The sequence below is a fragment of the Lycium barbarum genome, chromosome 11 (assembly GCF_019175385.1).
Source record: "Lycium barbarum isolate Lr01 chromosome 11, ASM1917538v2, whole genome shotgun sequence".
Taxonomy (NCBI): domain Eukaryota; kingdom Viridiplantae; phylum Streptophyta; class Magnoliopsida; order Solanales; family Solanaceae; genus Lycium; species Lycium barbarum.
In genome coordinates, this window is record NC_083347.1 from 2,178,591 (window position 1) to 2,295,055 (window position 116,465).

Here is a 116,465-nt window from a genome sequence, read left to right on the forward strand (position 1 = left end):
TTCGTTTAGCTATTCTATCGCTTGATCATTCTCCTCCAATGCTCATGTTTCTACCTTCAAGAGAGTTCGTATTAACATTAGCTAATCGATTATATAAACATGCTTACTAAAGCTAGAGAAAATTGGGCAGCATTTCCTTTGTTTATACTACTTTCCTCATATCATATATCAACTCCCAAACATCTATAATAACATTCACAATATTATAACCAACAATCTTCATTCACTCTACATTATCCACATTTCACAAATTTCACTTCAATTCCTCCATAATCATGGTCATAGTTCACTATTACATTTACTCACATATAATGCTTATCCCACGTCCTTAATATCATTTATAACATAATCATAATTATGACATATCAAGAATTATGACTCATCCCAAGCTACTACTCAAAATCTCATTATTCTCATCTTTGTGACCCATTTTCTATCTCCTTTCATAATCTAAGTCTTTCAACCTCTCAATACCTTAAACAATATGGAATGATCATAAAACGTACCTTAGATAGTGTGGGAATGAGCCTTGAGTGAAAATACTTCACTTGAGCCAAAACCCTAGTTCACTTCCAATGGAATTTCTTGACTTGGATGAACTCTAATGAGTTTCTTACACTTGATTTTCTTGGTAGATGAAGTTGATCATAAATTTCTTTTGAGTTCTTGCGGAAGAAGGATGGAGAGCTTTCTATAGAGTTCTCGAAGTGTGGAGAAAAAGAATGAAATGAATTAAATGAGGTTGGTCCTTATATTAATTTTTGAAGCTGTCCCGACACCATTCTACGGACGAACATACGGTCCGTATCTTTTATACTGGTCGTATGTCTGGCCGTAGATTTGGTCCAGTGGAAGTCCCATTCTGGGCAGAACATACGGCCAGTATGTTGGGCCGTATAATGTCCAGCTTTTCCGAACTCTTTTTTGTCGACTCGTTTGATCTCTAATCCTTATGGAACCTTCTTAACACTTGTTTAACACCTCATTAACAATCTAAGGGATGTTATAACTCTTCTCCAAGACATTATTAAGTCATCGTTAACTTGTCACTCGCAAATCTCTTCCGATACATAACGTATATCTTGCCTTTCTTGGCGAACTTCTTTTCTCTCGAATGTCTTTGAAATCTCAATTAGGATCCTCAAATGCTATTTATTACCTATTGAAACATCGTATACTTCGTGACCTTCGTTAATCTATCCACTGTACATTAACGGGAAACTTTCCGAGGTGTAACATGAAACATATGCTATGTGGCTTGAGTTAAGCTCAAATCTTTGTCAGTTATGTAGTTTGCCCTTAATTAAATTCATACTTTGAGCATAGATTCAATTATATTAGCCTATAATATTTATTCGGACCAATATATACTGAAATTAAAATGTAGTTCAAATTAGTTATGGATTTAGAAATATAATTGAGATATCTATACATTACATTGCATGTGTCTTTATATGAGTTTCTACTTCATATTACTTAAATGTAATTAATTAGTTCTTCATTTTTCTATGACATTTTTTTTGGTTATCAGATTATCCAATATTGATTAATTGAGGGAATGAAGACTGTCTCCTCATATGTATCGCGCAATCCTCACCCATGCGATAACTTTTGAGACTGAAGCGGGCTCATTTATAGAATTGTGTTTTTCAATGTTGGGTCCCAATATTAAATTATCATGTTCTAGTTATCAAGCCTAGGCCTCTCGACATTGATTGAGAGAATGAAATATCTCCTTGTATGACCTCAACAAGCCTTGTTTACAAATTCAACTCCAGATAATTTTTTTTTCTAATCGCCTTTTTCTTAATCATGTCAAACTTCAATACAAATATTTATTCAAAAAATTCCGGTTCAGTCAAACCCTAAGAACAGACTAAATAGACATTTTCGACTCAGTTGTATCACTAACCACGATTGTGCTGGTTAACTCGTGCTTAAAGTCGAGAAAATGAATAAAAATAACTCTTCACAATTTTTTTTTTTTTAAAAAGGAACATTAATCTTCCAAAAACAAAATACTTGTTATTTTCAGATCTCATATATATACCAACATGGATTGTAGTGGGATGGATGGAGTCCTCCACCCTTAACCAGAAATATCACGTTCGAGCCTTGAAATAAAAAAATTCTTGTCAGGAGAGCTTCCCAAAATAGGCCCAGCAACGCGCAATCCCGATTTAATCGCGCTCATATACGGACATTGTACACACTGTTTGGGAAACCAAAAAAAAATCTCATATTATATAAAAGTAAAAAATAAAAAATAAAAAAAATCTCATACTATATAAAAGTAAAAGAAATTTAAAATATAATACTAAAGACAAATTTATAAAGATTTACAAAATCAATTGAACCCACTCAAGTAGATAGTCAATACAAGATAAATGTTGGGGTACGCAACTAAAGAAAATAAGGCAAATATTACCCCCTCTTTCTCAAAGGTTTCCTCTCACAACTTTCCAGAAAGAATTAGGGTTTCTCCTCTCCCAAATAAAATAAAATTAAAACAGCAGTTCCTCGGGTAAGATAATCACCCCAATTTCAATTTATTGTCTCTTAATTTCAATTTAGCTTAGTTTTAAAATTAGAAAAATCAGCTTATTTAAGTTCATAACAACTGAAACCCTAACCCTAACCCTAATTCTTGATAGATTAAGCTATGGATGATAATGAAGGTGTTGGCGGAGAACCAATCGAGCAATTTCATAGAAACGAAGCGATTTCAGCTGTTGCAGATGATGGGTTTCTTGTTGAAGAAGATGACGATTATGAAGATCTTTATAATGATGTTAATGTTGGTGAGAATTTTCTTCAATCTATGCGTAAAAATAATGATGATTTAGTTGTATCTAGGAATAATGATAATGATGATGACGTGGCAGAGAGGAAACCTGATGTTTCGGTTTCCCCTCCGTTACCGCCACCGCCGCCACAAGGAGTTGTGGCGGCTGAGAGTGTCGACTTACCGGGTGCGGGACCCGTAAAAGAGGAGGATGTTGTGTCTGGGGTTTCGGGTAGGGTGTCGGTAGGTGCATCTAGTGGTGGGGGGTTTAGGGTTGAGTTAAGTAACCCGTCGAGTAATAAGATGAGTGATTTGGCTGATCGGGTTGGGAATAGTAACGTTAACGTTCCGACAACTCAGGTGATGGTACAACAACCTCATGGTGGTGGTGGGGTTGTTGGAAATGATAATTTGGTTAGGCAAGGAGGAGGGGTTAATGTGAACGTGAATGGGGCAAGTAATGTTGGGGGTGGAGGAGGGGGTGGAGCGACGATTCTTTTTGTTGGTGATTTGCATTGGTGGACGACGGATTCGGAGTTGGAGTCTGAGTTGAGCAAGTATGGACTAGTGAAGGAGGTGAAGTTTTTTGAAGAAAAAGCTAGTGGGAAGTCTAAAGGGTATTGTCAGGTTGAGTTTCATGATTCTTCAGCTGCTACAGCTTGTAAGGAAGGGATGAATGGTCATGTTTTCAATGGGCGGCCATGTGTGGTTGCCTTTGCGTCATCACCGTATAATGTGAAGAGGATGGGTGAGGCTCAGGCGAATCGAAGTCAACAGACGGCCCAAACTACTGTTCCCCAACCAAGGCGGGGGCCGCCTGGTGATGCTGCTGGTAAAATCGGAAATAACAATGCTCCTACTGGTGGCAATTATCAAGGTGGTGGTGGAGATGGGAACAGGGGTGGTTATGGTAGAGGAGGTTGGGGTAGAGGAGGTCCTCAAAATATGGGAAATCGGGGTCCTGTAGGTCCTATGAGAAACAGGCCTGGTGGAATTGCAGGAAGGGGGATGATGGGAAATGGTGGAGGTGGATTTGGACAAGGTATGGGCGGTGCACCTCCACTTATGCATCCTCAAACAATGATGGGTCAAGGCTTTGATCCTGCTTTTGGAGGGCCTATGGGAAGAATGGGTGGTTATGGAGGATTTCCTGGTGGTCCAGCCCCACCATTTCCTGGTATGTTATCAAATTTTCCACCTGTTGGAGGAGTTGGGATGCCTGGAGTAGCTCCTCATGTAAATCCTGCATTCTTTGGTAGAGGAATGCCAATGAATGGTATGGGAATGATGCCAGGTGCTGGTATGGAGGGACCTAACATGGGGATGTGGTCTGATCCTAATGTGGGTGGATGGGCTGGCGATGAGCATGGTGGTAGAGCAGGAGAGTCAAGTTATGCAGAAGAAGCTGGGTCTGATCATCAGTATGGAGAAGTAACTCACGATAGAGGGGCTTGGCCTAATAACATGAAAGAGAAAGACAGGGGATCAGAGCGTGACTGGTCTGGTTCTACAGAGAGAAAACACCGAGATGGCAGAGAACCTTCCTATGATAGAGACATGGCTCGTGAAAAGGATCGAGGGCATGATCATGATTGGCCAGAGAAGAGATACCGAGATGATAGAGATGTCACACGAGACAGGGAGAGGGACAGGGATCGTGAACGTTCTCGAGAACGAGGGCGTGATCGTGAGAGTCATCGAGATCGTCATAGGGATGACAGAGATAGATATGCTGATCATCATAGGTACAAGGACCGTGAGCAAGAATATGATGATGAAGACAGAGGAAGATCATCAAGGGGACACAGCAAATCACGATTATCACATGAGGAAGACCATCGGTCAAGGTCAAGGGATGCTGATTATGGAAAGAGGCGGCGTATAACTACTGAGTGATCTGCAGGCTTGCCTGCATATTTCAAGGATACTTCAGAATGAGATCTCGATTAGGATCTAATCCACTGAGAGTTTGCCATGTGTATTCAGGCTTTCTACGGAGAGGCTTCCTTGCTACCTGCCTTCTTCAAGCAGTTGCTCTCTGAAATGTTCTCCACACAAATGTTGATGCTCTTTCAGTCTTCTTGTTAAAGGATTGCTGGACTCTAAGCACTAAGAAGTAAGTTCACAACTCCTCTTACATTGAATTAGTGCTTTTGGTAATGAATGTTATCTGTGTTTGCTGTTTCCCTGTTTAGGAGGATGTTCTCTGTTCGAAGGCCTTCTCAAGCACGACCACTATCATGTGGTGTTTTGCCTGGGCTTGTCTGGGCTAGTTGGGAGGGAACTACTATTAATTAACCAAAGTCACTGTGTGACGCTGGTCATTTATGGAAAGCGCTTTCCTTAGTCTTGTAGTATAATTCTATGGGCTAAAGCTGAACTGTTTTTTGTCTTTTCAATTCTTGTGTAAAGAGAACTGTATAGTGGATGCTGAATCACTTCTAGATTTTTTTATTTTTTTTTGATTCCTTGTAATTTAGAAGATCTTGTATGTTCTGTAATTTTTTTACTGCAACTACCATCTTGGTACTGAAGAATACACTGTTACCTTATTGATTTTTTTTATTAACATTGTTATGAATTTAAAAAGAAGACTGATATTAACTTTATGTAGAATCTAACTTCATAAGAAAGTGACTGATAAAATAAAAACCATAGGGAAGTGGATGTTTCTTGGGGAAGTGTCATGTTGCTCATTCAATTCTGTAAGTAAACAGCATATATATATTTTGTAAACCATCAGTTTTCTTTGTTGTTAGGTGATATCCTTCAAGCTGGTGTATGTCTAGTTATTGGTATTTGGGAAATTTGAAAAACATATGGCCTTTTGTACACCCTGCGAGGCTTTCAAATTTCCCAACTTATTTGTTAGTTACCAAAGAACCCTAACAGAGTGCCAGTTACTCCTTTGTTAAAAAGGGGTATAATTAACATTTCTCTCAGGTTCTTCCACCAGGTAGGTAATCTAAATAGTAGGTGATGCGTTTCCAATATAAGCTTGAGTTTTGTATTAGTTTTAGCAGAAATAGTGTTCTAATGTAATACTCCCATCCTTGCCAATTTATGTGGTTGTGCTTGACTAGGCACAAAGTTTAAGAAAGAAAGGAAGACTTTTGGACTAAACTGTGTCATGCCTGAAAGTATCAAGGAGCCCTACATCAGTTGGATTTCTTGAAAAGAAAGATAATTCAATCAGGAAAACCTGGACAATGATCCAACCTACTCCCTTTTTGTGTGTTTGGGATGAGAGGAACTGAAGATGTTTTAATGGAATATCAACTCCAAACTCCCTTAAGGCTAGATGTCTTTTGAGTTTTTTTTGAAATTGTAGATGTCTTTTGAATTTATGTAGTTGGAATAGCTTGTCTCTGTGGATTCCAATGTCAAACTTTTGGATTTTGTAAGCTCCTTATACATGGCATAAGACTCATTGTAATAGAGCTAACAATCTGTCTCTTTTGTACTTATCTTTTGTAATTACGCATCTTGATGCTTTTTTATAATACTGCTTAATTCATAAAAATAGATAGAAAGACTTTTGAAAATTGTGATCTAAAACAAGTCAAACATTTATTTGGATATAAATCATCTCTTTGAGAACAATTAAAAAAAAATAATCATCTCATTAAGGGTAAGGTGCGAAGTTTAAAGTTAAATTGTTTCTAAACAAGTATGACATTTTTCTTGGGACACCACATAAATTGGGGGACCGGAGGGAGCACTTTTTACTTCTTAGTACTTTCTGTTTCTTTTTTATTGAATAATGTTGGGCTGAGATGATTTTAATTTGAGAAACATGGTTAGTAAGGATTCATATAGCCGACCCCAACTTGCTGGGCAATTTTTTTTTTTTTTTTTCGTTTGGTTGAGAAGGTAACATATTTGTATAGTGATAGTAGATTGGACTTCCACTTCAAAACTGTGGAAGTCACCCATAATTACACTGGCGTTCAGAGATGTCCTTGCCATCCTACGTCTTCTTACAAGGAATGTAAAACATAAATAACTGAAGCATGATCTTCTTAGTACATCCCTTTACACCAAAAGGAGTTGTGTTGCTAATTTAGACTGTTGAATTTTGATCTTTTCCACATGAGACTGCTTGTAGTTTCAATCTTGATTATTCTTTTTCTGCAAGGTGTTGATTACAAATGTTCTTTATTTCTTGTGATTATAGCTTGGAGGACATAGAGCAAGCTGTTGGAAGAAGTATGGAAGAAACCCCTTGAAGCTTCTGCCTGAGGGAGCATGTTATATTACATGGTGTTACCTCTTAGTGAAGATTGCTAGTGGAACCTTTTATCTCAGTTTTAAGCCTCTTTTCTTATTTATGTTTTAGTTGAATGTGACTTGAATAATCCAATGTTTTGTGACTTGTGATTTGAATTTGCTGTAAGCTGATAGATTATCATAGACATTTTCTATTTGATGTAATGTGTTAGGAGGATTTGACACACAGGTTGGCGCCGATCTGCTCCCTTCTTGCTCTGGCGTTTGTTGTACTAATCATTTCTCTTTGTATCATCTTTATTTTGTTTTTGACCCAGTTTTTTTGTTGGGCATCTCTTTGTATCATCTTTAGTTTGTTTTTGACCCAGTTTTTTTGTTGGGCGTATGATGTTGCTTAGCACTCATTCTTCTTCTGCAACTGTACATAGAATTTTCTTGTTATAAGTTTTTGAGAAGTGTACATGGAATACTATCAATGAAATAGTTCCAGTCCTTCTATATAACATCTATAATTGGACTATTTCGTTACTTATTGTGTCTACTTGCATGTTCTTTGTCTGTGTGTGGATTGTGTGCGAATTGAGAACATTGTTTCATGTGCGCATTAGATGGCGCTGCACATAGTTATACATGTACTTTTTTTATGGCAGTAGACATATTGAAGTGCAGATAATTTGTGCACCCGTCTTTGCTTCAAACTTCTATACTTGTTTTACCTTCTCAAAAAAGAAATATTCAATGGAAGAAAGTTTCAAAGGATTAGGATAGAAGGTTAGTAGGTAAGCGAGTGCTATCGTACTTCATGTGGGAGAGATGGGGGAAGCCTCCTCTCCACTTCTCCTTATTAGTTCTATTATTTAGTAATCGTGTAGGTTTTTTTTTTTTCAGTACTATCTTTGCTTTGTATCATGTTATTTTGCCATCTTATTTTCGGCTAAGTGTATCAGAAACAACCTTTCTATCCCACAAAAGTAGGAGTAAGGTTTACGTACATCCTACGCTTTTTAGATTCTACTTGTGGGATTACACTGGGTATGTTGTTAAATTCTCGAAGGAGAGCTAACTAGAGTAGTAATAGCTCTGTGAGGGGTCGTTTGCTAACCTGCATTATGACACTAATTGGTTACAAAATTTGGGATTACATTTATCCTGTGTTAGGTTACAACAACAACAAACTCAGTATAATCTCATCATGTGGGGTCTGGGGAGGGTAGAGTGTACGCAGACCTAACTCCCACCTTGAAAGGTAGGGCGGCTGTTTCCGAAAGACCCTCGGCTCAAGAGAGGAAAACAAGATAAAAGGTCAGATAAGGACAAGCATATCGAAAACAAGATGAAAACAAGGAATAACAAAAAAGAGAAAGTCATGGTAGAACAGTACGGAAAGAAAGAAGCATTAACTACTATAAATAAATAAGATAATCAAAGTACAACGGCCCCACAAATATAAGCAGCAATAAAATGCAGAAATCAAATGGCAATAAACAAATGAGCAGAACTACAACTACTATGGTGGAAGGATAAGTCACCTAGCCTTCTATCCTAATCTGAGTCCTCCACAACCTCCTATCTAAGGTCATGTCCTCGGTGAGCTGAAACTGTGTCATATCCTATCTAATCACCTCTCCCCAATACTTCTTCGGCCTCCCTTTGCCTCTCCTGAAACCGTCCATAGCCAGCCTCTCACACCTCCGCACTGGAGCATCTGTGTCTCTCCTCTTCACATGCCCAAACCACCTCAGCCTCGCTTCCCGCATCTTGTCCTCCACCGATGCCACTCCCACCTTGTTTCGGATATCTTCATTCCTAATTCTATCCCTCCTAGTATGCCCACGCATAATAAATCAGTGTGAATTTATACCAAAATTTTGGTATCACCAACCCATATAAGTATGGGATTATATCTTTGTTCTGAACCAAACGACCCCGGAGAGATGTTATGGGATTATATCTTTGTTCTGAACCAAAAGGTCCAAGATAGTTTCTTAAGTTTGGGCTTGAAGCAAAATCATTGTTGTTCTCTAGTTTGGAGCACTAGTCATTTGGAGTCTTTTCATGTTTATAGTGTAGGCTATGCATAAATATACTGTGCTAAATTAATCCAAGATTTCAAGTTCGGGTAAAAAACAAAAACATGTAATTAGATGTGCTTTCCCTTTAAATAATCAAAATATAAAGTTAAAAAGTTAATGATCCACGTAAGCAATGATAAAAATATGGCCCTATCCAAACCGACCATACCCCATATAAGATACAGACGTCCCTGATCTTTTGGCTAAATCAACAACCAATAACATGCTTCCACGTATTAACCACTATGCCATAATTTAATACAATTTTAATCCAACGGACCTCATTATATTCCATCTTATCCAATTCTCATAACTCTCTGCTTCACACTCCACTCTGCTTCTCCAAACACACTGTAAGTTGCATAAATTCAAACCTCAAATCCTTTCTCCATTTTTTTTTTGTTCTTAAAGCTTCAATTAAAGTTCTTTATTTTTATAATTTTTGGTGGTTAAAAAAAAAAAAACTAATTTGGTAGAGAATGACAAAAGCGGATTCATAAAGTGTGAATATTTCTTTTTTCTTCTGCTTCTTTTTCTTTTTAATTTCGTGGGATTTTAGAAAAAAAGAGAAAGAAAAAGCAAAAAGATTCTAATTTGATCAAGAATGACAAAGCTAAATTCATAAAGCTTGAATCTTTTTGTATTTTGGTAGGTTTTAAGAGGGAAAAAAACAGACTTTTTTTCTCCATTTTCTTGTTGAAGCTCAATATTCTCTATAGAGTATCATTGGAGTACTTGATTTTTTTATTTTATTTTTTTTGGTTCTCTTTTGTTCTTTTATGAAAAAAATATAAATCAAACTTGGTTGAGAATGTCAAAAAGATAATATAAAGTTTGAGTCTTTTACTAAAGTTCAAAAACTGTCACCACATATATTTTATTCTGTTACCTTATAATTTTACAGGTACTATCACTTTTTGTGCTGATCATCAAGAAAAGCTTATATCAATGGCAGATTCAGACAATGAATCAGGAGGACACAGAGATAACAGCAATACTGAAAGTTCACTAAGAGAACAAGACAGGTTCCTACCAATAGCAAATGTAAGCAGAATCATGAAGAAAGCTTTACCAGCGAACGCGAAAATATCGAAAGATGCTAAAGAGATAGTTCAAGAATGTGTTTCTGAATTCATAAGTTTTATCACTGGAGAAGCATCAGATAAGTGCCAGAGAGAAAAGAGGAAGACCATTAATGGTGATGATTTGATGTGGGCAATGACAACTCTTGGTTTTGAAGAATATATTGAGCCCCTTAAAGTTTATTTGCAGAGGTTTAGGGATCTAGAAGGGCAAAAAAGTGGTATGGTTGGAGAGAAAGAGAGTAGTGGATCAGTGAATATGGGTGGTAGTTATGTTGAGGATTATGATATGGTGATGATGGGGGGTCAGCATCATCATCAAGGACACGTGTATGGTACCGGAGTATATGATCGGACGAATGATAATGTTGCTGGTGTTGGTACTGCAGGGTCTCAGTTTCTTGATGTTGGGAGACCAAGGTAGTGTTGATGAAATATAATGACAATTATATGGAGTCAAGACAATGTGACACGCTGGATTGCTAACATGTATCGAGACTTGAAAGAGCATTTCTAGTCAATGACTGTATCGGTTTGCTTAAACTGTCAACAGCTCAAGTACGGGCGTTACAGCTACTGGAGGACGTAATCAGACTCAGTAGTACTATATTCTACAGACATGTAAATTGGTAAATACGTGTGTACATTACAATGAGGTGTAAGCATGCATGGTAGTTTAACGTGTTGTAATTGTCTACTCATATAGTTTGTTAGTTGACTTTTAACAAAATAGGACGTAATCAGACTCGGTAGTACTATATTCTACAGATATGTAAATTGGTAAATATGTGTGTACATTACAATGAGGTGTAAGCATGGTAGTTTAACGTGTTGTAATTGTCTACTCATATAGTTTGTCAGTTGACTTTTAACAAAATAGCTTTGCTAATGCAAAAACGATTTATATTGTTCACCATTGAAAAACTAAGTACTCTTAACCATGTAAAGATGTAATCATCTGCCCACTAAAATGTCGTGTATCATAGCATGTTAATAGGATGAATAGTGCGACTATGGCCGGCTGGTATCAGGTAGGCCGACTTGTACAATTTTGGGTGTAGAAAAGACGTTTTTCAGCCAGCTATGCAAAGTTCGAAACTGAGTAGGTAATGGGTCAGTCTCTATGAGCCCGTTTGGATTGATTTATAAGTTGCTTATAAGTTGTTTTCAATTTTTTTGAGTGTTTGGCTGGCCAGCTTAAAGTCATTTTGTGCTTAAAATAAGCTCAAAAAAATAATTGGGCCCATTTGACTTAACTTATCTAAAGCAACTTATAAGCAAAAAAAATAAGTTACACTACCCAGCTTATTTTTTTTAGCTTATAAGCTGTTTGCAGCTTATAGGCATAAGCCCATCCAAACAGGCTCTATACTTCTCCCCATAAATATTGTCTACAGGGTTCGAACCTCAAATGTATAATATCAAGTTTATCTATAGCAGGGTTCGAACCTCAAAACTTATAATACCAGGTTTGTCTATGGCAGGGTTCAAACCTCAAACTTATATTACCAAGTTCGTCTATGGCAGGGTTCGAATGAATCACATGTCTTAACTCACATAAAACGTTAACACTCTTACCAATAGATTTGTAGGAAAACAACACTTCTAAGACACAAAGCACAACAAAAGCAAAGAGCAAATTGAAAGCAAACCAACACTAGTTTGATCTCATAAATCAGTGACATTATAAAACTTATCCTCTACGTTGAATAATTCTATTCTACCACATTTTAACACTTTCAACTCCTAATTTCCAACGCACATAAGATATTTTAGGTTAGCATGAAAGGAAATGGCCTGGGCAAACATGACTATGCAGTGATCACGCCAAACACAGGTAGTTCCGAGTTCAAACACTAGTTTGCCACAAGCAAAATGTTGCAAGTTTATAGACGATCTCAGGCTGAAAAAATCCAGCCCATTAAAAAGAAAACAGCCCTACATACTCCCAAATGGAAGTTGATTTTGATTACAGTACTTTATCCATCACCAGGGCAGCTAAATAAGTCTACAGGGGAAAAAACCTACAAATGTGTTTATACAAGCAGTAATCTTGCACTGGGCTCAGGCATTTATAGTTCTACCATATCCTAGTCAGAGAGTTAATCATAAAACGATACATTGACAATAGATTACAGCTGGTGAACTCATAATCGGTGCCTGGAGGCACAAGTTCGTGAGGAGGTCAGATATTGAAACAAACAGTGAAGGCTACATTTCCCGTGATTACATTCTCCTCATGTTTTCAGGCTTTCACGCCTTTGCCAGAAGGCTTTTTGGTATCCTTCTCAGCCTCAACTTCCTCGTCCTCGTCATCTTCCTCATCAGCTAGTTTAGTAAGCTCATCCTGGATCATAATCTTTATAGACGATTTTCTGGGCGTGAGATCTGTATCAAACCTCTTGGCTGCAGAAGAAAAAAAATGTCATGTATTGGTTAGGAAACAAGGAGAGCGCTCATTAGAAATCTAAATATCTTGCTACAATGGCCTAATGGAGGAAGTACACCATATTTCTCAAGAGTATTAACTTAACTACGAGAAATAATCAACAAGACCTAGCATCTTTTTTATCTAGGTACACACCCAAAGAATTGCCCAAGAAGAGACGAAATACGGAACACTTACCAAGTTGCTTCAGAATGTCTGTAAACGTGGCCTGCAAGCACAAACAAACAGGATGTTAGCAATTCAGAAGTACAAAATTTGAGAATGTAAATTACCATTTCTGAAAATGTGATCACTCGAACATGCAATGCCCTAAAGCATCATGGCAAAAAGGAATACAGAGAAGATTACATGTCTAAATGACCACAGAACAATCACACAAGTAAATTGCATGATGATGCCTTGAAGAGAAAAAAGAATTGGTGAAAATTGCACCGTAACATCTACAGTCACAGAAAGAACAAGCAACTTAATTAGAGTTCAATGCTCACCGTGTTAAAGTCGACTTCTTTTAGAATTTCACAGATTGCATTTCTGAGTTCATCATCACTTGGTCTCAATTTATCTTCTTTGCTCTTGTCCTTTCCCTTTACGGTCTTTTTCCCTGCACAAACAGAAAAGCTCATTGAAAAATATAGTCAACGACAATATCATACCCAGTGAAATCCCACAAAGTGGGGTCTAGGGAGGGTAGAGCGTACGCAGACCTTACTCCTACCTTGTGAAGTAGAGAGGCTACCTTTGACAGTCATCACGACAAAATAAACCATACTTGAACACTTCATAATAATGCATAAACGGACATATATGGGTCATTCTCACCAGTATTTTCTTTGGGAGTAGACTTCTTTGGCGTTGAAGATTTTTCTTTAACTACTTCAGCTTTTTTCTTCTTTGAAGATGCTTTTGGAGTTGCATCATTGCTTGCATTGTGCTTTGAGCTCTTTGGTGATTTTGAAGGGGTCTTTTTGGGAGCAGGACTTGGTAGTTTAGAGACTGCAGGTTTCTTGGTCTTAGCTTTCACAGCAGGCTCCTTCTTTGTAGAAGACTTACTTGAACTTTGCTTATGCTTTTTCTTGTCCTCCTCAGGCTCATCTTCAGATTCACTCTCCTTCTCACTTTCAGCTTGATCTGACTTCTCATCATCAGATTCCTCGGGAACACCATTAGCTTTTTCCTCTTCAGATTCCTCCTCATGGACATCATCTTCTTGCTCAGACTCATCTTCCGACTCAGGCACATTCTTCTTCTTCTTCTCAGCCTTTTGAGATGCTGTTTCGGTTTTTTTTCCACTCTGTAAATGTGTCAAATGATGTGATTAACCCTCTGAGATCTTAGGAACTGAGTGCAGAAACTTAAGGTGAGAACAAGTAAAAAAATAACCAAAAAGTTTGTGCAATGAAATTAAATAGATTTTTTTATCAATTTTGTCATGAAATATAATAAGCCTACAGGATACAAGTTACTAGTTGCAAGCCCAAAACCATATATTAGTTGGTATTTCACTACTAAAGTTCGATAAATGTTAAGAGAGAGGAATACCTTAGCTGAACCTTTTGAACTGACAGATGCCGACGAGGGGCTCTTTTTGCTCTCTCTTCTACGCTTCTTTCCTTTACTTGACTGTTCATTTTACCAGAGATGTTTCAGCACACTATAGACAAACAGAACAAGTCACAGATGCTTTTATCTGTATCAGAAGTCACCAACCTGTTCCTTCTCGGCAAGCAACTCAGAAGTTGTAGCATGAGGAGCTTCCAAAAAGTCCATCAACTTTACCACTATGTCTTCCTAATCCATAAAAAAGTCCTAATTAGTTTAAGACACTTGAGAGGGAAATTGTGTACAAAATATAGTCCTCACATAGTATGAAGTGACAAGTTGAGGATGAAAGCAATTTTCTGAGTCGATTTTCAAAAGAAAAAATCTCAAGTACCTAGTTGGCTTTCACTCACGAGATAAATTTTTTTTCTTTTTGATATGTAATCCACTCATAAGATAAATTCACGTGACTGATTAAAGAAGAACTACTTACGTGAAATAAAAAGGTCTAACATGCAGCTAAAGTATATGAACCAACCTTTCTTGATGAAGTTTTGGTAATAGGTATATCCAGTACATCACAGAATTCCAACAGCTTCTCTTTTACATACTTGTCAAGCTTTTCTTTTATTTTCAACTTTTGCTTTTCCTGCAATATTACAATTATCTAACCTCAGGCATTTCTAAAATCTTAATCATAAGACAACGAATGAAATGCATTTTTTGAGAAACAACGAATGAGATACATTTACAACCAGTATGACCAAGCAAATAGAAGGTTAATGCTCAAATTCTCCAGATCAACATACCAGGCGAAAAAAGGAAAGAGATAGTTATTTCCTCATCTAGGAAAACTTTTGTTTTAAATAGGTAACCATTTGTATACATAAAAGAAGACTCAGCACCAAAAGGTGTTGGTCAGTGCTGTAATTACAATCTCAGATTCATGAGAGCAAAAGTAGGGGGAGACTATGAAGTATGAACAGACAAAACTAACTGTTGCCGATCAGATCTATCAAATCACCTATATCCCCCATAAAATTTTTGTTTCCATCAAAAATAAAAAAGCCCAAGGCAGTTCTGAAACATGAGATGTCATATACCTCATTTTCATGCCACACAAAGCCAGAAAACCGTGAAATATTGCTCTTGATCTGAGCTGCCTGCGAAGGACAAGAACTATAAGCAAAAAGAATAAAAAGTTGAAACTAGCAAAGCAATCAGAAGAGAACATAATTCTAGAAGGCATGAGCTGCTTACTAGTTCCATAAGTGGAGATCAACTAACATGCAGAATAGTCCTAATCAAGTTATCAATAGAAGAATCATGCCAAATTCATTGAACCATCATATAATGGCCCGACAAAAAGAAAGGGAAATCCACAAAAAGTTAGAGCAATCACTAAAACTTAGAATCCGATACAGAAAAGCATACTCTGGTAAATAATCTTACAGATCTTTTTTATAAGGAATATATCTTAGAGATCATAAAGCTTTAACTGCTTGCCGGCAAAGGAAAAGGAAGTACCTTAATAGTATCATCATTTATGTGGCAAGACATGCCTCTTTAGAAACAAGAAAAATTTGATAAACATATCTTTTCTTAAAGAAATACAAACTTCTTCCTGGACTAAGCTGCAAATGATCTCAAAATTATTTGCATCACTACACTTCTCACATTGCTTTTGAGTTGCGAAAGAATAAAGTAGACCAACGATGTGGCTAAAACAAAATCCAAAACGTTTAAAGTACCACAACATTGTTCTCACCCTAAAATGATGCAAATAATTTCCTCGAAGCAAAAGGTGAAATGTTCATAATTTCTCCTCAGTGATTTCATATAGTGATTCTATTTTCCTTTCAAGGGCGCGATAGGGGAAGAAGAAAGATGACTTTTTGCAAAACAACTAACATCAAGAAAACACACAACTTTTAGGCTATCACGCGATACGGGATGACTTAAAAAGAGTAAACTTTGAAAGTCCCCATCAGGTAATTCTACTTTCTGAAGGATACAGTCTCATCATAAGCAAGAGAAACTCAGGTTCTGCATTGTGCACAACGTCAACACAACATGCCAAAATTCCAATCACATCAAAGCTTCTTTTTAAAATTTTCTTTTTCTTTTTCCTTCTCCAGGTTCATAAGACTAATAAAGATCAACAGATGTCGGTTGATAAATACATTTTGCGACTATCTGATCCTATGGAATCGTCAGGATTCAAGCTTTTTTTCCTGACTACAACTATTTATCATTGGGACTGGTCTGAATTTATTGGAACTACAAATAAGATATTGTATGAACTATTCAAACTCTTGAAAATCGCAGTAAGAAAATTCCATCACTTCCCTAGGGAGGACTGGAGGACACAAAAAACATATAAAGGGCAGCCCGGTGCATTAAGCTCCCGCTATGCGCGGGGTCCGGCGAAGGGCCGGACCACAAGGGTCTATTGTACGCAGCCTTACCTTGCATTTCTGCAAAAGGCTGTTTCCACAGCTCGAACCCGTGACCTCCGGGTCACATGGCAGCAACTTTACCAGTTACGCCAAGGCTCCCCTTAATGAACACAAAAAACATATAATGAACTTAAAATTGTTTTAGAGCTTGCAAAAACAAAGCTACAATAACACATATCAGTGTATAACAACGTTCAGTGTTAGAAACAAGTACTTTATCTTTTACTGATCCCCCCCCCCCCCCCCCAAAAAAAAAAACAGTAATAGCATATGAAACTTGAAAAAAACTTGGGAATTTCGAAGATCTGATTGGTAAAAGAGCTCATTAGTTACATAATTTGACCATTAAAACTCCAAATATGCACAGTAAAACTTATAGCTATCCAAGGCAATCTTGATGTACTCACAAGAGAAGTTAAATAGCTCTAGTAAAGAAACTCTTCCATTGTCAAGAAGAAAGTTTCAGGGACGTAACTAGTTCTTCGACTAGATAAAAATACCATTCCGAGACAGACATTAGAAAAAGAATAGAACTGCAAGTCCACATGTCACCTTTCCACGCCGTCCATAGAGAATTGTGTGCAGCAGTTTGAATGTCTCTTCAGTCTTCTTTCTGGATAATTTGTATGCAACTGAATTTAAAAACAAAAAACAAAGAAAAGAATGAAAAAGGTTTTTACGGTAATCAAATAATCTCAGCTGAATCATTAGACATCAGACAATTAAATGTGCCCAAAAAAGAGGGGCCAGAAACTGGCAAAATAGCAAAATCTACATTCTCATAAATGGGGAAAAAATACATCAAGGAAAATAGGCTACTTAGCAAAGTATTGGATCACTAGAGACTTTCTTTTTGATCAGCTATTGGATCATCTGGTCACTACACTTCCAAATAACCTAATCCTGGATACACAAAGAAGTGACAAAAAGAAGAAAACAAGAGAAGAAAACTAACAACACACAAATTGGTATACCAGGAAGAAACGACTCATTATACTTTTAAAATTGTGTTCGGATGATCGGATCTAATATTTGTTGAAATATTTGTCGGTTTTCAAATAAAAACTTATTCTACGTGTCGAAAATACTGGGTTTGGATGAACCCAGTGCAAAACCACTGGATCCACCCTGGAAAATGAGCTCAGATGCAAGTAATTGGTCCTAAACTCTAAACCTATATTTTTGTAGGAACACAAGTAGTCCACGAACAGGTTGTAAGTAACAGAGGCAAATACTGTAACCAACCAATTCTGTATTCATTTGCAGAGTAACAGAAAAGCATACAGACCTAACACATGGAAGTTGTAGTGAGACCTACAATCTCTTGGATTACACGCAGAGCAGACCTAGCAAAGAATAGGGCACAATGGAAGAAAAAGATCTATATACTATACCAATGAATTGAGACCAAGTTTTAGCATGCTAGTTCGTTAACATTAGACCCAATAGTAGCTAGGACATTGGTCTAGTTAGATTTATATATAAATGTAAAGAATATCCAATGCTAGAGAAACTACTTTTTATAGACCTTAACTTGTCTGTGATTGAGGTATAGTTGTTTTTGTTTGTTGTTTGAAAATTTATAAAGTTTCACGACAAAGGCATAATCTTTCTTTGGGGGTGGGGGAAGCAAAGGCATGTCATTTTTGTTACAAATTTGTTGGATGTCCTCGATTATGAAAGAAGCAGATATCAGAAGACATGATTCTCTCTGCATGTTGAGTTGTTCACAATGTTAATTTGCAGCTATATGAAATCCCATGAGGTCAGGAATCCGACTGAATTTTATAATAGAGGTATCATTCTAGAATTAAGAGAATTAATAAGTAGAATACCATTTGGGATATCTTTTAGTGCAGTTCCACGGCCCTGCAGAGCACATAAAACACAAATTCATCAAGCAACATTAAACGTACAGTGTGGGCCTAAAATCTGGAAAAGCAAAGGGGGAAGAGGCAGCAAATATCAGTAGTTGTGTAGCAGACCTTTTCAATACGGAATTCCTTGTTGGCATCTCTGTCAATAGATGCAACAAGCCTTTCAACAGATTTGCGTTCACGTACTGGACGGTCAATTGTTGAGGGTGCAGCAGTTTTTGGCTCCTTATCCTTCTCCTTCTTCTTTGGACGGTCACTTGTTGAGGGTGCAGGAGTTTTTGGTTCCTTCTCCTTCTTCTGTGCAACTTCCCGTTTTCTTTTCTTGTTTTTCACCCCCTTAGATTTAACACTCTTCTTAGACCCTTCTTCATCTTTATGCTTTTTGTTGCTTTCTTTATCCTCTTTCTCTCCATCTGCCTCCTCTTTAACCTCCTCATCATCCTTATTATCTGGCTCTTCAGCCATTTCTTCATCCTCATCCTTATTATCTGGCTCTTCAGCCATTTCTTCTTCCTCGTCCTTAGTATTTGGCGCTTCAGTCATCTCTTCTTCCATTGCCTCACTCTTGGCTTCCAGCTTCTCTTCCTCCGCTTTAATTTCCTGGTCAGGTTTCACCACTTCTTTAGCTTCATTGCTTTCTTTCACCTCTTCCTCTTTTTCTTTGTTTCCTTTTACCTCTTCTTCTTCGCTTTCTTTGACCTCTTCTTCTTCTTTGCTTTCTTTCACCTCTTCTTCTCCATTGGCTTCTTTTACCTCTTCTTTGTCTATATCCATCTTTTCAGACTTTTCCACATTATCAGTCTGTTTGCTCTCTTCTTCTTGCGCTTCCTTTATTCCATCCTTTTCCTCGTCCGTATCCTTGGTAATAGCTTCACTCTTACCTTCCACTACCACATTTCCATTAGCAGGTACCTCCGCCAACTCAGAAACCGTCTCCCCTTCTCCCATAACTAAAATTCAACTCTAATCGGCGAAAAGAAAAAGGCTTTAGCAAGTAGCAGAAACGTAACTGCATACAAATATGGCAAGCAACATAAAACGTTAAACATATAAGCAAAGCTTTTGTAGTAATTTGCAATATAACTACAAAAGCTGAACTATTTATACATTTTAACTTTTATCTGCATACGAATATGCCACGCAACATAACACATAACCCATATAAGCAAAGCTTTTGTAGTAATTTGCAATATTACAATAAAAGCTGAACTATTTATACATTTTAACTTTAACAGCAGACAAACATGCCAAGCAGCATGCCACGTCACACATATAAGCAAGCTGTTGTAGTAACTTGCAATACTACTAAAAGCTGAATTATCTATACATTTTAACTTTTAACTCCATACGAATATACCAAGCAACATAACACATATACGCAAAGCTTTTGTAGTAATTTACAATATTACTACAAAAGCTGAATTATTTATACAGTTTAACTTTTAACTGCATACGAATATGCCAAGCAACATAACACGTCACACATATAATCAAAGCTTTTGTAGTAATTTGCAATAAAATTGCAAAAGCTGTCTTATTTATACATTTTAACTTTACAAATATGCCAAACAACATAACAAGTCACGGATATAAGCAAATCTTTTGTAGTAAATAATAATACTTTTGTCATATACTTGTAGCAACAATTTGGCACTAATTAGTGCAGCTCAATATTAACCTAGACAGCACAAAACTAGATTTAGTAGAATTCTGCAAAGTATATCTTCAAAATATTTCTAGATTCAATGAAACTTAACACATACAACGAGAAGGGGAGAAAAAAAAAAGAGAAAAAAGATCCAATTTTTCGCTAAATCTACGAAACCCAAGCTACAAAAAGCCAAAACTTTTTAACACAATAACGTACAAACAAAGAACAGAAAGCTCAAAATTCATGAAATTTGCATATAATTGATGTAAAATTAAGAAACATTTACGGAGATTCCAAGCAAAATTTAGCGACTTTAGCTCACCAAGTTAAAATCAAATATATTTAACTACATACAAATATGCCAAGCAACATATGAACATGCCAAGCAACATAACAAGCCACACATATAAGCAAATCTTTTGTATTAATTTGCAATATTTTTGTCATATACTTGAGGCAACAATTTGGCAGTAATTAGTGCAGCTCAATATTAACCGAAACAGCACAAAACTAGATTTTCTAGAATTGTACAAATTATATCTTCAAAGTATTTCTAGATTCAATGAAACTCAACACACCGACCGTTAAAAAACAAAACAAAAGAGTATAAAGATCCAATATTTCGTTAAATCTACCCCTAAGCCGCAAAATAACAAAACTCTTTAACACAAACGCCACAAAATAACGACAAATACAGAACAAAAGCACAAAATTCGTCAAATTTGCACAAAATCGATGTAAAATTAAGAAACACTTGCATAGATTTACGAGCAAAATTTAGCCCTAAGCTGCCAAAAAAAACAGAACTTTTTAACACAAATTCCCCACAATAACATACAAATACAGAACAAAAAGCACAAAATTGATGTAAAATTAAGAAACACTTATAAGCTGGGAAAAAACAGAACTTTTTAACACAAACGCCAAAAATAATGACAAATACAGAACAAAAAGCACGAAATTTAGTGAAATTTGCATAAAATTAAGAAACACTTGAGAGAGATTTACCAGCAAAATTTAGCCCTAAGCTGCCAAAAAAAAAACTTTTTAACTCAAATACCACACAATAACATACAAATACAGAACAAAAAGCACTAAATGCACAAAATTGATGTAAAACTAAGAAACACTTATAGAGATTTACGAGCAAAATTTAGCCCCAAGCTAGGAAAAAACAAAACTTTTCAACACCAACGCCACAAATAACGACAAATGTAGAACAAAAAGCACGAAATTCAGTGAAATTTGCATAAAATTGATCTAAAATTAAGAAATACTTACAGAGATTTACGAGCAAAATTTAGCCCTAAGCTGCTAAAAAAAACACTTTTTAACACAAACACCACATAATAACATACAAATACAAAACAAAACGCACTAAATGCACAAAATTGATGCAAAATTAAGAAAAACTTAAGAGAACTTTACAAGCAAAATTTAGCCCTACGCTGCCAAAAACCAAAAAAAAAAAATAACACAAATACCACACAATAACATACAAATACAGAACAAAACGCACTAAATGCACAAAATTGATGTAAAATTACGAAACACTTACAGAGATTTACGAGCAAAATTTACCGATTTCAGCTCACTACGAAACCCTAAGCTGCAAAAAAAAAAAAAACGTTTTAACAAAAAATAACATACAAAATACATAACAATAGACCTCAAATTTGCATAAAACTGATGACAAACTTACAGAGATTTACGAGCCAAAAATAGCGATTTTCGAAGCTTAAGCTCACACTCTCATAACTCAGTGTTTCTCTCTCTTATTTTTCTCTCTCTTCGTTTCAACGTTTTCACACTTTTTGGTTATGTGTCCAAAAATACACACTGCGGACTCCAAATTCAGCATTTAAATGCGGTTTAATGCCATGTCGGATCAGAGCTGCTGTACTACTCGTCTATCCCAATTTATACGTTCATGTTTACCTCAGCACGAAATTTGAACTGTATAAAATAAATTATAAATATTTATGTAGCTATAAATATTTTAATGACGAAAAGGAGAAGCTTCAAGTAAAATTATTACCTTATCATATTTCAATTTATTGCACCATTTAATTTGACATAAAGTTTAAGAAAGAAAGTAAAAACTTTTGAAATCTGCAATGCAAATAGATATTTATGTAGCTGTAAATTATTAATAAGGTTAAATTGTTTCTAAACATAGGAAGGTGATTTTTTTAATAAATTAAAAAAAATGTGTCACATAAATTAGGACAGAAAAAAATACTAAGTAGGCGTTTGGCCATGAAAATCAAATAGGTTTCGCTTTATTTGGAATTTTGAAGTTAGAGTTCAAGATTGAGTTGTATTTGGTTATAGTTTTTGTAAAGAATATTTGGTTGTTTGAATGTATTAAAAGTTAAAAAAAAAGTGAAAAAACAAGTTTTTAGGTCTTTTTATTTAAAATTTACATAGTCAAATGTTAATTTTTAAATAAAGTAAAATAATTTTCTGAAAAAAAATAAAAAATTCTCATGGCCAAACGGGTCCTAAATCTATAAAAAAAAATATCATTCTTTTTTTGGACTGCTTAAAAATAAAACGGATGTGGTATAAACTGGACTTTTAGATGAACGGTGTATGATCGGTTTGCTGATGGCATCTTGAAATCGACGGTGGAGATTAGAATATTCGTTTTGGACCTGCAAAGCTTTTCTACGCAACAGTGCTTTAATGATCGTTGACTCACCAAACCTCCTTCTATCTTTTTCTTGTTTTCTTTCACTTTTTGGTTCTTTTTCCCGCTACATTTTCCCTCCAAAAACCACCTTGATATTTGAATAAATGACGACAATCACTAGATCCAAAAGATGAGAGTTACTATAACTTTTTGGAATCTACTATATGTAAATGAATCCGTTTGGATTGGCTTATAAGTTGCTTATAAGTTATTTTCAGCTTTTTTGAGTGTTTAGTTGCAGCTTAAAGTCATTTTGTACTTAAAATAAACTCAAAAAATAATTGGGCTCATTTGACTTAGCTTATCTAAAGCAGCACTTATAAGCCAAAAAAAATAAGTTAGACTACCCCAACTTATTTTTTTTAGCTTATAAGCTGTTTGATAAGCTCATCCAAACAGGCTCTTAGACTACTCCAATTTATTTATTTTAGCTTATAAGCTGTTTGCAGCTTATAGGCATAAGCCCATCCAAACAGGCTCAATGTAAGAATTCAACAATTATAAAATTGATAGGGGCGGAACTAAATCATTACTTAGAAGTTCAAACGACTTTAATAACTTTCGATAAAAACACGTTTTTATATTAAACAACTAGAAAGTGATGTCTAAGCAAGTCACCCTAGCTCTATTGCTAAAGCTTGACTTTACTTAAAAAACGCGATAAAGGCTCTTTTTATCTTATTGCTCAAGCGCTAACAAGCAAGAAAACTGATATCCCCTAAGAAGCAACGGCTTTCGTGCAACTGTTGTGCCCTTTGCTTCTTGCTTTAGAAAGATTGCTCGTGGGCTTCGCCCTACTCTTTCTTTATCGGTTTATAACGATTTTGTGACTTTGTTCAATTCTTTCTCTTGTCTTATTACTGTCTATCTATCTTAAAATATTTTAAAATGAAGTTAGGTTTATCCATCCTTTGTGGTCGAGCGACAAGAGGGGTAGCAAGAATCGGAACATGTTATTCGACCTAATCAATTTGTTTGCCTCAAAACGTGTGCTTCCACAGAGTATGGAACGGGCTTTGGACAAATTGGCAGGCACTAAATACAAAAGATGATGGAGTTATAACTTTTCGGAATCTACTATTTGTAAATGTAAGAATTCAACAATTGAATTACTAATTAGGCGGAATTAGATCATTACCTTCGGGCGAATTTTAATAGCTTTCGATTAGAACATGCTTTTATATTAGACAATTCATTAAATAAGTATAAAACATTTAATTGCAAATCCAATAACTCAGACGATCTGATCTATAAGTTCAATAGTAAATTCATAACCCATCAATTTCAAATTATGATTCAGCATTTAAATACTAATCACTTTTCAAGTATTAAAGCTCAGCATGTATGTAAACATATAATATTGAGTAATAATATTTATAAATGTAAAAGTTCAATAATTGAAATACTAAAAAAATTATTGATTTTATTTTGGTTCAAATACTGATGGAGGAGAACATGGAAGAAGGTGTAACAGCCTAGCCCGCTAGTAATATTGTTCGCTTTAGGCCTAGGCTCATACGGCTTTAAAACGCATCACTAAGGTGTAAGGTCTGTTTACTTACATGTCCAACATCTCTCTTGTGTTTTGCTGATGTGAGACTTTCTTCCTAAGCTGGTGCGTCACATACACCCACTCTTATGGACTCAGCACTGAGGTTTACCCCGCCTACCCGGGATTTGCCTAAACTCAGTTGAACTGTGACCCACCATCGACAAGGCTGACACAAGAGTGGCTCTGATACCATTTGTAACAGGCCAGCCCACTAGTGATATTGTTCGCTTTAAGTCTTAGCCTGCATGGCTTTAAAACGTGTCACCAGGGTGTAAGACATGTTTACTTATATACCCAACATCTCTCTTGTGTTTTGCCGATGTGGACTTTTCTCTTAAGTTGGAGCGTCACAGAAGGCTCTTATTTACAAACAGTTGCTCATTTTTGCAGGTGATATGCATATAAGATATTCAAAGAGGATTGAGCAAGAGTGGACATGGCAAGAGATACAATATCAGGAAACACTACACAACCATAATAGAAACATCAAAAGGGAGCAACAAAGATACAACAATAACAATCAAAATGACAACAAGAACATACACATCATGCAGGTCGGAAAAACAATGTCTTTGGGACCATACTTACTCGATTGGTGATTGGAAATATGTGTTGTTATCGATGGATACTCATACTCTTGCTAAAAAATCAATCAAAATCAGTAGAGGCCCAAAACATGTGATGCATCAATTAACAGCCACAACATATTGGACAAAACTTTGGAATAATCAGGAAAAAAAAGGCAACATAAGTTGCGCAAAAACAATCGCCTTGGACTATAAATCATTGTAGTTTTAAGAAATGAAGAATATGAATCGAACCCCACAAGATCTTGAGCAGCAATCAACTATAGCATCAGATGAAGATCTCCCCATGCAAAGAGGAATTTGCAGATCGATCTGATTCTAGACTTTTACATTTTTGCTTTAGTTTATTTATTTGCTTGGATGCTTTTGTTTGCTTTATTTTATTTTTTCGATATTATCAATAAACTAGTCATCCTGGTGACTTTGATTTTTCAAAAAAAAAAAAGATTCACATTTAATGCAATCCTAATTCAAGATATAGTCTTGTATATCGAAGAAACATTCGTCTCGTCAGTTTGCATTTAATAAAAGTTAAATTCCTAATTACTCCGAGCTCGATTATTAAATGCGTTTGTTTCTCAAATCGGAATATTTAATCATTCGAATTTCAATGCATTTAGTCATTTACCTTTAATTTTACAACTAGTTTCTTTGCACGCGTATCTCATATTAATATATAATTTTTTTTACAATAATATTGAAATATGTGTATGTTGACTGTTGAATAACACCAAATTTAAAGGGAAAAAATGCAAGCTTGAAATACATAAGAACGACCATACTTACTCGATTGGTGATTGAGCTATGTGTGATATTGTCGATGGGTACTCAACTACTCATCATATTGCTCAATTATCACTCGAAATCAGTAGAAACCCAGAACACGTGATAAACAAAGTAACAGCTACAACATCTTGCGCACAACTTTGGAATAATCAGCAGAGAAAGGCAACATAAACTGCAAGCAACACTTACCTCAGATGAAAAATCAATAGCAGTGCAAACAAATTTAAGAAGTGAAGAACACAAATCGAACTCCGCAAGATTTTGAGCAGCAATTACACATAGCATAAGATGAAGATCGCCCTAGCCAAAGAGGAATTTACAGATCAATTTTATTCTAGACTTATACATTTTTGCTTTAGTTTGTTTATTTGTTTGGACTTTTTTGTTTGTTGCATTTTATTTTCGATATTATCAGTAAAGTAGTTATTGGGTTCATCGCCTCGTGGCCTTGATTTTTTTTCTTTAAAGATTCACATTTAATGCAATCCAGACTCGAGATATAGTCTTTTATAGCGAAGGAACATTCATCTCGACAGTTTGCATTTGATAAAAGTCAAAATTTTAATTACTCTGAGATTCTTAATTGCTTTGATCTCGGTATTAAATGCGTTTTTTTTGTTGAATCTAAATATTTAATCATTCGAATCTCGGTGCATTTACTTTTTATGTTATAACTAGTTATGTGCACGTGCATTGCACGTGTATCCTATATTGATATATAATTTTTTAAATAATATTAAAATATGTGTGCTCTAACTGCCGAATAACTTCAAATTTAAAGAAAGAAATACAAGCTTGAAATACAGACTTTTGTAGTAATTAGAATAAATTAATGAAAGCTACGTAAATCAGGAATATATGTTTAAACCATATCCTAATGAATAATGATATTCAAGTTGAAAATCTAATAAAAAACTCGTATCACAAAAATTACAATTTCCCATTAAAAGGGGAACAAAGCGACAAGTCGGACAACCATAAAGGAGGAGGAATATATTTAAATTGTTTAGGTAACGACAGAGGTAGTTTCATACGGATAGCATAACGAATGGTAAAATCTTCGCATAGTAAACGACATATTTAACGAATGGCAAAATGATTCTTTTCGCATAGTAAACGACATATTTAACGAATGGTAAAATGATCTTTTCGCATAGTAAGCGGCATATTTAACGAATGGTAAAATGATCTTTTCGCATAGTAAACGGCATATTTAACGAATGGTAAAATGATCTTTTCGCATAGTAAACGACATATTTGACTATTTTTCATAGAAAAAATCATGCATAGTTAGTCTTTATATCCAACTTGTAAATCTATATCTAATGATCTTTTCGCATAGTAAACGACATATTTGACTATTTTTCATAGAAAAAATCATGCATAGTTAGTCTTTATATCCAATTTGTAAATCTATATCTAATCCAAAACCTAAGGTCAAAACAAAATAATCCCCCATATAAATTTTAACAAAAGAATCATCTTTCTTTTTTCATTGAGACTTTTTGGAATCTACTATTTGTAAATGTAAGAACTCAATAATTAAAACATTAATAAAGGCGGAGTTAGATCATTATCTATAAGTTCAAACGAATTTAATAGCTTCTGATAAAAACACGTTTTTATATTAAACAACTAGAGGGTGATGCCTCAGCAAGCACCTTAACTCTACTCCTAAAACTTGACTTCACTAAACAAGCGATAAAGGCTCTTTGTATCTTATTAGTCAAGCGCTAACAAGCAAGAAACTAATATGCCCTAAGAAGCAACGACTTTCGTGCAACTGTTGTGCCCTTGCCTTTTGCTTTAGAAAGATTGCTCGTGGCTTGTCCCTACTCTTTCTTTATCGGTTTATAATGATTTTGTGACTTTGTTCAATTCTTTCTCTCGTCTTACTATTGTCTATCTTAAAATATTTTAAAATGAAGTTAGGTTTATCCTTCCTTTGTGGTTGAGTGACAAAAGGGGTAACGAGAATTGGAACATATTATTCAACCTAATCAATTTGTCTGCCTCAAAACGTGCGCTTCCACGAAGTATGAAACGGGTTTTGAACAATAATCACTCGAAATTAGTAGGAACCTAGAACATGTGATACACAAATTAAAAACTACAACATCTTGCGCACAACTTTGGAATAATCAGCAAAGAAAGGCAACATAAGCTGCAGAAAAGCACTTACCTCAGAAGAGAAATCAATAGCCGTGCAAATAAATTTAAGAAATGAAGAACACGAATCGAACCCCCACAAGATTTTGAGTAGCAATTACCCATAGCAGAAGATGAAGATTGCCTTAGCCAAAGAGGAATTTACAGATCAATTTTATTCTAAACTTATACATTTTTGCTTTAGTTTGTTTATTTTTTGGACGTTTTTGTTTGCTTTATTTTATTTTAGATATTATCAATAAAGTAGTCATTGGGTTCATCGCCCCATGGCCTTGATTTTTTTTATTTTTTTTTTAAAAGAAAGGAAAGATTCACATTTAGTGCAATCATAGACTCGAGATATAATCTTGAAACATTCATCTCGACAGTTTGCATTTGATAAAAGTCAAAATTTTAATTACTCTGAGATTCTTAATTGCTCTGATCTAGGTATTAAATGCATTTTTTTTTGTTGAATCTACATATTTAGTCATTCGAATCTCAGTGCATTTAACTTTTATTTATAACTAGTTCTATGCACGTGCATGACACATGTATCCTATATTAATATATAATTTTTTTAAAATAATATTAAAATATGCGTGCTCTGACTGCTGAATAACTCCAAATTTAAAAAGAAAAGAAATACAAGTTTTTGTAGTAATTTGCAATATTACTACAAAAGCTGAATTATTTATACATTTTAACTGTTAACTGCATAAAAATATGCCAAGCAACATAACACGCCACACATATAAGCAAAACTTTTGTAGTAATTTGCAATATTACAAGTTACGATAGACGTAGAATTATTTATATATTTTTACTTTACCAATATGTCAAGCAACATAGCAAGTCACGCATATAAGTACAGCTTTTGTAGTAGCTAGCTTGCTATATTACTACAAAAGCTGAATTATCTATACATTTTAACTTTTGACTGCATACGAATATGTAGCACTGCCAGAGAAATATAAAAACACATAAACAAGAGTGAGAATTGAAAGTAATGTAGATTGTAGAATAAGTAAAAAATAGTTTACGTTGAGGAGAAGGGTTTCTGAAGTTGAAATCGCCGCTTGAGAGACTGAGTTTCTAAAATGGAAATCAAGTGAACCCTAAATCTAGTCAAGTGACTTTATATATGGAAGGGTAGAATTGTAATTAAATAAATGGTCATCGGGTTATCGCTTCACCCGTTAACAAAATTGGCCAAACCGTGACACATCCTAAATTCCTAATAAGCCAATTACCACAGGGTACTACCCGATACCCGAACCAGTAATCCATTAACCCAATAATTGGTTTAACCGTTAATAACCCTACATATAAGCAAAGCTTTTGCAGTAATTTGCAATATTACTACAAAAGCTAAATTATTTATACATTTTAACTTTTAACTGCATATATACAAATATTCGAAGCAACATAACGCAACAATAACAACAACAACCACCCAGTGTAATCCCGCAAAGTGGGATTTAGGGAGTGTAGGATGTACGCAGACCTTACCTCAACCTTTTGGGGGTAGAGAGACTGTTTCCAATAGACCATCGGCTCAAAGAGAAACATAATCAATGCATGCAGCAAAATTTTAAGATAGAAAATAACTCGTCACGCATATAATCAAAGCTTTTGTAGTAATTTGCAATATTACTACAAAAGTTGAATTATCGATACATTTTAACTCTTAACTGTATATGAATATGTCAAGCAACATAACACGTCACACATTTAACCAAAGCTTTTGTAGTAATTTGCAATATTACTACAAAAGCTAAATTATTTATACATTTGAACTTTACGAAATGCCAAGCAACATAGCACGTCATGCACACAAGCACAGCTTTTGTATTAATTTGCAATATTTTTGGCATATATGTGTAACAACAATTTTAACAATTTTGGCAGTAATTAGTGCAGCTCAATATTAACCTAAACAGCACAAAACTAGATTTTCTAGAGTTGCGCAAATTATATCTTTAAATTATTTCTAGATTTAATGAATCGTAACACATACGACATGAAAAAAAATGAAATAGTAAAAAGATCTAATTTTTGGCTAAATCTACGAAACCCTAAGCTACAAAAAGCCATAACTTTTTAACACATATACTTGTACAGAGATTGTCATATACTTGCAGCAACAATTTGGCAGTAATTAGTACAGTTCAATATTAACCTAACAACACAACACTATAATTTCTAGAATTGTACAAATTATATCTTCAAAGTATTTCTAGATTCAATGAATTTTTGAATGTGTTTGTTTGTTAAATCTAAATATTTTATTATTCGAATCACAATGCATTTACCTTTATTTTACCACTAGTTTCCTTGCACATGCTTTGCACGTGTATCCCATATTAATATATAAGCTTCTTAAAGCAGTATTAAGATATGTGGGTGCCGACCGCTGAATAACAACAATTTTAAAGAAAAAATTACAAGTTCGAAACACATAAGAACGATTAATCTATTTAAGCATAACACATAAACAAACATGCAAATTTGACCTCAACTGCTAAGTAATCACTCAAATTTTGGGATTTAAAATATAATAAAAAATATATTTTTTGATTTATCTACACTTGTAGTAGTTTGTATAAGAGTATGGAGGCCTTCACTGATGGTATTTACTCTGAATGTTATATTTGTTGTTTCATCTTTTTGTTTTTCCTTTTCTTGAAACAAGTTCACGTTTCCACACTGACGTGGAAAACATGATAGCAATAGAATGTTCGCTTTGATGATGAGGTCATAAACTGGAACTGCTATATATATATATATATATTCGATGACCAAATTATTGATATATGATGGTAATTGTATTGAGTAACAACTGGCCAACTAAAGGAATGACCTGGATTTATTTTATCCACAATTCCTCATCCTACGTCTTCTGTTTTGTCCTTGTATACTTCATCACAAAAGGCAGATTTTTTACTAAGATGTGTGTGTTGATCTTTCAAACGTTCGTCGTTTATACTTTATTGCTTTCATTTACCAACTAGACGGCCTATGCTCGTGCTGCGCACGGGCCCAATAATTTAGATTATAGTGTATCTATGTGTATGTAGTTGTTTTTGAATTACATTGTAGTTTGTGCTCTTATCTAAAATTTTATTATATTAATGTTTGTTACGAATACAAAATCGACAAATTTATTAATATTTTTTAAAAGAGAAGACTTGTTTAAAAGGAAACTATTTTCCTCTCTTTGAGATAAAACAATAGCAATATTTAAGCATCAGTTGATACTTTCAATTTTAATTCGATTAATTTAGAGGTGTAAAATACTTATTATTTTTTATCAAATTTTGATTTGGATAATTTTAATTCAAATAATTAAATTAATTTTACATGTTTAAAACGAAACAAAGTAGAAATTGATTTTCTATTTAAACGAAGAAATACTATTTTTTAATTTTTGGTAAATATTCTCGGTTTAGCTCATTTTACTTGTCATGTTGTCTTTTGCATGTTTTTTTAAGAAAACATCGATTAGAATTATAATTTGACTAATTTACCTTATTCATTATTTGATCTCCATTTGATATTTTTTTTACGACATTAATCTCTTTTCACATTTATTAGAGTAAGAATAAAAATAAAAAAGTAATTAAATTCTATCTTATTTTAAAATATAAATATTTTAAGTATATTTATTTTAGTGAACATAACAAATAAATGACATGACGGAATAACAAATACAACAGTTTAATACCTAGATTAGATCTCAGACTAATATAAAAAAAAGAAAGAAAACTGTATCGTTTGACTACTTAACTTTTTCAAGAAAAGCAATTTCATTTGCTCCCACTAATGGATTGATACGCACGTGGCAATGTATCCATCATTATTGACTTAATGAGATACTTTGGAAATTACATGAATATTGTTTGATTTTTTAATATGGAGTGCACTTTTTTTTTTGACATTATTAATTTGCACTATTTTTATGCATATATATACTATGTTCAAAACACGATTAATATAACATTGTAGTTTGTACTCCGTATTTAAAACTTTAGTATATTAGCGTTTACTACGAATACAAAGTCTGCACTTTTTTTTAACATTATTTTTTTTTAATATGGGGTTCATTTATTTTTTTTTGATATTGCTTGATTTTGTTAATATGGGGTCCACTTACAGTGAGTTTGGAGATGGTGGGTTTCATTTTTTTATTTTATATTGCTTGATGTTGTTTAGTATGAGGTCCACCCTTTATGGGGTGCATTTTTTTTTTTTGGACATTATTAGTTTGTACTATTTTTATACATATAATATATATACATATATTATGTTCAAAACACGATTAATATAACATTGTAGTTTGTGTTCCGTATCTAAAACTTTATTATATTAGTGTTTGCTATGAATACAAAGCCAACACTTTTTTTTTAACATTATAAAAGGTCCAAAAATACCCTTAAACTATTAAAAAAGGCTCATAAATACCCTCCTTCCATCTTTTGGTCTAAAAATACCTTTCCATCCACCTTTTAGGTCTAAAAATACCCTTAAGGTTTGTTTTTGGCTCAAATATACCCTTTAAACTAACAGAATATGTTTTTTTTTTTTTTTTTTCGGAAAAGGTCCAAAAATACCCTTAATCTATTGAAAAAGGCTCATAAATACCCTCCTTCCACCTTTTGGTCTAAAAAAATATGAACGAAATATATTTTTTTTTTTGGGTTTTTTTTGCATTTCATGAATAAAAAAATGAAATAGGAAATTATAATTTTTTTTTTACATTTCGTGTATTAAAAAACAAAATAGGAAATTATAATTTTTTTTTTCATTTCGTGTATTAAAAAACGAATAGGATAAAAAAAATTAATTTCGTTCATATAAAAACGAACTTGGAAAAAAGTGGAACTCACCGTCTCCAAACTCATGGGAAAAAAAAGTGGACCCCATATTATCAAAATCAAACAATATCCAAAAAAAAAAAAAAGTGAACCCCATATTAAAAAAAATATAATGTTAAAAAAAAAGTGCTGACTTTGTATTCGTAGCAAACACTAATATAATAAAGTTTTAGATACGGAGCACAAACTATAATGTTATATTAATCGTGTTTTGAACATAGTATATGTATATATATTATATGCATAAAAATAGTACAAACTAATAATGTCCAAAAAAAAAAAGTGCACCCCATAAAGGGTGGACCTCATACTAAACAACATCAAGCAATAAAATAAAAAAAGTGAAACCCACCATCTCCAAACTCACGGTAAAAATAAGTGGACCCATATTAACAAAATCAAGCAATATAAGAAAAAAAAAAAGTGAACCCCATATTAAAAAAAAAATATCAAAAAAAAAAAGTGCAGACTTTGTATTCGTAGTAAACACTAATATAATAAAGTTTTAGATACGGAGTACAAACTACAATGTTATATTAATCGTGTTTTGAACATAGTATGTATATATATATATATATATATATGCATAAAAATAGTGCAAATTAATAATGTCAAAAAAAAAAAGTGCACTCCATATTAAAAAATCAAACAATATTCATGTAATTTCCAAAGTATCTCATTAAGTCAATAATAATGGATTCATTGCCACGTGTGTATCAATCCATTAGTGGGAGCAAATGAAATTGCTTTTCTTCAAAAGGTTAAGTAGTCAAACCATACAATTTTCTTTCTTTTTTATATTAGCTTGATATCTAATCTACATATTAAACTGTTGTATTTGCTATTCCGCCATGTCATTTATTTGTTATGTTTACTAAAATAAATATACTTAAAGTATTTATATTTTAAAATAAGATAGAATAAGTAAAATGAGCTAAATCGAGAATATTTACCAAAAATTAAAAAATAGTATTTCTTCGTTTAAATAGAAAATCAATTTCTACTTTGTTTCGTTTTAAACATGTAAAATTAATTTATTAATTTGAATTAGAATTATCCAAATCAAAATTTGATAAAAAATAATAAGTATTTTACACCTTTAAATTAATCGAATTAAAATTGAAAGTATCAGCTGATGCTTAAATATTGCTATTGTTTTATCTCAAAGAGAGGAAAATAGTTTCGTTTTAAACAAGTCTTCTCTTTTAAAAAATATTAATAAATTTGCCGATTTTGTATTCATACCAAACATTAATATAATAAAATTTTAGATACTGATCATAAACTAAAATGTTATATTAATCGTGTTTTGAACATAATATATATATAATCACTATTCAAAGACAACTACGTATACATAGATGCACTATAATCTAAAGTGTTGGGCCCGTGCGCAGCACGGGCATAGGCCGTCTAGTTTTACTAAGATGCGTGTGTTGATCTTTCAAACGTTCGTCGTTTATACTTTATTGCTTTCATTTACCAATTTTAGAAGGGATGTGGAATATGACAACAAGCACTTTAGCACATTAAGTGGTCGTTTTGTTGCTAGTCAAAATGTCCTGGGATTACAATCCCGAGACTAATTTATCTCATCAGTTGGTATTATTTTATACCATCTGAAAGATGGTATAAAATAATCTCAGTATAAGTGGGTTAAGAAGGTATAAGTTGAGTTATTCCAGCACTAATTTTTATATCACGTTTGGTACAAGGTATAAAATAATCCCGGAATAAATCTATACCTTATACCAAATGCGGTATAAAAATTAGTACTGGCATAACCCATTTTATACCTCAAACCAAACGACCACTAAGCGTATAACGACAACTACAAAATCACTTAGCTCATTTTTTTTTCTTGTTCCTCAATCTTCTTTAATTCGAATAATTATTTTTTAATGATCGAGAAATCAATTATTCTACGTCATCTATTTTGTCCCTGTATACTTCATTACAAAAGGTAGTTTTTTTTTTTTTAAACTAATATGTGTCTTTAAGATGCTTAGCGTGTGTTGCTCTTTCATGCGTTTGTCCTTTATATTTTATTACTTTCATTTACCAATTTTAGAAAGGATCTGGAATACGACAACAAATGCGTTAGCACACAGTGTATAATGACAACGGCAAATCACTTAGCTAATCTTTTTTCCTGTTCCTCAATGTTCTTTAGGTTTAATAATAATTTTTTAATGATCGAGAATTTCTTTATTTCAACTTCGAAACTCGGTGGATGATGTTCTCGTCCTTCTTCTACACTTCTTCTTCAACATAACACGTCACACATATCAGCAAAGCTTTTATAGTTATTTACAATATTACTACAAAAGTGTATTATTTATACATTTTAACTTTTAACTGCACGAATATTCCAAGCAACATAACACGTCATATAAGCAATGATTTTGTAATAATTTGCAATATTACTACAAAAGCTGAATTATTTATAACAAATTTAAGAAATGAAGAACACGAATTGAACCCAACAAGATCTTGAGTAGCAATTACCCATAGCAGAAGATGAAAATAGCCCCAGCCAAATTATATCTTCAAAGTATTTCTAGATTCAATGAAACTTTAAATGTGTTTGTTTGTTAAATCTAAATATTTTATTATTAGAATCTCAATGCATTTAGTTTTTATTTTACAACTAGTTTGCTTGCACGTGTTTTGCACGTGTATCCCACATTAATATATAAACTTCTTAAAGCAATATTAATATATGTGTGTGCTAACTGTTGAATAACACCAATTTTAAAGAAAAAATTACAAGTTCGAAACACACGAGAACAATTAATCTATTTAGGCATAACACATTTGAATCGAAAGACATTAGAATTGCTACCGGTTGAAATTTTCAATCCCTCTCATTTGAATTGCCCCTGCAACTCGTAGAGGTAATACATAAAATTCCAGTCCATCCAAACTACAACTACAACGACTACCCTATATGGTCCCTTACTACTGACGGGCTGTTTACCACCTCTTCCATCTATAAAATTCTTTGGACCCCTCTTTCAAACCACAAAGAATTCAAGTGGATATGGAAGCTCAAAACTCTTAACAAAATAAAGTTCTTCCTTTGGCAATGCCTTCATAATTGCTATATTGCTCAAGAATTTTGGCAGGATATGGGTATCTCATTTCCAAGGATGACTGATGAAGACTGATTGGAAACCATTCGGGACTATAATCTTTCCACCCCTAACAACAATCCTCTATTCCATTGGGAAATTTTCTTTCCTTTTGCAATTTGGCATATTTGGCTCAATAAAAACCACAATGTCTTTAAACGGGATCATAAAAAGGTTACTACCCAGCTAGTAATTGATAGAGTCCTAGAGTACACCTATACCTCAAACAATATCCATCACACTACTATGACTCATACCATTTATATAAAATGGTACCTCCGGCCCAAAATACATTCAAGCTCAACATAGATGGTTCGTACTTAGAAAAAGATAAATCTAGCGGAATTGGGGGAGGAGTGGGGGGGGGGGGGGGGGAGGGGATGGGGGTTGATAAGGGATCATATAGGGAATTGGATTTTGGGATATTACATGAATCTCTTGCTACTAATCCACTTTACACTGAAATCTTGGCATTGCTCAAAGCTATGGAAGTTGTAAACAACTTACGGATTGCCATATCTGAAATAGAAACTGACTCCACCAAGGTAATCCGTAGTATGGAAAAAGAAGTACCACTACATACTAACTTGATCTTTGAGTGCAGGAGTTGGTTGAAGAAACTGAAGAGTCCACTACTCCGACATAATTTTACAGATGGAAACAAGGTGGCACATGTTTTGGCGAAAAAAGGAAACACCTACTTACCCGATGATCAACTAGTTATTTTGGATTTCCCACCCTGTTGGGTGATGTCTACTATATTAGATTATAGGAATGGACAAGGTAGTACTAAGGAAGTCTCCCCTACTGATTGTAATAAACTGGTATCCTTGTCTAATCTCAATGTTATCCACGCGTATGTACAAAGTTAGTTATTAAATAAAAACTCCACTTTGTCAAAAAAAAAAAAAAAAGTTTAAAAAGTATGATTTGACTATTTTTCTCTTACTAATATACTCATTTGTATATTAAGTTTTTGTAACAACCCAATATTTTTTCAAGAATTACTTCCTTATTTATAGTTTATTAAATTTTAGCGGGTTTCTTATAGAGTGGAATAATTATAGAATATGTTTACATTACATATATTTACACACCTACATATATAGAGATACATATTTTTAGGAAATTGTGTGTATATGTATACATGTGTAAGTGTAAATTGGTGAATTTAATTAATGACAAAATATGTTTAAGTGGGAAAAGAAGTGGGGCAGGCCCACTCTCGTTTTTGCTGCCACGTTTTAGGTGAGTTAGGGAGTTAAAAAAAGAAAAATGACTTTCAAATCTCTTTCTTGGTTTTGGGTACAGAGAAAACAAAAACAATACATATAGGAGGACATGAGTTTGGCGGCGGCAGTGAACAATAAAAGACGTAGGAGATATTTAAATTCCTTTTCTGATAATTATTCTTTAGGAGTATTGCTGGAGTAAAGTATTGGTTTGCACTGGTTTGCTCGTGTAACTAAGAAACCAGTCCGCTATATATCTTCGGGTTCCTGACGACAATAAGTTATAGAGTATTGAGGTATTTCTTTTTTGTCTCTAAACCTTATGATTAATACTTTGGGATATGAATATCAGTATATTGATTACGTAGTGTAGATTATGGTATTAGGATATATTCTGCCTTTTTAAAGGAATTATGGAATCAAGGTATAGAATGTTGAGATTTAGTTCTAAACTTAAAATTATAGAATTAGTTTCCCTAGACTAATTTAGACCATTTATTTATGTTATTAAATAGATTGAGGCTATTGGAGATCGTTTGAAGAGAATTTGGCGTTTCAAGAGAGGTTTGCATTCCTGTTATAAAACAAGTGAGGCTTAAACTCTTAGTTTACTTACTTTTCATAAAAAGCATATAAATTGTATTGTATGTATGCATTTAAACCATTTAGTTCGCGTGAGTGGGCAAGCATGATCTAAATTGGATAATTTCCAAGAGTCTAAAGCAACGACCATATGAGTCTTTTAGCGTAAATTCGCTTAAATAGATACTTGCTATACGTATATAGTCTTGACTTGGTATTGATTGGATGTTTATTCCGATGTATCATATCTTCAGAGGAGCATACTCCGGCAAGCCATATTGGGTTCAGTCGGAGGTAGGTGCCAGATTTATAAGTGACCCGGGTAAGATGTGGGTAAATAATTCCCACTCCGGAAGACGGGATAAGACATGGAAAAATACGTACCGTGTCCCGTGAGAATAGATTCAGATTCAATGTATTTCATATAAGTGACCCGGGTAAGATGGGGATAAATAATGCCCTCTCCGAAAGACGGGGTAAGACATAGACAAATACGTACTATGTCCCGTAAGCATAGATTCAGATTCAGTTTATTTCATCTATTGCTTGTCCGGGTAAGATGGGGGTAAATAATGCCCTCTCCGGAAGACGGGGTAAGACATAGACAAATACGTACTATGTCCCGTGAGCATACATTCAGATTTAGTGCATTTCATATATTGCTCGTCCGGGTAAGATGGAGGTAAATAATGCCCTCTTCGGAAGACGGGGTAAGACATAGATAAATACGTATTATGTCCCGTGAGCATAGATTCAGATTTAGAGTATTTCATATTTTGCTTGTTTATGCTTCATGATTTTAGCTTTAGCTTCATTTTTTGTGTATGTTTGTTTAATATACTTGTACTGTGTAATTGCTTTTATGCATTATCAGGGATTTCAAAGACTTGCCCCAGGGGTAAGCTGAGAGTGTCGATGATCTTGCTGGGTCTTTTAGACTCACGCTTGTTGATGTTGTATGTGCGCAGGTGTAGTTAACGGTGACCAGGTAGTCGATACTTGATTCATTCCAGCTTCGTTCAGTCCAGTTCAGTCGAGGTGAGCCACTATTAGATCATGGCGTCCTCTTCTTCTTTAGTTGACTTAGTAGTATTCCGAGCTACATCTCGTACTTTATATTCAGACTAGTATTTCCATGACTTAGACATTTTATGGGGTTTATGGGCAAGACTCAGTATTTGTATTTCGCTTCCGCACTTTTCTTTATATTATGATACTTTGCGTGTTATTCATTTTATTCGTTAATTTTCGCATGATTAACTTAGAGGGTTCGCCTTATGGGTAGAAGCTCGAAAGGTGCTCGGTCACGGCCTGAGTGTCAGATTTGGGTCGTGACAGTTTTAAAAGCACCTTTAAAAAATAGAAAAATAAATTTTTTATGATAAACTTTAGAATTGGATGGCTTTTATGTGATAAACATTAAAGTTAAACGATTATTATTGTAAAAAAAAATTAAAAAAAATGTTGTCTGATAAATTTAAAGTTGGATGACCACGGGTAAAATTTACCCAAACATTCATTCAGTTTTCCTACCCAATTTTTCAAGTCCTTCAAATTTCAAATCTTTTACCAACCTTAATTTTTCTTCAAATAATAAAAATAGAGTAAAAATAAAAGAAAATGATGATGGATTGATTACTCATAAAAAACACAGCTGAATTCCATACAAAGAAGATAAATTACCAAGGAGGTAAAGTATAGCAAAGAAGAAAGGACATGTGTCACGTCCTTAGTCTTCAACTAAGCGCACGTGCGGCACTTGACAACTCGCTCACGTTCTTGCACAACTTGCTCACGATCTTGCTATGTCAAGTCAGCCTAGATTACTACACTCAAGATCGCTAAGGGAATAGTAATTGAGAAAGATAAGAGAAACTTGCTAGAAGGAAGCTTTTTATTATAGAGAACTTGAATTGTTTTGCTTGATGGTTTACAAATGAATGACCCTCCTATTTATACTACTCACATAGGGACTAATATATAAATAATAATTATTATACAAGTCCCTACATATTTACTAATAAGCCCCTATTCTAGAAATCTCTACACAACTAGAGTATTCCAAGGACTTTCCATGCAAATCCATGAAATTCTAGTGTCTTCCAAGGGAAACCTCCCAATATCTCTAGAATCTTCCCATAATATCTACTCTTCCTCTTATGTAATCATTCCACATGGCAAACATATGTGCCAAGTGGCACCTACGTGGCATGATGACATGGCGGGTCCTCACACTCTCCCCCACCTGATGGTGCGACGACCGCGGCACACTGCTGCTGTGTAAACTCTCGAATCTTGTCTTTAAAATGTCACAAGTCTTCATACCACCCCCATGAGGCCTCCTCCGGTGATTTCCCATTCCAATATATGAGGAACATGGCAGTGCCTTTTTGCCCTTGTTTTCGCTTGGCCTAGTAGTCAATGATAGCTTCAATCTCCCTATCGTGTGAGGCGGTGATAGTAATCGATGCATGACTTGACCCTTTCCCGGTTCATGCTCTAACTCAATCTTGTGATCCAGCTTACGCCTAAGAGGCAAGCTCTTAGGTAGCTATTTGGAAATACCATCTTTATTTTTTTCGAGCAAATTATCTATCCAAGGCGGTGATATCTCTTGGGTACCATTATCTTCCTTCAAACTTGCAATGGTTGCCATAAATGTTGGCTCTCCTTTCTTAAGACCTTTAATTAGCTGCATTGCTAAAAGTTGTGTTTGTCCCTTTGCATGCGGTATAGTCACTGTAGGCACCATGCAAGCTCCTTCTCGCTCCAAGACCAAGAGACGTTGGAGGTAGGGATCGATCATCGCGTGGCAATGTGTAAAGAATTCTTGCCCTAAAACAATGTCAAAAATATCCATAGTAGTGGCGGTAAAATTTGTCATACCTTTCCAATCGCCCAATTTGACACTAACGCCACTAGCTACACCACGAGCATTTTCTGGCTTAGCATTCACGGTCTTAACGAGGGCGTTAATTGGAGCGAGCTTCAACTCTAGTCTCTTCGTTGCAGCCTCGGTCACAAAATTGTGAGTCGCTCCAGTGTCCACCAATGCACGAGAGGGCTTGTTATTGATGGTGAGATCCACGTACTGGTTTTTATTATCATTGGTTTGACTATCTTACTTCGTGATAGCGCCACATATTCTAATCGTCCCCAACTGTGCAATTCACGTACTCTGTGCTTGCGTCTGCTCGTGACTTTCACGCACCATAGCACTAAGGCTCTTCAGGTCAGGGCAATTTTTGAAGTTGTGCGGCCCTCCGCATAAGTAGCATCCCTTCTTCTCGTTCTGTGCCTTCTTTTCGGCATAGCCCTGACGACCACTTGACTTTTTGCCATCAAACTTGTTCTCATTTTGAGTCTTAGAGTATTGTTGATGTGACTCCTTGCTCTCGCCACGGTCTCCCTCACCTTTGGTATCGCTACCCTTTGACTCATTGCCTTGGCCTTTGTCGTGCTTGTCATGCTTGAAGTCCATCAAAGACTCGACCTCCACTATGGCCTGGTCTATGTCTACGACTCGACGGCGTTGCAACTCCTGCTTAGCCCAATTTTGCAACCCGTCAATAAAGTGAAACAATAAGTCATCATTAGTGAGGTTAGGAATTTGAAGCGTAAGGGTGGTGAACTCCTTGACATAGTCTCGTATGCTCCCCGTTTGCTTCAACTCCCTAAGTTTGCGCCTTGCCTCGTACAAGACATTATTTGGATAGAACTGTCGCTTGAACTCATTCTTGAACTGATCCCACGTGTTGATTGTGCATAGACCTCTGTCAGTATCAGCGACCTTTCTTCTCCACCATAGCATGGCAGTCTCTGTTAGGTACAACACAGCAGTATTGATCTTGGCCTCATCGTCCCTTACTTTGCCATGCTTGAAATAGTTCTCCAAGTGCTAAAGAAAGTTCTCCACCTCTTGTGCATCACGAACCCCTTTGAACACTAGTGGCTTAGGAGCCTCGATCTTAGCCTCCCTCATCACGACAACATTGTTGGCTGCCTCGGTCACACCAACGTTGACCTGCTCTTCGAGTGCCACTATCTTTGCCTTCATGGCATCGATAGTACTCAACGCCTCCATAAGTCTGCACTCTAAGGCAGTGATGGTTTGCTTTACCTCAATCTCAGCCTGCATGTGCCCTTCCAAGTCATTTCGATTGCTTTCAATCTCTTCAAGAGTATGCCCCTCAAGAACGCTAAGAGTGCCCTCCACCTTGCCCAAACGTTGGCCAAATATGTCGATGGCGTCCATCCCCACGTTAACCTTCATAACCCACTCTTTACCGAGCGAGACGTCCTCGGACAGGACCTCCACGTCATTCTCGCTCGCCTCAGTGGTAGATGGTTCTTGGGATGTAAGCCTTTCATTTGGCACAACCTCTGGCAGCACCTCCTGGCTGTTGTTGGCGTCATTCCTCTTTTTGTTATGGCCCTTCTTGCCAGCAGCATCCTGGGTGACATTGGCTTGGGTTTTAGCAGCGTTGATTTCTCCGTCGTTTGCTATTCCCTCAGTCGTAACCTTCGCTCTGATACCACGTTGTCACGTCCTTAGTCTTCAACTAAGCGCACGTGTGGCATTTGACAACTCGCTCACGTTCTTGCACAACTTGCTCACGATCTTGCTATGCCAAGTCAGCCTAGATTACTACACTCAAGATCGCTAAGGGAATAGTAATTGAGAAAGACAAGAGAAACTTGCTAGAAGAAAGCTTTTTATTAGAGAGAACTTGAATTGTTTTGCTTGATGGTTTACAAATGAATGACCCTCCTATTTATACTACTCACCTAGGGACTAATATGTAAATAATAATTATTATACAAGTCCCTACATATTTACTAATAAGCCCCTATTCTAGAAATCTCTACACAACTAGAGTATTCCAAGGACTTTCCATGCAAATCCATGAAATTCTAGGGTCTTCCAAGGGAAACCTCCCAATATCTCTAGAATCTTCCCATAATATCTACTCTTCCTCTTATGTAATCATTCCACATGGCAAACATATGTGCCAAGTGGCACCTACGTGGCATGATGACATGGCGGGTCCTCACACATGGGTGTATAATTGCTTGGAAGGTGGGACCTATAATAGTAGTCCATTTGTCAATAAATGAATGCCTCACACAAGCATAGGTTGGCATGCCTCACACATATTGTGTATTGAGTTACGTGGCATAAATATTACTATTTAAAACTGTATATTTTTGAAAATACACAATTGTGTCTCGTTTGGTTCCTTTTGGGTCAAGATACTGGAGACAAGGCTAACTTGGTCATTTCACTCAATAATTTCTCAAGTAATAAGGGGTTGTTTGGTAGCTACTTAGGAGTAGGGGTGGGCACGGTATGGGAGATACCGATTACTATACCGAAATTAAATTTTTTTTTACCGTGGTTATGGTATTTGGTACGGTATTTGATATGCATTTTTTAAAAGTTTGGTATTCAGTATTCATAAAAAAAATACCGAATACCATACCGAAATATATAATTACATATACAATTCATATATCTTAGTATTATAATACTAAAAAAAAATATATAAACTAGTATTATTAGAAAACTAATTGTTTAAACGTTGGAACTTTAACTATTCTATCTTGATTTAAATGTCTTTTTTGTGTAATGGATTTACGAAGGGGATTGCTTGTACTTTCTTTTGAATATTTTACCTGTGTAAGGTGTTTAATACATAATAATTGAGATGTTTCTTAAGTAGCGGAAGTCATAATTCTCCACGATATCAATATATGTAAGTCGAAGTCTGGCAGACTATGTCACGCCCCAACCCCGTAGGCCGCGACCGGTGCCCTAGGTGGGCACCTATACGTACCCGATACCCAGATTAGCAAATTAACGGAATAATATAATAACATTAGTGAATACTACAGAAATTAACAGAAGGGTAGGCTTGGCACACATAGGCCGAGAAGGCCGTCATAGAACAAAACACCCCAAACATATGTACAGAACCCACACAGATATATCCACAGACCTCTACAGAACATAACACAGTCATAAGACGGGACAGGGCCCCGTCATACCCAGAATACTGTACACATCCAGATAGTAGTGTCAGACTGTACCAAAATATGGGCTCTGAAGAAGAGAGCGCCCCAAAATAGCAGTAATAGGATCCTAGACGTGTGGATCGGCAAACCTGTCGTCTGTACCTGCGCGGCATAAAAATGCAGCCCCCGAAGAAAGGGGGTCAGTACGAAATATGTACTGAATATGTAAAGCAGAAGTACAGAAGTATAAATCATAATAGATTCAGAAAACTGAGTAGAAAAATCCTGAGTGTCATTTGCATATTTTCAAAACAGACAGAGTATGTACAAAATCATATGTCATATCATATCCGGCCCCAGCCATAGGGCTCGGCAGACAGAACGTGGTCACCCTCCCGACATCGGTGCCACAACAGATAGGAATCAGAAGAAGGGGGCGTGGCCCCGTATCATAAAATGTCATATCAGAATGGCCATAACAAATCAGATCAGAACAGGCGGACATGGCACATCATACTCCACAGACCCATGTACGCGTATACCTGCCCCCTCACCTCGGGGCGCGGCGAACAATGCAGAAGATTACGCTTGACAACATATCCTGGCCCGGGCTCAGTGTGGGAAACGTTGGGACATCCACGAATAGAGTAGTGAGAAACTAATGCAATTTAAAACGTCATAATTATCTTCAAAGACTCGACGAAGCGTATCGAAGACGAACAAATCAAATGGAGTCAGACGGGATCAAAATAACACATTTCGTATGTCAAAATAAATTACGGAAGTATAGCTTCCCCGAAGTCATACCGGGTATCAGAATAATTCCTTGGACTTAATAGAATATTTAAACCACATTCTTTAGACAATTTAAAGGTATTTAACACATTTTCTTTCAAAAATTTGCTTAAAAAGGATTCCTTAACTCATAAGGGCAAAATCGTAATTAGCGGGCCCGCCTCGGGACAAACAAGGCGGCGGGCCCAAATAGTGTTCTTTAACCATATGGAGTCACCTAAAAAGGTTCTACGGACATTCGGCGACGTTTCAAGTAGTTTGAAGTAAAGGTGCCTTATTTCAAGCAAAGGGCACCAAAGATGTTCAATTCTATTGAAGGAAAAATGGAAAATTTCCTTTGCGGATTCCGAGGGCCACGAGGTCCTTCGAGGCCCGGATCCGACCCTAATTCACTAAAGGCATGCCAAGGGAAGTAATAGGGTTGCTTTACATACCTTTCACGCTCCTTAAGCTTCTTCAAACTCGCTTCCCGTTTCGTCGAAAAACTGCAAATGGTCAAGTTTACCATTTGTAAGCCATGGATGCCAAAGTCTTGATTTAATGCACAAATTGGCTACCGAAATTTCGGCAGCACTTCCCCTATACATATAGCACCCCGAGAATTCAACTCGGCTAAAATTTATCAATCAACAACCCAAACAACAACATCAAGGTCATCTATGAACATTACAAGTACAAATATCCTCCAACTAACAATTTTTCTCACAAGTCAACTTAATTATCAATTCAACCCGATTTTCGAATTAACATTATAATCTCACATCCATTATCATTCAAGATCATCACCACATAAATCTAAAGATATCTCCTATCATTCCTCTTAGGATATACACTTGATATACATGATATACACGTTTCCGCCAAAAAACATAACTTATGCAAAACATCAAATCTTTGGCATATAATTTCAAAACAAGTTTCCAACTTCCCAAATTCATCAAAGAACATCAAAATTCACAACCAAACACTTCATTTACTTAATGTCGGAAAAATCATACTAAATCGACATAAGTTCCTACCTTCCAATTCAATACAACTTATATCATTCTAACTCCATTCACATTACAAACATCACAATCCCAACACAACTAACACATTAAACAATCTTAATCCATTTTATTCTCAAGCCATATACACCACACGGCCAAGGGCTATTGTTAGCCATTCAATCAAATTTATTCCACTTTCATTCTCAACATGAATTCCATCACATTCACAACTAGAATACAACATAATTTCAACACATTTGTGGCTATACATCCCATATATATATACGGCTACACACTCACACACACACCCACTTTGCAAACTTCCACTTCTTCATACAATAAGCACATTTCTACATACTACAACACAAATAAGGCTCAACAACACAATAACAAGATAGAAATTCTTACCTTTTCTTCAAGTTTCCTTTACTTGGACAAGTGATCACCTTGAGGAATCCAAAGCTCCCCACTCCAAACCAACTACACCAAGATGCAAAGGGACCTTGAATTAGTAGGAATTCAACAAGATTTGAATTTTTGAATCAAGATTTTTGGGGGTTGTTTTTCTTCACCTCACCCGAAACCCTCACTTCTTGCTCTTGATCTCTTTTTTTTTTTTTTTTTTCTAAGTCTCATAATGGATAGGTTATGAAGACTTGGTCTTCTTATAATTAAATGTCACATGCCTTGCACATGATCACATTATTTTGGGCTTGGGCCAAGGCCTACAATGGCCGGCCAAGCACCCCTCTTTGGGCTTCAATTCAATTAATTTTTTTGAGCCCAATAACTTATGGATCACATTTTGTAATTCCCGAAACTAATTTCCAAAATTCCAAAATTACCCTTAGCCTTGTCCCGCACTTTCATAATTCTATTCTTTCATTCATAACTCGTATGTTCAACGAACTATCAAATTTGGCCTCATATCTCAAGAATCCATTATTTATCGAATTTTTCCCAACGTGTGAAAACACGGGATATAACAGACTATGATACCGATTTACCTTATCGTATAACATCGAAACGGAACTTTAAAATACTGAATCATACCGTATTAATTTGGTAGGGTAATGGTATAGTATTTTTAGAAACCGAAAACCGAAATTACCGTATCCAAGTTTTAAACGTACCATGCCCACGCCTAGTTAGGAGTACTTTATTGATGTATTAAAATCCCGCATGAATAATATTGTGTTTAATAGCTATTTATGAGATGCGTTATTCATGTATAAAATTAATATCATGTTTGATTTATAATTTAAAAATTCACATAATTAATATATGTACTATAAATTATGAGAAAATTTATGTAAGTATTATTTTATGCCGTCCAACAAAGGATAACTAAACCCTCGTAACTATACATTGTTTTAGGGTTTCAGATTCTCTGTTTACTTTCCTAACACTTTTCCCTGTTTTTCAAATAAAAAAAAAAGATGTCGTTTTTTTAATATAATGCTAAAACTGCGTTCTTTTCTTGAATTCTGAGAAAATCCATGATCGTCGTCTTCAACAAATGGACCCATCTTCAATCCAAGATGACGAGTGGGGTATTACATTTTTCCTTAATTTTCACAAAACAATTATAATTTTTATGTTTTTTTGAGACCCCTTTTTTATTTTGGATATATGGTGCTCATTTGATTAGTGAATTGATGATAAGGAGGTTTGTTCTCAATTTTTGTAAGGTTAATTTGTGATTTAGCCCTTTTAAGTAATTGTTCAAGGCATAGTTGCTTTGTGGATAGCGGTATATGACTTTGATTTGATGAATTTGCTGCTTGGATTAACTGGCCCAAAATAACTATTACTCCCTCCGTCCCAATTTAAGTGTTTTAATTTGAATTGACACGAAGTTTAAGGAATAAAAAGAAACTTTTGAATCTTTTGATCTTAAATTAAAGATGTGTGTAGTATACCAAAATGTCCTTTGAAACAGTGGAAACAGCCTCTTGCAGAAATGCAAGGTAAGACTGCGTACAATAGACCCTTGTGGTCCGGCCTTTCCCCGGACCCCGCGCATAGCGGGAGCTTAGTGCACCGGGCTGCCCTTTGTCCTTTGAATCTTGTCGTTTTAAACTAGCCACACAGGAAGTTTGAATTGTCAACTTACTAAATAGAAAGAGGTGTTGTTTTTGGGACAGACACTTAAATTGGGATGGAAGGAGTACTAGTCTGTCATTTAGAATTTTAGGTAAGTGGTTTCTATTGGTACCTATGTTGGTAAGAGAGATAGCAGGTGGAATGGTCGAGTTGTGGGCAAGTGAGCTCGGACACCACCTATATCAAAATAAAAATAAAAATAAAAATAAAAATTACTTACTGGTTTATGTTGGAGTAAAACATAGCCTTGTGTTATATTTCTCTTTTTCAATTTGTCTACACTTGTAGTAGTTTGTACTGGAGTGAGCATGGAGGTCTTCATTGATGGCATTTACTCTAGATGTTACTGGTAGTTAACCTAGTTATATTTGCTGTTTCATCTTTCTATTTTTTTCCTTTTCGTGAAACAAGTTTACGTTTGCCATGCTGGTATGGAAAATAAGATAGCAATCAGGATGTTTGCTTTGACGATGAGGTCATAGACTGGACATGCTATATACATATACATATACATATTTGATAAGCAAAATTATTGATATGTGACTAATGTATTGGGTTAGAACTGGCCAACTAAAGGAATGACCTGGATATATTTTATCCACAATCCCTCATCCTACTTCTTCTGTTTTGTCCTTGTATACTTCATTACAAAAGATATATTTTAAACTAAAATGCGTCTTTAAGATGCTTAGTGTGTGTTGATTTTTCAAATTTTTTTCGTTTATACTTTATTGCTTAGTGTGTGTTGATCTTTCAAACGTTTATACTTTATTGCTTAGTGTGTGTTGATTTTTCAAATGTTTTTCGTTTATACTTTATTGCTTAGTGTGTGTTGATCTTTTAAACTTTTGTCATTTATACTTTATTTCTTAGTGTGTGTTGATCTTTTAAACGTTTGTCATTTATACTTTATTGCTTTCGTTTACCAATTTTAGAAGGGATGTGGAAATATGACAACAAACGCTTTACACATTAAGTGTATAATGACAGCTGCAATTTTTCTTATTCCTCAATCTTCTTTAGTTCTAATAGTAATAATTTTTAAATGATCGAGAAATCCGCTATTTCAACTCTGAAACTCGGCGATTAATGGGTTCGTTCTTCTTCTACACTTAAATATTAGACTTAGTGCAACAATCAGGTTGGTGCATACAATAGACCCTTGTGGTCCGGCCCTTACCCGGACCCTGCGCATAGCGGGAGCTTAGTGCACCGGGATGCCCTAGTGCAGCAATCAGGTTTCGAACTAAGGGGAGCCTTGGAGTAACTGGTAAAGTTGCTGCCATGTGACCAGGAGGTCACGGGTTCAAGTCGTGAAAACAGCCTCTTACAGAAATGCAAGGTAAGGCGGCGTACAATAGACCCTTATGGTCCGGCCCTTCCCCGGACCCCGCGCATAGCGGAAGCTTAGTGCGCCGGGCTGCCCTAGTGCAGCAATCAGGTCGCGCATAGCGGAAGTTTAGTGCACCGGGCTGCCTTAGTGCCGCAATCAAATTTCAAACTTGCAATGTGTTGCCTAAACCAACATTCCATGTTGAACTACCTTTACGGTTGAACCGAAACCCTCAGGGAAAAAGAGATTAATCTTGTTTCATTTGTTTCCTAGTTTAGATTCGGGAGGAGAAATGGTTAATTCACCAAATAGTTCATGCCCTTGTACTGGAGAAAGTTGTCTATCTTTTTCATTGTAATTGCAGCTATTTTATTCATAAAATTATTTGGTTTACAGGATGTGTAGAGCTTAGGCCTGAGTTTAATGTTTTTCCCTTTTTGTAAATGCTTGATTTCCTTCATGCCCTTGTACTGGAGAAAGTTGTCAATCTTTTTCATTGTAATTGCAGCTATTTTATTCATAAAATTATTTGGTTTACAGGATGTGTAGACATTAGGCCTGAGTTCAGTGTTTTTCCCTTTTTGTAAATGGTTGATTTCCGTCCTTGATTACCTGTAGTACCCGTTTCTCTTTTGGTAAGACTATGCCATTACTTTGCCACTTTTTGTACGCTTCTCATTGAACATGTATGTGATGCTGCATGTTTAAATATTGAAATTTCTTTGCTAAACATATCAGACAATACATCTGGTGATTCGGTTTTCTTTTCGTCCCCGACACTTTATGCTTAGAGTAGAGTTCATCTTTTTTATCTTAACTGAATCTAGGTTTAAGGCTTTGTTTAGCTAAAATTTGCTAGAAGTTACACTTTTAGCATGTTTTGAGTTCATAATGTACAATTGAAACTTTTAGATATAGAACATGTACTAACATATTGATTTGATGTTTTTGACCATCAGACACTGAAGGATATGTAATTCCAAGTTTGGAACTTGAAGATCCTGGCCAAAATAACACTAACATTATTGAAGTGGAAGAGTCAAAGACGTCTTCAGCTGAGGTTAGCTCTTAGGAGTTTCACTCTCCACCTGAAAGAAATATTTTTGTGATGTCAAAACTCTTTCAAGCTTGTTATCTTTTTCAAGATGATTTACAGTGCTTCAATTTTATCTCCTTCATTATTTGCTTGCAGTCTAAGAAAGAGGAGAATATATACCTCGGACCTCACGGTGCCCCTCCTTCACAGTCAAAGCAACAGGAACTCAATTCTACTAATAATCGCAAGCAGAAGTTTAGACAGAAACTGAAGGAAGCCGACAGGAAGTACAGCGGAAGTGGTCGCGAGAATAAGGTGGAACACCTGAGAGAGCTGGTCGGTGGAAAAATGGCAGCAGGATCAAAGGGTGCCCCCAGGGATTGGCTTGACCCTCATTGCGATGAGAATATGTTCCAAAGGAACCATCGTTAGCGTATCTGTACTAAACACATCCATAATTTACATACTCTTTAAGGAAAAACCCCTCCCCGCTTCAGTAAGTTTTCCTTTCGGAGGGAAAAGAAAAACTTTGACAGAAGATTTATGTATTCTCAAATAATTCCCCTATGTTTGGGGGCTAATATCACCAGTCTTCTGGCTGTGCTCTTGTTTGTGATATACCGATTCGGTCTGGGCTCTCCTTCTATCAGTCTCTTTCACCATATTTGGTTTATGAATTGCACTTGCCTACATTGTGCTAAGCTATTGTTTCTTTGCTTGACTGAAATGTAAGGATTCACCTTGTATCCTTGCAAACCTTTGAAGAGAATAGTGTGTTACTGCATTGTTCATCCTCCATTAATTCTTTAACCATTAGTGAAAATAAGAAAAGGACGCGATTTTAAATAAAATTCTTTAAGCTGCAGGAGATACTCTTCTCCTTAATGCCCTTACCAAATAAACATAGTCCTTTTCCTTTTAAAGAATGAAGGATTACAGCAAAATCAAAGATTAAATTGTTCGAATCTACTCAACAGTCCAAATGTACATCTTTTGTGGTTTTGGCACTGGAAACGGAGGAAACTTGATATGAGTACAATATATCCACTGTTGTCAAAGACCTAATCGCTTTGGGTTTGTATGAACCAGATACCAAATAAGAAACTAAAGCAGAAAAATATCTTTTACTTAGAAAAAGATTGCAAAACTGGGAGCAGAAAAATATCTTTTACTTGAAAAAGATTGCAAAACTGGGTTACAATTAATATTCTCTGTCATACTATAATACACAAACGAAGGGAAACTTCTAGTAATAAAATTGTCAAACATTTTCTCTTTCTATCAGATTATATACCACATCAGCTCGGCTATTACATGGTATTGTATCTGAAAACTCAATAATGCTCCTGACATTTGAAATGAAAAACTTTCCTATCTGAGATGAACCTAACCAGGCTAAGCTAGTGCTGTTAATGAATTAAATTATATGAGGACCCGAAAGTATCAATACAATCAAACCCAAAAGTATCAATACAATCATGAACTAGTCATAAATCAATTGAGACCAAGGAACTCCAAACCAGCTGCTGAAGGTGTCAACCCGTGTTCAGATAGGTATTCAGCATTGTGAAATTTACTCAGATGTCTCATACCACTATCGCACAAGATCGTCACTATTGTATGTCCTGGACCTAGTGCCTTGGCCACTCTGACAGCTCCAACACAATTCATAGCTGAAGAACTTCCAATAAATAGGCCATCATTTTTCAACAGATACCTGAGATGAGTCATAGTACCAGTTAAGCTCCACGAATTCTTTTACCTAACTCTTCATAGACATAGCTTATCAATTACTAAGAAGAGTTGTTCAATAAGGTGAATAAAATGGTGGAAAATTTTGGTAATTAGGGAAAAATCTTATCTTTTTCTTGTCGCTTTTACCTTTGTGTTAGAGAAGATTAAAAAAGAAGTAGTCAACACTTTCTAAACACATTAATCTGCATATTGACATCTTTGCAACTAGAAAATACTATAATGGATAGTTGACCGAAGAGCCTGAACGAACCTGGACATTTCAACAGCTTCCATATCTGTGCCTCGGAAAGCTCCATCAAGTTTTGCCATCTTAAAATTTTCAGTCAGTCTATTTATTCCAATTCCTTCTGTTATTGTATCAAATGGATTCTTCAGCCTTCGTCCTTCAGCCTCCTCCCTCGTGTACATTACTCCTCTTGTTACTTTGTTATATAAACCAGAGCCAGGAGGATCAATAAGAAAGCACTTGATATTTGAGTTTTTGTCCTGTTGATCATACAGGAGCTTTTAAATAAGACATCATATAGGATCGGAAATGAAGAAAATTTAGAACTTGCGAACCAACCTTCAAAAACTGGGAAACACCAGCAACAGTGCCACCTGTACCTGCAGCAGCAATAAAAGCGTCCAACTTGCCACCTGTCTGTTCCCAAATCTCTGGCCCAGTGCCCTCATAATGTGACCTGAAATTTGCAAGGTTTTCAAACTGATCCGCGAAGAATCCACCCTTGCATTCAGACACGAGCTTCATATTCTGCTTTTCCTCACTAATTGAGTGACCATTGATTGATGCGAGCTTCATATTCTGCTTTTCCTCACTAATTGAGTGACCATTGATTGATGCGAGCTTCATATTCTGCTTTTCCTCACTAATTGAGTGACCATTGATTTGACTAGAATCATTGGCATTAATTTGCTTTTCTTTTCTGCAGGTTGATGTTAATTCACTTGCTTCCAGTGCCCTTCTTCTTGCAATATTAACAAAATGGTCACGGTGAGTGATAGAAACTGGCCTGACCCTTTCAACAGTAGCTCCTAGTGCTTCCAGTATTTGTGCCTGCAAGGAAGAATTGAGAAAATTTCAATCAATAACAATACCTTTTCTTTAGTTTTTTTTTTTTTTTTTGTTAAATGATGGTGGTGTCCGGACCAGCTTTCGCACCCTGACTATTGATCTTTTGAGCTTGCATTCCGGAGTCTGAGGGCTCAACCTAACATTGTCCTAGTAATTATCCCGCATACTCGGGGAATGCCAATATTAAATCTTATCTAATTAAGTAAAATACAAATGTAGAGGGAAAACAAGAGCATTAAAGTGTCTTACCTTTTCGAGAGCAGCATCATCTGGAATAACCACATGGCATCTGCACCCATAAGCAGGTGCTACTGTTGCAAGACTAATGGCTGTGCTTCCTGCACTGCCCTCTGTGACTACTCCACCTTCAGCTAATGCTCCTGATTCCAGGGCCTGTGATTGATATTCTACTGTTAATAGAAGTAAATGAATTTACAAATGCCCAAGTTTACTGAACCTTGAGAACCTTGCTATGTGTAAGTTTGTGAAAGCAAATTTACAGAAAAATAAACACGTGATAGAAATCCTTGAGTTTAGCTTTCCTCCGCACTAAAAGCCTTCTTATCCCAATAACTAGAAGAAACTGTTAAACCTTAAACTGGCACCAGTGGTTCCCTTAACCCAATATCATGAATAAGTTAATGGACATTTAGATTTAAGAAAAGGAATAGACTTGCTAAGTTAAAATATCTAAAGAAATGTACGTACTACATTTCACAGCATATTATCCATGTGAAAAATATTTTCGAAGCTTGGTCACTTTTCAAGGATAGTGTGATAATCTCAGTCTCTAGCAACTAAGCCACCATCACACCTAACAATCTTGAACCTATACTTTCATCACACTTGCAAATCGTTCCTGGGGAAACAACAGATATACACACAGTCACAAACAGAAAAAAGCAACTTTGAGATCCACCAACATTATACAACTTCATCTTCTAGGTCACCACCACCACCCCTCACCATTTCATCTTGCTCCCATGGCAGAGCATGAATAGTGCTGGCAGACCAAGAATGCAAGCTAAGGCAATTTACCAATTAACTTGAGAATTGATAGAGTTTCTGAAATTCTAAGTGACCGGTGATCTAAATTTGTTCTGCAAGTGAATAACTGTAGGTTTGATTGATTCCTTTAATTTTTTGATTCTCTATTGTAGAAATTTGGGCATTTTTCCTACTTTCACTAAAGATATATCTTTATTTGATATACTTTTGCAGAAATGGATCGGTTTTTAAGAAGCTGACACATGCAGATATACTGGGCTGATAACAAAGTTCCATTTCTTTCCAACATGCAGATTAATTAGCCACTTCCCTTCCAAATTATGTCATAGATGTCTTCACACAGGGGTTCTAGGAGGTGCAATGATTGACTGACTTCAACTCCTAGAATCAGGTAATCTTCTTCGACATTCCATACATATTGGAGTTGTGAAGGTAGCTTCCGCAAAAGGATGCCTTATAGGGTATTAGACTTCGTCCTGGTATTTCCTCGGCAGACATCTAGTTACAACAACAAACCTCAGTCCCAAGAACATTTGGTTGTTGACATAAGTTCACTAATTTTGTCTGCTCCAATACAGCAGAAGGGAGAGACATTTGGCAATCTTTTTTGAGCTAGGTGCAATGCATGGGCTCTAAATGGATCAACAACAACTCAAAATGAACTACTCGTGGTAATTGCTTGTGAGTTCACATCTTCTCCATGCATACCAATAGATTGATGAAAGTATATAGCCACAAAAATATAACTTATTCCGTATTAGATCTGCCCCTGGTATTTCTCAGGCAAATGTCTGGTTATTGACATAGAGTCACGAACTCTGATTCACCTGAAAGACACAGCCTTGTCAATCAGTTTTAGCTAGTTGCAAGATGTGTAGAGTACCTAGGGCATATTTAACCCCTTTGATCATCCTCTACCCTTGAAACGAATCAGTTTGTGACTGATCAGCAAAAGCTGGCTTACTGCTAAACATTTAATTTGTGGTTGGAAAAGAACAAAGGTGTTTAAAACAAAACTGGACAAAAGAATGACAAAAGGAGCTAGTTGCTGGAGCTATTAAAGACAATATAAACTCTTCATAAATTGGAGCAATTCAGAAAACTGAAAATTTAAAAGAATGGCTAAATTTAGAACCCGAAAGAATTTAAAAGAATGGTAAAAAGAGTACAGTTTAAGCAAGCATTTAGCTATAACGAGCTAATACAAGACTGTATGATGAACTAATACAAGACTGGCTAAGAAAAAGGAATTTGAACAAAATATCACCTCTTCAATAATCTTCACAGCTACCCTGTCTTTAACGCTACCTCCAGGATTCAAAAACTCTGCTTTCCCTAAAATCTGAACACAAGTTTGTATCAATTAGACACATTCATCCACATATGCATACGTAAATATATATCTAACTATAAACAACTCCTCCTTATAAGCTTATCATAGCATTACAAGTCTCAGCTCAAATAAATGAAGAGGATCACAGTAGGACATAAAATTAAGCTAACTAATATAACTCATACTTATACCAAATTCCTGAATAGAGCTAAACAAATACTAGAGTTCACGGTCAAAAACACACCTGAACTATACTTTTTCGCGAGTTTCACACGCCAACTATTAGTTGTTCATTTTTCCTAACTGAACTGTTATGTATTAAAACACACCTCGATATTTCCTATCTGAACTATCACCATCTACTCACTTACGTGTATTTTAATACATAGACGGTGATAGTTCAGGTAGGAAAAGGGAACAACTGATAATTTGAGATGTGAAACTAGCGAAAAAATGATAGTTTAATTGATACCTAATTACTAACAATTCTTTCACTAAAACATAAAGCTAAGCATGCGTTATATGTTTAATTGAAATAGAGAATATATAGTACTTCACAGCCAGTTGCATCGGAGAGGCTACTGATTCTAATTAACGGAGTGTTGCCAATGGCGGCGATAACTCCATTTCTACGTTTTTTTCTTCGCGAAGACTTTTGTTGAGTCGTTTTGCAGTGAAAATAATAAGAGAATATGGCTACGGAGAGCAGTGTTGCGGCGGCGGCGGCGGCGGCGGCACGTGCAGTACTCGCCGGCGCCATCGCGGTGGTTCTCCGGCGAAAGAAGGTTATGAATGTTTCGATTAATTACAGTGAGACCACCTAAGTTTGTTTTTCATCTATTTTTGCCATTCAACTTTGTGGAAACGATGGCAAAGTCATTCTTTATAGCATTGTAAATTGTAAATTGTAAAACGAATAAGTAATGATTTGCAAATACTTCCTCCGTCTTAATTTATGTGACACTTTTCGATTATCGAAATTCAAATTATGTAAATTTTGACTAATATTTTAAGATATAAACTTTCATGGTATTTATATGGGAGAATTGCATCTTATAAATTTTTAAATTGTCAAATATTAAGTTATCTAATTCAATTTAGCTTTAAATGTAATCAAATTGACTTTCGATAAGTGAAAGTATCACAAAAATTGAACGGATGAAGTAATAGTTAAAGTTGATGTTGAACAGTCGAAATAATGAAATATAATGGCCAAAAGAAAAAGAGTGAAAGAAGCTAATACATTTATCTAACAAGACAAGTCCTTAAGGATCAATGTTTAATTGTTGGTTCAGTTAAAGAAATATAGTGCAGATGCATAGATATCGGTTGGAATTTGCATTTCTCGGTGTTAGAATGTTGATTTATGAATAACTTATTTCAAAGTTAGATACAATTTGTACTAAAATTCTGGTGATAGTTATGACAAGTCATTCATTAAAACTATTGGTGATCCACCGTGACTTTTTATACTAAATTCTCGCAATCTGTCATGAGTTATAGCAAGGCAAATCTTCTGATAATTTGCTAGGAATGGAACTCCAAATTGACTCTAATTTGTATTTTTTAAAACGAAAACAACACAAACCATCCCTAAAATGTAAAATATCTATCCGCTCATGTCTTCTCCTAAACTAATTTCGCTTCTTATTCAACATGCCAAAAATATTTACCTGAGTACCCATCGCCCAAAATGTTTTCACCATGATACCATCGCAGTATATTTATATATCATGATGACATCATGAAGGACTAAGAGAAAGGCTGAAGCAGTCCTCTATAACACCATCACAGTATTTATATACCATGATGGTATCACGGAGGACTGAGGAGTGTCTCATTGAAGGACTGAAACAGGCTTCCACGATACCATCACATATATGAATATAAGATGATAGTATCATAGAGTTTTTTTTTTTTTTTTTTAAAGAAAAGTGCTTTGGAATAGATAAATATGATACCATCTCAGTATATTTGAATACCATGTTGGTATCATAATTTTGGGGGCATTTGGGTAAATAGTTCTAGGGGCATGAAAATAAGAGGGGTATGGACGGATAATTATTTTGTTTCAGAGGGTAACAACGTTCTTTCCCCAAATTAAAAAGCGACGTGGAATGATCCTATGTGTGTAAATCTTCCTTAATATAAGGGGAAATAACCTATATATACACCTCATGCATCTAGTTTGCAGCCGATGTAGTCAACTTTATTATCGGTACGTAGATAATGTAGTTGTTATGTATAGCTATCTATATATAAACATTACATAATAATGTATATGCTTTGTATAATCATGTATAAATATACGAAACCAACTAAAATTGTTGTTAAATTTCATTAGTGTATAGATAATGTATCTGCTCTGTATAAGCAAAGGCGAATCCAAGATTTCATGAGGATGGGTTTACCATTGCTTTAGAGAATGATGGCAAAAATTTAAAAAAACTGCCCAAGCTAGGGATTGAGTACAAAGATAACCTTTGACCAGTGCTCCACCCAGCCTATTATGACCATGTGTTCATTTAGTTAAGATTATATATATTTTCAGAATTATACACATAATATATCGAGCCTAGTCGAGTGATCATGTGTTCACGTGACCCAAAATTTACACACAAATTCGCCCCTGTGTATAACTACTATGTAACAAATGTAGTTGCTTGTATAGACACATATATAAACAAGTCTCTATACAAGACATCATTAACATAGTAGCTGACATTTTTCATACGCTAGGAGACGAGAGAATTTTCATGAAATAATAATTAGGCTAATATTAGTTGGGCATTTGTGCAGGATTGTCCTTCGCTGTGGGTGGTCTTAATTTTTTCCCTTCGCTAAAAAAAAATAATTCTCAAGTTTCCATTTTTTTTTTAACTGAGCTGGGGTTCGAACCCACAACCTCAGGGTATTAGGCGAAGGAAAAAACTTAAAGACCACTGATTTGAAGGACAAAAATTAAAGACCACCCCCAACGAAGGACAATCTGCGCAAAAAAAGAATATTAGTTAACTAGATATCCGAGTGGTATCTACGTGTAGTTATCTCTTAATATAATGACGGTTGTCAAAGATCCAAGGAGTGATGGAGATGAGCCCAACCCAATGGCAATCTGGGCTTTAACAATAATGAATCTTGAAATAGGCTAGGACTGCCATTTGAGTGTTTTTTGGGTCATTTGCACTTCTGCTATTATTTTGTGTTGGTTTTTAATTTTTGTCCCTTAAGCTTGACAATTTTTTCGTGGGGATAAGCTTATATTTTTAGATCATAATATTCCACAAGTTATGCCTTGCACCCTTAAAGAGCTTATGCCCAACTACCACTAGGCATAAATTCAATTTTAAAAGGCAAAAATTAAAGACCAGTCCATTTGAAGGACAAGCCGTGCTATTTCTCGGTGTTCTTTTAAAGTGCTCACTCATACTTATTACGCGATGAAAGGTTACTATCGTGTAAAAGTAATTATAATTTTTTTTTAATATAAAGGGTTGAATAAATGTCAACCAAAGTTGATTGCATTATAACTTTCCAACAGAGAATATGCAACTTTTTGCAAGGATATAATTTCTTTTGAAACCTCCCCCAAAAAGTGAAGAATTATTGGGATTTTTCTTTTGGTTGGTATATAGTATAAAAGAAGATTCGTGATAAGAAAAGACATTATTCTCATCACACTATGATTGGTTGTCAAGTTAATCTACATCTAACAATATTATAAAGAAAGACATCTTTTAAGTTGGTGCATAAAAAATGTTTAAGTTCTTTGCATAATATATAAAAAATATTTGTACAATTAAGTTATTTAAAATTTAAAATTCCAAGCTAAGAATGAGCTGGTAAATTCGAAAAGGACAAGCAATCTTAACCCCATGAAAGGGAAAAGAACAAATGCTTTGTATAGTCTGCAGTCAACATGGTGTTAGTGCTTTTTCAGTAAAATTTCTCAATAAACATAACTGACATATCTTTAATATTCACATTTATTTGTTGATCACGATTTTCTTTTACTATGATTTATAACTATTAAAATTAAATTCTTCAATTTGACGTAAATATCGATGGCGGGTTTTACCTATACAAACAAGAAGTGAATGAAAAAGAAGTTACCACTAAAATGTGTGGTACAATGAATATGATCCCTCCCTTTTTAATCGGAGATTTTAAAATCGAGCCCTTAGAATGAACAAAATCCTAACAAGAAACACTTTCTGTTTATAAATTTTATGAACAAAATCCTAACAAGAAACACTTTCTGTTTATAAATTTTACGCATTATGAATTTAAATTAATTGAGACTCTAAAGTAGATATAGGATACCAAATTAGAAACCCAGAAAAATGAAAAAGGAGATTGGAATATATGATTATTCCCATAAGGAATAACTTTATGCAATACATTACCAATCAGGTGCAGCTAGATCTGATTACATTGATCTGTGCACAAAATGCTACAAGACATTTAAATAGGCTGACATAATCAGGGAAAGGACAAGCTTGTGAATTTGCTGACGCGTAAAATAAATCAATTACCCCATTAAGTTACCATCTCACCCTTACACAAGTTTAAACTATTTCAATAGGTTTATAAACCCAATAAAAAAATGTCTAAGATCTTATTTTCAAATATTTTAAATTATATTCTCGTTAATCCTGTTGTTTAATTTGCATTAACATTTGGAATTAATTTGCCTAACTTTTTTGTTCATCGAAATGATAACATACCGAATGTCAAAAGGTCAAAAAGTACTCTCGCATTACGAGATGATATCGGAGAGGGTGATATTGTGAATTTTATATGGAGTAATATTTACTTGTACAATCATATAACTAAACTGTGATTTATAGCTTTTTGGTTAAATTTTTAAAATCAATTTATTTTAAAAATTTAAAAATGTATTTTTGGAGGAAAACAATTTATGCTTGACCAATTGATTTAAAAAGTGATTTTGTGCAGCAATTAGTATTTGATCAAACTTTTAAAAAGTGCTTCTAAATGTATTTTTCTCAAAAGTATTTTTTTAAAAAGTGTTTTTGGACAAAAAATGTTTTTTTTAGTTTCTGCTGCTTCCTAAAAGTACTTATTTCTCTCTCAAAAGGTTGGCCAAATACCTCACTTTTTTAAAAATCAAAACTTATTGAAAAAATACGTATTTTTGGGAGAAAAATAAACTTGGTCAAACATACTGTTAATCATCTAAAACCGATTTATTGAGTTATTTGAGAAGTTATTAGTGGTATTCTTGATTATTACAAAATCTGACCAAAACTACCCAAAGCAATAACAAAAATTTGCAACTTACAAATTTACTTTGGACAAAGATTGAAAAAAATAAAATTACATGAAGATTAATTCACTCGGTGAGCTCCGAATCTCCCATAGTAGTTAAAATAAAGAATTCAAACCTCTCATTAACAGTGCATCATCTCTTTCTCCTCCCCCTTCTCTTTCTGACTTTCTCCTTCGCTCTCGCATGATGTAAAAAATTAAAATAACATTTATTTGTTGTCGTACTATGACATCAATATAGGTACTATATATTCTCGGATTAATGGAGTAAAATTTACTACCATCAAGATTGCGGCAGAATGGTTAGTATTCTTACGTCCTTAATCAGATATCTCGAGACTTGAGAGATTGAGAAATCGCCTTTAATAGAGGGTGTTTTACGTTCTAAATTGAATTTTTCTAACGTGAATTCGTACTATTCGAGCTCCAAACGGGTAATAATAGGTGGGAAATAAAAAAGAAAAATATAGAATCAGAATTAGTAGTTTGGGAAACAAATTATGAGTATAACATAAAACATAGGAAAAAGGGTCAAAAATGCCTCTCTACTTTCGGAAAAGGATTAAAAACATCCTTTATTACAAATTCGGGTAAAAAATAACCCTACCGTCATTAAAGGTTTTAAATATACACCCGTCTTAACGGAAATCCCCAACATAACCCGATTTCAATTTTTAAACTTACTCCATTCAAACCCGACACAACTATATAAAAGCCCCATATGCGACTAACTTGTTCCCGAATCCTATATCTGGAGGGAATTTTACACTGTATGCCAATTATGGCAAAATATTTACCCGTTTTAGCCCATCTTTTTTTAATTACCCGCTATAGCCATTTTTTTCCTCTTCAGTTTGTTACTAGTCTTATGCATTATTATACAAGGTTTATACATTGTTTACAGTAGATGTATAAAGTTATATATTGTTGTATAATATTGTATACTAATCGTATACATTATCACACTTTTATACAAGGTGTATACATTGTCTACAATAGGTGTATAAAGTTGTATATTGTTATATAAAAGGTAAATATTCAAGTTGGGCCATGAAATGTTGGGCTGTAAGTTTGTAATTTAAAATATGGGCTATGAATATATAATTTTGACCCATAAACTGTTTATAAGTGAAATTTTCCCATATCTGGAGCCCCTAGGCATAGGAGCGGGTAACCCATTTGCGTTTTTTATTTAATTAGATTCGGTTTAAATGAAGCGGATTTAAAAATGAAAATGGATTATGTTGAGGATTTCTGTTAAGACAAGAATATATTTAAAAACTTTAATGAAAAGAGAGATATTTTTTATTCAAATTTATAATGGAGGCATTTTGACCCTTTTTCCTAAAATAAAATCAAACACTGTAAAATTATGTGGAATTTCCTTCCCTGTACAGTCCTTTTGGAAAAAAAAAAAAGACTTTTTACAGCAGAGAATCTTTGCACAAAGAACATAAACCACTCCATTCCCCACTTTTATCTCTCATCATTTTCTTCTTCATTTTTTTCTCTACAAAAAGACTCAATACAACTTCATCACTTTTAAACACTATATCACCATGGAAATCCAACAACTACTTCTCAAGTTCAAATTCCACATCTTAATTGCATCCACTTTTTCCATTCTCATCATCGCTCTCATTTACCTTGCACCTCGTTTTCTTGATATTGTTAAGTACTTTTGGCCTCTTTTACTCTCTACTGCTCTCTTCCTCGTCGCCATCGTTCTTTTTGGCCGGATTTCTCCACCTGTAGCTGAAGTTTCCGGCGAGAAAACCGGCGAAGGTATACTGGATTTTGTGGCTGGTCAACATGAAGAGTTACTGCCTCACTTGCATGAATTACATGAACACAAAGGACGAGAAGACGAAGTAAAAGAAGGTGAAAGTAGTAAAGTAGAATGAAGTGAAGGGAATTTAGTGGTTATTTCTGCAATTATTTTTACTAGACACTTTTTTTTTTAGTCCTTCCATTTAAGTATTTTAGTTTGACTGAGCATAAAGTGTCTTAGTTTGATTGAGCATAAAGTTTAAAAAATAAAAAGAGACTTTTATATGTTATGATCCTAAATTAAAGCCTGTGAGGGTATATTGGATTTTGTAGCGGGTCAACCTGAAGAGTTACAACCTCACTTGCCTGAATTAGATGAACACGAAGGAGGAGAAGACGAAGTAGAAGAAGGTGAAAGTAGTAAAGTAGAGTGAAGGGCAATTAGTAGTTATTTCTGCAATTATTTTTATCAGACACTTTCTTTGCTCCCTCAGTTCTAATTTAAGTGTCTTAGTTTGACTGTACACAATTTTAAGAAATAAAAGAGACTTTTTGAATTTTGTGATCCAAAATTTATGCGTGTAATGCACTAACATGTCTTTTGAATCATATGATTTTAAACTTATGTAGGATATCTGAAGTGACAACTTACTGAATATAGAAAAAAATATTCTTTTTAGATAAATCAAGAAGGAAATTAAGACATTTAAATTGAAACAGAGGAGTAAAGTAGAGTTAAGTGAAGGGAATTTAATGGTTATTTCTGTAATTTTTGTTTATCTGTGTTTTTTTTTTTTTTTTTTTTGAAATTCGTCGATCTCAATTTACCTAGTCACTTTGTAGCAAATGAAATTGACAGGTCGTGAACTCTGTGTATTTTCAGAATAACGTTAACATGCATTATTGGTCTGCACCTTTGGGCCCTTTTGTTTTGATCATATAATTAAATTCAAGATTATCATTTTGCCAAATCCCTTTTGGGTCCATCAGAATATTTAGAACTCAGCCGTATAATCGAAGTAAGATCGATTGGCCTGAATACTACTTTGCTGTTCGGGTTAACCTGAAGCTGCTAACCTATCGCTTTCGATTAATGACGTAATTCTTTCATTGCAACCTACTCAACATTAGAAAGTTACATTATACGGAGTATACAGTTAAAATTACTTTTTATATATGTATCATCATATTAATATTAATTCTCTAGACTCAAGGGCGGAGCCGGCCCTTCGGGTGTGAGTTCGGCCGACCTCAGTAGCTTTTGTCCGAACCATATATTTGTATTAAAATTTTTGTCATATATGTACAAATTATTAATTAAGAATCCAGTAACTTTAAAGAATTAGAACTCCGAACCCACAAACGTCGACTCCTAGCTCCGTCTCTGTCTAGACTTTCTTATGTGTTTACTTCTTGTTATATTTTGAATCTCTTAATGAAAATTTTATTCCGCTGCTGACTTGCAACTCTCTTATAACAATACTTCTAATGAAAAATTTCATCATTATTTTCATTGAACAAAGAATTTAGGACATGAAAATTTTATTGCATTGATCCTCTGGTGAAACAAAAGAGGGGGAAAATATGAGCGGAGGAATCAGAATATCCATCAATAAAGTAAAGGATTTTTCATTCTTTATTTTCCACTTGATATCTTTATGATTGAAGTTCGCTACTCCAGATTGAAAAGATCTACTAACCACCCCCTCTTTACAATCCAAGCTATTTTGAGGAGAGCAGTAGGATTGGACGTCTTAATAACTCTCATACCAAAAAAGGGGTTGTGAACACGAAAACAAAGGGAAAAACGATAATATTTTTTATGTAGTTTTCATGTCCGGATCACAATCAAAATAATTTAGTTTAATCTTCAAAATTCGAACTGTGCTATATAAATTGGTACGAAGTACTTAATTTCTCGGGTTAGTAAATTGAGTTAGCTTGGGAACAAAACTGTTTTACCACTTTACCTGCTAAATAGAATATAATATCTAACATTATTATTAAATTGCTCAATTCCTGCACAGCATCGGTAAACTCTCCTCTCTGTACTATTTAATACTCTATGTATCAAGATTCTTAAATCTGACTTTTCCAACTGCAGATTGACTGTGGGCAACTTTATTTTGTAATTTAACTACAATAAACTAGTGAAAAAGTAACAAATTTACCTCAAAAAGCAAGAATCGATTGTCTATTTCCAGACATCCACATCCATGAATATATCGAAGGGGCCGCATAACGTGTTGCATCATTTTTTTTTTTCTTCTTTTCACATTAGTCTTGCTTGAAGGGAACTTTGAAATAGTTAGAATTGTCATTGTGTGACCGAAAGGTCACAAGTCAAGCATAAATGTAAGATAAGATGTACAAAATTGATCAACATGATTCAACCCTTTCCTGAACTTTATGCATAGCGAGAATTTAGTGCACTGAGATAACTTAAGGACAAACCACATTCAAGAGAAGAAAGAAAACTTTGAATAGAAGAAACAACGTCCTTAATTGTTCAAACTCCGGAAATCTAATCTAGACATATGCCCCCTCCTCTCCTAGTCTTTTCTGGACTAATTCCTCTAAAACATGTTTCATAACAACAACAACAACAACAACATATCCAGGGCAATCCCACAAATGGTTTTAGAGAGAGTAAGATCTACATAGACCTTACCCCTACCTTTGTGGGATAAAAATGTTTCTGATAGACACTCGACTAAAAAGAAACGTATCCGACGCAAGGTTGTAACAAACATGACAACAAAGTAGCTAGATACATAATAAGTATAGCAATATATAGTAGTACACATCAAAGAATCTAAAGCTATGCGATAACTACGTGACTAACAAAAATCTTAGAGAAAAAGAAAAGAAAATGGAAAACAACAATATTAGCAATATGGTTGGATTCCTAAAGTGAAGTACTGCCACTGACCATTTGGTTTTGTCCTCACCAAGACAAAAACTAGTGGGTTCACCTAATTCGTCTCTACACTATGTACCTAACGGTAATATATCACTTGCTAAATTCCTAAGTAGTACCAAATGATTCCATTTAAAATGGTCTGGGCCCACAATCACACTTATTAGGAGATGGACTTTAAAGCCCGAGTACGATCGGTCCGTAAAACTTAAACGTTGCTTAAAACTTCTGTTTGCCATCACAATCGGACAATTCGCACGATTGTCCCTATTTCGGGGTGGCCTTTAATTTTGCCTTTCGCGGCCGAAAATATCCGACGAACCCCAACTCATTCAAAAGGCATAATTAAGTTCTGCCTTATAAGACATAATTTTTCTTAAAGCATAACTAAATTCTGCCTAATAAGACAAAACTTTCGCGAAATCTTGCCTTGCAATTTTTTCTTTTACTGAGCTGGATTCGAACTTCTACCTTGAGATATTTTCGACTACTTTTTTAAGCGAAGGGAAAAGTTAAAGACCAGCATTTTGAGGGCCAAAAATTAAAGACCAACGCTTTGAAGGGCAATCCGCGCCAAAAGATTATCATAATCTTTCAACAATTCAACCTATGTGTCAGACTAGGGCCCACAATGAGACTTTCGGCCTCCCTAAAAATTCTCTAAATATAATGAAAATTGAGAATTTGAGAGACACAAAGTTCAAGAGTAATCAGCTGCAAATGATGACAAGCTTGACCCAAAGAGATTGTGGTGTGATATATAATTCCTCCGACCTTAATCAGAGGTCTTAAATTCAAATCCTGAAAATGGTATGCTTGACCCTTAAAGAGGCCCAATGCGGCGCAAAGGTGGTGGAAGGAAATAGCTTCTACTAACCACTTTTAGGCTCTTTTTGAAAAATGCACTTTCATGGAATTCCAAATTCCACAAGTGAAATTTCATAACTTATAAATTTGAAACTCTGTGACAAGTAACAATGTTTCAATTACAAGGGTTGAAAAGTGGTTAAATGTGAATTTCACCCCGCCAACGTGGATTAGTCGAGTTAGTTTTGAATACTAGATGGTTTAAAAAAAAAGGGACGCTTACATGTCGACTTGGAAAATCCAGCATCAATAATTGTGCAATAGAACTCAGATACCTTTCACGTTCCACGATAAGGAAAAAAGTTGGTAAACTTTTTACAAATTAAAGTACAAGTTACATATTCACAGAGGGAGTTGAGATGATTACATGGAGATTCTGGGAAGAGTGAATATCACTCTAGGACTGAGTTGTATTTACACTAATATGAAAACTATGTTTAATATACTAAAACTTTCAAAAGGACTCATCCCAGAAATCTCACTAAAGTTATAGACATAGGTGGAAGTGGAAAGGTTGCCTAATACACTAATATAGGTTATAGAGTAATCACCTTCTGGTTCAAGACGATTGGGCGAGTGTCAGATCTGCCTTTGACAGAGTTCCAGACTGATCAACATCTAGACTTTCAAATTTCTTCAATACAGCTGCGACATCTTGTTGGTTGATCTTCCCCATCTCCTTAAGTTCATAGATAACAAATTCAGCAGCCCTTATAAAGGAAAGTCAGAATTATTTGTATTACGAAATAGGCTTTGAGATTACAACGAGAAAAAGAATAATACATACTAGTGGGATTTTATTGTTACCTGTTGTTTCTTTTGTTTCGGTTATGTACTATTTGTTATTGCCTACTGTTTCTTTTCTTCATTATTTTCTACATGGTTTCTTCACTACTGTATTTCCTTTTCTTACTATATGTGTTACTTGAGCTGAGGGTCTATCGGAAATAGCCTCTTTATCTTCACAAGATAGGGGTAAGGTTGCGTACACACCAACCTCCCAGACCCCACTTGTGGGATTACACTAGGTATGTTGTTGTTGTTGTTGTAGGATCGAAAGCAAGGATATGCCCAATATATCAAAAAAAGAAACATGAAATGACACTAACATAATAAGGAGTTTAAAGATTTAAATGGTTCCGTCAATTTGATCGACATCGACAGAAACGAGTGCAGTTTACAAATCTTAATGAGAGCACAAAATTAGATTAAATACTCTAATCAAGTGGATCAAGAAGGGTCTTTGCAAGCTAATTATAGGTACATGCTTTAAAGTTAAAAGAACTTACCCTACAACCCCATCATCATCAAGATCAGCTTCCTCCAAATCCACATTTGTTGTCCTTCTTGAAAGAACTCGCTTCACAATCTCCTTCTGTCTCTTTTCGGTGTTCAATTCAGCAACATAAAGGAAGAACTGACCCAAACAAAGAGTGCTTGTCAAAATCCAAAATATAGCAAAAATGCGCCCTGCTTTGGTTGAAAAGCTTTTGTCTCCATATCCTAATGTTGTGATGGTAGCACAAACACAATAAAATGCATCTATGGTATCAAACTCTTCAACTCTAACCAATACCACTGTCCCAACGACTATGAGCACTATAAGGAAGGCCGCTATCATGAAGCACTTGTACTTTACTTTGTTTGTTTCAATCTCCTCTAAAATTTCACTCGGACCAACTCGACGACCCATATGCATTGCTTTAATTAATAGTGTTTCTTGCTTCTCCATTAAGTAGTCTGCTGCTTTGCTTAGAACTACTCCAACAAGTGCCATCCCGGAGAACACATAGACACAAGCGAGCAGTTTAGTAATTGCACTGTTAGGCACCATATCCCCATATCCAACCGTGGTCATTGTCACAACACAAAAGTAGACGGAATCAACTACGCCATCTATTTTCTTTCCCTTGATCTTGTTTCGAACAAAATAAAAGCAAATGGTACCAATACCCAAGTATATAACCAAGTAAATAATAACTTTCCAAAAAATAGGGTGCAGCTTGTCTAAAATCGATTTAGAACGTGGAAGTGATTGGTCGTTCTTTATTTCATCCATTTCTACAGGGGCAATTTGGCCCACAGGAGCACTTTTACATCGGCGAAATCTTTTTCTCGTAAGATCAACCGTATGATGGCTTTGATGCCGTTGATCCAACAAGGGCTGGATTGTATCTCTGTTAGTCATCCAGCAAGCTTCAAGTGCCTCAAGAAGTTCTGCAAGATATCGCGGCTGCTTAAGCGATTGGCATTCCTTTAATTTAGTAAATCATATATGATATTCTAATGCTTTTCCTTAGCCAGAGAGACTTGTCTTCGAATACCAAAACTCTGAAAAAGACAGTTCTCTCATGTTTTTTCACACGCAAACAGCACCTTGACTGTCGATTATTAGTTGTTACACTATGATGCATATAGAACCTAAATGCATTCCACCTGAAATAGCACCCAAGTAAAGCATTTTCTAGCATATCATTTAATTTTCTGCAAAAGATCGGTTTTTGATTGACTCACTAACTACCATATTGCAAGTTGGCAACTTATACTTGACATCCTTGCCTACGGCAGGGGATTTGCCTTCTGGGTCAAGCTCGTCGCACGGGGCTTCCCTAATGCGGGTTGTATCTCCTATGTGGTTTACGAGTTATTGCACAGGAGCTGGGTTTACCCTGTGCGCACCCGAAGGGTAGCGGTTGCGGGTTCCCATGTCATCAAAAAAAAAAAACTTATACTTGACATAGCCAGGCCTATGATAATATTCTCATGGATGCTGTGGATAACATTGTATTTATAAGTTGGGTCTTCCTAGTTGTTATATCATATATAAATTCACACAGTTGCATGTTTCCTTATCTCTACTCCAGGGCAGTGGAGGTAGAGTTGTTCTAGTTGATCTAAATATTGATCACAATCTCAGATATAATAAGTTAACATTAGCTTTATGGTTACATGTTTCTTCTTGCCCCTCAAATATGAAGTCTCAACTAAAACTGAAAGTAAATCCACGTGATTTTCCAGATCTAGCTGGTTCAGCCAAACCATCAGAAGTGAACCACTGAGCTGAAAGATTGAGTTCATATGAAACTCACATGTCAAACATTTCGGAGTTATCACCTAAACTATGTTCTCATAGTTCAGATTTTAGTGGTATAAGATGGTGCTAACATAGTAGCTGAAAAACAATTAAGCTAGTTAGTGGTTGAAGAACTTAGCCATCGATCTTGGCCAAGGCTAAGCACTCATCCAGCTTAAGTCCATTGAGCCAGGTTAACAATCAATAGGAGTATTTTCACATTAGTTTATACTCATTGATGAATAGAGTTAGGATTCAATAATGAAAAATCTTTGGGTTGCAGCTGCTAGGAGAATCTACTTAACCTAGATGACTAGCTCACATAAAAAGAAGGTGCATATTATTACTGATTTCTCATCAATGACAAAGTTCTGGCTAGTGAGAACACAAGCATGGAACTTGATCAGTCTGTCTTAAAACTCACCTAGAGAAAAAAAGATCAAAGGCATTTAGAACCCCAATTTAAAACTCACCTGTAGTCAAGTCTCACACTGACACATCTAATCCAAGTGGTCGCTGTATGAAGTTGGACTCATCCTTTCTGTAGTGTAGACATCCTAACGCATTTCGTTATGTTGTTAACTTGTCAAGTGGAACTGAAATCAAGGGTTTCTCTGGCAATATTAGTTTCTTCCATCTGATGCTAATGACTAAGTTCGGTTCCTTTATATCTCTCATCCCTTGACCTATACTGTGTCAGAGAAAACCTAATTATATCTGCAAAAAATGATTAGCAGCTCTGTCTCAGCGAATCAAGAGGTCTAGTTTCCAATTACAGAGTAAGAGATCTAACATATATGTCCTTAATTGACAAACTTGTTCTTGCAACTACACCCTATAATTATGAACTGCAACATATCCAAATATTTTCTTAAGCCGGTATCTTTTCAGCACCTCTTGAAGTTGGTCCGATCTGTGTGAGACTTTAGCAGAAAAAATCCGGTAATATCCTACATGCACAGCCCATCGGTTTCCTCAATTATTCTTATAGGTTATACCATTTATAATGGTTTAGTAAGGATCTAAACATGCTACATAGATACTTCCTTTATCTGGAAACTTCATCGAAGAATTTTTAACTGAACCAAGAAGATGCAACTGTTCTCACTAATTCGCTTTGTGCTTCGCATACTTCCTGATGGAATGAAACAAACATGAGGCAGCATGATAGAACTACATCCCACAATCTATGCTGCGGAAGGAAGCATTAGCTCGTGGAATTAGTCAAGATGTGTGCAGGCTTGCCCAAACAACATGGTTATCACAAAAGGAGAAAAAGACATACTATTAGAAAGATAAAACTAGTTTTTCTCGGCAAAATTGCTAATTCAGCCAAACCAAATTGCTAAGTGTAATAGGATATACGCAGACCTTATCCCTACCTTTGTGGGGGTAAAGAGGCTGTTTTTGATAGGCCCTCGGCACAAAGAAAATACCAAATTGCTAAATGAATACCAAAATTCAAACTCTGGTGACTAGATGCTGAATAAACTAACTTAACAAATGGGACACAAATACACCTTAACACCCCACCGCTTGCCGCTATATCTCAAATTCCCATTTTTTTTTTCTGTTAGTGTGAATTCTGCCATAGCTAAATAACTAACAGTCTCGCGGTAAATTGGAAATAACATCTTACGAGTTATGATACGTATAATTAGGGCCCAACCCGCCCAAAATTTTATGGGTTGAGATCAAGATAATTTTATATTGGGCTGATTTTAGCCTAACCCAATATAGCCTATTTTAAAGTGATCACCAACTTAGCTCAATTTTAGTCCATTTATAAGATTTACTTAAATTTGAGTTTATTGCTTGAGATTTATCCTCTTTTTTTTTTTTTTTTTTTTTTAATGTATACACTTTTCTTGTATCATGTATTTTATAAGTTTGTGGTGTGTTTGATATGAAGGGAAATATTTTCACGAAAAGTATTTTTCTGGAAAATATTTCCTCCTCAAATTTCGCGATAAATATATTTCTAGAAAATATAAAAATGTTTTTCTAGAAAATCTCCCTTTAAAAAAACTGCGATAAGTTGGGCGGGTCATGACCCAACCCATTTTGAACTCCAAGTAACTTTTGAGTCAATGTTAACCCAACCCATTTTGATTGGGCCAGCCCAATCTGCCCATTTGACACCCCTAAATCAATCATAAATATATATCAAATTCGCTAATTAAAAAACTACTTATATGTGGTAGCTTCCTACAAAAGTACAACGAATTATCAATATAAAAAAATAAAAAATCACGAACATGCAAATAAAGTTTAAAAAAAAAAGTACTAAAATTTAGTAATCCGAATTACCAGAAAAGCAAGTCGTTTCTACCCTCTCTTGCGATCACTTTAAGCTTCAGTTCCTTAAGAGGAGTTGTCGTCATTTGACTTTTCCTTCGTTTATTCCTCTTACTGGGTGGAACTCAAGGTTTCCAGAAATTGTTAGTTGTCCTTTTTTGAGACATCTATTTAAACTATTCTCTTTTTATTTCTCTTCACAATTATGAGATACTTACTCCGTTCCATATTAAGTGTCATGTTAATAAAAAAAATTATCTCATAATAAGTGTTATTTTAGGAAATAAAGACATAAATTAGCTAATTTTTTTTCAATTTTTCCCTTACACAAAAATAACAAATTAAAGTAACATCTAAATAATGATTAGAAAAGCCACATATTAACTTGGAGCCCGTTTGGATTAACTGAAAAAAGTGGTTTTCAAGTATAAATGCTTAAAATATTTTTTAAGTGCTGAAAGTTATTTCATAAGCAGTTACGTGTTTGCATAAAAGTGCTAAAAGATTTTTTAGAAGTAAGTGTGATATTGAAATTCATAAAAAATATAAGGTATAAAAGTGTAAAGTTGTTGGTCAAACCAAAATGATTTTTAAGCCAAAAAAAAAGAGGTTGAGCAATTTTTTGGTTTTGGCTTATTTTAAGCACTTTTTAACTTAATTTAGATCCCGTTTGACTTAGCTTATAAGCTTATAAGTTGTATTTTAGCTTTTTGAGTGTTTGACTGGCCAGCTTATAAGTCATTTTGTGCTTAAAAAATAAGTTCAAAAAAATAAGCTGGGGTAGCCCAACTTTTTTTTTTTTGCCTTATAAGCTGAAAACAGCTTATAAGGTATTTTCAGCTTATAAACTGATTTTTTTAAGCTAAGCCAAACGGGTCCTTAAGTTGTTTTCTATTTTACCAAATACCCAAATAAGTTAAAAATGACTTATATGCTAGTTTGACCAACTTATAAGCCAATCCAAATGGACTTTTGATATTGTTGGATTCTCAATATCAAAAGGATTCCTACTTATGTATGCTCTACTCAATAGGAAAAATTAAATTATTTTTATTATATAGATATAATTTAGTAAATTTTACATTACATTATTAGTTTTTTAATATACGTATTTTTGTCTAAGATAACACTTATTATGGGATGGAAGGAGTAAAAATATTTTTGGAGCAAATTAATTTTTTAATAAAATAATATTAAGCTTCTAGAAACCGGCGCCTAGGTACGGCAATTAAGGTTTGGTTTTGCCATAATTCAAGGGTCGTCGGTAAAAATATCTCGAGGAGTAGTTAAACGGGAAGGAGATAGTAACAATCCAAAATATTATAAATTAATACAAATGTTAAGATAATGATTAATATTTTATTTTAAAAATTAATAAATATATGACAAATATTAAACCAGACTCTTATATTGTCTAAAAAGATAATTTTTTAAAGGCTGTTTTTGCATAATGCAAACGTTAGACAATAATTAATGTTTTGTTTTTAAAATTAAGAAATATATGACAAATATTAAATCAGACTCTAATATTATCTAAAAGGATAATTTTCTAAAGGCTGTGTTTGCATAATGCAAATGTTAGAAAACAATTAACATTTAATTTTAAAAGTTGAAAATATATGACCAATATTAACCAGACTCTAATATTGTCTTAAAGAGTAATTTTCTAAAGGTTTGTATTTGCATAAGTTTAAAATATGAACAAATTAAAACGAGGGCATAAAAAGATTTTTGCGTAATAAAGCCAAATTTTAGGCATAATAACTAGTACTTTGTTTGCGCGGATTCCTTTATAGGGATTGGTATTTAATTTTTGTCCCTCAAATCACTGGTCTTTAATTTTGCCCACGGTTCTCATGTAATGAAAATTTGTGGGCCAAAATATCTTTATTCACTGGTCTACAGAATCAGAGATTCTGGGTTCGATCTTCAGCAGAGGTATAAGGCATAAGTTTAGAGAATCTTTGCTTTATCCGGCAGAATCCTGTAGGAATTAAATTTTTCAGCATAAATTATGTAGTGTCCACTGAATTAGTTACTACACAGCTTATGCCGAAAAATTTAAACCCTATTCGGCAAAATTTTTATCAACTTGTGCCTTGCAAAATTAAGTGGGCAGGCCGATTTTTTTTTTGTTTTTTCAATGTCAAGAATATTTTCTACCACTTTTTTGTACGGCAAAAATTAAAGACAAGCAATTTGAGGGCAAAAAATTAAAGACCACCCCAGGATGGGACATTAGTGCGAAAATGGGCCGACCTCTACCATTATTGAGGTTGGGTTGGACTTCATTTTTTTTGCCCAGATTGTCCTTCTTTTGGGGTGGTCTTTAATTTTTTCCCCTCAAATTGGTTGTCTTTAATTTTTGTCATTCGCCTAATACCCCGAGGTTCTGGGATCGAATTCCAGTTCGGTTTAAAAATAAATAAATCACAAGGCAGAGATTTGGACCCGTAAGGCAGAATTTTAAGGGTGATCCCAAATGTTGTAAGTTGTAACTTATAGTACAATAATATATGGATTTTGTAGAAACCATGAGTTAGAAAGAGCATTTTGTGTTAAGAAGCAGATGGTTGAAAAAGGGGTTTTATAACCTAATGTTATTACTTATTCATCGCTAATTCAAGGTCTTTGTGAGCAGCAAAACCTGATTGAAGCTTGTGAACTTTTCCAAGATATGTTGAGAGTAGGTCGGCAACGTGATAAGTTTACATATACTTATTGGTGCATACTGTGCAAATGGTGATATTAAAGGTGCACTTCACAGAGTTTTGAAGGCAAAATTTAGCCTTGTGATTTTTTTTAATTTTTGACTGAACGGGGGTTCGAACCCGAAATCAAAATATTTTTAGCGAAGGATAAGGACAAAAAATTAAAGACCAACCCCAGCGAGGGCCAATCCTGCAAATTGCCCGTTGGACTTTAATCTTTCAGGCCCATATAAAATGGACGCTAATAAGCCCGCAACTTCACAGTATATAAAGCTCGGGTATACCAGTTTTCAAACAACGTGAACTGTTTTTTTGAAAATGGAGGGAAATCGTTCAGACACACAGCCACTAACACTCATTAGGAAAATCAAAGGTAACGCTTCTAGAAACTTCCATTCCCCCCCTGAAAATTGTGCTATTTTTCTCGCGTTCAACACATTGTTAATTTCTGTACAAATCGTCTTCACATTTGAGCCATAGTTTTGATTTTATTTTGCAGGATTTACTCGTTCCATTGTTGAGGATCTAGCTCGAGGTAGAACACCGTTAATCTACATTGATCGGTTCAGAAATTACTGTACTGACACTTCTGGAAATTGGTAAGACTCACACAACGGTAGCTTGAATTTATGAAATTTTAATAAGTACTTTTCCTTTCTTATTTTTAAGAGATCTAGTTGAAAACAGTGAATGTGTGCTGCTGTTTGAAATTTCATTGCAATTAGTGTTTTAGAATAACAACACGAAAAGTTACACTGAATTAAACTGTCGAATTCTGAAATTACTGTACTGACAGTTTCTGGAAAATGGTAAGAAGCAGTGTATGTGCGTTATTTGGTAGCTTGAATATATGAAATTATCGATCAAATTAAGCTTAGCGAAGTTTTTTTATTTTCCTTTTCCTCCTTTTGGTAGATCTAGTTGAAAACAATGAATGTGTGCTGCTGTTTGAGATATCATTGCAATTAGTGTTTTAGAGTTCCAACAGAAAAAGTTACACTGAATTAAACTCTCGATTTCCTATCAACTGATAAAAACTCTACTTATTTGATACTTATTTGAATTGGTAAGACCCAGTGTGTATGTGTGTATGGACATTATTTGACAGCTTGAGCATATGAAGTTATCAATCAGGTTAAACTTAGCTAACTGTTTCTTTTATCCTTTTCTTTTCCGGAGACCTAGATTGAGAACAGTAAATGTGTGCTGCTGTTTGAAATTTCATTGCAATTAGTGTTTTAGAATTCCAACACGAAAAATCACACTGAAATAAACTGCTGATTTCCTATCAATTAATAAAAACACGGAGACTTTTGGTTCCTTTCTCTATTACAGAGGCCTCCGCAGAGATTATCCTTGACGTAATTGAACTGAAACTCTTGAGCCAAGGGTCTTTCGGAAACAGCCTCCCTATCTTCCGAGGTAGGGGTAAGGTCTGCGTACACTTTACCCTCCCCAGACCCCACATTGTGGAATTTCACTGGGTATGTTGTTGTAATTGAACTGAAAATTGCAATTGACGAAGATCACATAGGTTTAAAGCGCCTCTTTAAGAAAGTTGTAAGCACCGGGCTTGGTAGATTATTCTGTGGAATTTCAGATGGTGTGCCCCAGCCCCCCTCAACACAAACCCTTCCAAAATTTAAAATGTAACGAAGAGATGAATCAATATCCTAAATATCTTGCTCAGAAGAAGAATAAGGACAGTCTATACTGAGAGTTTTTTGGATAGAAGCCATATCCGTACTGAGACACTAATAAGTACTAACTGTTGTGTTGAACGATCTATAAGCAAGGAAATCTACTGAAGTTGTAGTCTGAATGGCTAAGTAAGAGCATCCAAGTGTTCCTGATAGTATAAATGGTCTTTGTTTAATTTATGTAGCTTCTGCAGCTCTGGTTTGTCGACTGGAAAGGAAGCTATATCATTGAAGAGGGAATGCCATGCACGTAGGCTTGGTGAGTCTAGGGAGAGTAAACAATACTTGTATATTTCATCTGACTGGTCCTCATCAAATAGTTGGAGAATAAATGATTGAATGAGAAGGGGCCAGGAATGATAATTGAAAAATTGTTATCCTCTATGAAAAAGGGTAATTACCAGGTGGAACTATTTTCCCCCATTAGTTGAACTATCGGAAACAACCTCTCTACCTTTACAAGGTAGAGGTAAGGTCTGCACACACTCTACCCTCCCCAGACCCCACCTGGTGGGATTATACTAGGTTGTTGTTGTTGTTAGTTAACCTTTTATGTACTTTTGTTTTCCTAGTCCTTCCCATTTCTGCAAGGCCTAATTGCTCTCTGATTTCCTTAACATTCTATACCTCAGCTGGGTTTAGTTACCACTCTATGGTTTTTGTTTCAGATGTCTTGTTGAGAGTCCTTGTGATAGTTCAGCAACTTCTGCAAGAAAACAGGCATGGATCAAAGAGAGACATATATTACATGCATCCTACTGTTTTTAAAGGTAAATCTGGATTGACCCTTGGCATTTCAGTGCATCCTTTCTTCAAAAGATAAATCTGGACTGATTTTTAGTGGTCCAGTGTAGTTACTGCCCATGAATTTCATAGTCAGATATTCAGTTATGAGACATCATGTATTGCAGAATCAGTTTTGAATATTTTTGTGATTGGGTTTCAAAGTTTTTCTTTCAGCTTATGTATTATTGTGTGGTTCAGCTTTCTGAGTTGCTAGAAATGTGCCATGACTTAGATCTCTAAGTCTCTAACTCGAACTGTATATATTCAAAAGTATTCTCCTACTTACATGCTATCATTCTCTTTTTCACTCTATAATGCAGAACAATCTGTTGTTGATCGGGCAATTAATGACATTTGCATCCTCTTGCAATGCAGCCGTCATAACCTTAATGTGGTATATCCATTTACTTTCCTCTCTGTATCAAAATAGACTTAATTAACATGTATATCCACATGTCATCCACTGCTTTAAGCTGGGTAACTTTCCATAGGGTGTGTTTGCAATCACTTCTGTTTTGTTTTATTTACATGTTCATTTTTCACGGTGAAGGCTTCAGAATATTGATTAATATTGGAAATGGTCCTTCTGATTTACTTCTACAAACTCTTGACACACGAAACGGTAGATCACAAGTATCTGACAACCATGTGACCACAAAACATTTTCTTGCTTTGCGAGGAGAAATTTGTTTGATTTTTCGATCAAACGACTCTGCCTTCTCCATAACATGGGGAGTGGGGGAGGGGTTCGCTAGTGTAGTTGACTAAGAGGATGTGATTACTGTTTTCCTTAGAAAAAGAAAACTTAAAATTAAGATGCGACTACTGTATCTCGTAAAGAACTTGAGTATATCAACTTCGGAGAATGTAAAGGATATTGCCAGACTAGGGTAAACCCATCATTCAAATGATTAGTTTTTTTCTCTTTTTGTTGCTTTTCTTGTAGGAAACATGACCTCATATTGTTTTGATACTTTCCTTCTGCAGGTGTCTGTTGGAAATGGGTGCGTTACCTCTATACAGTTAATATTGCCTTGTAGGATTGTGCTTCCATACACGTACAGTTTGAGTTCATTATATGCAATGTTATTTTTCATACTTAACATATCATATTTGCAATCTTTTCTTCTTGAACATTTCAAATGTTTCTTCTTCAGTTGATTATGCCTATACCGCCTGCATTTGTCTGATGCCGCTTTGTATTTGTCCTCTTTGGGGAGAAAAATTACTTCATTATTGAGAGTTTTGGCATAGTCTATCATGTTACAGTAAACTCTTGTACTTTCAGCAATGTAAATTTTCATAATAACCCTGGAGAAATCATGTCAACTCACAAGGAGTATTATTGCATCATCTTTCTTGGACTACTTGTGAAGATTGTGGTAGCATGTGTAGATCTAGTTTTAACTGTTCACCAGTGAATTTCTCGGTGAATCTACTGCTGTTGCATTTTGCTTATGATTAAATTTTCTGTTCCTTAAGATTGATATGTAGTTGGTTCTCTTCTTTGTTTATTTTGTAATAGTTCCTTGCAATTTTCGGTCTTAAAATTCTTCTTCCAACTATTTCTGGTCTAGATTGGTGATGGGCTGGCTGCGTTATGTGGAATCTTGGAGGAAAATTGACTGCATGAGCAATCCTAACACGTTATGTGGAATCTTGGAGGAAAATTGACTGCATGAGCAATCCTAACACTGTAAGAATGATAATTAGAATCTCAGATGGCTTTCTATAGTTATCTAACAATCTAATTATGATGGTTCCTGCAGGCATTCCCGATTCCGGTCCATGTGGAAGAGGTTGATGGTATCCTTATGAGTATAAGCGTTCGAATTGTGAACACGACATGGTTCTGAACATGTGGACTCCATACGTGTGCACATCCAGTTATCGCTAAACATATAGTTGAATGGACGTTTTGTTATTGAATACATCCTGTTATTTGACTTTATGATGGATTGCTTTCTCAGACTATGGCTGTAGTTGTTACTCCCTTAATGCTTGAACAAGATATTATTAGTGTTGCTCAGTACGTTTTAGTTGTGGAAAAGGAATCAGGTAAAGCTATTCATAAGCTGATCAAGTCTATAATAGAGTCATGAAAGGTATTCCTAGTTCAATGAGGCCACTATTTGTTGTTCATCATGCAGTGTTCCAGCGACTAGCAAATGATCAGTTTTGCAAGAGGAACCGTTGCATTGTGATAACAGTACGCATCTTTTGTTTTATGAGAATTTCCACACATATTTGGCTCCATAATTTCTTTTTATCAGGGAAGGGGTTATCCTGATGTTCCCACAAGGAGGTTAGACTCATGTCTCACCTTGTCAGACTTGTTGCAGATGTGTCTTCAACTAACCATATTTCTGACTTTTCATGTTGCTTTGCCTGTGGTAGGTTTCTGTGTCTCCTCATTGACAAGCTGCATTTGCCTGTGTACTGCCTGGTAGACTGTGATCCATATGGCTTTGACATCTTAACTACATACTAATTCGGTTCTTTGGTAAGGATTTTCCAATGTGGTGTTATTAATTATGATGTGAACAAGTTGTTAATGTTCCTCCTTCTCACTGTAAAAGTCTACACTTCCATTGTTAATTAGTCCAAACTTACGTTCGCATTTATCAAACAAAAGTCTGATACATTCTTCTCCGGGTTCCTATCAAAAGCTATCAAGCATTCATTTTTATCTTGATTGTAATCTACGCGAGACACTTAAGTTGAAGTGAATAGGGTAGTTAGATTAGATGGATTGATAGAAGGATGTTTTCTTTGGTAATATCTGTCTTTTTATGTTTCTTGAAGCAAATGGCTTATGATGCAACGTATCTACGGGTCTCTGAGATTCAATGGCTTGGAGTGTTTGTCCAGGATTGCAACAATTATAGCATTCCGCAGCAATGTCTCCTGCCTTTGACTGCAGAAGGTAAAATTCACAAATTCATTGTCTCATTTCATTACAGCTTTAAAAAATACTACTCACAAATGACTTGTTGTGTAATCTTGTCAGATAAGAGGAAAGTCGAAGCAATGTTACCTAGATGTTATTTGCAAAGAGAAGTACCAAAATGGAGGTAGAATTTCATACCACTAAGTAATATTAGTGCCAAGACTTGTGGTGGTTGGGTTCTCAAAATATTCATATGACTGTTCTCCACCCCCTAAGGTTTGAACTGGAGCTGCTGTTGCACAAAGGAGTTAAGTTTGAGATTGAAGCGTTGTCTGTGCATTCACTCACTTTCTTGTCCCACGAGTATCTACCATCAAAGATCCACAGCGGAGGGTATATCTGAATGTTTTCTATCTTTGTTTGGTTCTTTAGCACGAGAAGGTCAAAGCACTTTTCTTATGGTTTGATTAAATCATTTGAAAGACCAACCAAACTAGTCATTGTTTGTCAAATTCATCATGTTCGTTCGTTTTGGCAATTAAGCTTTTCACGACAAGTCGACAATGGTTGTGGATATCGAGCTACGAATATAGATTGACATTAAGCAGTTGGATAGAGAATGAAATTTGTCACTATCTCATTCTAAATGGTACAGTGGAATAGATCGAAGACCCAATTAGCCTCAATCTCAAAATTATCAATGATATAAGTTAAAATTGTCGCGTTTAACTTGTTATGACACTACGTGGTGGCCCTTGCTATGCGCGGGAAAGTAGAATCGTGATAAAGTGTAGAAGATAACTACATAGACATAAGAAATATAATTTTTTAGAAAGGATTTAAGTTATATACACTGACAGAGTAAAGTGACTTTTCATCAGAGTAATGGTAACTTGGCAAGAAGAGTTACTAACATGTTACTTTTGGCAAATCCAAGTACCCAAAAATAAATGTAAATGATAACAGCAAATGATGAAGGCACAGAGAGTATATTAGTTCATGTTTGGGTAGGGATAACGTGGATTAGATCAATGCCTTGTGACCCAACTCGTCTATTGCAAAAATGCTAAAGCAATATATTTTATTACAAACTAAAATTAGATCTCACTTTGAAAATCATCTTTTTTTGTCTTTGCTCTTATTTTTTCTTGGTAAACTCGCTTGAGGGTTGATTTGTGCTAGTCACTTAAGTTGGTTCAACTTTTGGAATGACTAATTAGGGTCACAACCTTTTATCCCTTAGCTAATAAAAGAAGAGTATTCTACTGGAAGTTCCCACTTCGTTTTTGCTAATAGAGAAGATCTCAAATACAACATTAATAATAACAAAACTTTACCATTTCAAATTAAAAAGATCTAAAAAGGAAGAAAATCAACGTCCCAGCATGTGTATCTTGGTAAAGATTCGGTTTGAACTTTTAATTACTCAAACATGCCAAAAATAAATGTCATAGGACCTATATGAAAATGGTAATAAAATATTTGATTTAATTATCCGATTTTCTTTCTCATATTAGTCATGAGAATTTCTTCATAAACAAACAATAACTCCACATCTACTTGTTTCCACTCATTAATTTTTTCCTCCATTTTTTTTTGTCAACTCGATAAGTTCTTTCATTTGATTCAATGGAACCTTTTGCTGAATTGGTAAGTTTCACTTTCATTTGATTAGTAAATTTACTGCTTTAGTTAGTTAAACGCTAAAAGTATATTTTATTTTTATTTTTTATTATTATGTATCTTTTTAGGGTTGTATTTTGAAAGTGGACGTTCATTGCGATGCATGCAAGATGAAGATGGTGGATGTTTTGAGTTCTATATGCGGTAAACATATACCATGCTTTTATTTCGACTCGTACACGCGGATCGAGCTGTCTACTAGAACCAAAGGTTTTTCCCATCGCGAATCAGTGGAAAATTTCACTACTAAAAAAACAGGATTTTCCGACCCAAAAAAATTGCAATTTCTGACCTCATGAGGTCGGTTTTGGGCAAAAAACGACCTCAAAATCAGGTCGGAAAATAGTGGGTTGGAATTATTACCGACCTCATGAGGTCGCAAAAAACCGACCTCATGAGGTCGGTAAAGTTTTTTTAGCCGGGCATTAATTAAATAAAATACCGACCTCATTAGGTCGGTAAATTATATTAATTATATAATGATATGATTTTACCGACCTCCTGAGGTCGGTAATTTATATGAATATATGATATATTGTTTTAGATTTCCGTCGTCGTAAGATTGATATTTTATAATTTTTCCAAAATATTTGCAGAAACCCGACCTCATGAGGTCGGTAATTGTAATTTTTGGATTTTTTTTTCCAGAAAACCGACCTCATGAGGTCGGTAATTTGCAATTTCTAGATAATTTTGCAGAAAACCGACCTCATGAGGTCGGTATTCTGCAAAAAAATTGGTAGGATCCAGCTGCTCTTCCAGCTGCCTCCGTCAAGATGAAAAGAATTTTATATTCAACTAAAACCAGCTCAAATAGCTGCCAACAATTCACCAAACTACTAAAAAACATAAAACATTAAGCTACTTCAACAACCACATATATTACAACCAACAATACGTCAAATTCAATTCGAAACTACTTCAAAGTTGAATCAAAACGTCATTCAAACATTCTCAAGAGACATTAAGCTACTTCAACATTCGCAAACATTTACACAACATTAAACTACTTCACAACCTTTGCAAACATCCATAAAACATTAAACTAGTAGATCTACACTAAGTTAGTCTACAACATTAGACTAAGTTAGTCTACAACATTAGACTACTTCACCCCTCGCAAACATCCACAAAACACTTACACAATCCACAAATCCACCACAACATTAACATTCAAACATAATAAACGCTGAGCTTTCTTCTTGAAGTTTTGAGCTAGCTGCGTCTCATGTTCCGGGCGCCAGACACATTTTTCCTGCAAGGAAAAGTAAATGAGTTTATTAATAAGGAATAGATCAATATAAGTGGATTGTTTAAATAAAAATAATAAATGCATATACCTTAAAGGCATAATAGATCTGTCTCTAGCGTTCCCTATTCAGATCCATTTTAACAATACCAATTGATTTCCCTTTAAAAGGCAAGCTAGGAGTTTACTAAATCTCATTGTCTTTACATACCTAACCAGTTGAATCCCAACTAGCTAGGTATCACTTACTCACTTTACTTTCATTTATTATACTCTTAGCTAAATCTTTCACCGATTCCCAAAGACTTTTAGGTCTTTTGACAATTTCCTGCAATTTTAGGTCTACCCCTTTACCCCAAGATGACTCTTTCACCTCACAAATCAGACAACCAACATAACTTAAGCAAAAGTAGCCCAAATAGTGGAAGAGAAACTGAAATAGAAACTGAACATAGCTAACCAGTTTAATGCAACTAGCTAGGTATCACTTGTAAATACACTTTACTTCCATCTGTATATTCCTCTGCACTGATTCCCAGTTATTTATAGGTCTTCTTGACAATTTCCTGCGATTTTAGGTTTATCCCTTTACCCCAAGATGACTCTTTCACCTCATGAATCAAAAGGCAAACGTAACTTAAAGCAGAAATCGTCCAAATAGTAGAAGAGAATACTCTATATCCTTTCCAAGCTTCTAGCTTTCGAGCTAGAAAAAGGCATAGAGAATACAAGTCACTTACATAGACACTTCGCTTCCATTTATTTGTACTCTTAGCTAAATCTTCACTGATTCCCAGGGACTTTTTGGTTTTTTGACAATTTCCTGTGATTTAGGTCTGCCCCTTAACCCCAAGATGACTCTTTTACCTCATAAATCAAAAAACCAAACATAACTCAAGCAAAAATAGCCCAAATAGTGGAAGAGAAACTGAGCATAGCTAACCAGTTTAATACAACTAGCTAGGTATTATTCTTAGTTAATCCTGAGATTCTATGTCTACCCCTTTACCCCAATATGACACTTTCACATCCCAAATCCCCAAAAAAAAAAAAAAAAAAAACACAAACACAAACACAAACACAACTTAAGCAAAAATCATCCAAAAAGCATGTTACCAAAAGGGTATTTTTTTCAAGAAACTGAACATAACTAACCAGTTTAATCCAGCTAGATAGGTATTCAATCTATTATACAATTAGCTAAATCTGCACTAGAGTGATATTTTTAGGTCTACCCATTTACCCCAAGATGACTACTTCACATCCCAAATAAAAAAAAAAAAAAACACAACTTAAGCAAATATCATCCAAAAAGCATGTTACAAAAAGGGTATTTTTTCAAGAAATTGAACATAACTAACCAGTTTAATCCAACTATCTAGGTATTCAATCTATTATACAATTAGCTAAATCTGCACTAGAGTGATTTTTTAGGTCTACCCATTTACCCCAATATGACTACTTCACATCCCAAATCAAGAAAACAACCATAACATAAGCAAAAATCAAGTTAAAAAAAGGGTATATTTTTTCAAGAAAGTGAAACCTGGAAGAAGGTGGAGATACAAAGTTGTTATGTGGGTATGAAGCCATTAGATTACCAACATCCAACTCATATAACCAATAGAAAGCTTTAGCCTTTTCCACAACAAAGTTTGGGTAATCTTTTCTTTTTATTAACAAAAGTAATCTAATAAAAAAGAAACAGTGGCCACCTAGTACTAATACTGATTCAGTACAAGAAAAAAGCTGGAGTAAAGGTTGGGATATCTAAACCTGGATAGTTAGAAGGGCAGAGCAGAGTGACTGCTATTGTTTTCTTCAAACGTTGTGGATACCAACTTATTCAGTGTAGGCAATCTGAAAAGATTAAATAAAAGTATGTTTGGACTACTTGAAAATGCTAAACTTGTCCTTGCTATATTCAGAGCAATGTTAAAGTGTACTCTGAAAAATCTAAATAGATTATAGTTTTAACGCTCTCTATCTAAGAGATTAATTTATTAATTTATGAACATAGAAAACACAACGGTTATGAAACAACAACAGCACATGACCAACATTAAATATGATAAACACATCGTAAAGGATATATATATATATATATATATATATATATATATATATATATATATATATATATATATATATATATATATATTTCTTATTTTTCTTTACCGCACAACTGCACTAAATAAAAATATATTACTCAAGAATCCACATATTGAGACCAAGTCTGAGACTAAGTTTATTAATATGGTCATACGATTTCATGACAGTGAAAGTTTCATGGCCTATAAAAGTAGCTTAGTTGTTAAAGTTTCATGGCCTATTCTAAAGTATTTGATGATTTCATATGATCTGTTTGTTAAGTTTATTAATCTGGTCATATGATTTCATGACAGTGACGTTTTAACATCTAACTATGAGTTGGTATTACAACAAACAGAGTAAAAAAGATAAAGTCTTTATCTTCATAACATATTTTTATCAATTTGAACAAAACCCAAGTCATGTAAGAGGTAACAATTTGATTCACAGATCCTATTAGTAATTTAACAGAAAAAAGAAAGCAACCACCAATAACTTCAAAACAATCAAATTTTGATAACAGCCAAAATCTGTCATTACAGCCATAGGAAACCAACAACTTCACCAACAACTTAAAAACGAACCCTAAATTTGTCATTACAGCCATGGGAAACCAAAATTGTGATAAAATTACAGCCAAAATTATAACAGTAATCCCTTTTCATTAATATTAATTTCGTTTAACTATAAGCTAGAAACTATAATCAACGAAACCTACAAAAGGGAGCAAAAAACCAACGCAGAATTAACCTGAGAGAAACTATAATCAACCAAATACACTAACCCATAATACCAAATCAGTGAGAAACCCACAAAAGAAGAAAAAAAGTAAACGTCTTGAAGAACCCTAAACTAGATCCCAAACAATTAAAAAAAAAAATACCTGGAATAGATGTTGGCGACGGCGTACTGGATGCCGGACCTGGCTGGGTGGCGACAGATCTGGCTAGCGGCGATGTGGGCGAGGGTAGGGCGGTGGAGAAAGGGAAAGAGAGAGAGACAGGGGTTTAGATTTTTAAGAGTGACAAAAGTAAAAATGAGGTAAAAGAAGAAGGAGGGTTTAGATTTTTATTAAATTTACCGACTTCATGAGGTCGGTAAATTTAATAAATGAATTGATCAGATTTTTTACTAAATTACCGACCTACTGAGGTCGGTACATTATTTTTTCAAATTTTGATACAAAATTACCGACCTCATGAGGTCGGTTTATTTTTAAAAAAATTGAAAAATAAATATTACGACTTTACCGACCTCAATTGAGGTCGGGAAATCCTGTTTTTTTAGTAGTATTTATTCTTTAAACATAATTTTCCCACCTCGTTCCTAGAACCAACTCACTGGGAAAAAGCATGGTGGGAAACATGTTCCCATTGAAACACTTGAAAACTTCCTAATTTTTCCTTGTGAAAACACTGAGTACTATTTTTCTTTTCTCACTAAATTATGTGGGAATAGCCATTGAACATTTTTCAGTGGGAAATTTCAGCGGGAAAATATGATTTTATAGTAGTGAGTTTGCAGATACCTCGACTAACCAGGGGTACTTGGTATCTCCCACTAGCACATGAACCCGGGTAACTCTGTCCAACAAGGCTGGACAGACATGTAGAAATTACTTAGTGTTTTTGCCTCAGCTGGAATTTGAAGTTAAAACCTCACAGATTCTCAATCCATTTCATTATCCACTAGACCACACCCTTGAATTTTTCTTTTGATGTTGATTCTATGTTTTGGGATTATAGGGAATAGAGCCCATGGTTTATTGTAATAAAGGTCAGTTGAAATAATGGTTAGGCCTAATACTAGAACTAAATATGTGTATCATAGGGAGCCAAAATTTCTAGTAAGAGGATTAAAAACATGCAAGAATACCACACCTAGGGGCTAGTATATGAACCTAGGACCTACAACAATTTTTAGGTCACGGGTCACCATTGCCACTAAACTAAAAGTTTCACTTTATGTCTAAAGTTTTTTTTTAAAGTTTTTTATTGCAATAGAGATCATGGAATGGGAAGGGGAAAGATGATAGTGAGAACTGAATCTACGCCTATTGCGTGGAAGACTACTAATGGTATCCCTTGATCAAGAGAACTGAACAAAATATTTGTTTTTACCCTATTTGTACAATGTAATTCTCTAACAAAGATGGTCAAATCCTCTTCGAACCGTGTAGTTCTGTGTAACAAGATTAAGGTCTTGTTACCAGAAGAATGAAGAACAAGAAGGGAAAGAGAGAGAGAAGAAAAAAAAAGGAATATTTTTTATAAATTCGATGAGGTATGCCATTCAGTACAAACGAATATATAGACACCTATAATCCAACTGCATCCTCTAACTACTTGACACCTGTCCTGACTACTAACAAAATTCCCAGGACTAAACTTTCTAACAATAAACTACTTTAAGGGACCTAATTGACGAAATAGAAACTTAGACTTAAAATATAAAAGGGGCCAAAACAAATGCCCAGAAAATGATAATTACTCTTAACTACTTAGCTGAATCCATAACAATCCACCCCCCTTAAGAAACTTGTCCTTAAGGTTCATCAAAGTTGGGAAATTGTGACTTGATGAAAGAGTAATCCTCCCAAGTTGCTTCTTCAGGTAGTAAATTAGCCCACTGCACCAAAATTTGAACGTTAGCCTTGTTGCCCTTCTTCACAATTCTTCTTTCTAGTATTGAAATTGGTTCTACCAATGGTTGACCTTCTGGAGAACAAAGAGGAGGATCAACTGAAGGCACCACATGAGGTCCCACCTTCCTCTTAAGTTGTGAAATATGAAAAACTGGATGTATCTTGGCTGTAGGTGGAAGGCTCAAATGATATGCCACATGACCAATATTTTTAATGATCTGATAAGGACTATAGAACTTGGATGCTAGCTTCAAACTTTTTTCTGATAGCAACAGATGTCTGCTTGTAGGGCTGCAACTTTAGGAATACCCAATCTCCTTCTTCAAATTCTCTTTCAGTTCTCTTCTTATCAGCATAAACTTTCATTCTATTCTGAGCTTTCTCCAAATTTCCTTTCAGCAATTTGGCCATGACCTGCCTATCCCTCAGTATTTGATCAACAGAAACTACCTTGGTTTGTGCAATCAGTTCAAAAGTGAGCTGAGGTGGTTCATAACCATACAGTACTTTGAAGGGAGTCATTCTTAGAGCTGAATGATAATTACTGTTATACCAGAATTCAGCTAATGCAAGCCATTTAGGGCTTGTGTCCTGTCATACATCTCAAGTAGTTTTCCAAACATCTACAAGTACAGTTACTTTATAGCTCTGCTTATCACCCCCAAATTGATTTCCTTCCAAAATTGCTAAGGAAAACTTTGTCTCTATCAGAAACTATGCTCTTTGGTAACCCATGTAGTTTATAAACAGAAACCATGAATATTCTAGCAACTTGAGAAGCAGTAAAGGGATGAGACAGGGCTATGAAATGACCATACTTGCTATACCTATCAACTACTACCAAAATAGTATCATGTCCCTCCGATTTAGGCAAGCCTTCAATAAAATCCATAGATATATTTTCCCAAGCTCTTTCTCATATTAGCAATGGTTGAAGCAGCCCTGGATAAGCCACTTGCTCATCTTTGCATCTTTGACAAATTTCACACTCTTTCACAAAAACTTTGACATCCTCAATCATAGAAGGCCAATAAAAAACAGCCTTCAGTCTTTGATGAGTTGCTCCTACTCCTGAATGCCCACCCAATCCTGAACAGTGGATGGTTGATAGTAGTTGGTGCCTCAATGTTCCTTTGTTGCCCACCCAAGCTTTTCCTTTATACCTTAACAGTCCTTGTTGAATTGTAACAGTATCATTATTGGAAGAATTACTACTAGCAGTAGTTAAGGCTTGCAACACTTTCTCATCATCCTCATAGCTAGACAGTATTTCATCAAACCATTTAGGTTGAATTTGAGTCATCACTAAACATTGTGGCCCTTCATCTTTTTGATCAACTTTCCTAGAAAGTGCATCAGCTACTACATTTTCTACTCCTTTTTTGTATTGGATTTCATAACTTAACCCCATTAATTTGGTTAAGCCCTTGTGCTGCAAAGAAGTGGTTATTTTTTGTTCCTGCAAAAACTTCAAGCTAAAATGGTAAGTTTTTATGATAAAGTGGTGTGGATGAAAATAATGCCTCCACTTATCCACTGCCAAGAGTAGGGCAATCAACTCTTTTTCATAAGTTGATAGCCCTTGATGTGTCTTGCTCAAGGACTGGCTCATGAATGCAGTGGTCTCCTGTCTTGCATTAATACTGCACCCACTCCAATATTGCAGGCATCCACTTCCAAAATAAAAGGTTTGTTGAAATCTGGTAAAGGCAACACTGGAGCAACTGTCATAGCTTGTTTTAGTTCCTAGAAAGATCTAGTTGCTTCAGGATTCCAAATGAAACCACCCTTTTTTAGCAAGTTGGTTAATGGTCTACTAATATGAGCATAGTTTTTTATAATCTTTCTGTAATATCCAGTGAGACCAAGGAAACCCCTTAACTCCTTCAAAGTAACAGGTTGAGGCCAATCAACCATAGCAACCACTTTGTTTTCATCAGTATTCACCCCATCGCCTGCAATAATATGACCAAGATATTCTACTTGGGGTTGGCCAAATTCACATTTACTTCTCTTTGCAAACAACTGGTTCTGCCTTAAAAGGTGTAACACTACTTCAGGGTGCTTCAAATGTTCCTCCATGTTTCTACTATATACTAATATGTCATAAAAAAAATACTAGTATATACTTTCTAAGCTGATTCTTGAACACATCATTCATGAGTGATTGGAAAGTAGCTAGGGAATTAGTCAATCCAAAGGGCATCACCCTGAATTTCCATAATCCATGATGTGTCCTAAAAGTTGTTTTAAATTCTTCCCCAATTTTCATTCTAACTTGATAATAACCAACCCTAAGGTCTACTTTAGAAAAAACAGTAGCTCCAAACAATTCATCAAGTAAATCATCAACCATGGGAATGGGGTACTTATTTTTAACAATCAAACTATTTAATCTCCTGTAATCTACACACAATCTCCAAGAAGAATCCTTCTTCTTGACCAATAAAGCAGGAGAAGCAAATGAGGACTGACTAGGTACCACTGTCTCAGCTTTTAACATCTCATTAATAATGGACTCAATAGCATTTTTTTGATCATGAGAATACCTGTAGGGTCTTAAGTTGAAAGGTTGTGCTCTTGGAATCAGATTGATTACATGATCACAATCTCTCTTTGGCGACAATTCTGTGGGTTCTTGGAACACATCAATATACTTTGATAATAATTCCTCAATACGGTGATTGTTCTTTTATGATCCTTGAGAATTTGATTCAGTACTGATCATGGTAAGCTCAGCTACTGCCTCACAAGTGCCACAGTGTAACATTCTTCTGAAAATTTCTGCTTCAACTTGTGTCACTTCTGGTGTTTCATTTACTGCAAACAGTGTCACCATTTTGCCTTCTTTCAAAAAACTCAGGCTGTGAGGCTTAGTATGCAGTATAACAGGAGCTATTACATCAATAAAATACATACCTAGAACCATATCACAACCACCCACTTTTAACAACCCAACTTTAAAACATAAATATTCATTCTGCATTTTCCATTGGAATAAGGGACTCTCCAGATTGCTTCTCATAACTTCCCCATTGGCTACTACCACTCTCAATGGTCTTTTCATGGGTTGTATTGATAGCCTTATCAGTTTGATAACATGAGGGTCAATAAACGAATGTGTGGAACCACTATCTATCAATATAGTCAATGGGATCTTTCTAGCATATCCTAGTATCTTGATAGTGGAAACAGGTCCACTACTAGTGTTCAAGCCAAACATAACATTCATTGATACCTCAGCATGCTCTTCTACTGGTTCCTCAGGTAAAGTTTCAAGTACATCAACAAATTCTTCCAGTTCTGGTTCTTCTATAGCCTCCACACCTTCCAGAGTATGTAGTGTTTTATTCTTACATACATGACCGGGAAAATAATTCTCCTTGCATCTATAACATAACCCTTGTTCTCTCAATTCATCAATGTTATTAGGAGGGTTGTTTGGTTTGAGGGGGGCTCTATTATTGACTCTCTGGTTAGGGTAGGTGATTCTCAGGGGTTGGTGGGGGGCTGGTAGTTGTGCTGGTCTAATTTGAGTGGAAGATCTGGGGTATGTAATAGCTGATGCTCTGGGATATGTGATGTTAGGGTTAAATCTGGTAGGCAAAAGAGCTGCTAAGGCTGTGAAAGATTCTTCATATAGCCTAGCAGTTTCATAAGCATCTATAACAGTAGTGGGATTTGCTAATTTAAACAAGGGTTTTAGCTCAGGTTTAAGGCCACTGATAAAGCTAGATACAAAATGAGCTTCATTCAACAAAGGGTTAAGGATAGTCATGTAGCTAGCTAATTCTTCAAACTTCTCCTGAAATTGTTCTATAGTACCAGATTGCCTTATTTTGTTGAATTCATCAACAATGTCCTTGTTACACCTCGTAGTCTTGTACGTGAAATCTATAAGGCGTTAGTTGTTTAAGTCTAGACGTGGATCATTTCCTAGGATATGGGAGATTGTATGCATTTATCTCATGGTTATGAGGGTTTAAGTTCATATAATAAGCTATAGAAGACTTTGGGACCAAGCAAATCAAGGAAAATAAGTTTGTCGTAAATTTGAAATAGAATTTTGAGTCAACTTTGGAGGGGTATATCTCCATGTATATTAGGAGTTTTAAGGTGCTTCAAAATCCTAAAATGAAGTTCGTCGAGTCTAGTTTCCAATGCAACAAACCACTAGTCGATAGGACATCGGAGTGCAGAATTATAGACGTTACAAACTCAGCTGATAAAGCAGAAACAGAGCTGCTACAGTACTGCTACAGTACTGCCGACCCTAGCCACTATAAAAGGGGTAAAAACCCCATTTTTCTCCATCATAATTCTCCAAAATATTCCAGAAATTTCAGCAAACAAGAGGGCTCTTATATCACATAGAAGTGAGGATTTTGAGTAAATTTCAAGCTACGGAATATTAATCGAGGTCCAGACAACGTGTAGTCGCGATTATAATTTCGTTTTGGGTTGGAGTTAGCTTGGAGACAAAGTAAATATTGAAGATCTTGCTACTTTAGTAAATATAAGGTATGAATCATTGAATCTCTTTCTTTATCAACATTGATTAAGGGATATCTATAAGAATAAAAGTTATAGTTTGTTGTGTTGATGTTGTTGGCTTATGGATTGAGGTTTGAAGAGAGTTTTGGATGAAAATATACATATTTATCTTGTAGAATATTGAGGATATTGTTGTTGATGTTGTTGATTGTTGTTTCGAAATTGTTTGGTATTTGGAGGAAGTCGATGATATGGGGGAGATGCTGCCCAAATTTTCGTAACCCAAATTAGTCTTCCATAATTAGTGCTTATAAGTTGATGGAAATGTGATGAAAGTATGATTAAAGATATATTTCTCGATGTATAGGTTCGGGTGAAGGGCAAGCATCGATGTAAGGAACTCTTTAAGTGGTGGCTTGACGGATAAGGTATGTAAGGTGTTTGTTTCCCTCTTTCTTTGGCACGAATCCAACTAGAATATAAACACAAGCGTTTTATAACAAATCCACTCTATTCCCATGCTTTGTATTTCAAATCTTAATATCTTGTTATTTTATTGATTCTTAAAATATTATTTTACTTATCATCATCGATTACTTCTTTGGACTCGACACGAATTCCATAAGCTATTCGAAGGCTACTAACCTTATGTCACTCCGAAAGGCCAAGGTCTGATCATTGACTTCTCATCCAAAAATCAGCTCCAGGCATTACCATCAGGCTTTCCATCCGCATCGCAGAAGGAAAGCGGGGTCCTGCGCAATTTTTTCGGTCCGGACCAACAATGGTATATACATATAAATAAATGTAATGCACTATTTTACTACACCGTGCCGCGCTATAGTTGGCCGGGAATGGCGCGTAAATGCGCACACCACTGCAGTGGGCATGTTATGATATTGCCCCGGACGCGGGCTAATGATGATAACACCGAGCCTTAATGGCCGGGCATAATTTTACACATATAACACCGAGCCTTACGGCCGGGCATGGATACTATCTGTTACGTACATATATATATATATATACGTAAGCATACCAATGATTTTATCATGCATTGTATTTTGTGCTACTTCCAGATGTTCGGTTTTCTTTTGCCTTTATTAATGTTACATTATATCTTAATTATGTCGTTACCCTCCTGCCTTACATACTCAATACTTTTATCCGTACTGACGTCCCATTGCACGGGACGCTACATTTCGTGCTGCAGGCTCTGACAGAGTTATTGAGAAGCAACTGTAGTAGGATTTTCCAGCTTCAGCGGTGGTAGCAAGTACCACTACTCCAGGCTTGCTATCTTTTGGTACTTTTCTGTTAGTATAATATATGTTCATATGTATACTCTTAGAGGCTTATGGACATAGTGGGATATGTAAATATTATGTATGGCCTTGTCGGCCTTGTTTTGGTTTCTTGATATTTTTCTGATAGCCTTGTCGGCTTTATGATATATCTTATGTTGTGGCGACCTTGTCGGTCCGCATATGTACATATGTGTTGAATTATCGAATATTTCTATGTTGGGCCTTTTCTGCGTGCAGACGTTCTTTGAGTTATGGTATGTGATGTCCAAGTAACCGTTAAGTCAGGTGACTTTCGGCCTACGGGTCGGAGCCTGTCATACTTCTTGTTGGGGGTGTGACAGTCCTGAGGTCTTATGTTACCAAACCTCCTACAAATTTCAGTACAAAATCGTTGCCAAGTAACCCTCCCTCTATGATTAGAAGCATAGCTATCTAGCCAAACATTCACCTTATCAGATACATGAACACACGCATAGTTCATTTTTTCATGGTCAGGAATTTTATAGAGATCAGAAAACTTTTCACACCTTCTAAGCCAGCTTCTAGGATTAGTTCCATCGAATTCAGGAAAGTTGAGTTTTGGTTTCAAATTTTGGTGGGATGAAGAAAAAGAATGGGTTTCTGTGTTAGCTACGGGAGTGGGTAAGATACCAGGACTAGAGGAATAAATGGGGTTTTGAAAAAGACGAGGGCTAGAGAATACTGGAGATGGGGATATGTAAAACCTCTACCTACAGGGTAGGTTGAAGGGGTAAACAAAGATTGATTGTTAACAAAAGGGGATTTTGTACCTGATCCTGAGGATTGTCCTGTTTCATGGACAACAGTCATATTGTGCGATGTAGGAGAAAATGGAGTACCAGTTGGAGTTACAAGTTGCTCAGCACTTCCGTTTGGTGGTGTAGACGACGACGAGAGCACCAGAGCTATTCTCGTGAGGTCCAGGTTCGACAATATGAGATCCAATTTCCTATTGGTTTCTCTAACTTCAGTGAGCTAAACTTGAAATTGGTTTTGATTGGATTCTAGTGATTCCAATCGCTTACTAGTTTATTTAGAGAAAGAGGAAATTGGAACACACATAGCTGTTAACTCATTATGAAAACTCAGAAATTCCGGCGTGGTGTTCGTTGCCGTCCTAGGCGGTTCTGATACCATTGTAACAAGATTAAGGTCTTGTTACCAGAAGAATGACGAACAAGAAGGGAAAAAGAGAGAGAAAAGAAAAAAAAGGGAGAGAAAGGAATATTTTTTATGAATTCGATGAGGTATGCCATTCAGTACAAACGGATATATAGCCACCTATAATCTAACTGCATCCTTTAACTACTTGACACCTGTCCTGACTACTAACAAAATTCCCACGACTAAACTTTCTAACAATAAACTACTTTAAGGGACCTAATTGACGAAATAGAAACTTAGACTTAAAATATAAAAAGGGCTAAAACAAATGCCCAGAAAATGATAATTACTCTTAACTACTTAGCTGAATCCATAACATTCCGCCACTGGACACATGGTTAAGGGCGTTCAAGAAGCAAAGACAGCTATGATTTATTTGTTTTTAACACATTTTATTTATTCTGTAGGAGTTTATTCTGTCACAATAGACTCTGAGGATGGGACAACCAAAATTTCTGGTGAAGTCGATCCGAACCTCCTCTTGAGGGCATTGTCAAGATCAGGACTTGGCAACCATGCAGAGGTGCAATGGGTGAGATTTAAGCACCCAATGTTGAGCAATAGTCATATGGCTGATGGATATGGCTCCCATAATCATGGATATGGCTCCTATAATCATGGATATGGTTCTTATAGTCATGGACATGGTTATAATAACAGTTATGGCCACGGCTATGGACATGGCCATGGCTATAGTTCTATCAGTGGTCTTTTTAGGCAAAGAAGGTCGTTGCCTGAATATACTTATGGCTATGATGGACACCACAATTACCAATATCCTTTTAGGGGCATTGCACAAGACTCATACGTCACCAACTATTACTCCGGTGCCCTGCCATCACCTAGGTATGTTCCGGCGTGTGAAGACGATACCTTCCAACTGTTGCACCACAATGTGATTGTTCTAAGTAGTTATTATGTGTTGTTTCTTATTGTCAAGAGTTACTTGTTTGTGTTAGACCTATAGATGCCGTAGATAGGCTTTACACCATTTGTTTAACTGGAGTGGGTACTTGATTTTACGTAAGCGGTGATGGTCTATTGTCACAATCCTATTTGTAAGCGAATTTGTGTTTAGGGCATTGGTGATTTTAAGGCTTAACTTAATGCCTCAAATTGATATTTACTATGTATCATTGTCAAGTATTATCGGTCTATTATACGGTATACTACACGGTCTATGCCCGTGCTGCGCACGGGCCCAACACTTTACATTATAATGCATTTATGTGTATGTAGTTATCTTTGAATATATATATATATATATATATATATATATATATATATATATATATATATATATATATAATTGTAGTTTGTGCTCCGTATCTAAATTTTTTTATTATATTAATGTTTGTTACGAATACAAAATCGGCAAATTTATTAATATTTTTTAAAAGAGAAGACTTGTTTAAAAGGAAACTATTTTCCTCTCTTTGAGATAAAACAATAGCAATATTTAAGCATCAGTTGATACTTTCAATTTTAATTCGATTAATTTAAAGGTGTAAAATACTTATTATTTTTTTTATCTCATTTTACTTGTCATGTTGTCTTTTGCATGATTTTTTAAGAAAACGTCGATTAGAATTATAATTTGAGTAATTTACCTTAGTCATTATTTGATCTCCATTTGATATATTTTTTTTTACGACATTAATCTCTTTTCACATTTATTAGAGTAGGAATAAAAATAAAAAAAGTAATTAAATTCTATGTTATTTTAAAGTATAAATATTTTAAGTATATTTATTTTACCGAACATAACAAATAAATGACATAGCGGAATAACAAATATAACAGTTTAATATCTAGATTAGATCTCAGACTAATATAAAAAAAAAAAAAACTGTATGGTTTGACTACTTAACTTTTTGAAGAAAAATAATTTTATTTGCTCCCACTAATGGATTGATACGCACGTGGCAATGAATCCGCCATTATTGACTTAATGAGATACTTTGGAAATTACATGACTATTGTTTGATTTTTTAATATGGAGTGCGCTTTTTTTTTTTACATTATTAATTTGCACTATTTTTATGCATATATATATATATATACACACACACACACTATGTTAAAAACACGATTAATATAAAATTGTAGTTTGTACTCCGTATCTAAAACTTTAGTATATTAGTGTTAACTACGAATACAAAGTCTGCACTTTTTTTTCACATTATTTTTTTTAATATGGTGTTCACTTTTTTTTTTGATATTGTTTGCTTTTATTAATATGTCGTTCACTTTTTTTTTTTTTTACAGTGAGTTTGGAGATGGTGGGTCCCAATTTTTTTTTTTTTTTATATTGCTTGATGTTGTTTAGTATGAGTTCCAACCTTTATGGGATGCACTTTTTTTTTTGGGACATTATTAGTTTGTACTATTTTATGCATATAATATATATACATATACTATATTCAAAATACGATTAATATAACATTGTAGTTTGTGCTCCGTATCTAAAACTTTATTATATTAGTGTTTGCTATGAATACAAAGCCAACACTTTTTTTTAACATTATATTTTTTTAATATGGGGTTCACTTTTTTTTTTTTTTTTTTTTTTATATTGCTTGATTTTGATAATATAGGGTTCACTTTTTTTTTTTCCCATGAGTTTGGAGATGGTGAGTTCCACTTTTTTCTTCCTGTTTTTTATTGCTCGGTGTTATTTAGTATGGAGCCCACTCCTTTTTTTTAAGGGACAACGGACGACGATGCATGGGTCTAAACCCATGCTTTATATAGTTTTTTTTAATTTTATTTTTTATAGTGTTTAGTATGGAGCCAACCCTTTTGAACATTATTAGTTTGCATTATTTTTATGCATATAATATATATATATATATATATATATATATATATATATATATATATATATATACACACATGGGATACTATGTTCAAAACACGATTAATATAACATTGTAATTTGTGTTCCGTATTTAAAATTTTATTATATTAGTGTTTGCTACGAAAACGCACGTGGCAATGAATCTATCATTATTGACTTAATGAGATACTTTGAAAATTACATAAATATTGTTTGATTTTTTAATTTGGGGGCAATTTTTTTTGACATTATTAATTTGTACTATTTTTTTAATATTAATTATTGTTTAATACATGTGGGGCTCATAACTTTTTTTGACAAAAAAATTGGAACGGATATATATACACCTTAAAATTATGTGGCCCACATTTTTTTTTATATTAATTGTTTTGTTTAATAATAGTTGTTTTGTTTAATATATATGAGTGGGGAATTAAACATGAGTGGGGCCTACAATTTAATATAATTTGTTTAATATATATGAGTGGGGAATTAAACATGAGTGGGGCCTATAATTTAATATAAAAAAACAGACGAGTACAAAAGTAGATATCGTACATGTATATAAGGAAATTCTTACTGACCAGAACAACTAAAGTTTCTTTATGTGTATTTACTCGGTTTTAGACTTCAGACTTCTTTTCCGCCCTACTTTGAGACTGTCTGCATAGAGTATTGAGCAAAATTCTAAATCATGTATATTCTCCCTGAAATTGCCTGAGTTTTTCTTGACTTCTTATAAATATTGTCATTGTAGGCTGTACAACTATTATATGTAGAGAATTGGAGAGATACTTAATGGCTCGTCGGCTTTCCACCATGACAACAAGAAGTTGTTTGCGCGATCATTTCTTCTTAATTATGTTTATTAGGGAACATTTATATATTTAAAGGGTTGCTATAGTTGGATAGCATTTTTAGTTCAAAGTTAACAGCTTTCATCTGCACTCAAGTAAATTTACTTGTTGGATTTGTCGTCAAGGTCACTGACGCTTTACTTTGGTAAGTATTTTTGTTGCTGGTGAAGTAGTATGCCTTACTTTTTCCAATATATAAAATAAACAGGATTTACTGTGTATATTTTAAGAATATAATCTAATACACATCTTCTGTGAACCACTGAACCAGCAATCTAATTCATTTCTTGCTTCATATTTTAAATGTGTTTAGAATTGTACTGTTAGATTTGTGCTTCCTTTGCTAGCTTGATCATTTGCAGCCTTAAGGATTGAATAATGCTGCTTGTCTGATGTACACACTTGTTGTGTGCATGTTATCTTTGATTGCCCAAGATTTTAGCATGATATCTCAATCAATTATATGGTCCAGATATAGCGAAATGACTAGCGAGAATCCATACGCCTGCCCTAATTGACTTGGGATTAAGGCGTCGTGTTATTTGTTTTTGTTGCATCTTTATCAACCAGATGTCAGCCAAACATGCATTGCCAGAATATAATTTGTACAATTTCTTCAAATGTGAAATATTCCCTCCTTCATGCATGTGGAACAAGCTGAGAAATGTCAACAACAAAATAATTGAGCCTATTGTTTGATAGTACTAGGAGGTCCTAGTGCCCTTGCCACAAAATGGTGGCTAGAATTAGCTGTTTTGAGCATAGGAGCAATGCATAGGTTTTCTAGTGTTCAGAATAACTATGTACAGAATGATTACTATCTTCTTATATGTATACTAGTTATAAAACCCCGTGCTTTGCACAGGCCCAAACATAGATGAAAATTAAGCTGAAAAACAAATTTCACGATATTTCTTGACAAAATCAAATGTTATTGTTTAAAAAAGAAATTAAGTATAATTAAGATGTTACATATTTTTTCAAAACATCTTTGGTTGTATATTGGACTGATTTTTGAATTGATTTTTTGAAGATGAGTCTCAAATTTGAGAAAAGATGAGTATCAAGTTGATCATTTTTTCACTTAAAATTCTTTTAACTCATTAAATACAACTTCAACTACTAAATACACTTTTTCAACTATTTTTGGAATACCACATTTTCATTCTTATCCTGATGAATTTCAAGTGCAATTTTAGTTTTACTCTATTTGTTTCGTGAGCTTCTGGCTTTTTTAATTGAGTCCAAGTTCTCATCTTCTATCGTGAGCTGGGTTTACCCTGTGCGCACCCGAAGGGTAGCGACTGCGGGTTCCCATGTCATAAAAAAAAAAAAAAAAAACTTATCCTTGACATACCCAGGCCTATGATAATATTCTCATGGATGCTGTGGATAACATTGTATTTATAAGTTGGGTCTTCCTAGTTGTTATATCATATATAAATTCACACAGTTGCATGTTTCCTTATCTCTACTCCAGGGTAGTAGAGGTAGAGTTGTTCTAGCTGATCTAAATATTGATCACAATCTCAGATATAATAAGTTAAACATTAGCTTTGTGGTTAACATTTTTCTTCTTGCCCCTCAAATATGAAGTCTCAACTAAAACTGAAAGTAAATCCACGTGATTTTCCAGATCTAGCTGGTTCAGCCAAACCATCAGAAGTGAACCATTGAGCTGAAAGATCGAGTTCATATGAAACTCACATGTCAAACATTTCGGAGTTATCACCTAAACTATGTTCTCATAGTTCAGATTTTGGTGGTATAAGATGGTGCTAAAATAGTAGCTGAAAAATAATTAAGCTAGTTAGTGGTTGAAGAACTTCACCATCGATCTTGGCCAAGGTCAAGCACTCATCCAGCTTAAGTCCATTGAGCCAGGTTAACAATCAATAGGAGTATTTTCACATGAGTTTGTACTCATTGATGAATAGAGTTAGGATTCAATGATGAAAAATCTTTGGGTTGCAGCTGCTAGGAGAATCTACTTAACCTAGACGACTAGCTCACATAAAAAGAAGGTGCATGTTATTACTGATTTCTCATGAATATTAACAAAGTTCTGGCTAGCGAGAACACAAGCATGGAACTTGATCAGTCGGTCTTAAAACTCACCTAGAGAAAAAAAGATCAAATGCATTTAGAACCCCAATTTAAAACTCACCTGTAGTCAAGTCTCGCACTGACACATCTAATCCAAGTGGTCGCTGTATGAAGTTGGACTCATCCTGTCTGTAGCGTAGACATCCTAACGCATTTCATTATGTTGTTAACTTGTCAAGTGGAACTGAAATCAAGGGTTTCTCTGGCAATATTAGTTTCTTCCATCCGATGCTAATGACTAAGTTCGGTTCCTTTATATCTGTAACACCCCGTATCTTGGAATTAAGTTTAGACTCATATCATTATAGTTTTAGTGGAAAAACTGAAGGTTTGAAAGTTTTGCGAAAATGGTTGATAGGCCTACTTCGGGCAGCGATAACTCCTTGATTAGTTGGGAATTTCTGAAAGTACCCTTAAGGAAAGTTGTAGTATGTAGAAATACCTTTCTAACGATATAAGGACCAGGCCAATCAGATATCGGAGCAAGGAGATATGATTGTCTCAATATGGCTAGTAGTAAAGCACTTAAAATTCTATAGAATCGGCTAAGTTTTCGATACGTCTGCCTTCCAGTCAAACCTGGTGAAAATCCCTTGGTAATTTGAGGAAACTTAAAACATGAAAGTTGTATCCCCTTGAAATATCTTTCCAACGGTATATTGTGGAGCCCAAACAGAGCTCTGTACAAGAAGTTATGTCCATTTTACCGAACACTGTGCAGAACCGACACCCGTCGCTTCTCGGGGCGCGTGATGGCGCGTGGGAGAGCGCGCGATGGCCCCGCTTCGCGGAACGATCGCGAAACTCTGATTTTTTAGCTGCAGACTGTTGCGCGATGCACCCGCATCGCAGAACGATCGCGAATCGGGTCAGATTCGGGTCAAAAAGTCTGGTTAAGCGTTTTTAGTTATATCTAAGGTTTGGGGTTTATTTCCCCAGCACCCCATTCACGAAAAATTACCCTAAAGTCAATAAGAACAAGTCCCAAGCCTCAAGAACCATACAAGGTAAGTGTTATCATGATTCTAGGTTGAATTCAAGTCCCTAATCTCTTTCTAACTTGAGTAAACCCTTCTAATCAATAGAGTTGTGAGTGGAAAATTATTGTTGGGCGTCGAAACCCTAAACCTTGTATTCAAGAGGATTGGACGTCAAAAAGGTAATGCTTCTACACTCTAATCATTCATAATAGTAAATTGATGAGTTCTTGGGAGAATAGTAAATGGGTTTAGTAAAGAGAATTACACGAACTATAGTAGGGTTTTGGATTGTTGACTTGAGATTGTTATAATGATATGGGTGATGGAGAATGATGTTAATTACATCTAATTAAGATTGTAGAATCACCTAGAAGTAATAGAATGGGAATTGGGTGAAGAAATCACCATTAATGGAGACTGTGGAGCTTCATGCCCACTAAGTGTTTGATAAAATGCTTAGATGACCAAAGCATGAATATTATTGCTAATATAGAATCCCTTTGACTTGTATTGATATAGATCAAAGTTGAAAGGGTTGACGAACATTGTATTACGCTCAAAGGCTGGAATTAAGGTATGTGAGGCTAACTATCTACGTTAGGGAATATTCATGATTCTCCCTACGCCTCATTCTTCATACTTGTCAGCAATTTGACTCAGAATATAGTTAGCCCTAGTTTCATGATATGATATAGAACTGTTATCTTCTAGGGTTGCAGTTACAGAATTCGTTCATGGTTGTCACTTTGAACATCATGAACTCAACATGTAATCTTTATAGATTTATGCATTATTATCACATGAGTCTCAGTCGGTGTATAACCAGTTATTTGCATGAGTCCCATAATCAAAAACAGTTATCATGCTATCAGCTATAGCCAGTCTCAGTTTTGTAAATTGTTAATGTTGAACACCTGTATCTGTATTTTTGGGCCCTAGGCCACAGTTTATGCATACGTATTGCTTGGGCCAGAGGCCACAGTTTCTGTGCACATTATTTGGGCCCCAGGCCACAGTTATATTTACAGTTTTACAGGTGATTCTTCATCCAGAACAGGGAGTACTTCAGCTTCTTGCTTTCCTGTTTAGTTTAGTTTCAGTTTCAGTTCTAGTATTTTATTGCTTCAGTTGCTTTACATACCAGTACAATTCAAATGTACTGATGTCCCTTTTTATTGCTTGGGGGCCTGCATCTCGCGAAACAGGTAACGACATACAGGTTGACGATCCAGCTACTTAGGAGTGTTCGTATCAGCTACTGTGGTGAGCCCCAGTTTCCTTCGGGGTGATATCAGTCATGCAGTTCTCACAGCTTTCTAGACAATTACCTTTTTGTATTCATTAGAGGCTTCATAGACACAGTTCAGACAGTCAGATATTTGTTATGTTCGCCATGTTGGCTACTTTTAGATATGTTCAGATTGTCTAAGTATTTTCCGCATTATGATATTTCAGTCGGACGTTTAGTTAATCAGCATGTGTTAGTTTTATTTTATAAATTAGTTATGCTTTGGTATCACATGTTGATTCAGCCAGCCAGTTGGTTCGCTCGGTCACATGCAGTCAGGCACCGGGTGCCATGTTACGTCCAGGCCCAGGTTCGGGGCGTGACAATATCTCTCATCCCTTGACCTATACTGTGTCAGAGAAATGCTAATTATATCTGCAAAAAATGATTAGCAGCTCTGTCTCCGCGAATCAAGAGGTCTAGTTTCCAATTACAGAGTAAGAGATCTAACATATATGTCCTTAATCGACAAACTTGTTCTTGCAACTACACCCTATAATTACGAACTGCAACATATCCAAATATTTTCTTAAGCCGATATCTTTTCAGCAACTCTTGAAGTTGGTCCGATCTGTGTGAGACTATAGCAGAAAAAATCCAGTAAAATCCTACACGCACAGCCCATTGGTTTCCTCAATTATTCTTACAGGTTATACCATTTATAATGGTTTAGTAAGGATCTAAACATCCTACATAGATACTCCCTTTATCTGGAAACTTAATTGAAGAATTTTTAACTGAACCAAGAAGATGCAACTGTTCTCACTAATTCGCTTGTGCTTCGCATACTTCATGATGGAATGAAACAAACATGAGTCAGCATGAGAGAATTACATCCCACAATCTATTCTGCGGAAGGAAGCATTACCTCGTGAAATTAGTTAAGGTGCGTGCAAGCTGGCCCAAACAACACGATTATTACAAAAGGAGAAAAAGACATACTATTAGAAAGATAAAACTAGTTTTTCTCGGCAAAATTGCTAATTCAGCCAAACCAAATTGCTAAATACAAAAACAACAACAACATACCTAGTGTAATAGGATGCACGCAGACCTTATCCCTACCTTTGTGGGGGTAGAGAGGCTGTTTTTGATAGTCTCCGAGCTCAAAGAAAATACCAAATTGCTAAATGAATTCCAAAATTCAAACTCTGGTGACTAGATGCTGAATAAACTAACTTACCATGAATATATGTCAATTTAGTCTCGCGCTAAATTGGAAATAACATCTTACGAGTTATGATACGTATAATCCTCATGAATATATATCAAATTCGCCATTAAAAAAAATACTTACGTGGTAGCTTCGTACAAAAGAACAACGAATTATCAATATAAAAAAAAATAAAAAATCACAAACATGCAAATAAAGTAAAAAAAGTAATAAAATTTAGTAATCCGAATTACCAGAAAAGCAAGTTGTTTCTACCCTCTCTTGCGATCAGTTTAAGCTTCCTCAGTTCCTTTACAGGAGCTCTCGTCATTTAACTTTTCCATCGTTTATTCCTCTTACTGGGTGGAACTAGAGGTTTCCAGAAATTGTCAGTTGTCCTGTTTTGAGACATCTATAATTGTCAGTTGTCCAGTTTTGAGACATCTATTTAAACTATTCTCTTTTTATTTCTCTTCACAATTATGAGATAGAAATATTTTTGGAGCAAAGTTAAAATTTTAATAAAAGAATATTAAGCTTCTGGAGACCGCGCCTAGGTACGGCAATTAAGGTTGCATTTGCTATAATTCAAGGGTCATCAGCAGAAATATCTCGAGGAGTAGTTAAACGGGTAGGAGATAGTAACAATCTAAAATTTTATAAACTAATACAAAGGTTTAGACAATAATTAATATTTTATTTTAAAAATTAAGAAATATATGACAAATATTAAATCAGACAATATATTAAATCAGACTCTAATATTGTCTAAAAAGAAAATATTCTAAAGGCTGTATTTGCATAATGCAAATGTTAGAACTAATTAACATTTAATTTTAAAGTTGAAAAATATATGACCAATATTCCGTTTGGACACGGTTTGAAACCATGTTTGGACATGCAATTTGGATATCTTAAGTTGTATTTTCTCTTATAGACATAAAAACCTCACAAGTTGTGAAAACTATCAAAACATAAACTATCAAAACATAAATAATTCTTATACAATCTTACCAAATGAGCAAGTCATAGTTCATAACAAAATTAATACGTTACTAGAAGGCCTTTCTAAAAAATACAACATCAATTGATCAAATTTTAATCCAATAAAAACGAAAATTTAACATGAATAGTAATGAGGTTGGTAGACATAAATAAAGGTAGACACAAATAAAAGTTGGTAGACATAAATAAAAGTTGGTGGAAGTTAATGAGGTTGGTAAATGGTTGGTGAGAGTAATTGTTAAAAATATCTACCAACTTATGTGTCTTTTTTTACAAAATATAAACTTATGAGTCAAATTTTATATTTAAAATTTTTGAAATCGTGGTTTGAAACCCTAAATCATGCCTTTTTGGATGATTTTGGGTTTGAAACCATGAGATGAAATGTATGTTCAAACGCTGGTTTCATATCATGGTTTCAAATCATAATTTCAAACTGCATGTCCAAACGCCTACTTAAAATATGAACAAATTAAAATGAGGGCATAAAAAGATTTTTGTGTAATAAAGCCAAATTTTAAGCATAATAACTAGTATTTTGTTTGTGCGGATTGCCTTTATAGGGATTGGTCTTTAATTTTTACCCCTCAAATCGCTGATCTTTTAATTTTACCCATGCTTCTCAATTCTCATGTAATGAAAATTTTTGGGCCAAAATACTCTTATTTGCTGGTCTACAGAATCAGAGATTCTGGGTTCGATCTCCAGCAGAGATATAAGGCATAAGTTTAGAGAATCTTTGCTTTGTCCGGCATGAGTTCTGCAGGAATTAAATTATCCAGCATAAGTTGTGTGGTAATTAATTCACAAGGCATAAGTTTATAAAAACTTTGTCTTGTCCGACATAATTTCTGTAGGGATTAAATTTTTCGGCATAAATTATGTAGTGTCGACTGAATTAGTTACTACACAGCTTATTCCGGAAAATTTAATCCCCACGGAAATTTTTCCGGATAAGGCACATATTTTTATCAACCTATGCCCTACGAAATTAGATGGGTGGGCCGAATTTTTTTTTGTTTTTTCAATATCAGGAATATTTCTCACTTTTTTGTACGACAAAAATCAAAGACAAGCAATTTGAGGGACAGAAATTAATAGTTTGGTAAACGGTATAAGGTGGGATCTCCCGACACTAACTTTGGGATTAATTTTGTACCATGTTTTGTAGAAGGTATAAAATTATCCAGGATAAATTTATACCTTCTACCAAACAAAATATAAAATGAAGCCCACAGTTAAAGATGGGATATCCCACCTTATCTCATTAACCTTGGGATTATTTTATCCCACCTTTTAGATGGGGATAAATTAGTCCCTGGATTATAATACCGGGATAATTTTGGACTTTAATAAAGACCACCCAAGATGGGACATTAGTGCGAAAAATGGGCCGGCCTCTACCGTCATTGAGGTCGGGTTGGACTTTAATCTATCAGGCCCATTTAAAATGGACGCTAATAAGCCTGGAACTTCACAGTATATAAAACTCGGGTATACCAGTTTTCAAACAACGTGATCTGTTTTTTTGAAAATGGAGGGAAATCGTTCAAACACAGAGCCACTAACACTTATTAGGAAAATCAAAGGTAACGCTTCTAGAAACTTCCATTTCCCCCTGAAAATTGTGCTATTTTTCTCGCGCTCAACACATTGTTAATTTCTATACAAATCGTCTTCATATTTGAGCCATAGTTTTGATTTTATTTTGCAGGATTTACTCGTTCCATTGTTGAGGATCTAGCTCGAGGTAGAACACCGTTAATCTACATTGATCGGTTCAGAAATTACTGTACTGACACTTCTGGAAATTGGTAAGACACAACGGTAGCTTGAATTTATGAAATTTTAATAAGTACTTTTCCTTTCTTATTTTTAAGAGATCTAGTTGAAAACAGTGAATGTGTGCTGCTGTTTGAGATATCATTGCAATTAGTGTTTAAGAATTCCAACAGAAAAGTGTTATACTCAATTAAACTGTCGAATTCTGAAATTACTGTACTGACAGTTTCTGGAAAATGGTAAGAAGCAGTGTATGTGCGTTATTTGGTAGCTTGAATATATGAAATTATCGATCAAATTAAGCTTAGCGAAGTTTTTTTATTTTCCTTTTCCTCCTTTTGGTAGATCTAGTTGAAAACAATGAATGTGTGCTGCTGTTTGAGATATCATTGCAATTAGTGTTCTAGAGTTCCAACAGAAAAAGTTACACTGAATTAAACTCTCGATTTCCTATCAACTGATAAAAACTCTACTTATTTGATACTTATTTGAATTGGTAAGACCCAGTGTGTATGTGTGTGTGGACATCATTTGACAGCTTGAGCATATGAAGTTATCAATCAGGTTAAACTTAGCTAACTGTTTCTTTTATCCTTTTCTTTTCCGGAGACCTAGATTGAGAACAGTAAATGTGTGCTGCTGTTTGAAATTTCATTGCATTTAGTGTTTTAGGATCGCAACACGAAAAATCACACTGAAATAAACTGCTGATTTCCTATCAATTAATAAAAACACGGAGACTTTTGGTTCCTTTCTCTATTACAGAGGCCTCCACAGAGATTATCCTTGACGTAATTGAACTGAAACTCTTGAGCCAAGGGTCTTTCGGAAACAGCCTCCCTATCTTCCGAGGTAGGGGTAAGGTCTGCGTACACTTTACCCTCCCCAGACCCCACATTGTGGAATTTCACTGGGTATGTTGTTGTAATTGAACTGAAAATTGCAATTGACGAAGATCACATAGGTTTAAAGCACCTCTTTAATTAAGAAAGTTGTAAGCACCGGTCTTGGTAGATTATTCTGTGGAATTTCAGATGGTGTGCCTCAGCGCCCCCTCAACACAAACCCTTCCAAAATTTAAAATGTAATGAAGAGATGAATCAATATTCTAAATATCTTGCTCAGAAGAAGAATGAGGACAGTCTATACTGAGAGTTTTTTGGATTGAAGCCATATCCGTACTGAGACACTATTAAGTACTAACTGTTATGTTGCACGATCTATACGCAAGGAAATTTACTTAACTTGTAGTCTGAATGGCTAATTAATAGCATCCAAGTGTTCCTGATAGTTTAAATGGTCTTTGTTTAATTTATGTAGCCCCTGCAGCTCTGGTTTGTCGACTGGAAAGGAAGCTATATCATTGAAGAGGGAATGCCATGCACGTAGGCTTGGTGAGTCTAGGGAGAGTAGACAATACTTGTATATTTCATCTGACTGGTCCTCATCAAATATTTGGAGAATAAATGATTGGCTGAGAAGGGGCCAGGAATGATAATTGAAAAATTGTTATCCTCTATGAAATAGAGTAATTACCAGGTGGAACTATTTTCCCCTGTTAGTTGAACCATCGGAAACAGCCTCTCTACCTTTACAAGGTAGGGGTAAGGTCTGCATACACTCTAACCTCCCCAGACCCTACCTGGTGGGATTATACTAGGTTGTTGTTGTTGTTAGTTAACCTTTTATGTACTTTTGTTTTCCTAGTCCTTCCCATTTCTGCAAGGCCTAATTGCTCTCTGATTTCCTTAACATTCTATACCTCAGCTGGGTTTAGTTACCACTCTACGGTTTTTGTTTCAGATGTCTTGTTGAGAGTCCTTGTGATAGTTCAGCAACTTCTGCAAGAAAACAGGCATGGATCAAAGAGAGACATATATTACATGCATCCTACTGTTTTTAAAGGTAAATCTGGATTGACCCTTGGCATTTCAGTGCATCCTTTCTTCAAAAGATAAATCTGGACTGATTTTTAGTGGTCCAGTGTAGTTACTGCCTATGAATTTCATAGTCAGATATTCAGTTATGAGACATCATGCATTGCAGAATCAGTTTTGAATATTTTTGTGATTGGGTTTCAAAGTTTTTCTTTCAGCTTATGTATTATTGTGTGGTTCAGCTTTCTGAGTTGCTAGAAATGTGCCATGACTTAGATCTCTAACTCTCTAACTCAAACTGTATATATTCAAAAGTATTCTCCTACTTACATGCTATCATTCTCTTTTTCACTCTATAATGCAGAACAATCTGTTGTTGATCGGGCAATTAATGACATTTGCATCCTCTTGCAATGCAGCCGTCATAACCTTAATGTGGTATATCCATTTACTTTCCTCTCTGTATCAAAATAGACTTAATTAACATGTATATCCACATGTCATCCACTGCTTTAAGCTGGGTAACTTTCCATAGGGTGTGTTTGCAATCACTTCTGTTTTGTTTTATTTACATGTTCATTTTTCACGGTGGAGGATTTAATTAGGCTTCAGAATATTGATTACTATTGGAAATGGTCCTTCTGATTTACTTCTACAAACTCTTGACACACGAAACGGTAGATCACAAGTATCTGACAACCATGTGACCACATAACATTTTCTTGCTTTGCGAGGAGAAATTTGTTTGATTTTTCGATCAAGCGACTCTGCCTTCTCCATAACATGGGGAGTGGGGGAGAGGTTCGCTAGTGTAGTTGACTAAGAGGATATGATTACTGTTTTCCTTAGAAAAAGAAAACTTAAAAATAAGATGCGACTACTGTATCTCGTAAAGAACTTGAGTATATCAACTTCGGAGAATGTAAAGGATATTGCCAGATTAGGGTAAACCCATCATTCAAATGATTAGTTTTTTTCTCTTTTTATTGCTTTTCTTGTAGGAAACATGACCTCATATTGTTTTGATACTTTCCTTCTGCAGGTGTCTGTTGGAAATGGGTGCGTTACCTCTATACAGTTAATATTGCCTTGTAGGATTGTGCTTCCATACACGTACAGTTTGAGTTCATTATATGCAATGTTATTTTTCATACTTAACATATCATATTTGCAATCTTTTCTTCTTGAACATTTCAAATGTTTCTTCTTCAGTTGATTATGCCTATACCGCCTGCATTTGTCTGATGCCGCTTTGTATTTGTCTAAAATCCTCTTTGGGGAGAAAAATTACTTCATTATTGAGAGATTTGGCATAGTCTATCATGTTACAGTAAACTCTTGTACTTTCAGCAATGTAAATTTTCATAATAACCCTGGAGAAATCATGTCAACTCTCAAGGAGTATTATTGCATCATCTTTCTTGGACTACTTGTGAAGATTGTGGTAGCATGTGTAGATCTAGTTTTAACTGTTCACCAGTGAATTTCTCGGTGAATCTACTGCTGTTGCATTTTGCTTATGATTAAATTTTCTGTTCCTTAAGATTGATATGTAGTTGGTTCTCTTCTTTGTTTATTTTGTAATAGTTCCTTGCAATTTTCGGTCATAGAATTCTTCTTCCAACTATTTCTGGTCTAGATTGGTGATGGGCTGGCTGCGTTATGTGGAATCTGGGAGGAAAATTGACTGCATGAGCAATCCTAACACTGTAAGAATGATAATTAGAAGCTCAGATGGGTTTCTATAGTTATCTAACAATCTAATTATGATGGTTCCTGCAGGCATTCCCGATTCCGGTCCATGTTGAAGAGATTGATGGTATCCTTATGAGTATAAGCGTTCGAATTATGAACACGACATGGTTATGAATATGCGGACTCCATACATGTGCACATCCAGTTATCGCTAAACATACAGTTGAATGGACGTTTTGTTATTGAATACATCCTGTTATTTCACTTTATGGATTGCTTTCTCAGACTATGGCTGTAGTTTTTACTCCCTTAATGCTTGAGCAAGATATTATTAGTGTTGCTCAATACGTTTTAGTTGTGGAAAAGGAATCAGGTAAAGCTATTCATAAGCTGATCAAGTCTATAACAGAGTCATGAAAGGTATTCCTAGTTCATCAATGAGGCCACTATTTGTTGTTCATCATGCAGTGTTCCAGCGACTAGCAAATGATCAGTTTTGCAAGAGGAACCGTTGCATTGTGATAACAGTACGCATCTTTTGTTTTATGAGAATTTCCACACATATTTGGCTCCATAATTTCTTTTTATCAGGGAAGGGGTTATCCTGATGTTCCCACAAGGAGGTTAGACCCATTTTGCTCACCTTGTCAGACTTGTTGCAGATGTATCTTCTTCAACTAACCATATTTCTGACTTTTCATGTTGCTTTGCCTGTGGTAGGTTTCTGCGTCTCCTCATTGAGAAGCTGCATTTGCCTGTGTACTGCCTGGTAGACTGTGATCCATATGGCTTTGACATCTTAACTACATACAAATTCGGTTCTTTGGTAAGGATTATCCAATGTGGTGTTATTAATTATGATGTGAACAAGTTGTTAATGTTGCTCCTTCTCACTGTAAAAGTCTACACTTCCATTGTTAATTAGTCCAAACTTACGTTCACATTTCTCAAACAAAAGTCTGATACATTCTTCTCCAGTTTCCTATCAAAAGCTATCAAGCATTCATTCTTATCTTGATTGTAATCTACGCGAGACACTTAAGTTGAAGTGAATAGGGTAGTTAGACTAGATGGATTGATAGAAGGATGTTTTCTTTGGTAATATCTGTCTTTCTATGTTTCTTGAAGCAAATGGCTTATGATGCAACGTATCTACGGGTCTCTGAGATTCAATGGCTTGGAGTATTTGTACAGGATTGCAACAATTATAGCATTCCGCAGCAATGTCTCCTGCCTTTGACTGCAGAAGGTAAAATTCACAAATTCATTGTCTCATTTCATTATAGCTTATTAAAAATACAACTCACAAATGACTTGTCGTGTAATCTTGTCAGATAAGAGGAAAGTCGAAGCAATGTTACCTAGATGTTATTTGCAAAGAGAAGTACCAAAATGGAGGTAGAATTTCATACTACTAAGTAATATTAGTGCCAAGACTTATGGTCGGGGTTCTCAAATTCATATGACTGTTCTCCACCCCCTAAGGTTTGAACTGGAGCAGCTGTTGCACAAAGGAGTTAAGTTTGAGATTGAAGCGTTGTCTGTGCATTCACTCACTTTCTTGTCCCACGAGTATCTACCATCAAAGATCCACAGCGGAGGGTATATCTGAATCTTTTCTATCTTTGTTTGGTTCTTTAGCACGAGAAGGTCAAAGCACTTTTCTTATGGTTTGATTAAATCATTTGAAAGACCAACCAAACTAGTCATTGTTTGTCAAATTCATCATGTTCGTTCGTTTTGGCAATTAAGTTTTTCACGACAAGTCGACAATGGTTGTGGATATCGAGCTACGACTGTGCATTGACATTAAGCAGTTGGATAGAGAATGAAATTTGTCACTATCTCATTCTAAATGGTACAGTGGAATACATCGAAGACCCAATTAGCCTTAATCTCAAAATTATCAATGATATAAGTTAAAATTGTCGCGTTTAATTTGTTATGACACTACATGGTGGCCCTTGCTTTGCCCGGGAAAGTAGAATCGTGATAAAGTGTAGAAGATAACTACATAGACATAAGAAATATAATTTTTTAGAAATGATTTAAGTTTTATACACTGATAGAGTACGTGACATTTCATCAGAGTAAAGGTAACTTGGCAAGAAGAGTTACTATCAGAGTAAAGGTGACTTGGCAAGAAGAGTTACTAACATCTTATTTTTGGCAAATCCAAGTATCCAAAAATAAATGTAAATGATAACAGCATATGATGAAGGCACAAAGTAGATTGGTTCATGTTGGGTAGGGATAACGTGGATTAGATCAATGCCTTGTGACTAGAGGTGTCAATATGCGCTGGCTCAGTCCAACCCAATCCAGCCCTAAAGGGTCAAAGAATTAAATGGGCTAGGACGAGCTGACCCTTTTAATCGAAGGGCTTGCAAAATAGCAGCCCAACCCAGTCCTAAGGGAGTCGCGGGCTAGGACGAGCCAGCTCTTTAAGTTATTTCGTCTTTCGAAATAACATTTTCTAAGTGATTTTTGGTATAATTTGAACATAAAACTTTTACAATATGAAATAGAATCTTCTACCGCCCATTCTTGCGCAAATTCATATCATAGAAGAAAAAAAAAATTAAGAGAACAAATATAAATGATTATTTTTTATCACTAGTTCATATCACGTTAAAAAAAAATTAAACATAATATAAATTCTAAGACTAAAAAGTATTACTCTAGTTTCTAATTTTACTACTTAGTAGTAAGTACATTCTTTATTTCTCATTACTTTTTATCTTTTTGTTTAATTTGCTCATATTTTTTTAAAAATTAATTAGTTTATTATTCTTTTCTAGTCTTAAGGGCTGGTCTCAGCCCAACCCTTGAGGTTGGCTTGCCAAGAGAGACTAAGAGCCCGTTTGGATTGGCTTATAAGTTGGCTTATAAGCTGTTTTCAGCTTTTTTGAGTGTTTGGCTGGCCAGCTTAAAGTCATTTTATGCTTAAAATAAGCTCAAAAAAATAATTGGACCCATTTAACTTAGTTTATCTAAAGCAGCTTATAAGCTGAAAACAGCTTATAAGCCAAAAAAAATAAGTTGGACTACCCCAACTTATTTTTTTCAGCTTATAAGCTGCAAACAGCTTTAAGCTGTAAGCCAATCCAAACGGGCTCTAAGCCTTGAGCCTCATTTTTATATGGGCCAAAGAAATTCTAATCCAACCCTACTTTAAATAATGGGTCGGGTTGAACCGGCTTCGCAGGCCAAGCCTATATTGACAGCTCTACTTGTGACCAACTTGTCTATTGCAAAAATGCTAAAGAAATATATTTTATTACAAACTAAAATTAGATCTCCCTTTGAAAATCATCTTTTTTAGTCTTTGTTCAAAAATTTTCTCGGTAAACTCGCTTTTTGGGCTAGTCACTTAAGTTGGTTCAACTTTTGGAATGAATAATTACGGTCACAGCCTTTTATTCCTTAGCTAATAAAAGAAGAGTATTCTACTGGAAGTTCCCACTTCGTTTTTGCTGATAGAGAATATCTCAAATACAACATTAATAATAACAAAACTTTACCATTTCAAATTAAAAAGATCTAAAAAGGAAGAAAATCAACGTCCCAGCATGTGTATCTTGGTAAAGATCCGGTTTAAACTTTTAATTACTCAAGCATGCCAAAAATAAATGTCATAGGACGGACCTATATGAAAATGGTAATAAAATATTTGATATAATTATCCGATTTTCTTTCTCATATTAGTCATGAGAATTTCTTCATAAACAAACAATAACTCCACATCTACTTGTTTCCACTCATTAATTTTTTCCTCATTTTTTTTTGTCAACTCTATTAGCTCTTTCATTTGATTCAATGGAACCTTTTGCTGAATTGGTAAGTTTCACTTTCATTTGATTAGTAAATTTACTGCTTTAGTTAGTTAAACGCTAAAAGCGTATTTTTTATTTTTTTTATTATGTATATTTTTAGGGTTGTATTTTGAAAGTGGACGTTCATTGCGATGCATGCAAGATGAAGATGGTGGATGTTTTGAGTTCTATATGCGGTAAATATATACCATGCTTTTATTTCGACTCGTACATGGGAAGTAAAAACGATTAATTTATCTGTATTAGTAATTTAGTACAGTATAACTTGGTTTTTCTTCCGGTGTTTTTCTAATAGTCGTGGATCGAGCTGTCTACTAGAAACAAAGGTTTTGTCCCACGGCGAATCAGTGGGAAATTTATTCTTTAAACATGATTTTCCCACCTCGTTCTCAGAACTAACTCAGTGGGAAAAAGCATAGTGAGAAACATGTTCCCATTGAAACGCTTGAAAACTTCCTAATTTTTTCATATGAAAACACTACTATTTTTCTTTTCTCACTGAATTCTGTGGGAATAGCCATTGAACATTTTTCAGCGGAAAATTTCAGCGTGAATATAGTGATTTTATAGTAGTGAGTTTGCACATACCTCGACTAACCAAGGGTACTTGGTACCTTCCACTAGCACATGAACGGGGAACTCTGTCCAACAAGGCTGGACAGACATGTAGAAATTACTTAGTGTTTTTGCCTCCGCTGGAATTTGAAGTTAAAACCTCACAGATTCTCAATCCGTTTCATTGTCCACTAGACCACACCCTTGAATTTTTCTTTTGATGTTGATTCTATGCTTTAGGATAATAGGGGATAGAGCCCATGGTTTTTGGCTCTTTGAATTGAACTTGATGAAATATAGAAGGAAAGTATGATTAAGCGTGCCTTCTGTTTACTTTGCCCCTTTGTTATCCAAATCTTAAAGACTGTAGAGTGAGCTTAGCATGGCTAATTGATTTAATATTGTAATAAAGGTCAGTTGAAATAATGGTTAGGCTTAATACTAGAACTAAATATGTGTATCATAAGGAGCCAAAATTTCAAGTAAGAGGATTAAAAACATGCAAGAATTCGACACGTAGGGGCTAGGTATGAACCTACGACCTACAGCAATATTTAGGTCACCATTGCCACTAAACTAAAAGCTTCACTTTATGTCTAAAGATTTTTATTGTAATGGAGATCATGGAATGGGAAAGGGAAAGATGATAGTGAGAATTGAATCTACGCTTATTGTGTGGAAGACTACTAATGGTATCCCTTGATCAAGAGAACTGAACAAAATATTTGTTTTTACCCTATTTGTACAATGTAATTTTCTAACAAAGATGATCAAATCCTCTTCAAACCATGTAGTTCCGCCACTGAACTCATGGTTAAGGGCCTTCAAGAAGCAAAGACAGCTATGATTTATTTGTTTTTAACACATTTTATTTATTCTGTAGGAGTTTATTCTGTCACAATAGACTCTGAGGATGGGACAGCCAAAATTTCTGGTGAAGTCGATCCGAACCTCCTCTTGAGGGCATTGTCAAGATCAGGACTTGGCAACCATGCAGAGGTGCAATGGGTGAGACTTAAGCACCCAATGTTGAGCAATAGTCATATGGCTGATGGATATGGCTCCTATAATCATGGATATGGCTCTTATAGTCATGGACATGGTTATAATAACAGTTATGGCCACGGCTATGGCCATGGCCATGGCTATAGTTCTATCGGTGGTCCTTTTAGGCAAAGAAGGTCGTTGCCTGAATATAATTATGGCTATGATGGACACCACAATTACCAATATCCTTTTAGGGGCATTGCACAAGACTCATACGCCACAAACTATTACTCTGGTGCCCTGCCATCACCTAGGTATGTTCAGCATATGAAGACGATACCTTCATGTTTGTGTTAGAGTTGCTTCTGTTGCACCACAATGTGATTGTTCTAAGTAGTTATTATGTGTTGTTTCTTATTGTCAAGAGTTACTTGTTTGTGTTAGAACTATAGATGGCGTAGATAGGCTTTACACCATTTGTTTAACTGGAGTGGGTACCCGATTTTACGTAAGCGGTAATGGTCTATTGTCACAATCCTATTTGTAAGCGAATTTGTGTTTAGGACAGTGGTGATTTTAAGGCTTAACTTAATGCCTCAAATTGATATTCACTACGTATTATTGTCAAGTATTATCGGTCTATTATACGGTATAATTAGATATCGTACATGTATATAAGGAAATTCTTACTGACCAGAACAACTAAAGTTTCTTTATCTGTATTTACTCGGTTTTGGACTTCAGACTTCTTTTCCGCCCTACTTTAAGACTATCTGCATAGAGTATTGAGCAAAATTCTAAATCATGTATATTCTCCCTGAAATTGCCTGAGTTTTTCTTGACTTCTTATAAATATTGTCATTGTAGGCCGTACAACTATTATATGTAGAGAATTGGAGAGATACTTAATGGCTCGTCGGCTTTCCACCATGACAGCAAGAAGTTGTTTGCGCGATCATTTCTTCTTAATGATGTTTATTAGGGAACATTTATATATTTAAAGGGTTGCTATAGTTGAATAGCATCTTTTTAGTTCAAAGTTAACAGCTTTCATCTGCACTCAAGTAAATTTACTTGTTGGATTTGTCGTCAAGGTCACTGACGCTTTACTTTGGTAAGTATTTTTGTTGCTGGTGAAGTAGTATACTAGTATGCCTTACTTTTTCCAATATATAAAATAAACAGGATTTACTGTGTATATTTTAAGAATATAATCTAATACACATCTTCTGTGAACCACTGAACCAACAATCTAATTCATTTCTTGCTTCATATTTTAAATGTGTTTAGAATTGTACTGTTAGATTTGTGCTTCCTTTGCTAGCTTGATCATTTGCAGCCTTAAGGATTGAATAATGCTGCT

General features: G+C 35.1%; 12 protein-coding genes across 18 annotated transcripts; 8 read left to right on the forward strand and 4 right to left on the reverse strand.

The window, feature by feature from the left end:
* Positions 1 to 2,366: 2,366 nt before the first annotated feature.
* LOC132617768 (uncharacterized) lies at positions 2,367 to 7,309 on the forward strand. The gene is made up of 3 exons (XM_060332843.1): positions 2,367 to 2,524; positions 2,655 to 4,901; positions 6,963 to 7,309. The coding sequence occupies exon 2, from the start codon at positions 2,663 to 2,665 to the stop codon at positions 4,679 to 4,681; it is 2,019 nt and encodes a 672-aa protein (XP_060188826.1). The 5' UTR covers positions 2,367 to 2,524; positions 2,655 to 2,662; the 3' UTR covers positions 4,682 to 4,901; positions 6,963 to 7,309.
* Positions 7,310 to 8,293: 984 nt separating this feature from the next.
* Positions 8,294 to 11,093, forward strand: LOC132617769 (nuclear transcription factor Y subunit B-3-like). 2 transcript variants are annotated; one of them, XR_009573824.1, is made up of 3 exons: positions 8,294 to 9,440; positions 9,992 to 10,825; positions 10,977 to 11,093. XR_009573824.1 is itself a non-coding variant. In XM_060332844.1 (2 exons), the coding sequence occupies exon 2, from the start codon at positions 10,036 to 10,038 to the stop codon at positions 10,591 to 10,593; it is 558 nt and encodes a 185-aa protein (XP_060188827.1). In that variant the 5' UTR covers positions 8,294 to 9,440; positions 9,992 to 10,035; the 3' UTR covers positions 10,594 to 10,904. The 2 variants fall into 2 exon arrangements, 1 of the variants encoding a protein (XP_060188827.1); XM_060332844.1 differs by lacking the exon at positions 10,977 to 11,093 and having other exon boundaries at positions 9,992 to 10,904.
* A 936-nt stretch (positions 11,094 to 12,029) lies between these two features.
* On the reverse strand, positions 12,030 to 22,006 carry LOC132617592 (DEK domain-containing chromatin-associated protein 4). 4 transcript variants are annotated; one of them, XM_060332633.1, is made up of 13 exons: positions 21,847 to 22,006; positions 21,703 to 21,753; positions 18,602 to 19,456; positions 18,452 to 18,485; positions 17,169 to 17,248; positions 15,261 to 15,320; positions 14,696 to 14,806; positions 14,326 to 14,406; positions 14,158 to 14,238; positions 13,438 to 13,909; positions 13,107 to 13,219; positions 12,796 to 12,826; positions 12,030 to 12,575 (listed from the first exon to the last, which is right to left on the reverse strand). In XM_060332633.1, the coding sequence occupies exons 3-13, from the start codon at positions 19,439 to 19,441 to the stop codon at positions 12,415 to 12,417; spliced, it is 2,064 nt and encodes a 687-aa protein (XP_060188616.1). In that variant the 5' UTR covers positions 19,442 to 19,456; positions 21,703 to 21,753; positions 21,847 to 22,006; the 3' UTR covers positions 12,030 to 12,414. The 4 variants fall into 4 exon arrangements, with proteins under 4 accessions (XP_060188616.1, XP_060188615.1, XP_060188617.1 ...); XM_060332632.1 differs by having other exon boundaries at positions 18,602 to 19,502; XM_060332634.1 differs by lacking the exons at positions 21,703 to 21,753; positions 21,847 to 22,006 and adding an exon at positions 21,426 to 21,460 and having other exon boundaries at positions 18,602 to 19,502.
* A 24,870-nt stretch (positions 22,007 to 46,876) lies between these two features.
* On the forward strand, positions 46,877 to 50,655 carry LOC132618082 (uncharacterized). The gene is made up of 3 exons (XM_060333134.1): positions 46,877 to 47,089; positions 49,935 to 50,035; positions 50,168 to 50,655. Exons 1-3 carry the CDS (start codon positions 47,056 to 47,058, stop codon positions 50,441 to 50,443), a joined length of 411 nt encoding a protein of 136 aa, XP_060189117.1. The 5' UTR covers positions 46,877 to 47,055; the 3' UTR covers positions 50,444 to 50,655.
* Positions 50,656 to 51,261: 606 nt separating this feature from the next.
* LOC132618256 (cysteine synthase 2) lies at positions 51,262 to 56,066 on the reverse strand. Its single transcript, XM_060333320.1, has 6 exons — positions 55,736 to 56,066; positions 55,117 to 55,191; positions 53,091 to 53,234; positions 52,332 to 52,823; positions 52,017 to 52,252; positions 51,262 to 51,728 (listed from the first exon to the last, which is right to left on the reverse strand). The coding sequence occupies exons 1-6, from the start codon at positions 55,940 to 55,942 to the stop codon at positions 51,506 to 51,508; spliced, it is 1,377 nt and encodes a 458-aa protein (XP_060189303.1). The 5' UTR covers positions 55,943 to 56,066; the 3' UTR covers positions 51,262 to 51,505.
* A 5,875-nt stretch (positions 56,067 to 61,941) lies between these two features.
* On the forward strand, positions 61,942 to 62,801 carry LOC132616620 (uncharacterized). The gene has a single exon (XM_060331160.1). The coding sequence runs from the start codon at positions 62,034 to 62,036 to the stop codon at positions 62,376 to 62,378; it is 345 nt and encodes a 114-aa protein (XP_060187143.1). The 5' UTR covers positions 61,942 to 62,033; the 3' UTR covers positions 62,379 to 62,801.
* A 3,521-nt stretch (positions 62,802 to 66,322) lies between these two features.
* Positions 66,323 to 71,549, reverse strand: LOC132616619 (two-pore potassium channel 1). Of its 2 annotated transcripts, none has more exons than XM_060331158.1 (4): positions 71,415 to 71,549; positions 69,578 to 69,821; positions 67,321 to 68,248; positions 66,323 to 66,710 (listed from the first exon to the last, which is right to left on the reverse strand). In XM_060331158.1, the coding sequence occupies exons 3-4, from the start codon at positions 68,217 to 68,219 to the stop codon at positions 66,668 to 66,670; spliced, it is 942 nt and encodes a 313-aa protein (XP_060187141.1). In that variant the 5' UTR covers positions 68,220 to 68,248; positions 69,578 to 69,821; positions 71,415 to 71,549; the 3' UTR covers positions 66,323 to 66,667. The 2 variants fall into 2 exon arrangements, with proteins under 2 accessions (XP_060187141.1, XP_060187140.1); XM_060331157.1 differs by having other exon boundaries at positions 66,323 to 66,741.
* Positions 71,550 to 74,425: 2,876 nt separating this feature from the next.
* On the forward strand, positions 74,426 to 80,130 carry LOC132618019 (meiotic recombination protein SPO11-1-like). Of its 2 annotated transcripts, XM_060333087.1 has the most exons (12): positions 74,426 to 74,486; positions 74,613 to 74,712; positions 75,999 to 76,072; positions 76,482 to 76,583; positions 76,920 to 76,993; positions 77,587 to 77,603; positions 78,177 to 78,295; positions 78,369 to 78,405; positions 78,610 to 78,657; positions 78,750 to 78,904; positions 78,997 to 79,525; positions 79,610 to 80,130. In XM_060333087.1, exons 1-7 carry the CDS (start codon positions 74,432 to 74,434, stop codon positions 78,271 to 78,273), a joined length of 519 nt encoding a protein of 172 aa, XP_060189070.1. In that variant the 5' UTR covers positions 74,426 to 74,431; the 3' UTR covers positions 78,274 to 78,295; positions 78,369 to 78,405; positions 78,610 to 78,657; positions 78,750 to 78,904; positions 78,997 to 79,525; positions 79,610 to 80,130. The 2 variants fall into 2 exon arrangements, with proteins under 2 accessions (XP_060189070.1, XP_060189069.1); XM_060333086.1 differs by lacking the exons at positions 78,177 to 78,295; positions 78,369 to 78,405; positions 78,610 to 78,657; ... (1 more) ...; positions 78,997 to 79,525; positions 79,610 to 80,130 and having other exon boundaries at positions 77,587 to 78,107.
* On the forward strand, positions 78,573 to 79,892 carry LOC132617495 (meiotic recombination protein SPO11-1-like). The gene is made up of 7 exons (XM_060332499.1): positions 78,573 to 78,657; positions 78,750 to 78,808; positions 78,873 to 78,904; positions 78,997 to 79,045; positions 79,405 to 79,525; positions 79,610 to 79,673; positions 79,766 to 79,892. Exons 1-7 carry the CDS (start codon positions 78,573 to 78,575, stop codon positions 79,890 to 79,892), a joined length of 537 nt encoding a protein of 178 aa, XP_060188482.1.
* Positions 80,131 to 88,902: 8,772 nt separating the features above from the next.
* LOC132617497 (uncharacterized mitochondrial protein AtMg00860-like) lies at positions 88,903 to 89,238 on the reverse strand. Its single transcript, XM_060332501.1, has one exon. It carries the CDS (start codon positions 89,236 to 89,238, stop codon positions 88,903 to 88,905), a length of 336 nt encoding a protein of 111 aa, XP_060188484.1.
* Positions 89,239 to 105,898: 16,660 nt separating this feature from the next.
* On the forward strand, positions 105,899 to 112,565 carry LOC132619287 (meiotic recombination protein SPO11-1-like). Its single transcript, XM_060334236.1, has 15 exons — positions 105,899 to 105,959; positions 106,085 to 106,184; positions 107,473 to 107,546; positions 107,956 to 108,057; positions 108,394 to 108,467; positions 109,072 to 109,088; positions 109,669 to 109,738; positions 109,812 to 109,848; positions 110,050 to 110,097; positions 110,193 to 110,251; positions 110,316 to 110,347; positions 110,445 to 110,550; positions 110,853 to 110,973; positions 111,059 to 111,122; positions 111,210 to 112,565. Exons 1-15 carry the CDS (start codon positions 105,905 to 105,907, stop codon positions 111,334 to 111,336), a joined length of 1,086 nt encoding a protein of 361 aa, XP_060190219.1. The 5' UTR covers positions 105,899 to 105,904; the 3' UTR covers positions 111,337 to 112,565.
* Positions 112,566 to 113,088: 523 nt separating this feature from the next.
* LOC132618801 (heavy metal-associated isoprenylated plant protein 32-like) lies at positions 113,089 to 116,146 on the forward strand. The gene is made up of 4 exons (XM_060333807.1): positions 113,089 to 113,564; positions 113,661 to 113,736; positions 114,999 to 115,416; positions 115,970 to 116,146. The coding sequence occupies exons 1-4, from the start codon at positions 113,544 to 113,546 to the stop codon at positions 115,989 to 115,991; spliced, it is 537 nt and encodes a 178-aa protein (XP_060189790.1). The 5' UTR covers positions 113,089 to 113,543; the 3' UTR covers positions 115,992 to 116,146.
* The last annotated feature ends 319 nt before the right edge of the window (positions 116,147 to 116,465 follow it).

Excerpts from the sequence above, each read along its gene's own strand:
- LOC132617768 (XM_060332843.1), top strand. The coding sequence starts at position 2,663 with ATGGATGATAATGAAGGTGTTGGCGGAGAACCAATCGAGCAATTTCAT.
- LOC132617769 (XM_060332844.1), top strand. The coding sequence starts at position 10,036 with ATGGCAGATTCAGACAATGAATCAGGAGGACACAGAGATAACAGCAAT.
- LOC132617592 (XM_060332633.1), bottom strand. The coding sequence starts at position 19,441 with ATGGGAGAAGGGGAGACGGTTTCTGAGTTGGCGGAGGTACCTGCTAAT. Across the intron at positions 14,239-14,325 it reads TGCTTGCCGAGAAGGAACAG|TCAAGTAAAGGAAAGAAGCG; the intron begins GTTGGTGACTTC and ends TAAAATGAACAG. Across the intron at positions 12,827-13,106 it reads AAGAAGTCGACTTTAACACG|GCCACGTTTACAGACATTCT; the intron begins GTGAGCATTGAA and ends TTGTGCTTGCAG.
- LOC132618082 (XM_060333134.1), top strand. The coding sequence starts at position 47,056 with ATGGACCCATCTTCAATCCAAGATGACGAGTGGG. Across the intron at positions 47,090-49,934 it reads AATCCAAGATGACGAGTGGG|ACACTGAAGGATATGTAATT; the intron begins GTATTACATTTT and ends TTTGACCATCAG. Across the intron at positions 50,036-50,167 it reads CAAAGACGTCTTCAGCTGAG|TCTAAGAAAGAGGAGAATAT; the intron begins GTTAGCTCTTAG and ends ATTTGCTTGCAG.
- LOC132618256 (XM_060333320.1), bottom strand. The coding sequence starts at position 55,942 with ATGGCGCCGGCGAGTACTGCACGTGCCGCCGCCGCCGCCGCCGCCGCA. Across the intron at positions 55,192-55,735 it reads CCGATGCAACTGGCTGTGAA|ATTTTAGGGAAAGCAGAGTT; the intron begins GTACTATATATT and ends ACTTGTGTTCAG. Across the intron at positions 52,253-52,331 it reads GTGTTTCCCAGTTTTTGAAG|GACAAAAACTCAAATATCAA; the intron begins GTTGGTTCGCAA and ends TATGATCAACAG.
- LOC132616620 (XM_060331160.1), top strand. The coding sequence starts at position 62,034 with ATGGAAATCCAACAACTACTTCTCAAGTTCAAATTCCACATCTTAATT.
- LOC132616619 (XM_060331157.1), bottom strand. The coding sequence starts at position 68,219 with ATGACTAACAGAGATACAATCCAGCCCTTGTTGGATCAACGGCATCAA. Across the intron at positions 66,742-67,320 it reads GATGATGATGGGGTTGTAGG|GGCTGCTGAATTTGTTATCT; the intron begins GTAAGTTCTTTT and ends TTCCTTTATAAG.
- LOC132618019 (XM_060333086.1), top strand. The coding sequence starts at position 74,432 with ATGGAGGGAAATCGTTCAGACACACAGCCACTAACACTCATTAGGAAA. Across the intron at positions 74,713-75,998 it reads ACTGACACTTCTGGAAATTG|CTTCTGCAGCTCTGGTTTGT; the intron begins GTAAGACTCACA and ends TAATTTATGTAG. Across the intron at positions 76,073-76,481 it reads ATGCCATGCACGTAGGCTTG|ATGTCTTGTTGAGAGTCCTT; the intron begins GTGAGTCTAGGG and ends TTTTTGTTTCAG.
- LOC132617495 (XM_060332499.1), top strand. The coding sequence starts at position 78,573 with ATGGCTGTAGTTGTTACTCCCTTAATGCTTGAACAAGATATTATTAGT. Across the intron at positions 78,905-78,996 it reads CCTGATGTTCCCACAAGGAG|GTTTCTGTGTCTCCTCATTG; the intron begins GTTAGACTCATG and ends TGCCTGTGGTAG. Across the intron at positions 79,674-79,765 it reads AGAGAAGTACCAAAATGGAG|GTTTGAACTGGAGCTGCTGT; the intron begins GTAGAATTTCAT and ends CCACCCCCTAAG.
- LOC132617497 (XM_060332501.1), bottom strand. The coding sequence starts at position 89,238 with ATGGAGGAACATTTGAAGCACCCTGAAGTAGTGTTACACCTTTTAAGG.
- LOC132619287 (XM_060334236.1), top strand. The coding sequence starts at position 105,905 with ATGGAGGGAAATCGTTCAAACACAGAGCCACTAACACTTATTAGGAAA. Across the intron at positions 109,849-110,049 it reads CCATGTTGAAGAGATTGATG|ATATTATTAGTGTTGCTCAA; the intron begins GTATCCTTATGA and ends TGCTTGAGCAAG. Across the intron at positions 110,252-110,315 it reads ACCGTTGCATTGTGATAACA|GGAAGGGGTTATCCTGATGT; the intron begins GTACGCATCTTT and ends TCTTTTTATCAG.
- LOC132618801 (XM_060333807.1), top strand. The coding sequence starts at position 113,544 with ATGGAACCTTTTGCTGAATTG. Across the intron at positions 113,737-114,998 it reads TGTTTTGAGTTCTATATGCG|GAGTTTATTCTGTCACAATA; the intron begins GTAAATATATAC and ends TTTATTCTGTAG. Across the intron at positions 115,417-115,969 it reads GGTGCCCTGCCATCACCTAG|GCCGTACAACTATTATATGT; the intron begins GTATGTTCAGCA and ends TTGTCATTGTAG.